Raw genomic sequence first — 144,179 nt, 5'->3', positions numbered from 1 at the left:
GGTACTTTGCAAAAGTAAGGGAAAATAGCTCTTGTACTTTACAAAAAAAGCACCTACATAGCCAAACTGGAAGCAAAGCTCTTTCCAACCAAGATTGTGCTAGACAGTTAAGAGGAGAAGGTTAACACCTGCACTACACCTTAAGAAACACATAGCCCTTCAAAACCCACACCATCAACACCCACACATAGCAACACTAAACCCACATATGCAGAGGCCCTTAACATTAACCTGCCCAAGCAACAAGGACCTTCAAAGCTGAAATGCAAACAAACACCAGTCACAACCAAAGTGACACATAGCTCACAACACCAATGTGCCACCCAACAACAGCCCCTAAAGCAAGACAATGTACCCAACACTTTAGTCATAGGTGATTCTATAGTCAGGCACACTGACGTCCCACTCACCAGGCTGAGCAGGAATAAATTTACAGTCAGCTGCCTGTCGGGTGCCAGGATCTGCCACATAATGCATGCACTCAAGTCACTCCACAACAAGTACAAATATGACTCTGTCATTGTCCATGTTGGAGTGAATGACTTGAGACGTACCTCCCTGGACTACATGAAAAGAGACATGGAAGAGCTCTCGGATCATGTGACCCAGGCAGATATGACCTTAGCCCTGAGTAGCATCCTGCCTTTGCCCAAAATGATACCACAGTATAAGGATAAAATGATTGACTTCAACAATTGGCTAAGCCTCTGGTGTCATTCAAACGGGATCCAGCACCTGTCTGCCTGGGACGACATGATCGACAAACCACAATGCTTTGCCAGAGATGGTTTGAACCTGTCACCCCTGGGATTCAGGTTACTGGCTAAAGCTCTTGCCACCTCTATAGTGTCTTTTTAGGCAAGGTTCAAAGGACAAAACCACCACCGTAACAGATACAAGCATGCAAAATCTGAAGGTAATGCTACTCAATGCTAGATGTCTAAACCTCAAAATGCACTCTCTCGAGACACTCCTAAGAATGGAGAACATTGATATCTGTGCAGTAACTGAGACCTGGTTCAAGACTCCAGTGAGCACCCCTGCAATACCGGGCTACAACTCTTACCATACTTTTCACCCACCACACCAAGACCAAAACACTAAAGGTGGAGGAGTGTCCATATTCACCAAGGATATTCACACCTCCAGGCTAGTTGCCCAACACAATGCACCTGAAATTCTCCAGGTGCAACTAACACTAGGTAAGACTGCAATCCAAACAGTAGCTTGCTACAGAACCCCCACCATGCCCAAATATTCTCACTACACCTTTCTAAACATACTAGAAAATATTAAGATACAACCAAACACCCTAATACTGGGTGATTTCAACTACCCTGCCATTAACTGGGAAAACTATTCAGGTACCAACACCTTTTCCCAACGGTTCTTGGAATTCATAAATTCCAACTCCCTGGATCAACTAATCCATTGTCCCACCAGGGACTCCAATATCCTAGACCTGGTCATTGCCAACATGGGAGATAGATGCTCCACACCAGTGGTCACCCCTCAATGGTCAGGTCTGACCATAAGCAAATCACCTTTGACATCCACATCCTACCCCCACCCCCTAGTAAGGAAACCTCCGTAAAAAAACTTCTCCAAAGCCAACTTCATGCTACTTAAGTCAGAAGTGACAAACTTCATGCCACCCATGCAGATGGGAGCTGAAAGTTCGACTGCTGAATCCTACACTAAGGCACTGTACGAGCACATCCACTCGTGCATGAACCGTGCCATCCCAAATAGAACCAAGATGCTCTCCTCCAAAAAAAAGAAGTCAATCTGGTGGTCCCCTGCCATAAACAAATTATATAACAGAAGGAAGAAACTGCTGCAGAAAAGAGGAAAATCCCAGGATGCAAAAAAAACTCCCATACCAGCCTCAGTAAGAAGCTGAAATCCCTCATAAAATCCTCCAAAGCTAGTTACAAAAATAAAATCGCCAAAGATTCCAAAGATAACCACAAGGCATTCCATAGTTATGTCAAGAATCTAAATGGCAATGCTCAGATCTGCACTGAACAGAATGGCATTAAATATACTGATCCCAAGGATATTTCCAATATCCTGGCAGATTGATTTAGTGCCAACTTCACCCCCTCTCACCCCCTAAAGGGCCCATCTCAATACAAAAAGATTGCCAAATTCTGGTAATCACAGATACACAGGTAGAAACCACACTCTCCAAAGCTAAGAATACAGCATCTATGGGACCAGATGACATCCTGGGCTGTGTACTACATGAAATGCAAAATGAACTGGCACCTCACCTAAGTGTCATGTTTAATCATAGCCTCACCTCAGGCTTTGTGCCCACTGAGTGGTGCACAGCTACAGTTATCCCAGTCCACAAGGGGGGATCCACCTTGGATCCCAGGAACTACCGTCCCATCAGTCTGATGAGCCTGATCTGCAAGGGCATGGAACGCATTATCATGGAACTTATAAACAAAGACATCGGCAATCTTCAAACACTGGACCCCACCCAGTTTGGGTTCGTGAAGGGCCAATCTTGTCTCCTGAACCTGACTGACTTCTTCAAATCAGTCTCCAGAGCTGTGGATTAGGGTAAGGCAGTCCACACAGCATATCTGGACCTCGCCAAGGGTTTTGACACCATCCCCCACTCTGGAATCATAGATAAACTTACTAAGCTGGGCATAAATCTCTATGTCACTTGATGGGTTGCCAACTGGCTTACTGACAGAATCCAGACTGTAAAAGTAGCCAACTCCAAATCCAGCTCCAGACAAGTGACAAGTGGAGTACCTCAGGGTTCAGTCCTGGAACTGCTCTTGTTTGGCATCTACTTCTCTGAAGTACAAGCCAACACTAAGGGACTCTGGTTAACAAAGTTTGCAGATGACTGCAAACTGGGAGCCATTATTGAATCCCCAAACAATGTGGATATTCTACAAAAGGGCCTTATTGAAATAGATGCTTGGTGCCAGAGCCATGGGCTCAAGCTTAATGCCAAGAAATGCAATGCAAATCCCCTTTGGGAAAAACAATGTACCCATGAATTACCACATGGGTGGCAGTACACTAAACACTGAAAGTGTGATGAGAGACTTAGGGACACAGGTGGACACTGGTCTCACCTTTGATAACCACATCACCACAACAGTCAGGAAATCCTTCTATGTGGCATACCTCATCACTAAGGGCTTTTCATCCAGAAAAAAGAGGCTATTGTCCCACTGTACTCATCCCTCATTAGACCCATTATAGAGTACAATGCCCTGTTTGGTATGTACCTCACAAGACATCTGCAACAGCTGGAAAGGCCACAGAAATACCTCACTGAAAGAATCACGGGCCTAAAGCAGATGCCCTATGCTGACTGTCTAAAAAAAATCCAGCTATACTCTGTGGCATATCATCTACTCAGAGGCGATCTCTGCTTAACATACAAGGCCATGTCAAACCCTGAGTTGTTGGACATACTCCACTTAAAGAAATCCCAATCCCTCAGAGCCAAACACTCCAGGGATCTAAGCCTTGTCATCACAATGAACGAAACATGCTGCAGGGATAGGTTCCTGACCCAGAGACTCCCCATACTCTGGAATAGACTGCCCATACATGTCAAGCAGAGTGCCTCCTCAAAGGGAACCTTGACAATTGGATGGGAGATAGGAAATTCACCCCAAGGATCACGTCAGTTGCCCTGCTAGACAGGGGTCCAGGGAAGTAAATATTGTGGGAAGAAATATCCGAGGAATTGTTTGTCTAGGCTTGTATCAGCTTATAGGGTCAATAGCCTAGTACCAACTTATGAACCTATTTCTTGACTGGGTTAGGCTGACTAGACTACTGGCATATTTTTGAGGGAGGTCTGATGTGGTATTCTGTTGGGTAGAAGAGATATGGACAAGATCTTTTAAATCTACCTGAGTTAGAACCAGTGTAGGCAGATGGAACCTCAGTTTAATGTCTCACCTGAAGGATGACACACTCAACAGTGCAGTATCTCTTAATGATGTACTACAATAATGGAAAAAATAATGCAGTCATTTGTAGTGAGAGTAGAAACCATAACCATCTACTTTCTAGCACTGAAGGAAATGTACTATCTGTTCAACCACTGGCACTCTAACTGCATTGTTTATTTTTTATTCTGTAAGAATATAACATGTTTGAAAAAAACAGTACCTACAAAATACAGCAAAATGAAAACAAGTTTTTTCATATCTTTGACCAGTTTCTCAGAAAAGTACAGGCTGAACAATTTCTGTACTTGCAGAACCCTGCTGTTGTATTTTTTAAAGTAGTTTATTTTAGTTTATTAAGAAATGATAACAAAGCCCTGCTTACATGTGTTAAACTGGTTTGCTATCACATAGTCGATCGCACTTTGTGTGATCGACATATGTGCAAAACTAAATTTGTATAACCATAAATGCGAGTGCCACACTGTCAAAGCTTACAATAGCGAGCATTTGCTGTTGTAAGGTTCGACATTACAGTGAGATCGCACTATAGTGGTGATCTAGAAATGTACCCTTCCCCTCACTGTAGTGCAATCTCTGAGTTTGTATGGTGGGTGCAGGGTGGCTTGCCCCTCTACAAAAAGTGTTTTTCAATGTTTCGCGGATGTGAGCACTTCAGCAAAGTCGACATTTTCGACATTCGACTTTACTGAAATGCTCACTTCAGCATTTACTGTGTTCAGTGTTCTGATTTCCGAACATTTTGTTTGGACATCTTCACATTTGAACACAGTGCAATCGAGTATGTGATAGTAAACAGTTAACCTATCAATAGAAAAGCTGAATATTTATGTAAGAAACAATATTCAGTTTATAGAAACCGAGATCCTGAACATCTTTTAAATTCAGAATGCCATATTACCTTGAATTATTTAAAGTTATTCATCATTTGTCAGTTATGAAATAATATGTTTCTATTTTTGTTTGCCAAAATGCAGTGATCACATATAAAGTTGCTGTGGAAGCTTTTGTGCCAAATAACAAGATGTCAGCTATGGATTTTCTGTCATTGGACTTTGAATACAGTAAGTACTAATGCTACAATCAATGAGACTATGGAATGTGCCACTGCTGTAACTGCACATATTTACAGTACCTGAGTTTCAGAACCTGATGATATCAGTAGAGTGTTGTTACTTTTTATGATTATAGTGGTTCTTTAAGCAAAGTCTTATGCAATCACAGGCACTCAGTAGAGTCAGCAAAGGCCAACACAGCAGATGCATACCGTTGGAAGGGCCCATCTTGTAAATAAAATCATGCCTGGCAGCCTCATGAGGCTGGAATGCTAAAAGTAAAGTCAAAACAAGAAAAATGGAAGATACCAAAAGATTTGCCTCAAAGGTTGCTGGTAACAGCACAAGATTATCTAAAGTCATACATAACTACACATATGCCAGCATATCAGCAGTCCAAAAAGCAATAACATTATTTCTGATGCATCTGTCAGGCAAATTACAATGAGAGATTTGCTGGTGCTATGTAACTTTACTTCAAACCAAACCAATTAAAAATTATATCATGGGAATTAATGTGTATTTTCTATAATTTTCCATATTATGAAATATTTATGTGCATTTTGTAAGAAAATAATTAGTAGTCAGAGGAAAAGTATGAAATAATGCTTGATGTCTGGAAAAATTTTTTTACATTACACAATGCTGCCTCTGTGTTGAATTTGTGCATTCTTCACCTTTCAATAAGAGGTTTCTCTGAATAACATAGTTTCCTCATTTTTCCCTTAAACTAATTTGTTGACATTACTTTAAACTCTCCACTCATATTATGTTTATTCTTCCTTTTGTAACCTTGGTTATGACTGACAAGGATTGAATAAAAGTTAATTTATTTCCTAGTTATTAAAAACATAAGCCTGTTAACAAATAAATAAAATAATAAAACATCACTTTGCAAATAGAAAGAATTATACCAAACTAAGTTTTGTTATTTTTAATTTTTGTTTTTTTCTTAGGTGGCGAAAGCCTGGGAACCTTTTTGGCTAGGCTTATATAGGCCCCAGGGCCGATAGCCTAGTACCTACCTATGAACCTATGAGCCTATGAACCTAAATGTTTTTCAAGAGAATATGTTCTAATTATTGTACAGTTTTGTTATTTGTTTACATCAAGGTCAAATAATTAGATTGACTAGAAAGAGATATGTTTTTTTTTTAAACATGTTTATTGATTTTAACATATAATCAGTAAAACATAGTAATTCATACAAGCAGTTAACAGGTAAGGAATTTTAACATTCATAAAACAACTAAAGTATTTACAAAGACATCCACAATTTAATTACATTATCTAACATAACTATAATGGGTACATATTAGATGACCAAAGACGCATTCTATCAAATGCGTCTTGGCCGAACTTAAAACAATGAAAAGGCAAAATAGCAAAGCAACTTTTAAGCAAATTCTTTCCCAGGGAAAGAATTTGCTTGGCCGCTTCCGTTACTTTGCCATTTTCGGCACTGTAGTGCAATCTCAGAGTTGGTATATATAAGTAGGGAGGCGTGGAGTCCATTATTCATCGTTCGCTTTTTTAAGCATTCGATGATAAAATATAGACCCACTATAACACATTACAAAGGTTCTAAGTCTTTTTTTAACAAACTTTGTAGAGTATCCCACATATTATAGATGGTTGTTTTTCTAGAAGTTCTTGATTTAATGGTCATTAGTTCCATTTGACATACCTCAATCAAAACATTTTTAAACTCATTAAAAGAAGGAGGGGTATCTGAGATCCAATTTCTAGTTATAATCTTCCTAGCCACTGCTAGAATTTACCATAATAAGGGAAGTTTAACGTTTTTAACATGTTTGCATATGGGGGTATTGAAGAGGATTAGTGATTTAGATATTGTAAAATTATCTGTAAAAAGTGCCTGTAGAAAATTACTAATTGATGTCCAATATTCCTTCAGCTTTATACAATCATGGAACATATGTGGCCAGTTAGCATTTATCTCTGAAGTACATTTCTTAGTTATATTATCTTTTTTATTAATTTTGCTTATTATTAGAGTAGTATTGAAGGACCTGTGTAAGAATTTCCAGGTATAAAGTTTCCATTTAATTGAGGAAGTTGTTTTAGAAGCTGATTCCAGTATATGATTCTTATCTTGTTGTTTTGGTGGTTCTATATTAATGGAGTTGAAATAATTCCAGTAATTTTCTGAACAGATGAAGGTTTCATCTCTAATAATTTTGTGTATGTGAGAGAGTTTGCCTTTATCTGAAACCTTCTGTTGTAAGTTTAGTATCATGTAATCTATCAGTATTGGGACAGATTCTTTAGTTATCGGTGATATTAAAGCTAGTTTATTAGAGCGATATTGTCTGAAAGCCTGAATCTCTAACCAACAAGTTTCATCCAAATCAAATTCTTGAATTAAAAAAAATCTAGGTTCTTAACTTTATTATCCTGCAGCATCTGATGCCAGTACATTAATTTATTCTGCCTGAATAGTAAAGTTTTATCAGGGTTAGATGATAAGAGTTTACCTTCTGTATATGTTATGGGAAATAAAATGAAGATCCATTCCTTATATTTGGGATGTTTATATATAAAGTTACGGAAAGTAATAATAATATTTATTGGATAATTTGATGTGTGTCTCGGTGTTATAGGAACAGTACAAAATTCTTTGAGTATCCATAATATGGGATTAGTTATAATAATATGTTTGTGTGTTAGTGGTATATTGGTTAGTCCCATACCAATTAATTCCCAATATTTTTTCTGTTTCTTGACATATGAATTATCAATTAGTAGAGATATAGTTTTGATAATAGAGGAGACAGAGTATAAATCAAATTCAGGAAAGGCTATACCTCCTTGGGACCAATTATTGATGTGTGTTTTTAATGCCACTCTAGGTCTATGAGATGCCCAGAATAATTTCATCATTAGTGAGTTTAATTTTTTTAATGATTATCTTAGTAGGTGTGAGTAATATTGATTGTATTATATATATAGTATCTTCAGAAATATAATCATTTTTATAAGTATATGTCTTTCCTCCATGGAAAAAAAAGAATATTATTCCAACTTTTAAACAGAGTTTGCATGTTTTCAAGACATTTACTGTAGTTATGTTGAATGATAGATTTAATATCTCTTGCTAATATAATTCCTAGATACATTATATGATCTGAATTAGGTATATATTTATGATAAGCTTTTTTAAGAATATGTTTCCCTGAGTGTATTGGCAAAATCTTTGTATTTTCTTTGTTAAATATCAGACCTGAGATTTTCTTAAAGTCTACCATTGTGTTAAATAATGACTGTATAGAAGAGTTGTTTCCTGCTGATGTAATTAGTCTTTAGTTGAGTTAGGTAGGCTGGAATTCTTCTAATCTGAATATTATGTATTACATTTACAGTAAGTTCAAAAGTGATTGAATTATGGCCCGATATTGGGCAGGAAATGGCCATAGATTTAGATGAATCTTTTACAAGTTGGTTAGAGATCAGAACTCTATCTATTCCAGAGTAAGACTTGTGTCTATTTGAAAAAAAAAATGTATATGGTAGTGACTTAGGATCAGCTTGGTTATTAATGTCATTCAAATTATATGTTAATAAAGTCTTTTAGATGTTTTGTGCTAGCTATAATTTTCCTCTTCCCAAGGTAGTAGTATCATTATCATGTAGAGTACAATGGAAATGACCTGCTAATATGATGTCTCCTTTAGCGTGGAGTACTATTTGATTGAAATGTTGTTTCACTGTGCTAATACCTATGCTTGGTATCCAATATACATTGATAAATGTAAAAATCTTCTATTGATCTGTACTGTAACCATGCAGAACATTCCCTTGTCATCTTTGTATGTCCTAATAATTTTGGGAATGGGTATAGATTTGTTCTGCAGGATAGCTACCCCTCTTTTTTTCAGTGTATGTTCCAAGCTGACTAAAGTTATGTACTTGTTGGTTTCTAGCTTATCTATGTCTTTTTTAAGGAGATGAGCTTCTTGAAGAAATATTAGGTTAGATCTATGCAAGTTAAGATATCTGAATAAACTTCTCCTCTTACATGGGTTGTTTAACCCATTAATATTTAGAGAGATCCCTCTTAAGGTTACCATTTGACATGTATAGCGTAAAGTAAAATATCTTTAGTTTATCATTTTTTATATGGATTAGTAATCTATTCCCTCCTATAGATGTTAAATTAATCAAGGCTTTGACTTGTGAAGTTTCTGTATGGACATGTGGGTCTTTAATTTTTATTAGAAATGAAAACGTGATTGTAAGATATGATGTGGATGTCAGAACTGTAATCATACTATAACAATAATCAAATAAAATAGTGTTAGGATTGAACTTCATACCCAGCCTGGAGTTATAAACTCCGAATTCAAGTAGTTTCAACTACTCGAGTTACCTCTCTAACTATAACAGCAGAACTCTAGCTACCACCTAATGTCTATAAAGACTAAAACTTTCAAAACCAAAGTTAAACTCATTTGTTTTAATATGTATTGTAAAATAACTCATTCAGTTTATACACTTATTTCTTAATATGTGTCAGGATTTCATTAAGGACTTCTTGATATTATACCTTTAGAACTAGAAAGAATAGTTTAAGCTAACATGAAGAATGTATAAATCAGAATGATAAATCATTGAAACTTTTCATTGGCTTGTTTGTATAAACATATATAGGTATTTGAAATAGAGATTTTAACTAATATAGTTTATATAGATCGTAAAAATTCAACTTAGATATTCCAAATACTGTAAAGGTTATGTATTTATATCTAGAAGAGCTTGTTAACAATATAAACATTACAAAGTAAATTACACATTTTGAAACATTTTAAAGGGATTGGAATATAACAGGAGATCCTTTTCTTAAGAATGTAAATAAATCAAGTCATGTGTATGAGCATAACCAATTTAACCAACTAATAAGCACAATTAAACCTTTTTAACAAGATAAAAGAGCATCTTTATATATAACTCTTTTATTTAACAACCTAGTAATAACTGCAACACAACTAGGAAGGGGAGTAAAAAATGTAGGTGCTTTGTGTATATTTAACTGCCCTGAGCTTAGAAATATCTGTTTACTAATGCTTCTGTGACATAATATATTACTCAGATCGAATTATTCATTACATTTGTTATGATAATAGTAATCTTACTGATATAAACATATGCAGCTATAGAAAGATACATAAATTTATTATTTGCTTGTTCATAGAACTAAGATGAGAGAATTAATTATCAAACAAAGGCAGAATAGTAAAAACATTGTATTAATCAAAGGGAAGGCATGACATTATGCAGAAAATAGTATGCAAAAGCTTCATATGATCTATATACTGCATACTAGCTTAAGAATATATCAAATATCTCTACTTCTGAATTAAAAAGTTCAATATATAAGATTATCTAACAGTGCTAGAAAGCAAAAGCATAATCTAGTATGTGCATTGAAACAGCAACTGCAGTCCTACATTTGAGTAAAGCACCTTTAAGAACATCCTAACTAATGTATTTCTGACTTCAGCTTTTACACATTTCTAAATTTCAGCATGTGGTTTAAATAATAAAACAATACTTTAATATGTGCTGTAGCCTTACTAAACACAAATTATATCAATAAAATGCTATTATATTGATTAAAACTCACATTTTGTGTTAAAAAGTCCGTTTTCATCATATTTCCATGTTTGTGACTGTTTTGCTTACTGGAACTGGTTTACTTTGCAGATTTACATCATAGATGAGTGACATCAGAGGTCAAAGTTCATGATGGCTGCTTTCTACGTGAGCACTATTCTCGAGGTTGCCAGTGTCTGAATTTGTCTCCTGAGAGATTTCAGCAGGAAATTTGATGAAAGTAAGTAAAAACAACACATTTTTAATGTAATAAGGCTCTGTGTAGTGTGGAGACAGCTCAAGGTATTCCACAAGCCTTAGGAATCAAAGCCTCAATAATATCAGGCCATAGGGAACCATTATATGTCTATTTACAACACATATGAATCCCATATCATTCTCTAAGCTACACAATGTCAGAAGCACATATCAAAGCTGTAAGAATATAACTGCTTCCCAAAACAAAATACATATACTATATCATTCATCTACTACTATATCAAGGTATAAAATAGCGTATATATATATATATATAAATCATTCAGCTATTATTCTATCTAGGCATAAAATACTGAATTTATAATTATTTTGTTTAATCAGATGCTTATGCATCATAGCACGTTAGTTGTTGTAAAGAGTTTAGACTGTCTCAATTTTATGATGCTAAGCAGTTATAACTAAACAGTAAGAGACTCCAAGACCAAGAAACAAAAACACAATAATAAAAAAAAAAAGTTTCTTTATATTTAGATAAAATGATAAAAATCCAAAGGTTAAAAAAGTGAGAAACAGCAAGACAAGCTTTTAGCTTTGGGTAATATAATATTTTTATCAAGTCAAAAACCTTTTGTCTTCATTTGACGGTCTTGGAGTCTCTTCCTGGTTTTGTGTGACTTACATTTGGTTTTCCATAACTAAACAGTACTAAAAATAGCAATATTTTTGAATAGATTAAAGAAGAAAAAAAGAAAATATTTTTGGTAAGATTAAATGAATATAACATATTACTAACCAACAAATATAATGTGTATCAGATTACTTGTTCCTTAGTGAGAGAAATTATTAGTAAAACAAGTTGCATATTTTGAGAATTTGAGAAGCTTTGTGGTGATCTTATGTTATTTGTGGAGGTTTACTATCATAAAATCGAATATTTAAAAAAAAAACTGTATTCATTTTTGAGTTTTAACACTGAAAATGTAAAAATCCATTTTACAGTAAGGTTGTAAAGCAGAGGGAAATGTTGAAAATGTCGAATCACGACATTTGAGTCCAATTTGCGGTAAAACACCGACAATATGTGATCCTGGTTTAAATGACAGTTTCCTGGTTTAAATGACAGTTTCCTTGTGTATGTGCATATTAATTCCACAGCAAACACATTTCCAGTGCTAAAAAAGTGATTTCCATGAAGTGAAAGTGCTCTGTAATACATAATAAGAAGTCCACGTCCCAATATATATCAGAATGAGCAATGGTGTGCCATTAATTGTACAAATCCTAAAGGTGTCAGTTCATCCCGTTTAGCCAGCCGGCATTGTATCATATGTTCTTTGTTTGTTTCTTCGGAGATGCTGGCAGACAACACAGAAACTTCTGTTTAACATCTGGCAAATGGTTTTGCTCCAAACAAATGGCATGCAGCACATCTGTGATGTACAGGTCCTTTTTAACCAAGAGAGACCTCAGCCTATGGTGCCATCCTTCTACTGTGTTCTGGCTCCTAGGGTAGCCCATGGTACATGTTTCAGCTTAATTCCAAAAAGGGACATCAAATAGTGGCAGCTGTCTCTCTGATGTGGAACCCCTCATGCCATACCATCTTGGCCTCCCTAAAATGTAGTTATTTTTGAAGAACTTACATAGAGGAGCACCCCTTTCCCCCAACACCTCCTCAATAGAAGTGAAAGTGTCCATAATATGTTCCATGCGTATGAAAGCAAGTGAAGGTATTTGTTTACATAACAGTGCAAATTGAGTATCTGTGCCATATACCTGCATCAGGTTAAGCTTCTGGATCTGCCTCTATATAATTTGACACAAATGAAACCAACATCCCTTTGCCATACTGTTAGGTAGATGCTTAATTATGCTGTTCACTGCCCCCTTCTCAAAGTCACTGAGTACCATCCTTGGCTGGAAATTCAGATGAAAGTCCCCACATAATGCCATCATGGTTGCCCAGAACTGATCATAGCACTCCTCGCATTTGGATGGTAGGATGGCATACACTACAGGTACTATCTTGCTGTTGCTGGAACCATCCAAGCTGCAGTGAACAGAGTATACCTGTTTACACTCCCTGGTGCTAATGAGAAATGTCCCATCAACAAGAATGTACTCAGAACTGCAGAGCAGGCCTAGATTACCCTCTGTAGTGAGAAGCACAGCATCATAGGTATGGCTGCGGAGTGCACTGTGTTTAATGATGAAGTGTCCCTGCTTCAATGGTATCATCTCCGGGCTTAAATCTTTCAGACTTGCTAAGTCTACTCTGGGATTCGTGCTGTTCCTACGCCTTACCCTACACACACTCTGCTTCAGCGCATCAGTATTAGTCATGGTGGTCACAACGTCAGTGGACGTGGTTGTCAGGACCTCAGACACAATCCTGCATGGATCCTCAAGAGTCTGTTCAGCACACCTTTTAATGGCTTCACGTACCCTAGTCTGCTCTACCCTGACCACATCTGGTGCGTGAAAATGGCCAATGCTTTTCAGTAGCCTCTCCTCACCAGCACACTTCTCAGTTATACAATGGCCCTTACACCTCTGCCTTGCCTTCTGAATGCAACACCAGTAATTCTTCTCAGGGTTACTCTTTTCAAGGTAGTATTGATAACCATCAATACAAAGAATTGGGCAACCTTTCTGTGATTTCACAGTGCCATACAATGAGCCAATAACACCAGGATAACTCACGGTTGGTTGGTCTGACATTGTACCTGAGCTCACCTACAAATAAACAACAGTAACTTGATTACTAACAATGAATGGTATTACTGCTATGTAATACAGGCCTGTATCACTTGTATATATCACAAGTCACACGAATACAACCCATGACAAAGGGATTGCATTGCCAATGGAAGACATCTCCTAATGGACAAACATTTTTAAAATGCACTGACTACACATATACCCTTTCCAAATACTATCTATACAGCTATACAGATAGACACCTAAGCTGATAGACATTTCCTACCAACTAAAGCCTGCTGGTAATCACTACATAGAACAGTATACAGCTATAATTTATACCTGCACAGGTACACAACATCATGCAGTATTCTTTTCTGTTGTGCATTTCACAACGTAATAACAATCACTGTCAGCTCTATCACTGCTTCATTCAACAAAGGGAATAATGCTTATAGCCCAAAGGACTTGTCCTACTACTATGCAATTAACCTTAAACATGACTATGCAAACAGCTGTCACAGCACACATTGACTATATGCTCATGTATCTACTGCCAATGTCAAATACTGACTACAATACACAACAACTCATACAATTTGGAAAACATATGCAGACTTTGTAAAACCATTACAGCAAGATGCTTTTCCATTTTAGTGAAATCTAATATATTACTCCTTTTAGATGTCACGGTTCAATGAACAATTAATACTTACAGCAATATATATTCACATAATACTGCTCATAATGAGCTGTACAAACATTATATGTTATAACTTTTGTTAATAAAACCATTACAGCAAGATGCTTTTCCATTTTAGTGAAATCTAATATATTACTCCTTTTAGATGTCATGGTTCAATGAACAATTAATACTTACAGCAATATGTATTCACATAATACTGCTCATAATGAGCTGTACAAACATTATATGTTATAACTTTTGTTAATATACTGTTATTTACATTACACATTTAAACTACCTACTCACATATCAGTTTTACTCACCCTTCCACACTCAGAAAGTAATCTCCTTAGTTCTTCAGGTTATGCATACGGTTTACAGAAATAAATCCACCTGTTGTGCAATGTAATCTATTTAAATGAAAGTCTTCATGACCGGTTGCTCTTTAATCGTGTCATCTTGTAGTTCTGCCCTTTTTCTCCGTTTTATTTACTGCGACTAGCAGATCTTCGTTGCATATTCATTTTCATCATCAGTGGACGTCGCATTAATTTGTGTGCCATTCGGTAGTTCGAAATAAGGTCCTCGGCGGATTTATGGATCCGATCTTTTTTAGATGCAGATTTTTCCCTTTTCGACATTATGACTGACGATCGGAGGACTGGGAGGTATGTGAACGTTGATTTTATGATAGCAAACCATTTATGGATTACTTGAGGGAATAAGGAAGTTTACACAAAATAATCAGAATACTGTAAAGCAAGTCATTTATTTTTTAGTCTCTTTTGTTTATCTGTTGACTTCCAAGTTGTGCCAGATACTAGTCTTTTTAATGAAGGACTAGCCCATTCCATTTCTTCTATCTTGTCCAATATTTTATGTTTTTTAATATAAGCCAAGGCAGTGTCTAAATCCTCAAACATTTTAGGACCATCAGGTAAGAAGATTTTTAGTCTGGCAGGGAATAAAAGATGAGTTTTCAGTTGTGCTTTTTTTAGTTCTCTTATCAATGGCAAGAAGGTTTTCCTTTTAGATATCACCAGAGTGGAATAATCATTATCAAAGCACACTACTGGATTATTGACTTGTATAGATGCTTTTGCCCATGTTGATTTTAACACCATCTCTTTATCAAATGAAGATAGAAATGTTACTATAACTGACCTAGGAATGTTCTTGTTAGTGGCAGAGGATGATAAAGATCTATGGGCTCTTTCTATACTGAAAGAAAATGCCTCAGATAAATCTAGAGTTTTTGGTAGCCATATGTTTAAAAAAGTTATAATATTATTACCTTCTATGCCTTCTGGCAGCCCAAAACATCGAGATCTGTTTTCCAAATCATCCAATTTAGACTGGAGATGAGTGTTTTGTTTGAGTAGAAATTCAATGTTCATTTCCCCTTATTTAATTCTACCATCCATCTCATTGAGAGCATCCTCTATACCTGAAATCTGTGGGTATTTTTGCTGTTGTAAGTCTTCATGTAATATATCCATTTGTTTGGTAGTTTTTTCTTTGAAGCTATTATTTTACAATCAGTTCTGTCTATTTTAGTTGTTAGTTCCTGCATATTTAGTAGTAATGCCTGAAGTTCTTTCTTAGGGGTAGAATCCTTGTTGTTAGCTTTACTGAAGCTCATTCTGAGGAGTTGAGATGAGTTAGAAATTTACAAGAAGATTTCTGACAGGAAAATCAGTCAAGATTTCTTTCTTTTATGGATATTATTGTAGAAAATGATATTCCAAATTATTTTAGGGAAACATATATTCCATTGGATGAGTTTTTATGATAAATTTCCGTTTATGATATTATCTTGGTGGAGCTAAAAAAATCTGCTGCTATCCTGTGCTCATCCTTGGCCACATCCCCCCAAAGAGATATGTTTTGAAGATATATGGGCCAATATTCATAGTCTGGGATTATCGCTTCAGTAATCCAAGAAGAGTGGCACTATGTGAATATGCAAATCATGGACTTTCAGGATGAATATGTAAATACTGAACCTTTTTATAAACATGCCTCCCTATTACAAAAGTGTAATATGTGTAAGCCATAAGTGACAGGGCATCTAATACACAGATAAGGGGTGTTACATGTTTCTGTATCAGTAGGATTCATGGAGATGAATCCATATTGAGTTCATTTGCATACCAAACAAGTAAATGGCCAGTCAGCAGCAACTTGACAGAAAAATAGAGACATAAGGGGAAGGGAAAAGGTTTAATTTGGTGTCAGGGACATGCCTATGCATACATGGGCACACTACTGAAGGGGTCATTGTGGAAAATGTTTCATTTGGTGTCAAGAACGTGACTGTGCATACATAGGCAGACAACTAAAGGGGTCGTTCAAGAAAATGTTTCATTGTGATGTCAGGGACATGCTTGTGCATATATGGACAGACCACTGAAGGAGTAGTTGGGGGAAATCTTTAATTTTGATGTCAGGGACATGCTTGGGCAAATGTGGGTAGATTTATTTTGATGCTTGTGCATACTTGGACATACTGCTGAAGGGATCGATGGGGAAAGTATTTCATTTTGGTGCTTGTACATGCTAGGACTTTTTGCTAAAGGGATCAATGGAAAAATGTATCACACTGGTGCTTGTACATACTTGGACATATTGCTAAAAGGATCTGTGGATAAGGTGTTTTCATTTTGTGCTTGTGTTTACTTAGATATAATAATGAAGGGATCCAGTTAGGAAATGCTTCATTTTGGTGCTTGTACATACTTGGGCAAACTACTGAAAGGATGGCTGGGGCATGTTTATGGACTGCAAATCAGCTATCAAACAGTAAAGCACCCCATTTAACAAAGGAAGTGTATAAACATGTAGATACCAGACTATGAATTGCAAGAACACCACATTAGCATATGCTGCTTTTCAAAATTTCTCATTTCCATCTCATTATATGCCACCATAGACTTGTACTCCCCAGATATAGTCATCCTGACAGAAACCTGGCTAAAACCTCACATTACCAGTGAGCAAATACTCCCTACCGGTTACGGCATACTAAGAGTAGACCGGCTAAACAAGAAAGGAGGCAGTGTAGCTATAATATTTAAACAGCATCTAAACATCCAGATCTTAAAATCATCAGCTCCACAAATAGGCAATGAAGAAATAATATATACCAACCTTAAAATAAACCAATATAAAACCATCAACATAATTGGATGCTACTTCCCACCTGGCCAAAACATCCCTCCACTAGAAAACCTCCTCAGCTGGTCTACCCACCATCTCCCCCAAGAAACTATAATTTTAGGTGATTTCAATATTGACTGGCAATCCTGTTCTGGCAACCATCCAACCCATCATTTAAACCTTCATGACTTCACCCAACTAGTCCAGTCGCCAACCAGGACAAATAAAAACTCCAGCAAGCACACTACCCTGGATTGGATACTAGTCAGTAAGAGCCCTCAGTCATATATAACAGCCTGCTTATCAGATAGCCTCAGTGATCACTCCTCAACATTCCTACTCAAAAAATACCTATACCAATCTAAACCTGTCATCTACCATCAAATACATAAAAAAACTAAACTTTAACCCACTCACATTCATCTCATCCCTCAAAGAATGCAACTGGCATCCTCTAAAGTACCTCAGTCTTGATGACGCTGTTGAATTTTTTAATACTACCTTCCTGAGCATCCTTAATTACCATGCCCACATAAGACTTTCCAGAACCAAAGCATAACCCTCCCCATGGCTACAGAAAACCAAGTCAGAAATAAAAAACAGGGATAAAGCCTGGGAGCACTGGCGCAAAACCAAAACCCCCTCAACTAGACAGAAATTCCTAGAACTACGCAATAGAGTCAAAAAGCTAATAAAACAGGACAAATTCCAATACTACTAGTCTTCCCTAGACTCCTGCCAACACAGCCCCAAACAATTCTCGTCCTCCATAAACTCCATCCTCCACCCAGGTAAAGTCAGTACCCCTCCTCTTAACATCCCTCACTCCTTCGAAAATATTGCTACCTCATTCAACACACACTTCACACAAAGCATACTATCACTAGTTAAACAATGGGTTCAGGTACCTAGGCAGCAAGACATTTCCCTGTGGTACATTTGACTGGGGACACATGGCAGAAGTAACAGTCAGCTGCAGAGAAATATGGCTGTTTGCAAACTCCCTGTGGGCAAAGAGAAGAATGTGTTGCCATGCCCACAACTTCAAGAACCAAAGTCACAGGGGAAAAATAATGTCCCTGGTCCCCAAGGGAACCAGAGACAGCAGGCAATATGGCAGGCATCAGCAGCAGGCTGTGCTGAGGGCATGTGAGTGGCAGTACAAATGCAGTGCACAATGTGCAGTACCTTTATAATCGGTGTGTGTGTGAACCATTACCCCCTTTACATTGTCTAGGGAACATTGCCTAAAATGCATACTGGAGCATAAATGTGACTACAGTAGCTTGTAGGATATCCTCCATGCTGTAGCACACTTCTACATGTTGTAGTTACATAAGTATGTACTCTACACTGAGCACAACACTCATTACTTCTTCTGGCTCCATGCATTTGGTTATTAAAGCTGTGAGCATGGCAGGATGTGCTTCTCTTTGCCTACAGGGAATATGCAAACAGCCATATTTCTCTGCAGCTGACTGTCACTTCTGCCATGTGTCGCCAGTCAAATGTACCACAGGGAAATGTCTCACTGCCTAGGTGCCTGAACCCTAAACAACACAACCCCCCTCCCCTCCAACCCACACCTTTAACTAGTAATCTCCACACTGCCTTCTCTTTTTCTCTTGTACCTACCACCAACATAAAAAAACTCTTAACTAAACTTAAGCCCACCAAATTAGCAGCAGACAACATCCCAAGTGAATACCTACAAATCACAGCTGATGCTCTGGCCTACCCAGTATCCATCTTGATTAACCGATCTCTGTCAGAATGTTACGTTCCCACACTGTGGAAAGTATCACATATAATTCCCCTCCACAAAGGCGGCCCTTCCACAGAACTAACCAGTTACCGCCCCATAGTTATTCTCTCCACTCTCCAAAATACTAGAGAGATGCATACACTCTCAGGTCTCAGACTACCTCCTTACTAATAACCACCTTTCCAGTACTCAGCATGGTTTCTGACCAAACCATAGCACCACCACTGCATTACTCTCCTTTATTAACACTATCCTTCAGCATAAAAACAATGGCTATCTCTCCTCTGCTACTTTCCTAGACCTATCTAAAGAATTTGACATGGTCCCAAACAAACAACTCATCTCTGTCCTCAATAAACTATCCTTCTCTCAATCAGTCACCAGCTGGTTTCAGAGTTACCTGTCTGACTGTCAACAATCTGTTGTATGGCAGAATGACATATCTCCCCAACTACCTGTCTCCATAGGGGTTTAGTTTCATAGTTTCATAGTAGTGTACTAGGCTATCTGCCCGGGGGCATTTATAAGCCTAGCTAACAGTGATGTGGCTTTACACCACCCCAAGGATCCATCCTTGGACCCTTACTCTTTTATGTTTTTACCAATAACCTAGCCTCTGCCACCAAACATGGCACACTCATACAATACCCAGATGACTCAACCATCATCTGCTCAGCCCAGTCCCTACCCAAACTGCAAAAAGTCACACAGGAAGCCTTTTCCTCTGTTGAAACTTGGTTATCCAATGCCCAATTAATACTCAACCCAAACAAAACTAAACTATTCATCTTCCAACCCACCAAACATACTCAAAAAAACTCTCACTTTAACATCACAGCAAAAGACAACACCACTATATACCAACTGAACACACCAAATTGCTAGGAGTGGAAATAGACAATAAACAAAAATTTGACATTCACATATCCATGACCATAAAAAAAGTCCACAAAAAAACTTGGAGCTTTATACAGAAATAAGCAACTTCTCACCAAAGCAGCAAAGATTTCAATAGCAAATTCCCACCTTATCTCCACCCTACTTTATGCCTCTTCAATATATACCAACCTAAGGCAATGCGATCTAAACAAGCTAGAGACATGCTACAACAAAATCACCAAATTCGCCACAGGGGCATCCTACCGTAGTCACCACTGTCTCTCACTTGCTGAACTGGGCTGGCTTGAACTCCCTCACCTCCTTCAATGGTATCAACTCCTACTTGCCCACAAACTAGTAAACCATCCACTAAATGTCCTATCCCTCCAGAATCTACTCCAACCCTATCGCACCACCAGATCACTAAGATCCAGCAACAAAAATCACTTGCAGATCACTAAAGCCAATAAACCTGCTGGTGAAGCACTATTCTCTTGTGCCATAGCCAAATTATGGAACTCCCTCCCACCCACAATTACTTCCGTACCATCATGCACACACTTCATAACTTTACTAAAAGCACACCTAAAAACATGCTGGCTATGCCCTTGCAACTCCCACTCTAATATCACCCACCCCATCCAACCACTACCTTTCTTTCCACCCCACTAACTTCCTTGATTACAATAAGCTCAGATGCTCATAAGCCTAGTACTTATTATACAGCAGGAACTTCTTATTGCAACATTTGTTAATGTCTGTTATGTACTTTGCAAATAAAGATTCTAGTTGTCTACTGATGTACTATGTTCTTCATCTGTAAATATGTTTGTAATTAATTGCGAAGTTAATCAAATTGTTAATCACTATGTAATCCAATGTAACTACTGTCTGTTTATTTTAACTGTGGAGCTTTTCTCCCCGGGCCTCCGCTGAAAATGGACCTACGTCCAGTCGGACACTCCCAGTCAACAAATGTAAATAAAATAAAAATAAAATAATAAATTATACTTAAAACATTTCACATTAGCTTAAATGGCTTCTATGAATCTCACCTTAGCTATGCTCATTCGTAAATATCAAGGATATCCCTATCACATTTGCACAAATGACTATGAATACCGGACATTATATTGGTTATCATGGATAGAAATTGCTTGTATTTAGTTCATGCATGTGCATGTCTGTGTATACATGCACCTATGTTTATATAAATATATACAATGCACATATAAGTGGCTGTATAATGTAAGTACATTCTTGTGTATCTATCTGTTGTGTATGATGAAAGATAATAGATAAAACTAAACTCATAAAAAAACACCACTTAAACATCAGCCTTGAACAAACACTTTTTTACATGAGGTCTTTGCCCCCCATCCCAGTAACTTTTATATATTCTAACTCCATGGTTACACAACTGTAAAGCAGGTGAAGTTTTTCAGATTTATGCTATAGTCATTTTACAGTAAGTAACACAAATGACTCTAATCACAAATGTTTGTGATAAAATGAATCAGGAATCCAATGTATGTCATATATATATATATATATATATATATATATATATATATATATATATATATAAATATATATATATATATATATATATATATATATATATATATATATATATATATATATTATATATATATATATATATATATATATATATATATATATATATATATATAGTGAGAGAGAGAGAGAGAGAGAGAAAGAGAGATGTACCTGTATCTATATAGTTCTCTAGGCAGATAGATAACGTTGGGCAGTACGATGCTAGTGCACTTCCATGGGCTAGGCTTGTAAAGGCTCCAGGGCCATTAGCCTAGTACACACCTATGAACCTATGAACATATTGGTATGTTGCTTAGAAAACGTGTAAGAAGGTTTTAGTAGTTGCAGTAAGGTGCAAGGAAATATTATCACAGCAGTTAGGTAGCTAATAAGGTTTTAATTGATTGTGAAATGTGTACATTAGGAGGTTGCCCTACAAGTAACAAATCAGAGACCTTAGATGCATGGAGTGTGAGATTCCTGTTGGAGCTAATCTGTGGAATGTACCCTGTGTGAAAGTACGTGCGTACAGAACTGGATAAATGCAATGATACTATTTCAGTTCAGTGTCCTCCATTATCGTCGAGCAATCAAGGCAGTAACAGTCACATAAAGGTTCAGAATGAAAACCAAGAGAGGGTAGTTGGCATAAAAACTATAAAGGTGGCCTAATTTGGTTCTGATTAGACAATAAAAAGGATCATATCAGTTATCAGAAGCACAAATCAATAACAGAGCAACATAACCCTAAAACCTTAAACAATATTAGTACAGAAACTGAAAATGAACCAATAGGAAACTCTGAAGAGAAAATCAATTTGAGACAGAAGTACACAGAGGAATTTATATTAATTATTATTATTATTATGACTATTATTATTATTAATATTATATTATTATATTATGTTAATTATATTAAATGTTTGTAGAAAAACAGAGAGGATAAAAATAGAAAAAGAGACTCGAATGGGAATCCTCTGAATAAAGTGAGTACAGAAAGTTAGATAAGCAAAATAAAGCATACTTCTGAGCATAGTTCTACTAGTGCAAAGCAAAGAATGCAGTTGAAGATTGATTCTAAGCAGCAGAAATCTGTAAATCAAGAAAAAGATGATACATTTTCTTCTGACATAATCTTTGTAGTAAGGGAACCACATAAAGAAGGAAAAGAAAGTGAAAGGGAAGAATTCACTTATGCTAAGATTGAGGGAAAACAACCTAAAAGAAAAAAGAACACTTAAGAGACCTGTGCTGATAACAGAGGAAGTAAATCAGAAAATGATCTTTGCTTAAAACTGACCTTTGTAGAGAAAGATATAGCAGAGGTTGCAGTACCACTGATTTTTTTCATAGAAGACCCTATACCTTCTACCTCAAGACAAATTACTGAAGACAGTAAACTTGAGTTAGTAGACTTTCAGATAAGCCACTTAACCCTTAAAAAAGGCACAATGAGAAGATAATACTTTAAGTAAGGCAAAAGAGAATATAAGCAGGCTATATGGTAAAATAATGAAAAATTATATTCCTCTTACTTCCTACCCCTATTTTGACCTAACAGGTGATCTCTTATATAGAGTGAGTAAAGAAAGGGAAGAAATTCTGCATCAGTTATTACTACCAAAACCTTATGAAACACTAATAATGAGACCATAGTAATGTGTTAGGAGGTCACCTAGAGATGTACAAATTTAATGCATGAGTATTAGCCAGATTTTACTTGCCTGTTATAATGAAAGAGGTGTAGAATGGGTCTATATTATATCACTGAACACATAAAAAAGCGAATGATGAATAATCAACCGCATGTAAGTGAAAGCTTACAATCTCAAAAGCTCAGAACAGCGATTTTTTTTCCAAGGGAAAAAAAATCGCTGTTCTAAAAAAAAAAAAAAAATTCAAAGAATGCATAAAGTGGGGGGATTTGCCCCCCACCCCCCGATGTGGGGGTCTGTGACCGACACACAGACACCCCCTACTTAAATATATCAACTCCGAGATTGCACTACAGTGCTGAACACGGCAAAGTAACACAAGTGGCCAAGCAAATTTTTTTCCCTGGGAAAGAATTTGCTTAAAAGCTGCTTCGCTATTTTGCCTTTTCATTGTTTTAAGTTCGACCAAGACACATTTGATAGAATGCGTCTTCGGTCATCTAACAGGAACCCATAGAATGTCTGTGCTTCTTATCCAAAATGAAAGAAAACTGCACTTTCATGGATATAAAAGTCCCATAATCTAAATTTCTTATGCAAATAATCTTTGAATGCATTAATATGGAAATCTTTAGGCTATTAGTAAAACCTAGCTATTGGCATCATTACATACTAGTCATAATGGGCTGTGTTACCAAATTTTATGAAGCAGTGCCATTATGTAAAGCTAATGTTAAAGCTATTACCAGGGGAATGGTGGTGGTATTATTTTCCAAAGCAGGTATCCTAGATATTTACTGACCAAGGTAAATCCCTTTTTTGTCAAGGGTATTGCACCAGTTATGTCAGTGCTTTAAGTCAAACAATTGCAGACATTAGCCTACCATACTCATATTAATAGAAAGGTTTAATAAAACACTGACATCCATGCTGAGAAAAGCTGTTTATCTGATTGATTAAAACTAGGATTGGTTGTTACCCTACATACTGTTTGCAGTTAGAGAGCTACCATAGCTTCAGAAGAGATTACCCCATTTGAACTTGTGCATGTCAACCATCTGAGAGAGCTACTTGACATTACTAAAGAAACTTTAGAAGAGGATATTACATCATTTAAAACTGCAATAATGCACTTGGTTTTCAGAATAGTTAAAAGCTAGTGATGCCCATAGTAAGGAACATGTGCAGAGAACCCAGGAAATGCAGCAGTGATCTTCTAATAGGAATGCCTGACTCAGAGAATTTAACCCAAGAGATCAGGTAGTACTGTTAGTGTTCTTTGCAGGAAACAAATTTCTGGCCAAATGACAGGTGACATGTGAGGTGATGTTAAGAATAAATACAGTTAAGTATAAGGTTAGAAAGTCTGGAAAGTTAAATATAGAGTGAATATACTACTATGTTAATGTATTAAAGTCATGGAAAGGCATAGACAATTCTGCAGTGAGAGTTTACAAGCTGAAGTTTATACAAGAGACGCTAACAAATCTCTAACCAAACAACACATAGAGCAATATTTGGTAAAAGTATAAAAGCAGGAGGTGAGAGCATTTTTGTTAAGAAATAAAGGGATGTTTTTACAGATACCCGAGACAACTAAACTAAAAGAACATACTATAGTCTGCCCCTGGAATGAAGTTTAGACTCAGACCTTGGAAATCATCAGAGTTATAAAAATCAATAACAGAAGCTCAAAAAATACTCATACTAGGTACCTCAGAAGAAGGATCGTCGGTTGAGTAACCCAGTGGTACTTGTCTCTAAACCTGGAAATTATAAATTCTGACTGTAATGACTTAGGAAACAGAATAACATTTCAAAGTCTGATAGTTATCCCATGCTTAGAATTGACGAGTTCAAAGAGAACTTAGGGAAGGTCAGATACTTGACAACACTACAGTTTACAAAGTGATTTGGGAGATACCAGTTACCCCATATGTCAAATAAATCACAAACAGGTTTTATAGTCCCCTGATGCTATGTTTCAGTACACAGTGTTACAGTTTAGCCTATAAAGAGTCCAGCTAACTTTCTTGAAGCCTCGCCTACAGCATGCTGCACATATCTAGATGATGTAGTCATTCATTCAGGAGATGGGGGGGGGCATTCTTGCTTACTGAAAGCGCAGACTGTGTTAGAATACATCAGGCAGGCAGGCTTGACTGTAAATGCTAAAAAATGTAAACTGGGTATGGACACAAACAGAAAAGTATAGGCCTTAAAAATGGCTTGTCCTCTCTACTAAGAGTCCAGTGAGGGCTGTTCTTGGACTAGATGGGCACCACACTATAGAAAGCTTGAACCAACTTTTGTGGCTATTCCCTGTCTTTTGACAGATGCTACAACAGATAAAGCTCCTGTTAAGGGGCAGTGGTCTCTTGAGGTAGACAGAGAGCAGTTACTGAGCTAAAAATGATCCCAAATTCTGAACCGGTATTAATGACTCCTGATTATACTAAAGAGTTTGCTTTATATACTGCTACATCAGCATTAGGTGTTGGGGCAGTGCTATAGCAAGACATTCTAGAGAAGGAATACCCAGTGTGTAGATACACGGGAGTGTCCAACAATAAAATGCGATGTTTAGGCCTTGCAATACTGTTTGCTAGACAGGCACATCAGTTTGATACCAGATCATGGCCTTTAGCATTGTTAAGTAGACAAACTGATAGCAATACAAAGTTGTGTTGGTGGACATTATTTCTTGAACCCTTTCAGTATTCAGTGACCCTCACACATTGCCTGGCCTACAGAATGCTGAATGGTGTCTAGGGATTGCAACCCATTGTTACGATTTCTTAAACCCTGGTTTTGTGCTTTGACAGGGCAGTCATAACATGTCACCTTAGTGTACTGCAGTGCTGAACATGGCAATGTTCTTACAGCAGTTAGCAGGCTAAGTAGGTTTTAACTGACACTCAAAGCTGTGCATATTAAGGCTACTTGAAAGCAGCAAACCATGAAGTTATTAGTTCCTCACCTGAAGGACCACTGTGAAGGAAAATATTGGAAGCTTGCAGTGAAAAAGAACAGGCAGGGATACACTGTGGAATGTACTTAAGGGATGTTCCGTATGTGGCTGTACTAGTTTACAGAGCTGAAATCATGACCATGGAGGTCTGCAGCCTTGGACTTCTGTTTAAAAATAGTATCTATCCTGGAGGTGCTATATAGACAGTGCATACTGCTTGAAATAAACATAAGGTACTTTTTAATTTTGTTTGAGACTGCAAAAACCAAGTGAGCTATTGTTTTGTTTTTTTTTATTTTTCTGACTAGTGAAAATAAACCTGCGTTTTCTATAGGTCCTGCCTCTAGTGCCTCTGTGGACTTATGTGCACATAGATATATATGTGTATACATATATATATATATATATATATACCTGTGTGTGTAGGGTATCACACAATTATCTACCTATGTATCTGTGTTAAATGTACCATAGTGTGGTAGTTCCAACTTCCCACCCTGGCATGCATAGAATTGATGTTGGGTAGATTATATTTTAAATAGTACTGTGATACGATATGATGTATTAAAATTATGTCTTATAAATAATGCTGTAAATACTGCTGTACAGAAAAAAATGTGTCCCTCTAGAAATGACAGTAATGCCTCTGTATAATGTAGTGAGGTTCCTTTTAAACAGTACTGATAACAGGCAATTCACTAGTTTAGTTTAATGCATAAAAAGAGGGCTGTGGCTCTGGAAATCAAAGACTTTAGCCTCTCACTGTAGCATGAATTGTGCACCTGTAATGAGTAATGGGAGGTGTTCAGTGAAAAAGGAAGGACAACATGAAGGAAACTGAGGAAGTCTGAAGATACTCTTTTGAGAACTGCCTGAAGAAAGTAGCCTGAAATTATTATATTTTTAAATGTTTATTGAATTATTACTTAAGACATAGGCAAACCTACATTTGTAAAAGAAAACAAACATTAAGATCTTCACAGTTATAAACAGTATGCATCATATACATTCTTTTATACAATTATCATCAATCTAGCATTACATAAATTGTTCAATTCTTGCCCTCCCTTAAACCTCACTCCTCTTCCAAAACACTATTCAACACGTATTGTTCCCACAATTTTCATTTATGTAATGTGATCTTACCCTTTTCTAAAAATCCCACTTCCAGTTCTTTTACATCTCTTCAAATATTCACTATTTCAAATATAGTTGCTTTAGACTTTGATTTTGGCAACCACCAGAATTAAACTTAATAAGGTTTAATTACATCTATACAATTCAGATCCAGTATCTCAACTCAAAAAAAAAAACATTTCCTTAGTTACATCCATTTAATTCACTCAATATTCCTAACAGAGTACTCTGTAGGGAACTTTTAAAATTTGCCAGCTCATCACTCTCCAAAAACATATGTTCCCAGGTACTTTTTTCTTCCCTATCACACCTCCAATTTAACTGAGGAGAAATTCCTTACAGTCTTTTTGGGGTATAAAATACCTTTGCAAACACTTCCAAGCAAAAACCATAAATCTTATAGATTTTATTGCATATATGGGAGCCATAAATATATTCTCCCACTGTTTCCTTCTGAATTGCTTATCCAGTCTCTTTCCCCAAATTTTTCTAACCTCGTCTGATTGATTCCTGTAGTTATCATGCAATCATTTATATACCTTACTAATTATCCCCTTTTAACAGCAGCTTCTGTTCTAGATTCAACTAAAAACTCTACCAGAGCAGGTTTCTCACTTAGGATTCTCTGATTCCTTTTTCTTTGCCTGCACTCTGATATTAATCCCTAAAAGGGAAGGCAGTCTCTAGCCTACAGTCTAAATGTCTTCTTGGCCTCTTCCCACTATATTACCTTTCCCTCTCTAGTTATTTGTTTCCAGTACCTTGGTTCTTTTGCCAGTTTTCTCCAGTAAATTTCAGTTGATTCAATGGGCAAAACTGGAAAACAATTTTCTATGCCAACAGTGATCCAGAGTTTACATTTCTATGATTGAATTTGGAGCATTTTTTTTTCTCTAGCTGAATAGATGACAGAATCATGGCATTGATTTGGTGTTCTGTTTTCTATGTGGAGTACACAAATGAACAGATGAAAGAATCATGGTATTGATTATGAGTTTTGTTTTCTGTGTGAAGTATACAGCTGAACAGATGTCAAAATCATGGTATTGATTAAGGAGTCTTGCTTTCTGCGAGGAGTATATCTATGTTGTGCTGAGATGATAAGACTATTGCTGCTGCAGCAGAAGGAAGGTAGTAGTAGTCAAATCCATGGTCGTGTCAATGGGAGGAAGACTGCAAGGCATACCTCATGACCCTCAAATGGATTACTCGCCAGCAATGGGACTCAATTAAATGAGCAAAAATTCTCTTAGCTCAGATAACAGGTAAACTATTAAATGCCTTCACGGACATGGAAGTCACTGAAATTAAGGCTTGACATTTTCCCCTAACAATGGCAGGATTTCAATTATGTGATTTAAAGCATGTATATAAGCTATAAGTCTTGGAGGCCAACATATGAAAAGTAAAATGACAAGCATATTAGCTACTGATTCATTTAAAAGGCCTTTGTCTGCTACTTTAAGAATGTGGGCACTCAAGCATGAATCATGTCTGCCAGAATACTTAAATTAATCTTTTGCTATGGCAATTCCCTCCCACAGTTCATCCTAACAACCCCTAACTTGCCCAACTTCAAGAAACTACTCAAACACCACCTTATCAAAACTGGATCTATGTATGCAGCACATCAGACTATCTTTTCCTTAGTCTTTACTTGTATCTCTTCCGTAAACAACCTTCCATTCTCTCAAAATAGTAAAACCAACCCACACGCAAAACAAACAAACCTCCTCAACCACCTCCTACCTATTCATTCCCCCTCTCCTCCCGACACACTATTTTGTTTAGTCAGCCATGTTTGTTTAACAAACGCTTCCTCTCTTTAATCTTACTGCAAAAAAATACAAATGTCTGTAAATTTGCCAACAAGCTCAAACATTATTTTACCTTGTATCTTTCTGTAAAATTGTACTAAAGTAATGTCTGAAAATTGTCCATAATCTTTTAATGTATGTAATTTTATACTGTCATATTCTTTTTCTGTATGAAATTTTTGTAACAGTTGTGAAGATTTTCTCCCCGGGCCTCCACTGAAGATAGGCTTCAGTCCCAGTCAGACTCTCCCAGTAAACAAATGTAAAATAAAATAAAATAAATAAATAAAATGACTTAAATTCAGGGTCCTAACTGATGTCAGGGAGCTGCAAGGACTACTAAACCCCTGCAGTATGTATATAAAAAGAAGGTTCCTCCTAAGAAAGCAGTGGAAAAAAGTCTGTATTCATGGATATAGAAAAAATATTCTATTACTCAAGCAGAAATACAAACTATGTTTGGAAAGCTAGTTCATCCAGTTTCTGGTGTCCTCAGTTTGACAGTTTAATATAAGATATGATCATGAGGAAGGACCTTTCCTTACTTTAGATTTGTAGAGGCAGTGTTAAGACAGTATTTTTTTACCAGGCCATCTTATGAGAGTGGGGAGGTGAACAAACATGCAAATAAGACTACAACTCTAACCATGCCTAATCTAAAGACAGGGGTGAGCAAACATCAGACACATATACAGCAGTGTATGAATCTGAAAAAGATCAAGATATAGTGTTAGAAATCCATAAAATGACAAAAGCTGGCTAACAACAGAGACAGAGAGAGAGTGATAAGAAGAATTCACAACATTTAAGAAGATATTTTAGCAATAACCATTGACTGAGTATGGATACCACAGGAATAACCCACAGCTGGTGTGATTTGATCAGAGGGCAAAGCCCAAGTGATTAAACAAAGCCTACTGTGAATTAATCCTGTGATACCCATATCTAGGAGTGGGTTATTGCTATTATATAATGGCATTATTTAAGAAGAAATGTGCTTATCTTTCTTTAATATGTCTTTGTATAATGGATCTTTAGTGCTCTTCCTTATGCCTCACTTTTGTTTTTGATGTGCTGCAATCCATATGAGGCATATATCTCCATGCTCGCACAGAACATCAGAGCAGTGCTAATGGACTTCAGGAGAAGAGAACATTCCAGTACCAGTAATAATATGCTCCTCTTTCTGTATTTTGCTTTGTTTGGGGTGTTTCCTCAAAAAACTTCAGCAAAGTTTAAATATTTGGAAGGACAGAAAAATATTCAAAGAAAATGAGGAATGCTCTGCAACATTCTGGTCAGTTTAGAGGTAAGAGCATTATGATAGATCATACTATCAGTAAATATACCTTTTAACTGTCCAGAATTTTCAGTGCCCTGATTTATTTTTCCCATTTTGCTTTATCCCTCATGAAATATTGAAATATTTTCTTTTAGTAATCATATCCTAATAGAATGGCCAACTGCTCAATAATAGTTTAGTGGATAGACTCTTTTTTTATTGGTATATGTGTGATTTATCAATGGGCATGCTGGTTAAGCTGTCCAACCAGCATGCTCATTTGTGAATAGTAATGAACCTTTATTATATAATTAGGCATATACCTATGGCAGAACACCCTACAAATCAGAACTAGTAGAAGGAAGTAAACAGTGCAGCACAGTAAACTATTACAGACTGAAAGTGTTACAAGGCAGTCAGCAGAAGTCTCACAGCAACTTGAAAGTTTGCAGAGCAGGGAACAGAAAAGACTAGCAGAACTAAAGAGAGGGAATTAATCACCGAAATGGTCCATTCCAGGGGAAAGAAGTTAAAAAGTACAGAAAATGTACAACCTGTAAAGAATTCTAAATTTTCTGTCAAGCTAAAAAAAAAGAAAAGCAAAAAGAAATGGAGTGTGCAAAACAACAGATGTGTGCTGAAAAAGAGAAATCTTCCAATGACACAATGATAAAGACTTCACTAACATAATTAAAGAGGAAGAAGCAGTACCTGCTCAGAGTTAAACCCACTTCTTCCACTATAAGACAAAAACTTCAAATAAGGAAAGCCTGTAGGCATCACGTATCTGTAAGTAAGGAAAAAAAGTAAAGCTGAAAATAAATCCTTTCCAAAGGCAGAGCAACATAAAAAAGAAAAAGGATCAAAGATGGTGGTGCTCAGTCAGATTGTGAAACAGAAAGAAGGCATAAGGCAGATGAGATAAAGGAGAAGATAATGTATACTGAAAGACAAGATATTCCTTTTGAGTCATAATACATCAACCTCAAACAAAAGCAGGATGTTCTATGCATCATGTAAATAAAGGAATGGAAGAAGAAAAAATGAATAAGATAAAGACAGCAACTAGCACTAAAATGTATTGCTATGCATTATCTTTCTTAGAAGAATATTTAGATACTGAAACCCAAGTGTCAGTATTGGTAGCAAAGGATGCAGTGCCTTCTACCTCACAATAGATTGACCATGAGAATGCTGAAAACTTGCCTAACCTAGAGGAAAGAAGGCTAAATTTAAAAAGGTGCAACAGGTAGATGATACACTGGGGAGAGCAAGGGAAAATATAACTAGAGTTTTAGGTAGAGAAGATTACCAAAATGTTCCCACTTCTTAGTAAGTATAGAGAGGGGAAGTGATATAGGTTCATAGGTTTTTAGGTGTGTACTAGGTTAATGACCCTGGAGCCTTTACAAACCTAGCCCATAAGATTACCCTGACATTGTGCCACCCAACCTTAGTTCCCAGTGCCTCAGTTGAGTAGAGCCACTGGAGTGATCTCCGGGGTGAATTTTCTGTCTCCCATCCACTCATCAAGGTTTCTCTTGAAGAGGGCCAGTGAGGTGCTCTGCTTGACATGTATGAGAAGTCTATTCCATAGCAAGGGCAGTCTCTGGGTTGTGAACCTCTCCCTCCTGCACATTCTGTTGATTGTGGTAATGAGGTTGAGATCACTGAAGTGTGTGGTGTGGAGGGAATGTGACTTCTTTAGCTGTAGCATTTCTAACAGAGCTGGATCAGACATGGCTTTGTATGTCAAGCAGAGATTGCCTCTAAGTTGGCGATATGAGACAGAGAATAGTTGGAGCTTTTTTAGTCTGTCCATATAGGACAAGTGTTTAAGACCTAGGATCCTCATTGTGAGGTACTTTTGCGGCCTCTCCAGTTGTTGCAGGTGTCTAGTGAGGTACATGCCAGATGGGGCATTGTTCTCGATGATTGGCCTAATGAGGGAAGAGTAGAGGAAGACAATGACCTCTTTCTTCCTGGATGCAAAACCATTAGTAATGAGATGTGCCACATAGAAGGACTTTCTGAGCACAGTGGCAATGTGGTGGTCAAAAGAGAGGCTGCTGTCAACCTGTGTTCCCAGATCTCTTATAACACCATCTGTGTTTAGTGGACTACCATCGATGTGGTAATTCATGGGAACCGGGTTTTTCCCAAAGGGGATGATGACACATTTTTGGCACTGAGCTTAAGGCCATGGTTCTGGCACCAAATGTTGGTCTCAGTGAGGCCTTTCTGTAGGATGTCAACATCACTTGGGGAGTTAACAATATCTCCCAACTTACAATCGTTTGTGAAATTTGTCAGCCAGAGACCCTTTGTGTTGGCCTGAAGTTCAGAGAAGTAGATACCAACAGGAGATGACCCAGGACTGAACCCTGTGGGACCCCACTCATGACTGGTTGGCAGTCTGACTTGGAGTCCACTACTTTCACACTATGGGTTCTATCTGTGAGCCAGTTTGCAACACACCTAGTGATATAGGGGTTGATGCCTAGCTTAGTGAGTTTTTCTATGATTCCTGAAAGGGGAATAGTATTAAACGATTTGGCCAGATCAAGGTAGGCTGTATGAACCACCTTGCCTTCATCCACGCCTCTGGTGATTGACTCAAAGAAGTCGACCAAGTTGAGCAGGCATTATCTACCCTTCACATAACCAAACTGTGTGGGATCCAGAGTTTGGAGATTCCCTATATTCTTGTTTATTAGGTCCATGATGATGCATTCCATAGCTTTGCATATCAAACTCGTCAGGCTAATGGGGCGATAGTTCCCAGGGTCTGTAGTCGTTCCTCCTTTGTGGAGAGGGATGACTGGAGCAGTGTGCCATTTGGTAGGGACAAAGCCTGAAGTGAGGCTGTGATTGAACAGGGCACACAGGTGAGGTGCAAGTTCACTCTGTAGTTCATGTAGAACACAGCCAGGGATATTGTCAGGTCCCATGGAAGCTGTATTCTTCGCCTTGGACAGTGCTGTTTTAACCTGTGCAGCAGTAATACTGTGTGCCTGGCAATCCACTGGTATTGTGATTGGTCCTTTGGGGGGACAGAAGGGTAAAGTTGGCACTGAATCTGTCAGACAGTATATTGACAATATCTGTTGGCTCGGAATAGGATGTATCATTGTGCAGTAGCTCAGAGCAAATCTGGGTATTGCCATGGAGATTCTTTACATAACGATAGAAGGCCTTGTGGTTGTCTTTACTATCTGCTGCAATTCTGCTTTCATAACTAGCTTTAGAGGATTTGATGAGGGATCTCAACTTTTTGTTGAGGCTGATAAGGGAGTTTTTCCAATCTTGGGACTTCACTTTATTCTACATCAGTTTCCTCCTTCTGTTGTAGAGTTTGTTTGTTGCAGGGGACCACCAGATTGGCTTCCTTTTTTGGAGGAGAGCATCTTGGCTCTATTGGGTATGACGAGATCCATGCATTTGTGTATGTGTTTGTACAGTGCATTGGTGTATCAGTCAGTGGTCATGCAACTATTCTGCATTTGCATGGGTGCCATGAAGTTTGCCACCTCTGTTTTTAGGATCCCAAAGTTAGCTTTGGAGAAGTTTTTCATGGTGATTACCTTTCTGGGGGGGGTGGATTTCCAGGGTTATTCGTTTGTGATCAGATCTAACTAGGGAGGAGTTAACTACTGGTGTAGAGCAATGGTGTCCCATGTTAGTAATGACCAGGTCAAGGATGTTGCTACCTCTAGTGGGGGTAAGAACGAGCTGGTCCAGGGCATTTGAATTAATGAATTCCAGCAAATGTTGGGCAAGTGTATTGGTACATAAGTAGTTTTCCCAGTTAATGGAGGGGTAGTTGAAGTTGCCCAGTATGAGAGTGTTAGGTTGGACCCTAATATCCTCCAATGTGCTAAGGAATGTGAAGTGTGAGTCTTGGGACATTGTTAGGGACCAATAGCAGGCTACAACCTGAATTGCTGTCTTACCCAATGTTAGCTGCACCTGAAGTATCTCTGATGCATTATGTTGGGCTACCAGTCTGGAGGTGTGCTCATCCTTTATGAATATGGAAACACCACCGCCTTTGGAGCTTTGGTCCAAGTTCTGGGGCCGAAAGGTGTGGAATGAGTTATAGCCTCGTAGTGCAGAGGTGCTTTCTGCTGTCTAGAACCAGGTCTCTGTTACAGCACAAATGCCGATGTTCTCCATTTTAAGGAGTGCTTTGAGTGAGTGCATTTTCAGATTTAGACTTCTAGCATTGAGCAGCATGACCCTCAGAATGCATTTGTTTGCAGCTGTTATGGTGGTAATTTGGTCTTTGGAACACTATAGGGGTGGCAAGAGCCTTGTCCAGTATCTGAAAGCCTGGGATGACAGATGCAGGCCATCTCTAGCAAAGCATCAAGGTCTGTTAATCATGTCATCCCAGGCAGACAGATACGGGATCCCCTTAGAATGACACCAGAAACTTAGCCAATTGTTGAAATCAATCATTTTATGCTTGTACTCTGGTATCATTCTGGGTGATGGTAGGATGCTGCTCAGGGCTAGGGTCATACCCGCCTGGGCTACATAATCCGAGAGCTTCTCCATGTCTCTTTTCATGTAGTCCAGGGAGGTATGTCTCAGGTCATTCACACCCATATGTACAATGACAGAGTCATATTTGTACCTGTTGTTGACATCTATTTGTGCCCTAGTCTTTCCAAAACCTGGTAATGAGGTTAGCACAAAGTAATGAATTAGAATATCTAGGAATAGACAAGACTAAAGCATAAACTCTAGTAAGGTTTTACTCCCCACATCTAATGAAAGACGTTGAGAACTTGTGGGCTGGATACCTTGAATGCCAAAAGACAGACCCTGGATCAAGTCTTTAAAAACCTTTGATGTCAGTGCCTGTCATATAAGTGCCATTTGAATATACTGCTATTGTCCTCATTGGGTCATTGGTAAAATCATGCAGTGGGTTTTAATACATCTTGATTTTTTTGGACTATGCAATCAAGTGCCCTACCATTATATTCCTATGTAAGGTTAATGCAAATTTTAAGGTTAAGGAGATAGTGCTATTATTTTAAAGCATGAGGGAAATACTTCTTGAGACCATGGGCCTCCATTTATGTACAGAATAATGCAACAGCTATGCCAGTGTTTTAAGGTCAAACAAATAAATAACTCAGTGTACTATCCTCAGACTGATGGGTTAGCGGAATGTTTTAATCCAAAATTAACATTCATGCTGAGAAAAGTTATTGAGGATGATGTTAAAAACTGGGACCATTTAATCCCATGCCAACTGTTTACCATTAGGAAAGGTTCAGTCCTGAATTATTATATGAGAAGCACCCTTGTGGACTCTGAGATATTGCCAAGAAAACGTAGGTGGAACAAAAAAAAAACATTTAAAATTGTCATGGAACCCTATATCAACTTCCATGATAGGCTGAAGGGGGTGATGCCCATTGCGTGAGAACATATGAAAAGAACCCAGGCCGCACAACAAGAAGTGTATAATAGAAATTCAGTGACTAGGGGCTTCAAAACTGGAGATCATTTGTTAGTTTTGTTCCTCTCTGCATAAAACAAGTTTTTGGCTAAATGGCAGGGTTAATTTGAAAGAGTGAAACTATGTTAACTACAGACGAAGAGAAGGCAAGAACAGATATACCATAGCAACATTCTGAAGCTAGAGAAAGAAGTGTAGACTTTTGTAGTTAGCTAATGTTACAAAGTAATGGACTGAAGGAGAGAGAAAACTGGTCATTGTGCCTGCAAACAGTTAGATGACAAACCATCCGGCCCACAGAAACAAGAAATAAGGGAGTTGCAGTTAACAAACAAGGAAATGTTGACAGAAACAATAAATAAAGGAATTGCTGTTTAGAAACAAGGAAATGTTTTCTAAACTACCAAGCAAAACAAACATGATTCAAAACCACAGTGAGACCAGTCCAGGATAAAGGTTAGGTTAAAACCTTACAGAATACTAGAGTCACAGAGAACAGCTGTGTAAGAGGACGTACAAACAAAGGCTTAAGATAAACATGTCAGAAACCAAATTATAGTATTAGTCCCAAAGCCTGATGGCACAATCAAGTCCTGTAATGATTCTTAAATGTTGACAAACATTTCAGAGTTTGAGAGACAGTCAATGCCTAGGGTAGATGAACTCACAGAAAGGGTGTGAAGGAAAGATTCTTAACCACAATGATCTGACCAAAAGGGTACTGATGAATCCCTTTAATAACTGAAGACAGGGAAAAGACAGCCTTTTCAGTCCCAGAGGGATGTTACAGTATACTGCCCTTCATTCTGGGCTACATAGTGATCATGTGACCTTTCATAAATTAATGGACAAGGACCTAAAGCCCAACTTCAAATATTGTGTCCCTTAGATGATGTCATAATAATCTCTGAGGATTGCAACCCCCATAAAGGTAAGGTGGAAGGCTATATTAGACTCGCTAATGTGAGCCAGGTTGACAGTAAATGCTTCCAAAAGCAAGACAGGCATGGCAGAGGTAAAATAATTAGGATATGTAACAGGAAGGGGAATTATCAGGTTCCAGAAGAAAAAACTTGAAGCAGTCAGTATTCCATGTACTGAAGAACAATGGCATGCATTCTTGGAGTTAGCTGGGTAGCGGTTCCCCAGTAGCTCAGTGTATTGAGAAATAGATAGAAATAAATAGGACCAAAAATGTGTACTCCATTTTGCATCTATAGCATGCCCTCTTATAGATCTGATATAGAGAAAGGTGCCTATTTAAGCAAAACAAATAATCATAGTGGAAAATGTTTTTAAATAGTCTGTTATGTTCAGAACATGTCTTAGCATCCCCATATTCCACTGTTTTAGAGGATTTTGGGGGAGCACCCTACATGTTTGTAAAGTCACAAAGTAAACACAGTTTAGACCAGGTGTTACACAACTGAGAGTGAATGCCTCTCTTTTTGAAGTACATATTTTCATCACTTAAGTATTATGTCCTGGGCTAGGACTTTATTGGTTACACACCATGCTCCCCTAGTGTGGCTACACAAGTAACAGGATGGGAATTCTAATCTTTTCTGGTGGATGCTTTCATTAAATCCTATCATGTCCACTATTAAACTTTTGTCAAGTTTGATACACTACAGTGCTGATGCCCATAGCCCATGTTGTGAGCCTGAAACTGAGTTTCATGTCAATGGGGGTATTAATGTGGCAAACTGTGGTGGGTGTCACCCTATGATGTCTCAAAATCTATGCGTGAATAATGCCGTAAATAGTACTGTGATAAGGTGTGTTAAGATTATGTCTAGTAAATGTTATAAATAATGTTGCACATAAAATGTGTTGTACTTTAAAATAATGTTTGTCTCTGTATTAGGTAGAGAGGTTGCTTTAAATAAAACGTGTAGTAAGCAATTGCCTGGTTAAATTTAATAAATAAATAAAGGAGGGATGTACATCTGGAAATATAAGTTGACCTCTCACTGTAGAGAGAGTTTTGTGCCTGGAACAGTGTTCTAGAAAGCATATTGTGCAAGAGAAGTGACAACCTGAAGCACTCTGAGACAGATTAAAGATAGTCCATAGGGACTCCACCCAGGTGGGCACCACCTGAATTTATTTTGGGACTAAATGCTTTTGATACCAAGATATGTATTTACACCTTCATAGCTATCTATCTATCAATATATATATATATATATATATATATATATATATATATATATATATATATATATATATATATATATGGTTCCACCTCATAATATCAAATTACTGAATGCTTGAAATTCAGTAACTCGAAATTATAAAGTCGAACTAACAAAAATCCCAAAACCCACAAGCACGAAAACAAAAAACCCCAAACATACAGAACACATACACCGCACAACACGCACACCATACAACCCACATAACATAAACTACAAGCCCTACACTATATGTACACAGGGGGCAAGCCCCCATGCATTCCCCCCACTACCCTACTTATATATTCTAACTTCGAGATCGAACTAATACACAAAAAATATACACCAGACATTTTAAACTCCTTCGCACATACACAAACACATAATACATACACAGACACATCCAACACTCACACTCATACTCCCACCTCCCTACCCTAACCCACACGCACAACTTACAAAACACACACATACACTCACTTACCTTCACTTCCGTAAAACATCCCAAGTCACACACTTCCCGTCCCGTAGCTGACATGCATAAGCGTGAATTCGAGATATTTGAATTTGTGCTTATGCAGATTCGCGCTTCTGAATTTTCGACTTTACAGTCTCGAGTTACTGAATTTCGAGCATTCAGTAATTCAGGATTGTGAAGGGGAACTCTACATATATATATATATATATATATATATATATATATATATATATATATATATATAGGGTCTTTATTAGAACATCGAAGTTTCAAAACTCCGAATGTTCTAAATTTGACCCCTATTCAGCGAAAGCTGAAAATATCAAAGCTACAGAAAACCAAATTTTTTCCTAGGGAAAGAATCCGGTTGTCCATTTCTGTTGCTTTGGTATTTTCAGCGATGTGGCAGAAAGTTACGGGTCGAGTTCAGGTAAGTGTGCGATTGTGTGGATGTGAGGGTTAGGGCGGGTTAGGTGAGTTAGGGTTAGGGCGCAGGTTAGGTATGTGTGCGATTGTTTGGACGTGAAGGTTACGGCGGGTTAGGGCGCAGGTCACATAAGTGTGCAATTGTGTGGACGTGAGGGTTAGGGCAGGGTAGGTGAGTTAAGGTTAGGGCACGGGTGAGGTAAGTGTGAGATAGTGATGGACCTTAGGGTTAGGCTTTGGGTTAAGGTAAATGGATAGTTAGTGGTGTATGTATAGTTTAGTGTAGGGTTAGGTGTAAGATTTTAGGTGTATGTGTGTGGATTGCTGTTTGTTTGGTGAGCTTGTGTTGTGTGTATGTGTTTTGGAACAGCAATTTTTTTCCCTAGGAAAAAATTCACTGTTCTGTATGATCGATGTTTTCAGCTTTCGCTGAATAGGGGTTGACCCTATATATATATATATATATATGTGTGTGTGTGTGTGTGTGTGTGTGTGTGTGTGTGTGTGTGTGTGTGTGTGTGTGTGTGTGTGTGTGTATGTATATGAATGTGCATGCATGTATGTCTCCATATCAGGAAAAAAATCAAGCTCCAATGCTTGATCACAAGTTCAGTTTAAAACTAGCAAAGCATTTAAAAAAGCCCTCCTGCTCACACCCAGAACCCCCTGATAAATGTATATACCATCACTGAGATCACATTATAGTGGGGAAAGGGCAAATTCCCCAATCTCCACTGTTCCACAATCTTGCACAGAAAAAAAAGACAGTGTGTATGATAATCTCATTATCGATCAAACGCGCCAGCTTTTTTCTTGCTCGACCAAAAAAAAAGTTTGACCAAAGAATGTAAACTAGATAGATAGATAGATATATAGACGTCGGTATATTTTGTTTTGACATATCAAAGCTAACCTGTTCAAGCACAAGTGCCTGAAAATAAACACATGAAAAAAAATACTGAAACAACTTTTTTGGCAAGGTGGCAAGTCCTTAGGAGGCTGCCCCTTATTCACCTTGCTAATTTTAAATATATACGTGAGTGTGTGTGTGTGTGTATATATATATATATATATATATATATATATATATATATATATATATATATATATATACATACATATATATATATATATATATATATATATATATATATATATATATATACACACATACACACACACACACACACACACACACACACACAGACATATAGATCTTCTTTTTCTTCTGGCTGCCCCAGTTAGGAATCACCACACAGTGGAACATCTGTTTCCATTCCTTCCTGTCCTCTGCATCTTGTTCTATCACACCAACTACCTGCATGTCCTCTCTCACCACATCCATAAACCTAATCTTAGGCCTTTCTCTTTTCATCTTACCTGGCAGCTCCATCCTCAGCATCCTTCTCTCAATATACCCAGCATCCCTCCTCAGCACATGTCCAAAAAAAAAAAACCACAATTTTGCCTCTCTGATTTTGTTTCCAAACTGTCCAACCTGAGTTGACCCTCTAATAAAGTGATTTTTAATTCTGTCCATCCTCGTCACACCCAGTGTAAATCTTAACATTTGTAACTTTGCTACCTGCAGCTTTGACTCTTGTCTTTTCAACAGTGCCACCATCTCCAACCCATATAACACAGCTGGTCTTACTACTATCTTGTAGACCTTATTCACTCTTACTGGTGCTCGTCTGTCACAAATCACTCCTGAGACTCTTCTCCACCCACTCCACCCTGCTTATAGTCTCTTCTTCACCTCTCTTCCACACTCACCATTACTCTGAACTATTGATCCCAAGTATTTAAACTTATTCACCTTAGCCAGCTCTACTCCCTGCTTCCTCACAATTCCTCTGTCTTCCCTCTAATTCACATACATATATTCTGTCTTAGTCCTACTGACCTTCATTCCTGTCCTCTCTGGAGCATGTCTCCACCTCTCCCAGGCCTCCTCAACCTGTTCCCTACTTTCACTACAAATCACAATGTCATCCACAAACATCATAGTCCATGGGGACTCCTGTCTAATTTCATCAGTCAACCTGTCCATCACCATTGCGAATAAGAAAGGGCTCAGTGCTGGTCCTTGATGTAATCTCACATCCACCATGAACGCATCTGTCACTTCTACCACAGACCTTAGCACTGCCCTCGTACATATCCTGTACCACTCTTACATACTTCTCTGCCACTCCTGACTTCCTCATGCAGTACCCCAACTCCTCTCTAGCATCCTATCATATGTTTTCTCTAAGTCCAGAAAGACATAATGCAACTCCTTCTGACCTTCTCTGTACTTCTCCATCAACACTCTCAGAGCAAACATCGCATCTGTAGTGCTCTTTCTTGGCATGAAACCATACTGCTGATCACTAATCATCACCTCCCTTCTTAACCTAGCTTCCACTACTCTTTCCCATAACTTCATGCTGTGGCTGATCAGTTTTATCCCTCTGTAGTTCCTACAGCTCTCCACATCACCCTTATTCTTAAAAATCAATACCAATTCACTTCTTCTCCACTCCTCAGACATCTTTTCACATTCCAAGATTTTGTTAAACAGCCTGGTTAAAAACCTCACTGCCATGTCTCCTTACCACCTCCATGCTTCCACAGGTATGTCATCTAGACCAACAGCCTTTCTATTCTTCATCCTCTTCATAGCTGTCTTTACTTCCTCCTTGCTAATCCGTTGCACTTTTGATTCACTATCCCCACATCATTCAACCTTCTCTCTCTCTTATTCTCTTCATTCATCAGCTCCACAAAGTACACTTTCCATGTGGTCAGCACAATCTCCTTGCTTGTGGGCAGTTTTGCTTATTATCATTTATCATCCTAACCTCCCACCTCTTCCTCTGTATACTCTCCTGTACTTCCTCATTCCACCAACAGGCCTCCTTGTCCTACAATCTCTGTCCAGATGTCAGCCCAAGCACCTTTCCTTGTTGTCTCCCTTACCACCTCTAGTGTGGTTGCCCAGCTACCTGGTAACTCTTCACTGCCACCCAGTGCCTCTCTTAACTCTTCCCTGAACTCCATCTTACAGTTATCCTTTTTCACCTTCCACCACTTGATCCATGGCACCACCCTCACTCTCCTCCTCTTCTTCTTGATCACCAACATCATCTTACAGACCACCATCCAATGCTGCCTAACTACGCTTTCCTCGTCACCACTTTGCAGTTGTCAATCTCCTTCAGACTGGCCCTCCTGCATAGCATAAAATCTACCTGTGTGCATCTTCCTCTACTCTTGTATGTCACCCTATGCTCCTCCCATTTTTAAAATATGTATTCACCACAGCTATGCCCATCCTTTTTGCAAAATCCACTACCATCTGACCTTCTACATTACTCTCCTTAGCACCATACCTACCCATCACCCCCTCATCCCCATTGTTCCATTCACCAACATGCTATTGAAATCCACTCCAGTCACCACTCTCTCACCCTTGTGTACACTCACCACCACTTCATCCAACTCACTCCAAAATTTTTCTTTCTCATCCATCACACACCCAACTTGTGGAGCATATGCACTAACAACATTCATCATCACACCATCAATTTCCAGCTTCATAAACATCACATTATCTGACGCTCCTTTCACTCCAAAACATTCATGACATAATGTTCCATCAGGATAACCCCTATTCCATTTCTCCTCCCATCCACGCCATGGTTGAAGAAATTGAACCCTCCTCTGATACACCTGGCCTTACTCCCCTCCCATCTTGTCTCTTGCATGCACAATATATCAACCTTCCTTCTCTCCATTATGTCAGCTAGATCTCTCCCTTTACCAGTCATACTGAAACATTCAAAGTTCCAACCCTTACTTCCACACTCCTAGCACTTTCTCCCAAATGCAGTTGACATTGTCAGACACTCACACTTTAGTACATCATTATATACCATTGCATGCATTTAACGCAAAGCTGTGAACAATGCAGTTAGAAAAGAAACATTTAGCTGGCCAATCACAGAGGACCACCTTGTGCAGGTCTACAAGCTTTTGGCGGCACCTGCTGATCTTTTCCAAGATAGAAGAATGGCATACTCTAGTAGGACCCCTGATGACATTTTAAATGCTCTGAAATATCTGAAGAAATGTGAAAGCCTTCAGTGGGATGGTCTGTTCCTAAAAACTAGTGGAAATGCAAAAGGAGTCTCCAGAGCACTGATAATTTCCATATTCTGTACTGACCACAGCATGGACACTGACCCTCTAATGCAATGGAAAGCTATAAATAAAGACACAGGTTTATCACAGTTAAAATCTTGATGGAAAAAACAGGAGGACATTTGTACAAATACAGATTGGTTTAGAGAAATATAAGTAACTGGTAAAGAGCAATGTGTTCTTCTCTAAAGCACAGGGCCAACTTGTCAGAGTGTATTACTGCATAGAGAAATATAGCCATAGGCTTGGGCTGAGAGAAAACCAAGCAATTTATGAGAGACATTGAAGATTATACTGGTAAATGTATGATGATCCACCATAATAAAAACAATGGCATGCTTTTCCAAGTAGCAACAACAGGCGCCGGATTAATTAATTTATGTGAATAAACTAAAACTGAATGTGGCCACACACATTTGTTTCCAGTTTTCTCCATGAAAACCTGCAGCTACATCTGTGTAAATGCCTTTCACATGAAGAAGAAAGTATGCTATTCTTGGGTCTGCTTTTCTTCTAGTGTAAGAATGGGGTTATCAATTTTAGGCATTTTTCCAACCCTGTTTATAGTATTACACTGGCCATGGGGGTAGGGAGTTTTGAATGGCCAGCTAAATGTTTATCTTCTGATTGTACTGTTTTCAGGTTTGCTGTAATAGTAAAATATGTATGTACATGTGGCTGATGGCATCCAATGCACTGTATGAAAGTAGTAAAACTAGTTTTCAGCCTCACTAAACAGTGATAGTTTGCAGTCCATCCAAAATGGGTCCAATTTTGCCATGTTTTTTTAGCAGTTTAATTACACAAAGCGGTCGACTCTAAGCTGCAGTCTAGTCTGATTTTGATCAGTGAACAGCATGATTCTTAGCAGGGCAGTTCATGAACAACTGAGAAGCCTCACAACCAGCTTTGCTTTTAATGTTTACTGTCATTACCTGAAGACCAGAAACTGCACCAGAACATGCCAGATGAATAGTAGCTTTTGCAATGTGCAGAGATTTACACAGCTGGAAGGCTATACCATTACTAGTTTTGAGAGACGTGATATAAAGGTTGCTAAGCAATACTTTCCCTCACTGGAACCTATGGTCACATTTTATTTTTCCTTTGGCAAAGTGTGTAGTGACAGCTGCAGTGTAGTGGGCTTATGCAAAAGTATTCTTCCTGCACTAGTAGAAATAAAATGAATGGAGAGTTTGGCATTCTTGGTGTGCTTCTTTAACACTATTTATGCTGCACAGAAGCATGTCATCCCATTCTGATTTGAGCACAGATAAATTTCAGGAAAGCCCAGATGTACATGATACATTCCAGAATGATTTAATGAGTACTGCTTCTATTCTTGCCCATTTTGAGGCATTTTTTAATTAACCTATGACAGTGTGCACTACATGTAGAATATACTTACGGTATGCTACTGGAAGGATATAGCCTACAGATAGTTTGCATTTCTGGCAGAATATACTGAAAACATAGCACCGGAGGATCTGTAAGATATGACAGCGTGTATTGCATTTAGAATGTATTGGAGACGTGGCACAGGAGGGTCTGTAACCTATTGACAGTACTCATTGCATGTGGACTATGCTGAAATAACACTTTATGGATATGGATAGCAAGATGCAAGCAGTGAAAATGATTATAGGTTATTTAGTTTTAAACACAGGTCTGGCATATTTTTATGTACCAGAGGAGAAGTTGCAGATAGCAATTAATAAAGAGCTGAAGGATTTTATCTGGAAAGGAAGATATGAGATTCTGATGATAGGGATGATTGCAATTAGGGGTGCAGAGAAATGGCAAGAGGGTCTGCAATTTATTGGAGGAAACTGGCAAAGGAACCAAGGCACTGGGAGCAAATAATTAGAGAGAGAAAAGTAACAGAATGGGAAGAGGCCAAGAGTACATTTAGACTGCAGGCTAGAGATTGTCTTCCCTATCAAGGATTGATATCAGACTATGAGCAATAAGAAAGGAATAGGGGGATCCTAAGTAAAAGACCAGCACTGATAGAGTTTTAGCAGAATCGAGAACAGAAACTGCTTTTAAAAAGGGATAATTAGTAGGGCATATAAAATATTGCATAATAAATAAAGCACTCAATAAGAGGAGATTAGAAAAGATTGGGAAGAAAGACTGGATAGGCATTTCACAAAGAAATAATGGGGAATATAAATATAAATAATGGGGAATATAAATATAAATAATGGGGAATATATATATATAAATAATGGGGAATATAAATATAAATAATGGGGAATATATATATAAATAATGGGGAATATATATATAAATAATGGGGGAATATAAATATAAATAATGGGGAATATATATATAAATAATGGGGAATATATATATAAATAATGGTGAATATATATATAAATAATGGGGAATATAAATATAAATAATGGGGAATATATATATAAATAATGGGGAATATAAATATAAATAATGGGGAATATATATATAAATAATGGGGAATATAAATATAAATAATGGGGAATATATATATAAATAATGGGGAATATAAATATAAATAATGGGGAATATATATATATAAATAATGGGGAATATATATATAAATAATGGGGAATATAAATATAAATAATAGGGAATATATATATAAATAATGGGGAATATATATATATAAATAATGGGGAATATAAATATAAATAATGGGGAATATATATATAAATAATGGGGAATATAAATATGGTTCCCATATATGCAGCAAAGTCTAAAAGATTCATGATTTTTGCTTGGAAGTATTTGTAAGGTATTTTTATACCTCAAGCAGACTCCACAGAATTTTTCCTCAGGTAGATGGCAAATGTTGGAGGTGTGATAGGGAAGAAAGAGATAATTGGGAACATATTTTTTGAGAGTGTACTGAGTTGGAAGACTTTAAAAATGCCCTGCAGAGTAATCTGTCAGAAACGTTAGGCGAGCAAATGACTTTCTGAGGTGTGATACAGAATGGGTAATATCTAGACATTGTAAGGCCTTGCTCAGTTTAATTTTGGTGGCTGCCAAAAAAAGCAATTACTAGAAAGTTAAAATCCAAGTCTAAACCAAAAGTACTGGAAGTATTGAATATAGTAACAGAGATAAAAATAACTGGAAATGGGAACTTTAGGAAAGAGTAGGAGCAAATTACATAGGAAAAATGGGAATTGTGGGAGTGCTACATGAAGAATAATGTTTTGGATGAGGAATGAGGTTTAAGGGAAGGCAGCAATTGAATGAGCTATGTAATTTTCTGTACAGAAGATGAAATGTGATATATAATGCTTGCAACTGAAAATATGTTAGTATGGTATATTTTCATTTATAGAAATGTGTGACTGCCTATGTCATAAGTGATAATTCAGTAAAAATGTTTCTTGTTTAAAGCATTTTGGAGCTCCACAAACCTGCAGTTTGAAACTTCCTAGTCTTGTCTGGAAAAAAGGATTTGGAATCAGCAAAAACAAAAGTCCATTGGGCATATCCTTGCCAGCAGGGAAACTAGCAGAGTCTTGGAATACCTTAAAATTATTTTTACACAACATTCCTTTTTTTTTTGATGAATTTGCCCTGATGTCACTATATTTTTTGTTGCTGATTACTGCATGACTCATTAAAGGTTACAGCCTGTGCTAGGCTGTGCTTGTTTTTATATAGAATTGCTTTCACATTCAGGCTGATGTATTCAAGGCTATGTTCTCTTTTGCTTCTGTCCTATCAGTCTCCCTCATGGATTTTTTCTTTATCATGATCCTCTGTCCTCCAGCATCACAGTATAGAATGCTACAGAGCTGCAACCCCTCCCGCAACACACACACACATACACATGCACACTCACACACACATATGCATGCACATGCACACACACACACACACACACACACACACACATGCACGCGCGCACACACACACACACACACACACACACACACACACACACACACACACGCACGCACGCATGCACACACACACACACACACACACACAAAGTATGGCAAACAGAGTGGAGCCAGGGAATTACTTTTTCTTTTTCAGAAAACCCAGTAGGTAAGACAGGCTGTCAATGCCTCATGCTCTGTACTTTGACTACTGTTTTGAACAAATCATATCATTTTAATAATCATTTAACTTTGACTCCAATTAATTACTTCAGCTGCAAATAGTGTGGGTGTACTGCAGCTCTTGGAGATAATAAGTATAGATGCTGTACTTGCTTGAGAAGTAAGTATATGCATCAACTTTATTATGCTTTTGCCCTCCCTTTCAGTGAGCATGGATTTAATATTTGTGTTACTTGTCAGTTTGTGAGTTCCATACTCCACAACTTAACCTCTAGCCTGTATCTTATGGCTTTAGTTATTATTTGTTCACCATGTTAGTGGGCTAGTCTATTGACCCTTTCCAGCTATGACCTGAGCTCAAAGAAAATACATCACGGTCTTTCAATCAACAATATTATATACAAAATCAGTACACGACAAAATTCAGAACATAGTGTGATTGAATGCAGATAGAGTAACATAAAAAGATCTAGTCAGAGTGCATTGAAAAAAAGACATATAAAAAATGCAAGCTAAGATGTGCATAAAATACAGTGCAGTCATGCTTATTATAAACTCCTGTATACATGTGAAATATTTGAGTATAAGATGCCACATTAAGAGACTGAGAAAAGTTTATGAAATGTAGTCTAGTATTCATGGTAAGGGTTGATAAGTTACCTAACCACTGTCAGGGTAGCAGATGCATGTAGATTCCATAAAGAGATGATCTTTAAGTGCATCTTGGAAGCTTTTCATGGTTCCTAGATTTTTGATGTCTGTAGGCAGGTGGCTCCAGGTAGTAGGTCCCAGTCTAGAGAAGCCTCTGTCACCTACATCAGTTTTAAATTGAGGGTGTACTAGAGTGAAACTGTTATCCTGTGTACATAAGAGTACATAAGAGTTGTCTTACAAAGGTAAGCTTCACTTTTAAAGGGGACGGTGATAATGTTGTAGCATCTTGTAAATTAGAGTACTTAGAAGTAAAGTGGCCCTATGAGACACTGAAAGCCTTTTGGAATTTTTTAGCAAATTGCAGTGGTGTTTCTGGGGATCTGCAGTGGTGTATCTGGGGATCTGCTAATAGAATGAAAAAAATATATTCTAAGCTTGTTTCCTGCTTTTCATGTAACTAGTCTAGTCCAGATACAGATTTGCTGAATCCAGAACTGTTTGTAAGCTTTTGAGCCTCCCAAACCTTTCTGTGTTGGAGGGAAGCCTTCTAGCTTATCAGTGAGAGTGGTGAACACTAGATAGCCTATCTACCACAATAGGAGTGGTTTCTGGCCCAACAATTGTGGTTTATTGGTTGTTTGGACAGTTTTTTCCATCTCTTTCAACTTTATGATTTAAAAGTCCATTTTTTTGCACTTGTTTTCCCCCTTGCCTGTAACTAGTCTAGTCCAGATACAGATTTGCTGAATCCAGAACTGTTTGTAAGCTTCTGAGCCCCCCCCCCACACCTTTCTGTGTTGGAGGGAAGCCTTCTATCGTATCAGTGGGAGTGGTAAGCACTAGGTAGCCTATCTACCACAAGAGGAGTGGTTTCTGGCTGAGAAATTGTAGTATATTGGCCATTTGGGCAGTTTTTCCATCTCTCTCAATTTTATGGTTTAAAAGTCTGCATTTGCACTTGTTTCCCACCTTTCTGGTAACTACTTTAGTCCAGACACAGACTTGCTGTATCCAGGACTGCTTGTAAGCTCCTGAGTGGTGCCAAAGTCTGCTCTTTAATTTGCCCTTTAGATCTACTAGTTCTCTCCTCTCCTGCACTTATACTAGCTTATTAGTCTAGCACTTTACCAGACTTCTTGTAGAAATTATTGTAGCACACAAAAGTGCTACCAGCACTAAATGTTGTACAAGGAATCAGATCCAGTACTTATTATCAATGTCCACCCCTCCAGACATGTCTAAAGGTCAGTTCCTTGTGTTTTCTCCTATTAACCTGGTGAACTTGGGCACCCTGAGGCAATGTAGCAACTGTCTCATGTACACCGACAACCCTATCCTCTTACCTCCCAACACTTATATATCCAAATTGGAAGCCACACACTCTCCAGCCAAGACACGGAATAGCTGGTCAAAAGGAGAAGGTCAACACTTGCACAACACCACATGGAACACATAGCCCTCCAGAACACACACCAGCACTGCCTTCAAATAAAAACGCAAACCACACACCCACATTTGCAGAGACTCTCAATAAAAATCTACCCAAGCAGCAGAGATCTCCAAGGCAGAAATGCACTTGGACACCACAACACAACACTAATCATGAGGCACATAACTCTCCTAAACAGTGTGCCACTCAACCAAAGCCCCTAAGGGAAAACAGCATGCCCAACACACTAGTTATAGGTGTCTCAGTAGTGAGGCACACTGATGTCTCACTCACTACATTGAATAAGGAGAAAGTAACTGTCAGCTGCCAGGATCCATCACATAATGCATGCACATAGGTCCCTCAACAATAGGTACAAATATGACTCTGTCATTGTACATGTGGGTGTGAATGACCTGAAATGTACCTCCCTGGACTACATGAAAAAAGACATGGAGGAGCTCTCAGATTATGTAGCCCAGGTGGGTATGACCCTAGCCCTGAGCAGCATCCTACCATCACCCAGATTTATACCACAGTACAAGCAGAAAATGGTGTCATTCTAAGGGGATCCAGTATTTGTCTGTCTGGGATGACATGATTGACAAACCTCGATGCTTTGCCTGAGATGACCTGCATCTGTCACCACTATGCTTCCTGATACTGGCCAAGGCTCTTGCCAAACCTATAGTGCCTTTTTTAGGTGGTGTTCCAAACACCAAATTACCACTGTAACAGCTACAAACAAATGCAATCTGAGGGTCATGCTGCTCAATGCTAGAAGTCTAAATCTCAAAATGCACTTGCCCGAAGCACTCCTTAAAATGGAGAACATCGACATTTGTGCTGTAACAGAGACCTGGTTCAAGGCAGCTGAAAGCACCCCTGCACTACCAGGCTATAACTCATTCCACATCGTTCGGCCCCAGAACTTGTACTGAAGATCCAAAAGCAGCGGTGTTTCCATAATCATAAAGGATGCGCACACCTCCAGACTGGTAGCCCAACATAACACATCAGAGATACTTCAGGTGCAGCTAACATTGAGTAAGACAGCGATTCAGGTCGCAGCCTGCTATAGGTCCCCAACCATCCCAAGACTCACACTCCACGTTCCTAAGCACCCTGGAGAATATTAGGGTCCAACCTAACACTCTCTTACTAGGAAACTTCAACTACCCTTCATTAACTGGGAAAAATACTCATGTACCAATACACTTGTCCAACGTTTCCTGCAGTTCATTAATTCCAGTGCCCTGGACCAGCTCGTTCTTACCCCCACTAGAGGTAGCAACATCCTTGACCTGGCCATTACTAACATGGGTGACCATTGCTCTACACCAATAGTCAGCTCCTCCCTGGTTAGATCCGACCACAAACTAATCACCTTGAAAATACCCATCCCTCCCCACCCCCACCCCCTGCAAAGGTAACCACCATGAAAAAGTTCTCCAAAGCTAACTTTGGGCTCCTAAAAACAGAGGTGGCTAACTTCACAGCACCCATGCAAATGGAGAATAGTTGTATGACCACCGAATCATACACCAATGCACTGTACAAACACGTAGACAAATGCATGGATCTCACCATACCCAATAGAACCAAGACACAGTCCTCCAAAAAAAGGAAGCCAATCTGGTGGTCCCCTGCCATAAACAAACTCTACAACAGAAGGAGGAAACTGATGTAACATAAGGTGAAGCCTCAACTAAAAGTTGGAATCCCTCATTAAATCCTCTAAAGCTAGCTATGAAAACAGAATTGCAGCATATAAAAGACAACCACAAGGCCATTTATAGTTATGTAAAGAATCTCCACGCCAACACCCAGATTTGCTCTGAGCTACTGCACAATGGTACCTCCTATACCGAGCCAACAGATATTGCCAGTATACTGGCCAACAGATTCAGCGCCAACTTTACCCCAATCTCCCCCCCCAAAGGACCAATCAAAATACCAGTATATTGCCAGGCACCCAGCAATACTGCTGAACAGGTTAAAACAGCACTGTCCAAGGCCAAGAATACAGCTTCTATTGGAACTGACAATATCCCTGGCTGTGTTGTGTATAAACTACAGAGTGAACTGGCCCCTCATCTGTGTGCCCTGTTCAATCACAGCCGCACCTCAGGCTTTGTCCCAACTGAATGGTGCACTGCTACAATCATCCCTCTTCACAAAGGAGGAGTGACTACAGACCCTGGGAACTATTGCCCCATTAGCCTGACGAGCCTGATATGCATCATTGTGGACCTAATAAACAAGGATATAGGGAATCTCCAATCTCTGGATCCCACACAGTTTGGTTTTGTGAAGGGTAGATCATGCCTGCTCAAATTGATCAACTTCTTTGAGATAGTCACCAGAGCTGTGGATGAAGGCAAGGTGGTTCATACAGCCTACCTTGATTTGGCCAAGGCTTTTGATACCATTCCCCACTCAAGAATCATAGAAAAACTCACTAAGCTAGGCATTAACCCCTAAATCACTAGGTGGGTTGCAAACTGGCTCACTGATAGAACCCACAGTGTGAAAGTAGCTGACTCCAAGTCAGACTGCCGACTAGTCACAAGTGGAGTTCCACAGGGTTCGGTCCTGGGTCCTCTCCTGTTTGGTATCTACTTCTCTGAAGTCAAGGCCAACATGAAGGGGATCTGGCTGACAAAGTTTGCATTTGATTGCAAGTTGGGAACTATTGTTAACTCTCCATGTGATGTTGGCATCCTGCAGAATGGCCTCACTGAGACTGACTGGTGTCAGAACCATGGGCTTAAGTTCAATGCCAAAAAATCTGTCATCATCCCCTTTGGGAAAAATCCGGTTCCCATGAATTACCACATTGATGGTAGTCCACTGAACAGAGAAGGTGTTATAAGAGATCTGGAAACATTTTCTTTTGATCACCACATTGCCACTGTGGTCAGAAAGTCCTTCTATGTGGCACATCTCATTACTAAGGGTTTTGCATCCAGGAAGAAATAGGTCTTTGTCTCCCTCTACTCTTCCCTCATTAGGCCAATCTTCGAGTACAATGACCCATTTGGCATGTACCTCACTAGACAGCTGCAACAACTGGAGAGACCACAAAATTACCTCACAAAGAGGATCCTAGGCCTTAAACACTTGTCTTATATGGACAGACTCAAAAAGCTCCAACTATTCTCTGTCTCATATCACCTACTTAGAGGCAATCTCTGCTTGACTTACAAAGCCATGTCTGACCCAGCTCTGTTAGAAATGCTACATCTAAAGAAATATCAATCCCTCTGCACCACATGCTCCAGAGACCTCAACCTCATTACCCCAATTAACAGAACATGCTGGACTGACAGGTTCATAACTCGGAGACTGCCCATGCTATGGAATAGACTTTCCATACATGTCAAGGAGAGCACCTCACTGACCCTCTTCAAGGGAAATCTTGATGAGTGGATGGGAAACAGAAAATTCACCCCGGGGATAACTCCAGTGGTTCTTTTCAACAGAGGCACTGGGAACTAAGGTCGGGTGGCACTATGCCAGGGAAATCCTATGGCTAGTCTTAGAAAGGCCCCAAGGCCATTAGCCAAGAACATACCTATGAAAGGGTCTATATCATAACATTGAAGTCTTACAACTTTGAATGTTATAATATCGAACGCAGTAGAGTGAAACACCAGGATACCGAACAGTCAGAATAGCAAATTTTTTCCCAGGGAAAAAATTGTTCTTCCGACAAATATACACACAACACACGCACACCAAAATAAATAATCCACACACACACACTTCACAAAACCCTACACTAAACCATACATACACCACTAGCTATCCACTTACCTTAACCCAACCCTAACCCTAACGTCTGTCACTATTGCACACTCACCTTACCCACTCCCTAACCCTAACTCACCTACCCCACCCTAACCTTCACGTCCACACAATTGCACACTGACCTGACCCACGCCTTAACCCTAACTCACCTAACCCACACCCAATTGCACATTCACCTTCATTCGCACACTTACTTTAACCCGGTCCGTAACCTTCGCTCCACAGTTGAGGAAATAGCGAAGCTGCAGAAACGGCCCACTGAATACTTTCCCTAGGAAAGTATTCGGTGTTCTGCAGCTTCACTATTTCCAGCATTTGCTCTACTGGGTTTGATATTATAACATTCGAAGTTGTAAGACTTCGATGTTATAATATAGACCCCCTATGAACACACCTATGAACCTACTGCAATAGAATGAAGCTGTGGATTTTATTCTCAGCAGTCTGCACTCTGAGCATTGCGGGTTGAATGCATAATGAAGTTTCTTTTGAAATGAATGCATAATGAAGTTTCTTTTTTATATATGTACCTGTCAGAATCCTGATTTTGTTTGCAAATATTTCTAATGTGACACTGATAAAGGAGGCTTGGATGATTTATGTTTATGGTACACTGCAACCAAATGGTCTTCACATTGAATAAGTCATGATCTATTTGGTACAATTATAGATTAATAATGAAAGCCTGTTTTTTGTACTGTGAATGTTTCTTGCAAACAACAGTTTATTTTTTCCTTATGGCTGTCTGCAGCTGTTTTCTGACTGGTTCTGTGAAACCTGCAGTAGTATAAAAGAATGCAACTTGCATTATGGGATTAGAACATTTGATGGTGTATTTTGCCGAGGCACCAGTTTGTTGTCTTTAGCAAGTTTTTATAATAAAGTTAATGTTTTAAGTACCAGTGGGGGGGTGCCAATGTGTTTATAAGATCTAGCTTGTAATTTTTCTTATGATGTAAACTGCCCTGTAAAGTAGACATTGCTTTTACATACTATTTCCTTGTATCATTATAGCTTCATAGATGTATACTAGGCTAACCTAGTTAAGCCTAGCCAATAACTCTTGGTAAAAACAAAACTCTATACCTTGTGTCTATGAGATAACCATTGAAGACCTTAAGCATTAGGCCACCCCTCCCCCCTCCCAGAATCATGTTTTATCTGATTTGCACCACATGAACATGTACAAAGCTCAAACAGAAGGTCTAACAAGAATCTGAAATAATCACACAATTAAATAGCTTCTCCTATGACTCCCTGAGTTACAAATCCCCGCGGAACCAACTTGCTGAGCACATCTGGCCACACAATTAACCCCACAAAATAGTAAATGTGAGCACACCCCTAAACTTACATATGCATCTCCACAGTTACACAGTTCCCAAAACAATAAGAAACCTTCAAAAGGAAAGGAATCACTGCCCATACAAACATAGAAACCAAGCCTGCAGTGATTTCTTGGTGAGTTTGACTTCACCAAGTTAAGCTTGGTAAGTTTGTTCTTGGAGAGATGTAAATTACAGAGCAGTACAGGAGCTGAATAAACATATCAAATCAAATAAATACAAACTGAAACAAACTACTTACAGATATTTTCAGCAATAGGAGACTGTTTCATATTATTAATTCCTTTAAGATTTTAGTGATTTAGACGTTAATGATACAGTTGATGTCTAATAATTTGGAGGACATTTTAACAGTACTAGGTTATTCCTACATCAAAAGCAAATAGCACAAGATTACATAACATCTGCACACATACTCTGTAGGAGTATTGCATATTCATTGTCATCAGTGACTTGTGCTCACACATATAAGGACACTGTGTCAGGAGCTACAGACTCACCTTGTTATCTGGATCACATATGCACTGTTTACATTTATTAACTGTTTCTGTGTTCCTTATTCATTCCAAGCCTCTGCATGATAAGAACCCAGCTTCTTACTCTATTTATTAACCTAGCTTTTCTATTGTATCTTCAGTGCCATCCATTTCTCACATGCAACATTGTGCTGCTAGGTATGGTGAGTCAGGTAAATGAAAAAAAAAGAAAAAAATATTGTTTCTGTAGGCAACACCATCTACACTTACAAAGTACTGCACAGTTACAGGAAAACATAGCACGTAAGCTACTGTTCTCACAACATAACACATTTTAACTGTGAAGTAATTTTACAGATTTAGTAAGTAGTAAACATAAATGCACAGCACTCACACACACACACACACACACACACACACACACACACACACACACACGCGTATGCGCACACACACACACACACACACACACACACACACACACACACACACACACACACACACACACACACACACACACACACACAAACATTTGAAGATGTATTGATTTTGAGCACATTAATATACTATGCACATTAATATACTATATACACAAAGTTCTACATGTTTTTTATGATTCCTTCACTACAGTTATTGTAATGCTGCAGATACTTTGCAATAAAGTGCAGATATATCCTGTTCACCAACCTGCAGATGGAATGGTGCCACTGATAGAATTTAAAGGAGTTTGTGCCATTTCTTTTATATACAAGTCCTGATGTCCTTTTTATCTAGCTTTTACAAAGCTTACCAACATTTGGTAGACATTTCCATGCATTGAAAGTGATAGATAAAAACTATTGTGGCAGTGGTTTACCATGTCTAGTAGTCATTTTCTTGACAATGTTTCAGAGCTAATGTGTCAATAGGAAAGAAAGACCAGACCATTGAAATTCATTAGTGTTACAGCTTGTTTTTGTTTATAGTAAAGTCCTACCTGCATGGCTGGAGGTACTTGCTGGCAGTGCCCTTCTGATGTCACAACAGCCGTACTCCCTTAGATGTAAGGATAGTGTTTAACCATACATGGAGTAGACAGATGAAATAAGATGTCACCTGGTTCATAGGTTCACAGATTAGTACTAAGCTGACTGCCCTTACGAGACATTTTAAGCCTATCCAATTATCCCTTGTGAGACTCAAACCCTGCACCTTGTGTTTGTAAGGCAAACACCTTAACCATTAGGCCACCTTCCCAAGCCTAAGGTCACCTGGTATAACTGAGAATGGTGAAAATTCAGGAAACTTTGCTCCATCACTCACGCTGGGATGGTTTTGAAGGAAGCATGAACATTCTTTCTTGCCCAGGGGATGCTATACTAGGAGTTGTGCAGTTTTTGTTTTGCGTTTTAATAGCATTTCCTAGTATAAGATTATATTCTACTTCATTAAATGAGAGATGCATTACTGATGCATGTGTCCCGGACTTCATACACTCCAATATCTTCATCTATACAGACAAAAATAATACAGTCCAGTCCAGCAGTGCCTGTAAAGGTAAATGTGTATACATTGTTGAAAATTGCTAGGCTACAAAGAGCAGACAAATTATATAACTGAAACTGTGCTAAATCAGTTATTGTTTTCTTAAAACACCTTGTGTATTTAAATATATTCCATAAAAGAAATGATGATATGAAGCAATTCTCTATAAATCTATCAGAATGAATGATAGCCACAGACATTTATATACCAGAATGCTGATATTTGACTATGAAAAACAATACTGGGCACCGCAATTATCGATTATAAATAAAGCAGTATATAATGAACAAATTCTATTTAATGTATTTTATATGAGGCAGGTCTGAGTACAGATAGTTAAGCTATTTAAGAGATAGTGAATATTTAATTTTGAATGTGCTTTCATTACTGAGTCCATTATAGTTTGTATTCTATTAACTTGAGCCTCATTTTTCAGATGCAATCAGAAACATTTGAGAAAAATCAGGATTATGACAGATATACATAAAAAAAGAAACATAAAGCCCCGAAATTTTGATTATAAATAAGACATTGCTTAATCCAGAACAGTAACAAAATAAAGAAAGGAAAACATGAAAAATGTCTCTTACGAGACTGATATTTTACCTTGCAAGAACAAAATGTGATTGATCTGCGTATGATTAAAAAAACTACTAGAAATGACTGTCTACAAACCATTTAGGATGCTAATGTTGGATCAGCATTTGTACTTAAGAAATAGATTTCACATTTTTATTATATCCAATATGACTTCTGTTTAAATACAATCCACTTTGCCTTGTTGGCATCTCTTTTGCAACATGCAGATGTAAACCATGAGGGAATACTGTTAGTTTCATTCTTTATCTGTAGAAGAAAATTATTAGATTAATTTGTGTAGAATGTTCATTCAAAAATCTTCAGTTGCATTCTTTATCACTGTTAAAATGTTACATATTTTAAGCTAAGCATAATACTGTTTTGCTCTTGCTCAGATGCCAAAAAATGAAAATAAAACCCAGTGCAACAGACTTTGCATTGTTTTTTTGTCTTAATTTTCATCAAACTAATCAGAACTGGTCACTCATATCTGGAGTAAGGCTGACACGTTTGAGTAACAGTGCTCAAACAATATCTTTCAGTTTTCATTGTATAGTCATTACACAATGGGGATTTTCTGGTCCTGTAAAAGATATTCAATAAGCTGAAAACCAAGGACTACTTGCTTCTTAAGTATTTTTATTCATTGTTCGCCACTCCTAGGTAGTTAATGATTTAAACGTTGCACATTCAACATCATATAATAATTATAGCGTCTTGCCCATCATACGCTATCTTAAAATAACAGTATCCTTTTTGCTAAATATTTTAATATTTAAACATATTTGTTAGTGCAACATAGACAACAACCCAGTGTAAAAAATGAAAACCTATATTTCACATTTTGCAAGTTGCATCAGAAACAATAAATAATACTATGACTTATAGTGACCTTGTGGTTAATATTTTAAAACTGACATTCTCACACTTAAGGTACACATTTCTTTCTTGTACATTTTACATATGAAGTGCTTCTTTTAAATTTCACATGAACACACTATCAATGTAGTCTGCAATACTATTGCTTCTAAAAATGTGTATGCACTATTTTAGAATTGAGAAAATGGTCGAAAAGAAAAAAATATGTCTTTATTCTTAAAGACTATGGACTACTTTTCACTATTCCTACAATATTTTTCTATATAATTTGTATTTATTTTTGAAAATAAGATTGCTATAATTTCCTTATATAGATACACGATTATTGCAACTGTTGCATTTTATGTTATTTATTTGTTAGTATATACAGATTTATAGATATGTATTCTATACAAACAATAGTTCACATTTCCTGTATTGGCAAATATGCTTATATTTTTCAAATCTACAATTTGATATTGCAGATATTACTGCTAAATTTGCTTGATATGAATAGTTTTCATCCAAATACACACGGAGAGTTAACACTGATATAAATCCTTAAAATTTAATATAATAGAAATATATTTAACATTGCTTACGCAATATAGTATGCTGCAATATTAAACTTTTTCCTTGAAGAAATGTATTTAATTGCAAGCTTTTTTTAATTAACAACACATGCATGTTTCTTTCTATTGGTCATCATCTATAAGCAATAGAGAATATTGAAAGCCCAATAGGAAGCTCATACTGAGAGTAATTCAGTCCAGACATTTACAAAAAGTGTTCATTAGGCTTTAGTCTGGTTTCATACAGGTGGAGAGGTTACAAGGCCTATACAAAGAATGGTTCTGACTGTGTTCAGCACAAAACACCATCTGTTTTAGAAGCAGTAAGAGAAAGAAACATATCTTTCAGCATCTATTTGCCCTCATGGAAATCTATCTTTTTGTAGCTAGCTGCCCAACAGAAAACAAAAGATGGTGTAAGTAGAAATAAAGCTGGATAGGTAAAAGTACTGAATAAATGCAGCAGTGTATTAAGGAAATAGCATTTGTGCATCTTATGTAATGAACAAAGTATATATTTCCTTAAAAATGTCTACTATCATTCAAAATATTACAGACGTCTGTTATTTTCAAACATGAACTGCATTCTGAAGCATTTATATTTGAGTGATTTCCCCAAATTTATAGCATCAATGACGTAAGACATTAGAATTATTTTTATTTATTACTGGGAGTCTTATCAGTATACTGGCACACAATGTCATCATTTATCCTTTCTGAATATCAGATTTTAAACATTCATTAAAATCCATAGCTTCACTTACAGATGACTGAGTATAGAACAAAGGACAGCTGACTGCACTACATATATCAGAACTCATTCAGAATTTATTGCTATTCATGTTTTACCAGCTGAAGTGTACTTGCATCTGTCCATTTTAATATCTGCTTCAGTAAGAATTCACAATAGCATGAGTGCAAGATAATATACAGTCATTTCAGTAAAAAATATTACTTTATTAGTCTTTGCTAAGAAAAATATAGACAATGTCATCAACTAAAAACAGTGGCAAAATGTAACCCCTCACAACACTGCTGTTCAGTTGTTGAACTTGTCCATTGAATTCTTTCTGAATTCTTTCTTTAAGGGAAACAGTCCTACTGACTGATTATAATACTGTCACAGAAAGCACATGTATTGATTTTGTTTATTAAGGATGATATGATAATTCTAATAATAGCTCTTTACGTTTTATTTTTTTTTTCATAATGTTTGTATTCATTTTATAAGCTCTTTACATTTTATGATAGTAAAGGAATATCCACGGGCAAATCATGGAAAAAAATCAGAAATTACTGTAAAGCTTTTGTCTTCCATTCTTTATTTTATTGTTTATTTCTAGATGTGTTAACACTGACTTTGGTTCATTATTAAAAAAAAAAAAAAAGATTGATGAACTGAATTTTGTGTATGTATCTTTAAGGACAAATAACTGCAGCACATTCAGCCAAATCAAACTTCTTTATTGCATTTTAAATTAATTAGGTATAGCTCAGCACAGAAATAAAACTGGATTTAGCAGCATTTATGAATTATAGCTTTCATATGTAAAGTTAACATAGTTGAAAGATATTTTGCAAAGTATAAATTGGAACTTGATATGGTGAGGTGAGGGTCAGTCATTGTTTATTTTTATTATTTAACCCTACACATTTTTCTCATCTGCAAAGTATTTAATTTACTAGAGCACTGAAACAGCATTTCCTTAAATGATGAATAACAAAAATAGGCAATTATTTATGTCCTATAAAATAAATGTAATTGATTATTCATAACCATAAGTTTAAAATAAATTAATAATTTTGAAAGCAGTTTAATTACAGACTGTGTTTTGTATAGTTTTAATATAAATCTGGACTTAAAAATGCCAACAATAAAATGGATACTAATACTAGATGGTTTTATTTTAGATGGTTTCATCCTCTGGAAAATGTAATGAAATAAGATAACAAAAACATACACAAATAAATTTTATCTTTACAAATAAGATGAAACTGAAAATGTAAGAGATTTTCATAAAATACAGCTGCTGTATTTCTGCATTAATGTTCATGCATAATATAAAATGTTTAATATGGTAATATTTGTGATATACTATTTCTGCCTATACTGTATTTCACTTAAAATGCGAAAATGTATTAAATCAAGTAAGAGAAATGTACTTCTAACATATATGGCCTTAGTTTAAAACTGCAGTTCTTTACATCCAGGCAGACATGTATTAAAGTGTGCATTAACGATAAACTTTTAACCATATTTTATTGGAAATGCATTTTAAAGAAATACACAATTTATATTTTTGGAGTAAAAAACGAGATCAGTTGCATTATTCTTTCGATCAAAGTAGCAATGACATACATAAAACTATACAAGAAATGTTAACAGATTAACTCGAAAAATCATGAAGTAATATGTCTAGAGTCCCATGATCAAAGAACAAAACATATTAACAAGCCCTCTTCCCCGAGTTAGAGGCACTTTAAAGCGGTACTTATAAATTGTTACAGAAATAAGCTTTCCAGTCTTTCTCACCATTTCAACTTACAAGTACGAAACTGTTTCCTCTAAATACTTAGAACCTTAGTTCTAGACATAGCAGATGAAATTAAATGCCTGCAATCAGCAAACGTCAGCACCATATCATCTTGTTGCTTCTTTGATCACCTTAGCCCTTGTCCATTTCTTTCAGACAACCAGCTACTGGCTTTAGCTGATATAACTCCCAAAGCAATAACAATACCTGCCACCCTCCCTGAAATAAAATTACTTCAAAGATCTTAAAAATCAGACTAAATGCCCATCACCAGAAGATATTCTCAGACTAAATTATAGAAATCTGCCACATTCTTGCTCCAAGAATTAAATTAGGCAGTTAACCCCTAAACAAAAAATAATTTCTAACCTGGCCACTACCATTGAATTGCCATGGTAACCAGCTTAAACCAAGTGAAGAGGCAGTTACTAAGCCACCCTCTACTCCTCCATTTTCTTTCAGAGAACCTGTTTTTCCTGTACCTTCAACCATGGACACCCTATTGTTACCTAGAAATGATTTTTTCTTAGCTTGTAAATGTGGGACAAAACATTCCCTACATAGTATATCTACACAACTGCACATAATCTCAACTAGCATGACCCCTATTATTAACGTCCCTTACACTAATCATTTCTACATGGATGAAATCCAGAAGCCATCTTAAACACAAGGCATATCTGAAAAAAAAACTTCCACAAATTAGCGCATACCACACACATTTCTGTCACAACAGGAAACAATTGCAAGTCAATGTGCCTAGAAACCACTGGTCCCACACATAATTAATCTGACTTTTATTCCAGGATTTCAGGAAAAATATTTCCCTTCCAATCAAGGGTTCATCAGAAGTCAAAAGTGGGTTTGTGTTCAAGAATCTATAATCAAACCCTGCCAGTTTGTCAGGTGACCCAACCTGGCTTTTCCTGTATTCAGCATCTTATGGCCTAGACAGGTAGCTGACCTTCTATATGGCCATGTCCAGCCTCCTAATCCATGCCATATCTATGAGTTTAAGCTAAAATGGAGAGGAAAAGACCACAGATACAATGTATAACAGACTACTTCATAATTTATGTGGCCTCACCTAAAACCAACACATTGCAACTAAGCTAAGGGAACTTCCCAGTCCAAAGAAAAATGCCAAGCATATGCTGCAAGTTTCCATGGTGACAGAAGGAATACCAGACTGGGTTGTACCCCAACATCCAGAGAACTAAGAACATGGTTATCAGTTTTACCAAGTCAACCATCATCGAAAGAGACAAAAAGCAGGCATTACATATGGCCCATATTTGATGAACAATGCTTGTCAGAACTTGTCAGTTGTAAACATCAGAGTAATACATCTCAAGTCTAAACATATACCCCACAAAATAGATGGGAAGCAGTTAGTGAGACTTTGTTGAAGGGGAGACTGATTCTTTTACATCCATATTCAGTCTGGATTCACCTTTAAATTATTTGAGAGCCATCAGTAAATGAAGAAGCAAGGCCTCCCGGCTTCTTCTTACTACAGAAAATCTGACACAATATAGTATCCTATAGAGTGGGGCTTTGCATCGTAAGTTACAATATGCCAACGTTACCTCTCATGCTTATAAATAATTCTAGCACAGTATAAATAAAAATGGTGACAAGAAGGATCCCCGCCTCATAACTCTATGAAAAAAATATAAATTATATAATTACAGATATATGGATGAATATATATATATATATATATATATATATATATATATATATATATATATATATATATATATATATATATATATATATATATATATATATATATGTATATATATATATATATATATATATATATTTATTAACTCACATACATGTGCCTATTAATATATTTATATATATATATATATATATATATATATATATATATATATATATGTATACACATATCTATATATACCCCCACACCCCCCACCCCCCTCCACACACACATACACACACACACACATACACATACACACACTCGTGTGTGTGTGTGTGTGTGTGTGTGTGTGTGTGTGTGTGTGTGTGTGTGTGTGTGTGTGTGTATGTGTGTGTGGGAAATAATTTAAATTGTCATTACTTTATGTGCTTTATTAAATGTTACTGATAATATCACCATTATCAAACTCCTATTAGAGGCCCAAACCCATAATTCTCCATACTGTTTAATAAAGTTTGTCTAGAAAGAGAATTTAATACTTTAAGAAAATATAATAAAATTTCCATGTCTCTAGCTGCCTGGCTCATTCCTATTATGGGATGAATTAAAGTAAAAATTGTGTTCTATCCACTGTGTCCTGTTACAAACCCACCTGGGCATTATGCATCAATCTTCTCAATGAAACATTTCAGAGTGTTCTGAATGAAATGAGTCTTTCTAATTTAGTCAGGCTTCTATAAGATTGCCTCATGTTCATTTTCCATCTATTTTGATATTTGCAGGTCTCGACCTATACAGTTAGAATGAAGTAATCATTTCTTATTGTATGAATTCAGTGTTTTTAATGTACCCTGCAATTAGTATCACAACCGTTTCTACTTTCTAATTGCACATACAAATCAACTGTACACCCAATGGCCTCAAAACAATAATGCATAATAACAATTTTCAGCACAATTTTTCACTTGTAATCTTAATGTGTATTTTTACTTAAAAAAACATATATAGTATTTGCAGTGACTGCTCATTTAGACAAATCATTCTTTGGTTTGTTCGGTTTATACAAAATTATGAAAACTCTTAAAAAAATATTCATCATGAATGAACAGCCATAATGTTATAATGCACAGTAGGCAACCTTTGAAGTGCAATCTGAGAATGTTTGAATCCCATCATGGCCTCCCTCCTATCAGTCTGTTTGGATGCAAGTGTGATTAGTCATCGTGCTGATCGAATAATAAGGCTTATTTTAAATTGGCCATTCAAGGTATATAACCCATCAAAATTGAAGAATGCAGCATATAACTTAAAACTTCTTACCCAACGCAAGAGCAGACAGATTTCTTTAAATGTGGTTGAAACATCATCACATCTAAATTACTTTTGTTATAAATTATGATACCGATCAGCTCAAGATATTGTTAAATATGATAAGAAATATATAAATAAATAAATATAGATGAAGGCTTTTGCATCTATTATATAGCACGCATATTTGCAGATTTATGAGTACTCAACAAAGCATATTAAATAAAACTCCTATACATCCTGGTAAAATGCATGTGTTCAATGAAAACTTGATCACACAGAAGCCTAAGCCATTACTAGCTCTTAAGCTAATATTTTCATAACCGTTCATAACCAGCATATAACATTTTAAGTCAGTAGCATCCTATATTACTGTTTTCTTATCAGGAAACTGATAGCTTTCTGTTGCGAGTAGCAGTTTCATGCATTTCTAATCCTCTTTGTTGCCACAGAGCTCATTAAACATTCCAGTGAGTACTTACTCAAGATTGAGCTATTATTCCTACCCCCTACCCACGCTGGCTGCCGTATGCAGGGGCATCGGTTGGGCCCCTCTTCTTTTGGCACAGAGAAGCATACTCACAACAGCATTTTTTCATCATTTATGGCAAAGGAAAAAAAAACATTCTCATGAAGTGTAGGTATGACTGATTAAATGCATTACATATAACAGTGAAAGGCTTCATTACATCAGTTAGTTTATGCCATTTAACATATTTATCTAGGACTAAGTGGCTGATGGCAAAGAGGGAACTGTTTCTTTTGGGGTTCTGCTGATTCTCTTGTTCTGCATACAGGTAAGCTTATACACAAGGAAATTAAGAGAGCTGCTTTGATTTGCACAATAACTTTTTCCATTAAGCAGAATATGTGTATGTTCTCTTTTTAAAGCTGAGATTCTAAACAGTCACCTATAGTATAGCCATAATGTTTTATTGGTATCCACTATTAAAAATGGTAAGATGAGTATAACAGTAGCAAGGCTAGGAAATGTACAGCGTGCCTGTTTTGTTAATAGCCAAGGGTTTGCAGCTCTTCTTTAACAATAATCATACAGATCTGAAAAATATGTAATACAGACTGAACAAAATGGTTGTTATAAACTCATGTTCACACTGCCAGCTCTCTGTCGGCTTAATGTTGTCATGAACAACAGTTTTACTAGAATCCCAGTAAACAATGTCCTGTATGAGAGAAGGGCTATTTAGCAGGCAAGATTCAGTATCTGTTCTCCTGTGGTGAAGAGCAAGGCTGCTTGTATATTTCTGCCATCTAGAGGCTAATATGTGGTACTGCAAAAAAGAGATACCTTGCGCAAAGCAATGGCAGAGATAAAGTTAGAACAAGAAAATAATGTAAATAACGTACAGTTCTGGGCTCCAGTTAACAGCATTACTGAGAATGTAAGCATGCTTAGTATTGATCATAGGCAACTCTACAGATTTTAAACGAGTGAAATTTTAAGATAAACACGCATGTTCTGATTGACAGGCACACATATGCATACTTGAACTCATTCGAACATTATGTTGAAAATATATTAACATTTTGCCCATTACTTGCCCTCTATCATTCATATAAGATGTTGAACTGATGTCCCATCTGCCTGAGTTGGTAGCAGTTCTGGTGGATGTAAAAGATTCCATGGCACTTTTCAAAAAGAATTAGAGAATTTCTCCAGTGCCCTGGCCAAATTTCCCCTAGTCAGTATGAATATCACCTTGGAGCTCCCCTGCAAATAGACCACAGGCTTAAAGGCACTAATCAGGTCAACAAAAGCATAAATGAATAAAATAAAATACAAGGCAACACTGCAGAAACCTGTTTGCAGCTCAGAATCAAACATACACACTCCTGACATTGTTGTAAAGTGAATTAAGATTATACATTTTAGACAGCACTGAATTAAAGATTAAAAAATAAGTACTTATCATTTTGACATTGCCAACTAGTGTTGAAATTGTTAATGTCCTGTGTATTGTACTAATTAAATAAATCTTACCAAGCAAGCAGTGTACTTCACCTGTCTTAGCTTGCTGTTTCATATTGTAATTACACTTTCCCAGAAAAACAGAAAACAAAATATTACTGTCTATCATAGAATTCTGATTCATTTGATTAAAACTTAATATACCCCTTGTGGTCTGGATCACAGTTGAAAAATGTCTCTGAAGGAGCAGTTCACTTACAATGGCCTCAGAACTATGATACTCGATTAAGCAAACTGCAGTGTAATAATTGTACACACACACACACACACACACTCATATACATACACATGCATGCAGACACAAGCACACACACACACACACACACACACACACACACACACACACACACACACACACACACACACACACACAGATAAAAGGCTACTTTTAAATGGCTGTTGCATTATATGCCATTAAAGTACAACTTTTGTCTGTGCCATAAAGACAATATCGATTTTATTTATTTATTGGCATTTGTTTATCAGGTAAGTCTGACTGGGCCTAAAAAGACCCTTTTCAGCAGAAGCCCAGGGAGGAAAGCTCCAGTACAAAATATACAATTTACCATTAATGATTAACCTTGTTAAGAGTTATAAAATGATACAGAGTCATGAAAGATAACAGTAAAAACTTACAAAAGAAAGATATATAATGCTGTACAATACAATTTTAAAACAACAATGCAATATAATGTAATTTTGTGATAATATCCTACAACACTGAAGTGATGAAGTTCTAATTATACTAAGTAACAAGGACAAAATAATGAGACGTATGTAATATAAGGTGAAAAATAACTGGAGTATTCATTACAGTATATAAACGATTGAAAAACATCTGAAATTTCAGGTAAGGAAACTGACAGTAGGAAGTGAACAGGTAAAGTGAGAAATGTAAGAAAAGCAAAAATAAAGCATGAAAGATAACTGAAAACAATTCTGAGAAGGAGAAAAGGAAAAGAATTGTAGGTTAGAGACAGTAAATATTAAATGTGAAAGAAGGAGGAGGAAAATTAAGGATGGTAGAGTTTATAACGATGTCTTCTGAAAAAAAAATAGGGAGATGAGAAGGCCTGAGTGGGATCAGGAAACAGGAAGCTGAATTCACATGCTGTATGACCTTTGAGTGAATTGGGAAGCAGCAGAGTGTGGGTTCTAACTCTTGGGATTGGTTAAGCTAAGTTATTTTAACCAATAGATGAGCAGAAGCATGACCTTGTACTCAGCAGATACTACTTTAGATGAGTTTTAAATGAGTTTAAATTGCTGATTTGTTTTAGAAAAAGAGGAATAGAAATATATTGAGAATATTGTGAAAATATTTGGCAGACAGATCTGTAAGGGATACAAAAAATCAGAACAAACGTCTAATAAGTAGCAGCAGTGACTCTTGTATTGTCCAAGTATTGGATTTTACATATATCCTCACATTATCAACTTAGAAACAGCATTCTCCTGAATTCCTCACCAAATGAAGTCAAAGCTCCATTAAGGAGACATGGATATTATCCATGAGTACCATCCCTGGACCACAGTGAAAGTACAAGTCACCACAACTCATTTCTTATTACATTTATCAAATTAATGAGCAGAAATAAAGGTGTGTGCATCTAGGATTAAACTTCTAGGACTTAATTCCTGTTAAAGAACTGATACAGTAAATAAATAAATAAATAAATACCTAGAATAAATAAACATAAATAAATAAGTTCCTCTCCAGATTATTTCACACACACACACACACACACACACACACACACACACACACACACACACACACACACACACACACACACACATATACACAGCAAACGTAACTCTTTGGCAAACTGCCTGCTTGCACCAATAGTCAAAACATCAGTAACTGATCAGATGAATTATTGCTATTAAAACCTTCAGATACATAAATAAAAATGTAACAAGAATAGTAAATATTTTGGTAATGCTCCAATGGCAGTGTGACAGCCTCAGCGCTTGGCTGTAATGTGAGTACAACATACCCACTTATTCTGAAACAACTAAATGGGACTTCAGTTATACACTGCAATGCGTGAAAACCAAATAAACTAAATCTCAGTATCTGCTAATTTTACTGCATCATAAAACAGTGTGAAACATTCTTTTCCACTATATTTGTGCAATGAAAACTAAAGTGGATTGTAAAAGTAACAGTGATGTACACGTTACTTTATTTGCTTAAGTCAGCAGAGTGATACACATTGAAGTTTAAGTTGCAGCATTACAGCTGCAGATAAATGGTGAGTTATAGAATTAACTTTGTGTTATAATCTGAGGCATTTTATCAATATATAATTAACTGTGTTGTAATCTGAGGCATTTTATCAATGTCTATATGGACTGCAAAGCTTGGCATTTTAAAATGCATTCATTTTTAGACATCATTTACCACAAGTGCACAGCTGTCCATATAGTCACTAAACATTGAAGTAAGGTAAAAAGGTTATAATCTGAAATAATAATAAAAACAAAATGAAAATGAACTCATTTGATGAGATTGCTAGTTTAATTCAGAGAATTAAATGCATTCCACTAAACACCAGCATAGGTGTTCCAACAATATTAGTACCTCTCAGCATCACACTGATGATAACTACCTTCAAAGAAAATGAATTAATACTTCATGACTTAAACTTTATTTCATTTCTGCAGCAGCTTCATTTATCGATACAATTGGCAAGTAAATACACTCTTGAGATATCTTTATAGGGAAAAGCATTTGGTACTCACAACAGAATGGTGTGTATCCTTGGAAAAGAACAGTGTTTGAAGTTACAAGATACTGTTGCTGTTGGAAGTATTATTCAGTGTCAGAAACCGTCAGGTCCGTATAACTAAGGCAAAATTAGAGGGTGACGTTCTAACTGTGAAGGCAATCCATTTTATGCAAAAACTATGTATTGTGTTCTTATTATATCACTTTGTATATATACATACACACACATGCACCTCATTTCATATGTAATATATGCATTATAGCCATATAGAATATTTATCATGTATTAAAATATTAAGGCATCTTAACACACACAAAAGGTGCATACTTTTTACATTCTGCCACAGCCAGATAAGAAATCAAAACACAACATTCAATCTGACTAAAAATATAAACCATAAGTGGAATAGTTACTTAAAAGCTGCATTTAAAAACAAAATTAACATAATCCAGACTATGGTAACTTAAAAAATATATTTTTATGTTTACTGTGAACCTCATTCTCAGTGCTGCACTGCATATTATTTCTTCTTCTTTTCTCTTTCGCTTTTGGCTCTGATTACAATCACATTTCTTTCTCACCTCTTCTCTTGCTCCTATTTTGAACCTCACTCTGAGACATACTATAGCGAAATACTTAAAATATTCATAAATAAGAACTGTTTAATTAAAATATGCATGTTAAAACAAAACTATGATTTCACTTTCTTATATTGCATATGCTGTTGCCTGAAACTTTTTTGCTTCCTTATTTGCTTTTTTTTTTTAATTTTAGTTGAACTGTAAGAAGTAATGCACTAGAGATATTTGTTTTTCTTTCAGTGAAGCCAGTAGAGTTATAATAGAATGGATCATCTACCAAAGATTCTTAGAAAGTAAACTCCTAAATTAATCATACCCACCCAGTGCCTGCATACATAAACATACTGCACAGTTGCATAAAACCATTCTGACTACAGTGCTTAGGATGCTACTATTTATTAACACAATTCAATGGATTGTAGTAACGAACAGCAGAATACACAACGGTAACTTCCAAACTCAGGTCACAGTCAGAATTCTACAGAAACTGAAAACACCTTTGTTTGTTGAACTTAACTTTAAGTAATCTAAATTAACCATTCCATCAATGTTCAGCTTTTCTTCATTCAGTAAAATATTTGGAAAAGCATTTGGATTCTCCAGCAATATACTGGCTGAACTTAAATGATCACTACTAAATTTGAGCTTCAGATAAAGTTCCAGCAAAACAGAAAAACACCTTTGTTTGCTGAAGTTAACTTTTATTAGATATAAAAAAGCCCTATTGCTGCAGCTGAAAAGCTTTCAAGAGAGGCAAACAGAACCACACACAAGCGGCTCCCTTTGTATACGTTAATTAATGCAATCAGTCAAATAGATCATACTTCTGTTTATACAAGAAACAGAATATAGCACACTAAGTCAGTGAAGTGCCTTTTCTTCCTTTTGTAAATAGGAGTTTGCAAAGAATGGGCTGCAATAAGTGTTATTGTGGGGCTTGTAGGTGTCTGCAGTAAGGAAAGGATTGCATAATTAATGGAAGAATAGTTATAATTCAGTGACATCTGTACATATACGAGAGACCATAGGTTAGAGAAAGGATGTTAGAACATATTGATGTCATTACGAATGAGTATAGTTCAAGTCCTATTGTAAGGCACTTGTTAAGACATGAATCATTATTTAATAAATGTTACATTAATTGTGTTATTACAAAAACATTCCATCAAAGAACTGCACTGAAACAACGCTTATATGAAGAAGCATATTTTATACTAAAATACCAGGCATATAGACCATTGAGTCTAAATGTAGACATAAACTAGCAGGAATTTATAAGAAAACTGAACACTGTCACTTTAGATTTTATGCTGGGGATAACTAACTGCATTTATTAAGATAAAAGAAACCTTTTATGAATGGATGCATTTGTCCCCTTGAGGACATTTGAGCTGTGGTACCAGTTTTATACATATATCTATAGATATATATATATGTTCATCTAACATTAGATTGACACCCATATCATCTTCTTCTTCTTCTTTCTGCTTTTCCCGGTTAGGGGTCACCACAGCGGCTCATCTGTCTGCTCATGATTGGCAGCGGAGCTTTTAGTGTTGAGTTGCCAGCCCAACGCCCAACCTTCCATGGAAGGCACAAACATGCATGCACACACTCATGCCTAGGGCCAATTTAGGGTGCCCAATCCACCTACAGCATGTCTTTGGGATGTGGGAGGAAACCGGAGCACCCAGAGGAAACCCAATACATTGATCCTAAAAGGTCTGTGGTATGGGATATAATCCCAGAATATTCAATCTAAATAATTATTGCTTCTGAGAAGGGAACCCCCTACACCCCTACTGCCAATTAAGAGATTGCACAAGAGTGGGAAAAGGGCATAATCTCGTCCTTGCTATAACAGCAATATTGCACCAGTAAGTAGTTCAGGTGTTTGCCAATCGTTCATGACCAGCAAAACACTTGTCGAGAAAATGAAAATTGGACAAATGTGAGGGAATATGTAAATATATATTTTAAATGTAGCACATAAAAGCTTACAGAAGACTGTCAGCCTCTATGTATGGTATATAGATGCACATTGTACATGGTAGCGTATGATGCTCATTCTTGTTGCAAATGGAGGAAATTGCTACAATGTATGTCAAATCTGCACAGAGAAGCAGCTTAGTAAGGTGTGCAGCTATTCTCTACTGCACCTCACTCCTACCTCATTCATAGCAAAGATTCATAAACCTTTTCTTTCAGCTGGCATGACAACTGAGCCAGTGTGATCATTGTAATATGGCAATATGGTTATTGGGTGCTGTGGCAGCTCCCATTGGTAGGAACCTATCATTATCACTATGTGGGGATAGGGAAATGTGTGGTTATGCTAGCAGGATTGCCTGTACCACAGTGAAGTCTATTGCTGGTATGTTTTATCATAGTGTGCAAAGGATTATTTTTTAATGTAGGGATAATGTGTTGCACAGCTGTGTGTACTGAGCACTTTATTGACAAGGAATAAGAACCAGTGCAGTCAGATATGCTACAGCAACGGTAAGTGAAAACTTCTGATGCCAAAAACGTATGCAGCTGGGACAAGCCTGTACACAGTTGGAGTTGTGTCTATGCATTGCATACAATCCTGGGGAGGGGATCTTCTGCATTTGCACACACACAGAATTATGTACTATAGATACAAAATGGGGTAGGACCAAGTAGAGAGTCTTACCTCATTGTGTAGTTATCTTTATGAATCCCTACTGATACCTGTATGTCCATCTCTACATCAAAGGACATAATGTTTGTGAATCCCGTTAAAAAAATCTTATAAATTTAAGTGGCAAGTTAGGGTTCAGACATACTGAATTCATTAGTAGCAGAGAGTATACACTGAAATATTGGAATGTTCAAACTAAATGTTTAACTGAGCACTATTTCCCATTCAAATAAGTATGTGACCACACCATTCCAATTGTATTGTTCAGAGCTATTTCCTTAAGATGAGAGAAAGTGGTAGGATAAAATAAAAATGCACTGACACTTCTCTGGACATTGCTTAGAGGGTTTCAAATGAGTTTACACAGAAAAAATGACATTATTAACCACAATGAAGAAGCAACAGTTCTAGCAGTAGGATCGTTTGTGAGGCTCTTCATCCATGCAAGTAGTATGCATCAAACAGCCACAGGGTAAAATGTTAGAGGCCGTGTCACTTTGAACAAATGGAGATACTGCCACATAAGAAAAGGAAGTTGCAGATTTGTACAAACAAAACGTATGTGCATCAAGGAATGACAGAAAGCACCAGCTATCAAACCAGTGGGATGCTGCCTGGCAACAGACTGTACATATCAAGCAATTATTTTGCAACACTTTATAGTAGTATAAATAAACAGCAATTTAAACAGCTATATGTGCAGTGACTAACCCAAATTTTATCATACCTCACAACTATCCCAATTTGGAAGGACCACCTCTATTTTTTCATCATACTACTGTTTAATTCCTCCAAAAACTTGAAAATATTTTGAGTAGGTCTAATTTAATAATACTGTAATTTAAAAAAGTGTATGTAATTTGTGTCCTTTTCTCTAACTACTTGAAGTGCTGTCACTAACTCTGGAGGTAAAAGATGAAAGCTATACTTCAAGCAAGAAGATAAAATGTCTTTTGTTAGTCTGTGCAATGTCAGAAGTCCTACATTTACTTTAAAATTCATCAGTAAGATCACAGCACAGATAAGACTCATTATCCACCCCTCCTAAGAGCACTGCGGAGACCACTTGCTTCTACTTGGTACCAAGGTCCAAATCCCTAATCAGAAAACAAAGAATCCAAAATATAAAAGGCAATTGATAAGACAAGCTTGTGGTATAGCAAAGACATGCAGTATGGAGTAGCAGATGGCGAAGAAGAGCTATAGGTATGAACAGAGGTACTCAGAAGTGAATAGACTAGTCTGAAGATGGCAGGGAATGTTTTTATAACTATAAGGGTGCAGCATTAACTGGCAAGGCACCGAAATGCATCCCAAAACTCTAACTACACACACTTCAGAAGGAGAAGCCATTAGTGTCATAGCCAGGTAGGAAAGGAAGGCAACTAAGATAGACATCTGTGCCAAGAAAAGTTGCATACCAGAGACACCATACATGCCATGCATCTATGCATCTATACAGGTGCCACAGTAGTCTATTCCATGAAAATGTGTAGGCCAGGGACATTATACCAGCTGTGCCATGTTAAGAGGTATCACAGCAATTGGTGCCTCCAGAATCTGCATGCCAGTGATATTATACAGGTTGGGCCATGTTAAGAGACACCACACCAATGTGTGTCACCAGAATCTGCATGCCAGGGACATTATAGAGTTTGGGCCATGTTAAGAGACACCACGCCAATCTGTGTCACCAGAATCTGCATGCCGGGGACATTATACAGTTTGGGCCATGTTAAGAGACACCACACCAATCTGTGTCACCAGAATCTGCAGGCTAGGGACATTATACAGTTTGGACCATGTTAAGAGACACCACACCAATCTGTGTCACCAGAATCTGCAGGCTAGGGACATTATACAGTTTGGGCCATGTTAAGAGACACCACACCAATCTGTGTCACCAGAATCTGCAGGCCAGGGACATTATACAGTTTGGGCCATGTTAAGAGACACCACACCAATCTGTGTCACCAGACTCTACAGACCAGGGAAAGTACTGAGGCTATGCCATTTTAAGAGGCACCATGCCAGTCTGTGTCACCACAGTCCACATGCCAGGGACATTAATCAGGCTGCGCCATGTTAAGTGGTACCACACTGATCCATGCCACCAGAATATTTAGACCCAGGACATTATCCTAGCTGTGCCATGTTAAGAGACACTGCACCAATACATGCCACTGGAATCTGCATGCCAGGGACATTATACAGGCTGTGGCATGTTAGGGGACACTATACCAACACATGCCACCAGAATCTGCATGCCAGGGAAATTATTCTGGCTGTGCCTTGTTAAATGGCATCATCCCAACCTGTGCTACCAGAATCTGCAGGCTAGAGACCTTATGCAGAGGGGCTGGGGATGATGATCATTTTGGGTGCATATGTAGGGAATAGTCTCAGATCTCACACAACGGAGTATGGAAATATTTCCAATGACCACCAACTCTTGTTACATAAGTAAGACTCTGGAGCAGCTAAATATACTAGCAGACTGGTGAAAGGTTATTCATTTGTGGTGGAGTTTTAGTTGAAGGATGTACCCCCAGAATGTTTGCCAGTCCAGTAAACTCTCAGTTAACTGGAACTCAAGCAGCTGGCTCTCTCAGGCAACCAGCAAAAAATATCAAAGAAATACAGTACAATTTTTATGTGTTGCACTTTCTGTTTCCCCATGCAGAAACATACTTTACGTTTTTAGAGTTTTAGAGTTTTTTTAAAAAGGAAGATGGAATAAATTCCCTCTCTCCCAACCTGAGAACAAGTCAAACCAAACAAATAGCATAAGTTACAGTATTAGTCAGGCCTATTTTTAATAATAACTCTCAAGCAACCAAAAACTACAGTTATCCGGCATCTACCAATCCCCATGGGTGCAGGTTAACTGAGAGTTTACTGTACTCCCAGTACTCCACTAAGCCCTTACATCAGAAAAATCATTCATGAATCATCTTCTTATAGTCATTACTTATGCTCAGGCTATTTAGAGCACCTGTGATGTAGCTGCTGCCGAGGAATGTGGAGCGGGGAGGGGTTGAGTTATACTGCCATATGTGTCCTTTTAGTTTATAGAAGCTTAAAGAAGGTGCTTGTGTGGAACATAAGGAATTCATTAATCTCATCTAAATGAGTGACTCAAACATATCAAGCAAGCATGAAGCTCAAAATACTGTAAAGGTCACAAACAGTATTTCCTTTAGTTAAACAAGAGATATAATGAATATATAAAACCTTCAGACCTAGATCTGTATTTGTGTACAAGAGTCACACAATGCACAATTATGTATTTACATTTGCATTTTTATTAATTTGTTCCCTGAATAAGTGGGCTGATCAAAGAGAGGGACTTGGAAAACACATAACTGTTTCAAAAATACCCCCCAATTGGCATAAAATAATACATCCTGGACTGTCCGGCACGTATAACCATGTAGTTGTTTGTTTTTTCTCTTTAGTTTTTTAGCCACTTTCCCAACTAGCCTTGTGTATCCCAGTGTCTCAAAAATGAATGAATAAATGAATGAATGAATGAATGAATGAATGAATGAATGAATGGATGGATGGATGAATGAATGAATGAATTAATTACTTAATGCAGCATTGTTTCTGTTTGCTGACCCTTTGGAAAGATCAAGGTGCCATGTGCTTTTATTTTTTGGTTGTTGACTCTCCTCCATTTATGCTCCCTCTTGACACATTGTACATCAAGAAATGTTATTGCAGAGCTGAGTTTTTTATGCTGATGATTATGATATGCTAAGGGGAGCATCCATCCCCTTTTTGCTTGCATTCCTAAACTCTAACATGAGCTGAATCAAGTGAGATATGCTAAGAGGAATACCAATCCCTGCTTCTGGAATTCATAAACTCGGAACAGAAACCCATGATATTGTTTATAAAATTAAACTTGTCCTCCTGCGTCCCCCTATATATGTGTAATGATGCTTGAAGATGCTCATTTGTTTGGGCCTTTGAGCTGTATGCATTCACGACCATAAGGAAGAAAACGAAAGAAAGAAATATTAATGCATGTTAAAAATATTTAGAGCTTCTTGCCATAAACATAGGTAGCAAACATGTTCTTTGAAGGTATGTTCAAGAATGTCTCACAGACAAGAAGTGTGTGTTATGTGCTCAACTCTGATTTTATGCACTTTATTGTAAAGCTCTCCTTGATTGTAAAACTATTTTGCATGTTCTTCTACAAGTATACCTAGCTTAAGCATAATAAAATCCTGAATGACAGTTTTGTCACAGTTTTTCTTTAACTGAAATTATGGACTTTTAATAACATTATTGTTACTGAGCTCAGTGAGAACTTCTACTTTAATTATATCAATATTCCTAAGGGTTTTAAACTTAGATTTTTAAACTCAGTCAAGCAGTTCATTTATTAGTAGAGAAAATTGGTAGAATATAGTTTTGGCTTTGTCTTCCAGCCTAGTTCGAAATATTTGACATAACAGTATACAGAAGCCTAGATTATGTAACTCATGCAGGGAAAGGGACTTTCAAGTTTCTATTTTTAAAATTTTGTCTGTTTGAAAATAGACCGTGATAATTAATGTGAAAGAAAACTCACTTTCTTTTAAAATGTTTTCTCTAATTTGAAGTCAGCTAATGAGATATTTTTCCTCCACATCCTATCCCTTCTCTGTTTATAAAGTACCTGTATATCTAGTTTGCAATAGCTTTAAAAATGAAATCAGAAGGATCTTACAAAGATATTGACCAGTAAATGTGTATGTGTGCTATGTGTGTATATATATATATATATATATATATATATATATATATATATATATATATATATATATATATATATATATATATATATATATATATATATATATATAGACACACACATGCACATATACACTAGTAAATGGAATATTATTATAAAAAGTGTTGAAAACTGGGATTAGGCTATATGTAACTGTTTTCAGAGAAGACATGCAACAAGTTGAGCAAAATTTCAAACTATACTACCATATAAAAGCTTTTGTAAGGATTCCTGTGCAGGTTACCTACTTGGGCTTACCTGTTAATTTGCTCTTTGTGTGTGGAACTACAGGTTTCTTCATCCTGAATGGCTGCTTTAAAAGGGATTAATTCATTTAAATCTGCACTGATTGGCATCAGCCTTTTTATCAGGGGCACTTATATTTCACATTTAAGCTGTGGCATAGTTTGACACTGTTTATGACTGAACTGTGATGTACACAGCTCCCTACTGAAATGTAAGTACTAATAACACCAAGTGCTGAAACATCAAAAAAGTGATGCCGTTACCTTCTCAGACAGAAGGAATATCTCTACATCCCCTACTCTCAGTAAACAATAGCACAATGCCACAATAACACATGCTGAAGCAGTCAAAAAATCCCTGCATAAGCTATCCAGGTGCCCACCTAGAAAAGCTCATCCATCTAAGGACAAATTAGTATCTACTCCCACATCTGCACCTTCACACACCTTTGTAGCAAATCACCAAGATTGCAAGTCTAAACTTTAAGATAATATAATCTATCACTGAATTATAAAGCCTTTGATGCTGGTAATTCTGTTGTCAGACACACTGACACTGCACTCAGTACAATGAGTGAGGAGTGGGTTATGATCATCTGTCTTTTTCATGCTATGATTAGGGACAATACAAGTGCCCTCAGAACCCTTCACCACCCTAAATATGAGCACAGCCTTACAGTCCCCCATGAGAATGTAATACCCTTAGATGTCGTGTCCTAAGGAAAAGCAGCAAAAGACACAGTTGAGTTTACCATGTATGTCTCCAAGAAATATAAGCCACTAGTTTTGGTCAGTGTTTTTCCCTCACCGACAATGATGCCTAAAGTTAAAGAAAAAAAGTAATAATTGGATACAGCAGTCAACTAGTTAATTATTCTCATTCTAGAGGGATCCAGTATGTGTCCGCATGGGATAAGGTAGCCAGTGGACCTCCCTGCATTGCAAAGGATGGTCAATGCTTCTCAGCTCCTGAGGTTAGAATGTTTACTTCCCTCCAGAGTGACTTTTTAGCCAAGGTTCTAGTCTTGAGCATATCTTCTGAGCATATTCCAGTTCATACAATATCAAAGATGCACAGTTCACTGCTAGGAGCTTAAACAGTGAAATGGCTGAGCTTCAAGTGTACCTCACCCTTGAAGATATCATGTTTGTAGTTATGAAGATTTAGTTTTAGAACAATGACAACACTTCCCCTTTACTAGGGACTTTGCCTACAATGCATTAAATACTGGGACGTGTGTGTGTGTGTGTGTGTGTGTGTGTGTGTGTGTGTGTGTGTGTGTGTGTGTGTGTGTGTGTGTGTGTGTGTGTGTGTGTGTGTGTGTGTGTGTGTGTGTGTGTGTGTGTGTGTGTGTGTGTGTCATTTTTAATAGGAACCCAACATTATCCGATTACATTTTACATGATACCAACAAGAGGTCCTAGTGCCTTCCTATTAAATAACACACCAGATAATGTTATCTGAACATGGGCTTATAAGAAGACATTCCAGAAACTCAAGGTACCTTGAGTGGACACTCTATACTACCTATACATAATTATAGCCAGATCAGACAACATAATCTAGTACTGAGTGAATGTAGTTTTCCAGCCTTAATGGTAGTAAACACTTTCTTTAAGGAAGAACAAAACACAAAAAGGAAAAGCAAATTGTTTAGGAGCAATCATGATTAATATCCACACACAATTATTAAAATAGACCTTTGCCAAAACTTCTTATGTAGGATCCGTGTCATACATCACTTTGTATTCTTACTGAAAATAAGAAACTAGGATTCAAGCTGGTGTTACTTGCTTAAATAATGGCTTATTAAGTTGAAACAAGAGATGAACACTTTCACCCTTGTCATAGCTTCATCAGAAGGCTGGAAACTAGGTGAGTAAGACATTGGGGAATTAGTGATTCCAGCTCTGATCAGCAATTGGTTAATAAAAAGTTTATTTAGCCCCGGCAAGTGTGGGGTATTACCTGAGAAAACAGTGTGTGTTTGCAGAATGCTCTTTTTTAAAATAGTTTTTTGTCCCCTCAGACATTGTTATTACACATATGTGTTTATTTACTGCATTGTTCTCTTGCTTAGGTTTCTTAGCTATAAATCTTAGTTCATTCTGAAGTGTGCTACTTTACCCCCCCCCACCCTCAAACCTTTCTGAATGTAGTATTATAAAATAACTGCCTGTTGTTGCCTTCATGCTTACCCTAGAAACTCTGCTTTTCTCTTTTCCTAGTTGAACTCTACATTTCCCTACAAAACGGAGTCTACAGGACTGCAATTGGTCACCATAACAAATCAGTTTCTCCCAGCATTTAAGCAGAGTAGGTTGTACACAAAAAGCATTTGTTAAACTTTCACTTACAGTGCTGTGAAATTAAGCAGGTCACCATTTTGGTCAGCCATAGGGATTTTTTTTTTCTACTTGATTGTTTGCCTCCTTCCCCTGTAACTTAAGTAAACTGACTCTTACATTAAGAGCTATAATACTTACCTTATAGCTTTAGGACACCTTTATGAGGTGAAAACCCTTACAGCTTTTACAGATGCTCTTTCTCAGGAAACATTTCACTATTCAAATAGCTCTTTCCATTAGCCCATTCACTTGTGGCTAGTGTAGACAAGATATATCTGAATCCACACTCGTGCATAAACTTTGCAAATTCTTGACTTTTATACTGTGGGGGACCATCAGATTTAACAATGTTTTGTGAATGTATACTTTAAGTCACTAATCAGACTTGCATTTGTGTCTAGAGCTAATGTGCCTGGGGTTGAGATGTTGATAGACTGAACAAGATGTTGGATAGGACCTGGTACTGTAAGTATGGTTGAAGGTGGGAGGATTTACAGCTGGGATGATAGTATGGCCTTTTGGGAAATGAAATCCCATGAGAAACTGGTTTTCATACAAGGTAAGGAGGTATGGTGCGAACAAGAGGGGTAGTAAAGAGGAGTATATCATTATCTGTGATTCAGCTAGTGAATTAAGTAACTGTTTTACCTGGTGATGCAACACCAGAAGATAGAGTGGTGAAGTAAAGGTACTGGAAGGGAGATGGGAGAATGCCAAATGAAAGCTAATAGGTGCTATTAAAATGTAGGTAGAAGAATGGGGGTGGGAGGAATTATCCCAGATGAAAGCAGATAGGATCGAGAAAGTGGGGGAGTGGCTATAGTACTATAAATTTAGAGGTACTGGGGCAGGAGGGAATTAGGGGCAGAGAGGGGAGCGAAGAGAGCCCAAGCATAGCGAGGGTGAACGTAGCATTTGTGTCTATAAATCTGATTATTTCAAGGAACTTGGAATCATAATGTACACGTACGAGACAAGTGGTTTCTTTAAAATGAAATAAGTCAGTGCCCACTTGACTAAATGGATGAAAAGGTTACTGGGTATGCTAGCATTTCTTCTTCAGGATTAATGTTGTGATATGCACTGTATGTTGCTACACTGTACTACTTGTTTTATTCAAGTTGAAATTCTTAGTCAATACATTATACCTCCCACTCTTTCTTTGCATTTTATTAATGTCAAATGTGATTCATATAAACATACCAAAATTGACTTTTTGGCTGAATGGAAATGATTATTTCATTAACTTTGAACAATTAAATCCTGCAAATAAGCTCCTTCATCCTTGAAAGTACTCATTTCTTTACAGCAAATAAAGTGGCACATTTGGTCCTTATTGATAATTCTTTTTGCGATAAGCAGCCTGTAATATTTTAGAAATGCTCCCTCCTTGAGACAAAAATGATGTTACGTTAGAGAAAGAAAATTAGTAAAATAACTGATAGGGTAGGTTAATTTCCCTGTCGTTCCTGAAAAGCTTGTCAACATATTTCTAGGAAGAATTATTTTGTTCATCCAGATACAGGAGCAATGTTTAAGTTTAATATATATGCTGAATGTACCAGTACTAGTCTGGTTTATTTGTCTCCATGCAAAAAATGTCCTAGTTTTTATGTAGGAATGACATGTAGAAGGTTAAAAGATCGGGTATTAGAGCATTAGGAGACATAAGAAGGGATGTGCCCATTAATGCCTTGAATAAACATGCTAAGCAGAAAGAAGGGCACACATTTGAGTTTTTGGTACTACGTACTTTTAATGCGAGTCCCAGGGGAGGGAGCATTCAGAATAGGATAGAAAAAGAGGAACTACACTGGATTATAACTCTGCGGGCTGACAAATGATTTGGCTTGAATAAAAGTGTGCCTTTAAAACACCTTCTGATACCACAGAGACTGATTCATTGATTGCTAGCAACTGGAACTGTTTTAATTGGTTAATTAGGGGCTTAGATCTGTATTTAAGATTGTTTGTTACTTGTATATTTTATGGTCTGATGAGGTTTTGTATGAAAGCACTTACCTGAAGTCTTGAAATAAATCAATACTTTTCTTATAGCCTTGGTTGTCATATCTTCAGCTTGGACTGTACTTAACTACTTGGGGAAATTGGCAAATTTTGATGGTGCATTCATTTTTATCTGCATCCTTGAAAGTTCTCATTTGTTTACAGCAAATAAAGAGGCACATTCCTTCCTTATTGATGATTCCTTCTGCTCTGAGCAGCCTGTAATATTTTCAAAAAATGCACTTCAAACAATTTCAGTGTACCTTTGGAATTCTTTACATTTTCTTCTGATATATTCATGCAGGATACTACCTAAAGAATCTCTAATTCTTCTAGAAATTCTTTGTTTTCAATTAGCTCTAGATCCAAACACTACCACAAACTAATTAACAAATTCCTGAAGTTCATCACCAAGTATAGACTCAACCTAATACTTGGTGATATTCACCCCAACCCTGGCCCACCCACTTCAGATACACATACCCCCTCTACTTGCAATCTAAGCTACAAACCTACAATTAATAGGCCAACTAACTCTCTCCTAGCCTGTCATCTCAATATTAGAAGCATTAATAACAAGGTACATGAATTGCATGCACTTCTGGATGTCCACTCCCCTGAGATTCTCTGTTTATCTGAAACCTGGTTAAAACCTAACACTAAAGACAATGAAGTGTTACCACCTGGGTACAACATACACAGGCTGGATCGTGCTTCGAGGAAGGGGGTGGGGTAGCTGTACTCTATAAATCTGAGTTGAATGTCACCATAGATGTAATACAACCACCACAGATTAATAACTCAGAGATTCTTGCCACCAAATTGCAACTTAATAAAAATAAATGCATTAATATCATCTGTATGTACATTCCCCCAGGTAACAATATATCTACACTTGAAGATATCCTGCACTGGTTATCATGTCACTACCCCCAAGAAACCCTACTACTTGGAGACTTTAACATAAACTGGGGCACCTGTTCCTCAGAATCCCCAACCACCCATATTAACTTGCATGCATTTACACAAATCATATCTACCCCTACCAGGATAGGTAAACCCAACCAAAAAGAAGGCATAGTTGACTGGGTACTCATAAATAGTCACCCCCAACTGTACACCTCTGGTACCATCCTTGATGACCTAAGCGATCACCTTCTCACATATGTAATTAAGCACAAAGCCATTAATTCCCAACAACCATTACTCAGAAAGGTTAGAAACAATAAAAACTTTGACCCTGCCAATTCCAACAAGAACTAAACTCATGTAATTGGTCTATACTAAAACACCTCCCCTTAGAGGAAGCAGTAGCATACTTTAACAACAAATTCCTTGAGATCCTTGATTTGCATGCACCTGTTCGTTCAAAGAGAACCAAGGCAAAAACTGCACCATGGCTTTCTATAGAGTCTAAACTCAAAATTACCCTTAGAAACAAAGCATGGGCTTTATGGCGTTCTTCTAAAGACCCCCAAGATCACATTAAATACAGGCAATCCAGGAACGAAACCAAAAAAGCAATTTTACAAGACAAAAAACAATACTACTGTAATTTACAGACAGTAAATCAAAATAACCCTCAGAAGTTTGGGCAGGTTTAAATAATCTACTACATCCTGGACAAACTTCAACCCCAATCCCTACTGCTACTATTGATAAAACCCCTGAAGATGTTACTGACAGTTTTAACCAATTCTTTACTGAGACAATTCAAGCCCTAGCTAGCCAACTACCTCCTAGCTCCCCTGGTCCTGAAAGTAGCACCCCTAGAAACCTACTCGCATTCAGCTTCCAACCAGTCGCCACTTCACTTATCCGTACCTTGTTCAAAAAATTAAAACCCACTACACTTTCTGCTGATCAAGTTTCTGCCGAGTAACTTCAAAAATCAGCTGATGCTATTGCTCACCCCATCCCAATACTAATCAATCGAACCATAGTAGAAGCTAAAATTCCCACCATCTGGAAAATATCCTATGTAATCCCACTTCACAAAGGAGGCAGCTCTTCTGAATTCCCCAATTATAGGCCAATAGCTATACTCTCTCCACTTGCAAAGATTATGGAAAAATGTATTCATAGACAACTCATGAACCACCTAATCCAGAATCACGTTATGGCAGACACTCAGCATGGCTTCCGTCCTCATCACAGCACTACTTCTGCCCTCTTAGCCTTTACCAACACCATAAACCATAATTGCAACAATAATTATATATCCTCAGCCCTCTTCTTGGAGCTTTCCAAGGCATTCAATATGGTTGATCACCAACTTTTAATCCACACCCTGCAAACACTCTGTCTAGATACTAGAGCCCTTCAATGGTTTCAATCCTACCTGAATGGTCGACAGCAGGCTGTCCTCTGGCAGAACAAACTCTCTAACCTTCTACCTAACACCCTTGGAGCACCACAAGGCTCTATACTAGGGCCCTTGCTGTTCTCCATCTTCATTAACGACCTTTATACTGTCATCCCAAAAGTCAGCTGTGTCCAATATGCTGATGACTCTACTCTGATTTGCTCAGCCACATCTCCAATAGAGTTATGGTCAGCTACCCAGACCACCTTTAATACAATAGAAAACTGGCTTTTTGAATGTTGTCTCATCCTAAATCCCCAAAAAAAACTAAAATGCTGTTATTTTCAACAACATGTAGGTCTACCATTTTCACCTTTACCATAAATTCAAATGATGGCACAATAATCTCCCCTGACCCCTCTACAAAACTAATAGGTGTCATCATAGACAATAATCTAAAATTCGACCTACATGTTAACCAAACTATCAAAACCATCAATAAAAAACTAGTAAAAACTCCTGATGTCCACCACAGCAGTAAAACTTAACAGTAAAATCAAAACTTTAATAAAAAGAATATAACATAAAATAAGCAGTCCTCAGTCTTCCGATAAGCGCTTTCGGCAAATAAGCCTTCCTCAGATCATATGAAAAGGACTGTTCAGCTTTTGTATTTATAAGACATCACAGCCATTCCTCATTTAGTTCTCTGACATGCCCTTGTTGCAAACCAAAAGGAGGCCAGCTAGCAGAGAGGTATAATTTCCTTCATTGTAATTAAAGGGGCCCCTTATTTGCCAAAAGCGCTTATCGGAAGACTGAGGACTGCTTATTTTATGTTATATTCTTTTTATTAAAGTTTTGATTTTACTATTAAGTTTTACTGCCGTGGTGGACATCAGGAGTTTTTAGTAGTGTTTGCCTTTTCTCTTCCTCATTGGTGTCCTTCACAGTGTAAGAAAGTTTTTTACCTATCAATAAAAAACTAGGGTCACTTTACAGAATAAAAGCCTTCCTAACCCCTCCAGCTAAAATTGCCATAGCTTGCTCTCACCTTCTTTCAACCCTTCTGTATGCATCCCCTCTACTCTCAAATTTAAACAAGACTGTCCTTAACAAACTCTCAATTTGCTACAACCACATTGCCAGGTTTGCCACTGGGCTGCATTTTAGGACACATCATTTCATCAATCTAAATCAGCTTGGGTGGCTTGAACTACCCAGTCTAATCCAGTATAACCAACTGATTATGGCCTATAAAATCCTCTATAATCCGTACAATACTCCTGCACTTAAAAATATTATCACCCCCTATAACAATCCTACACCGCTTCGATCCTCTAACAAACTACTAATTCAGACTAGCAAAATTAATAACACAGCCGGTGACTCTCTCTTTGCAAACTCTGTAAGTAGATCCTGGAACTCTCTTCCAGCTGATATTACCTTACTTTCCACCTTAAGTCAATTTAAAACTAGATTCAAACAACATTTGTCACTTAACTGGCTATGTCAATGTATCAAGCCTGGCTAACTCTCTCTAGAATGTGTAAAAATCTGTTAACCAGTTTACTGTGTAATTTAATTTAATCCTGACTTGCGCTCAGGATTAACTCTAACCTGTGGAACTTGTTTAACTTGCTTACTTATGTAATCTCTGTAAATAGTCTGTTTATAATATGTAATGCTGGTATTATGTAATGCTGCATCTGCTTACCCTTGGAGCTTTTCTCCCTGGGCCTCCGCTGAAAATGGACATGCATCCAGTCGGACTATCCCGGTCAACAAATGTAAACTAAAATATATAAAATATTACTGGCCCAGCCTAGTAGCCCCATGTGCACACTGGCTCTACCAGCTGTTCTTCTACCTCGAGACTTCTTCCGGTGTTGCCGGGGCCAGTCATGGATCTTAAGGTCATCCTGCGGAGTCAGTTATCTGTGCTCTGTCCAGTGTTTTTTTTTTTGTGTGTTATATGCCCTGCATTCTTTTTCTTGTTAATCTCCAATACACATTTGTTGGTTATGCCTGAGGGTAACTCCCTCAGGGCAACTGGAGCACATCTGTCCTGGGGGCATTGCCAACAAGTGCCCTCTCCCCAGGATGGGCATGCCCATCTCTCTCTGCTGCTTCATCAGTCACCTGAGCCACTTAACAAACCCAGGTCAGCTGGATCTTACTCAAGGCTTTATACCACTATGCCACAGGAGTGGCATTGTTTACTGTATGCTCTTAAGGCCATTCACTCTTTGCATATTAAACTGGTGGTCAGTAGTCTACATCCTGAAACTGTGTCTCTGATTATCAAACATTAATTGGTTGAACTGAATGGGATTATATAACTGGCCATCAGAAAGGGCATGATAAAAAGGAATGCTTTTAAAGTTAAAACAATTTTACTATAAAGTATTGGGTTTTAGAAAATGCTTACTCACAGATATTTTTTTCAGTAAACTACCCTCTGTTAATTTTGTTTTAAAATTTGCATTAAGATTTCATTAAAAAGAAAATTTGAAAGTGTGTGGTTAACAAGGTAACATGAAACAAAGATATTTAAAACAACAGAACAGAGAACAGCCTGCAGAATGTGAAGATGTGAAATGGTGAAGACCTCCAACAAATGCCATAAGAAAATATGTATTTGATGTCTCAGAACGTATACAGAGAAACAGAAGTAGTACCTTACCTTTCATAACCAGTTGAAGTATTTTAATTATCCAATTTCTGCTAGAACTTGATTGTTGGATAATGATGTTCAAGGTGTGTTTTCCTATCGGCCAGCAGCATTTTATGTAAAATACATAATGTGTTTTCTATAAGCTGTATACAACATGCTAATGCTGTGGAGTCTCGCAGGGTTTGATTCTGTGAACTATGTACATTTCTGAAGCTAAAGCCAATACAAAAGACTTTGAGCAGTCCCCAGGAAAGTTAGTCCCAAATAACTGGTGCCAGAATCATGGACTGAAACTATATGCCAAAAAATATCTTTTTTTATCATATTATCATATCCTTTGGGAAGAAATCTACACAGGGAAACTATCACATTGACAATACACCACTGAGAGTTGACCCAGTTGTTTAAGATTTGGGAACGTATGTGGACAGTGACCTAACTTTCAACCAACATGTGTTCACTGTTGTAAGAAAGCCCTTCTATATTGTACAGCTTATAAGCAAACGGATTGTGAATAGATCTAGAGATGTCATTGTCCCCATTTATTCAGTCCTCATTAGGCTATGCATTAAGTATAATACGCCCTTTGGTATTATCTGTCCAGATGGGTCTATGTTAGATGTTCGAGTTTTCAGAAGTTCGAAATTCAAACAGTCGAGACCATATGATTGAGTTTCTGAAAACTAACATAAAGAAAAGCACAAAAAACTACCTTTTTACATGTTTTGTAGGGGGGGGGCAAGCCTCCCTGCAACCCCACACCCCCTGCAAATTATATATATCAGCTTTGAGACTGCACTACAGTGAGGAAAAAGGGTACATTTCTAGAGCTGGACTGGACCGCAGACTCCATTCAAAAGCTTCAGATTTTCAAAAACTCAAACATACGGTCTCAACCATATGAATTTCAAGTTTCTGAAAACTTGATCAACTGATAGAGACCCATCCAGACACATGTAGCAACTGTAATGCCCAAAGAAATATCTTACTAAAAAGATAGAAGGCCTTAACAATATGTCCTACATAGATTGCCTCCATAGTCAGATCATGTTCAAAAGGGGCTGTAGGCAGGGTATTGGAATAGGACCCTGCCTCAGCCATACCAATATCCCATTATTTGACTGTATTTTTGCAATTCTCATAAAATACTGCTCAAACCTGTCAGTGTGCATAATACTTTTGTCTTTACTTTTACAATAATCACAGAGATTTGGATTTACTTATCACTTTAATTACATTTTTTACAGCAAAATACTGACAGTCATTTGCTAAACAAAACAATCTCACATTGAAAACAGACTTGGTATGAGCAACAGTAAACTTTTCTTCCCTTGAAACTCAAATTTATTGAGAATGCATCTGGCAACCCCTTAAACTATAACAAATATGCTGGCATTTATGGTCAAACAACATGCAATGAAGGACTAATTAGCAACTATATGAAGGGTGCAGGAATTCAAAACTGAAATGACAAAGGTGTAATGTATTTGCTAAAAGCATGGCACAGCTCACTGAACACAAGTGTCCATTTTCAGCGGACAGTCCGGGAGCACTATCTGGTGAAGTGACTTGGCCAGATTCACACCGTAGACAAATGATGGTTTTTGCAAAATGTCCAGATTTTTTTCCTCATATTTTTGGTCTGTCCCTCATAAAATTTGTGGTTTTCTGGCAAATCACTGAGGATTGAAGTCACTAAATAATGAAATTAATTTCAGTTACAGACTTTATATCATTCAGAAAATGCATGCTAATACAAAACATGTCAATCTAGCAACTTTCTAAGTTTATAAGAGCGATATTTAAAATCTGTCCTTATTTTTGAGCCTTTGTCCCCCCAAAATTTCAGGCTTTGTCCAGATTTATTGCACTAACAAGTTTAAACGTATGCGGTACACAGTGCCACCCACTATAATTCTATTCTGATCTCTCAACTTCTCAACTCAAAAGTCAGAGTCAAAGATCCAAAAATCAGGACCATATTTTAAATATTTCTATTATATATTTAGAAAGTTGCTGGAATAAAAAAAAGCTTTTCATTAGGAAGTATTTTTCTGAAGAATACAGAATCTGAAAGGTGTTCCTGTCATTATTTGGTGACTGCAATCCACAATTTACAAGAAAACTACAAATTGCAAAAGGAAGAAATCAGAAAACCACAAATTGTACAAGGAACAAACCAAAATACCTCAACTTCTCTGCTCAGAAATTATAAATAAAGCCAAAAATAATGGGGACAATGACCATAAATGGATACATTTTAATTATTTTCTTTTATCTATTTGTTAATCAGGTAAACCCGATGGGGCATAATGGCCAAGAAAGGGATACATTTTAATTATTTTCTTTTACCTCTTTGTCAACCAGATAAACCCATTGGACAAAGTGTCAGTTTTTAAGGGTGATTTAGGAACACTGTTAAGTTGACTTGCTCAAAGTCAGATAGTATGTATATGGATGTGGAGGGATTTAAGCCCTATACCTTTGACTGCAGGATGCAGTTTTTAACATCTCAAAGCCTTAAATGCTAGACAACTCTAGTTCGGTCAAAAAGTTAACAGGACAACAGGTAGAGCATGGACATGCATTTTCTGAACAATAAAAACTATAAAACTCTAATGGCTGGCATTATTAACTGAATGTAAACCTTAGAGATTTATCAGAAAATGAAGAAGTTAGTAAAAGTCTGGAAGTTAGACCAACAAATTAAGGCTGTCAACTCTTAATAAGCTGCTTCCTGTAGTCAAGGGTACAGGGTTTAATTATTTTTACTTCCATTTGCTTACTGTGGGATACTGAGACAGTCATTTAACCAGTGTTCCTAGGTTTACCCTGTTAACAAACAGAAGAAAAAAGGATACACATTGGAGAACTTTATTTGTATGCATTTCCTGAAAATGAGAACCATGAAACTCTAATTACTGGCATCATTGATTAACTGTAATGGTAAGTGTTTTTCCAGAATATGAAAATCTAACAGCTGGCATTACTGACAGACTGTAATGATAGATAATTTTCCAGAAAATATTTTGATGTCTTATCTGAGGTTCGAGGTCTGACTCTAAGGTCCATCTGAGGAAAACTAAACCACTGATGTAAACAAGCAAAAAAAAACATCTGATTCTATAGAAAACATCCGATTCCATCTCCATCTCTGAACAAGTCTGACTTCAAGGTAACACACACACATACACACACACACACACACACACACACACACACACACACACACACACACACACACAAACACACACACATGAACACATGTACACACGCACACACACATACACACACACACACACACACACACACACACACACACACACACACACACACACGTGCACACACTCATCAATAATCACTTAATAGCTTTTTGACCAGCTTCAACATTACTTAACTAGCTTTTCTTAAAAGAAAATAAGGCCAGCTTCACATGTTGGCTTTTCATAAAAAAAATCATGCTTCTGCACTTCTGTGTTAGTCCATTTTGTGATAAGCTCCAGCTCCAGGAAGTCTCACTTAATGGTTTGAAAACAAAGCATTTGAGGCAATGAAAAAGACCTGAGCTCATGAAAACAGACCAGCTTAGCAAAATGGACTCAGGTACCTGAGTTTAGCAGAGGTGGGTGGGATGCTTTTTTTTTCTTTTTCTTCTCATCTTTTTTTTTAACAGCCATGGAGCTTCCCAGCCAGCACCAGGCCCTAGACAGCTGCCTAGGTCAGCTTGTGGTGAATCCAGCCCTGCAGCCCCAAAGTTCAGTCACTACCCTTGGTATCCTACAGACTGCTAAGATATGAGCTTTGTCTGACATACAGGGTATCCTGACTCAATACTGATGGACCTACTGCACATCAGCAGGTCAAATGGCATCAGAAATACTCAGTCCAGGGATTTAAACCTTTTCTGCAACATGAACAGAATGGTTTGGAGGGACAGGTATATCTGGCAGAGAATACTACTGCTCTGGAACAGACTCCCTATCCACACAAAACAAAACTCAGCCCTGTCCATACTCATGTGCACCATGGATATATGGATGAGTCATAGGAAATTTACCCCTGGACTGCCTGCTGTACTATTTATGGACAGAAGCAGCTCCTAAATGCTTTATGCAATGCATGGGTCCCCTCCCCTCTACAGCATAATCCCAGTTATTCTCACTGGGGCAATATATAATTATCAGTAATGAGATGGGTATGGCCAATCTAATACCAAATGGGATAGATTAATTCAAGCATGAAAGGGGAAAATCAGCTAGGTGTTAAATGGCCCACAAGGGTATCTAGCCTAGTACTTACCTATGAACCTATTAATCTACTTTTAGGGAGGAGGTTGAAGGGGCCCAAATCAGGTTGTGTTTGCCTGTCTCTACCAAAGGTCTTTAAATCTGACCACACATAAAAGCCAAGATCCAAATTGCTGAAACCCCACCTGTTGTCAGTTGGTTTGCCCCAGCTGCAGTTGTCAGGGTTTCAGCCCCAATACTCTGAGGTCTCTTTTCAGATCTTTTCTGACTCTGAAGTGGGAGAGCTGACTTAGATAGATCAGTTTTCTGCACTGTCTCTCTTATTTCAACTTCTGAAGGCACCTTGCCTTCAACCTCATAGATTTGTCCTTTGGTGACACCCTTCACCGCATGAAGAAATCTTTTATCATCATCATCATCATCATCATCACCATGAACTCTCTTTTTCTCATCTTCTACATATGGGCTGGGTGTCACATTAACTGTCACTATCTTTCTCAATTCAGTACCATTCTCCTACCTTATTCAGTGGTCATACTTGATTGTCATAGGTCTTCACTCTTGCAGTCCATCCATCTCTTTGCTGGATGCCCTTACTTCCTCTTGCTTTCTTCCCATCTCTCCAAAATCTTCATCTTCACCAGCTTATCTTCTGCTTTCCAACACATGTGCCTGAACTACCTTAATCTGTTCTCTTATACCTTCTCTGCAACTGGAGTTACTTTGGTTTCTGCTTTAATGTCCTCATTTCTTCATCTGTCCCACAATGTGCATGCTACCACCCATCTCAGGCACTTCATCTCCATCACCTCTAGCTTCCTGGGTTGCTCTGCCCTTACTGCCCAAGTTTCTGTACAATACGTTATTACTGGTTGCACCACTGTTTTTACACCTTACTTTTCAGCTTCTTTGGCATTCTTCTGTCACACACTAACCCTGACACTCTTTGCCACTTGTGTGTAGTCCTTCTCATCTGAGCTTTAACCTCCTCATTCAGACTTTCCTTCTCCTCCGTCACCCCTTCCACCTACCAGAACTTGTTAACCTGTTCCACTATTTTCTCTTTTATCTCCATTTTCAGCCTCTTCTGATTTCTCCCATTTGCTGCCATGACAACTGTCTCATCTGTACTCAGTTTCATCCCATGTACCTTTAGTTTTGCATTCCACTCCCCTATCATTTGCTGAAGTTCTTGTTCATAGCAGCTTTGTTGATCTGCCCCATCTGACCTGTTTGCTAATGTAGTCCATCATCACTATGAACAGCAGTGGGCTCAAAGCTGAACTCTGATGTACACCCAGTCCCATTGGGAACCCCTCTGATCATCAGGACACAGTTCATACTTGTGTTATCAGGTGCTTGTACATAGTCTGCAATAATTCTACCAGTGTTTCCAGGACCTTGACCCATCACAGGACCAGGCAAATCAGCTTTCTTGGGACCCTGCCATATCCTTTCTCCATGTCTATGAATGCCCAAATGGACTATTTTCTCCTCTCTAGCTTCTTCTGAGCTTTCTATCTCACTGCAAATATTAGGTCAGTTGTGTTGCATTCTGATCTGAATACAAAATGCTCATCTTTCATCTTACTTTCTACTACTTTACATATGCTTTTATCAATCACCCTTTCCAGCACTTTCATGTAGTATGATAGGAGTTTAATACCTCTAAACTCAAGTGGGCGTTTAAAGAGTTATCTCAGACCAGATTAGATACAGAGAGGTTCTAGACCTGTTTGAACCTAGACCCTTGGATACTCCTCCAGTTCTTAAGGTCCTATATGATGATTTTCATGAAACATCCTTGCAGCCAGATTCCCAACTTCATGCCTCTTCTAAAGAGTCCATAAGACACACAAACACCAATAAATGAACCCTGGGGGCAGATCCAGGTGTGGTGCCCATGGATTCCAGTTAGGGATCAAGTGGAGTTGCAGCCAGGAATCCTATTCCAGACAATAGGAATAGTAGGATATTCATCCAATTTGGCAAGAAGACTTACACCTCAGCTACCCTGATAACTATGGTCCAAAGCTACTAATTTCATAATTCAAAATATCAATATATTCACAAACAACTGAGACTAACAGAAGAAGATGTTGGAAGTGGGCAATCTCTGTTCCCAAGCTGCATGATACTCTTTTTTTTGTAATTAAACAAATTTTATTAAGATTATAACAGTCAATAAAACCTGAATAACATTAATGCACTTGAAGGAAAAAAATATTGCATGACAATTAAATAAATAAAATCAAACAATAATTACGTCAACATTCAAAATGATTAGTATGAAACATTATAGGTAGAGGAAAAAGGTTATGGTAACTTGTACTTACTTATAGGTATATTATTATAACCCAGATTGGGGAGGGGGGTCATCAATCCAGATAACCAAGTTTTATGGTTAAAAATGGAGGAGTTGGGAAGGGGGTACTGCCACCACAGTGAGATCTGGTGGGTCTGCAGAGAGAGAGAATATTGAGGCATTTAAGACCAGTTTTCTAGAATGCCATCTCATTTCAACATTACATAGATACTGACGTAGTTTTTCACCTGAGAAGATATAGGGAGACTTCCAGTCAGATGCTATGCATGCCCTAATTGTCACTGAGACTTGATAAAGGCAGGTTCTACATGCAGGTCTAAATCTTCTCAAATGACTACCTATCTGGGTAAGAAGAGCTATAAGGAGCCTGGGAAGCCTCGTTACCAGGACAGGGATTACCATGTTGGTTGCCTGAATTCAAAGCTCATGTACTGGTTGGCAGAGCCAAAATTTGTGTGACAGATATAAAGTCCCCCCCCCCCGAAAATGAAGGCAAGTTGGGGGGTGGTAAGGAAAATTCTGGCAAGCATCCTTCCCTACCCAATAGCCCCCTATCCAAAGTAGATAATTCTTCTCAGAGAAATAATGGCATCTGATGGACTTCATAATAGATCTGTGTACTTGCTTAACACTGGATCTATTGAAGGCAGGGTCAAGGCCCAAAACATAAAAACTATTAAGGCTTTTGAGGATTCCCCCTTGAAGTAAAACACCTAAGAGGTCTTGCATTTTTAATATGCAGGTGGGAGATTGGTTTGGGGAGTGCCTTTGCATGATTAAGGGGATGGGGGGTGTATCTTAAAATGGAGCACATCACACCATAATGAATCGATAAGTACTTCCAGTGATCCATAGTCTGCAAGTGCCAGTGCCACTGTAGGTACTGGAAGGATGCAAAAACTGTTTTACCATTGACTGTTTGATGATGATTTTTCCATCTCTCCTCAGCATGCACAGGATGACCCATCACTTGCAATTAGGGGAAACCTGGTTAGGGATTAAAGATCCCCACAATGAGGTCACTGGGGTGAGTTTGTTAAAAATGTTTATAGCCCTCCAAGTTTCAAAGATTTGATACCATTGCTTGAGTGCACCAGGTAGGCCCTTAGTATACCATGTTATTACCCAGGGAGGCATGGCACTAAACATCTTAGCTTCAGTCTTAGCCCAGACAGGGACAGAAACTCTAACATGATTAAAACGTTGAAGAACTGTGAACCCTTTTGTGTATAGCTGCAGCCTGGGATCCTAATGCCCAGATGCTGTAAGGGAAGCTTAGCTAACCAAGGCTAACCCTCTGTCTCCCATTATTCCATATAAATGTATGGAGCACTATTGCCATTCTTTTATGCCACTGGTTATGGTGAATGGCTGACAGATGTCAATAAAAGCAGAAAAGGTGCAAAGATGGAAACATCTTAATTAAACTTATCCTGCCCATTAACTGGAAATGAAGTTTAAACCAAATAGGTGTCAAGTTCAGACTGGACATGTGGGTTGCATTTGGCTGGAGAATAATAACTAGGTCTTTTGGGTTGCCAGTAAATCATTTAAAGACTTTGTTCTGAGGTCTAAAAATGTACGGCTGTAGAATTCAAAGGGAAAGCCTCAGATTTATTTAGGCTGAGTCAAAGGCCAGAGAGCCTTTAAAACTAATGAAAAATAGTCTGCACAGTAGGCCATCTTTGTCAGTATTTTGGGTTAGGACCACACAGACATCTGCATAGAGTAGTGCATTGATTGTAATTCCAAAACATCCCATCCATCTATAATTTCTGGTTTATTAAGAACCCTGCTTAGTGGTTCTAGGGCAAGGAGAAAAATACATGGACATAGAGGACACCCTTAGTGGGTTCCCCGTTCCAAAGATAATAACTAAGAGATAGAACTATTGACCGCAATTACAGTTCTCTGGTCTATATATGCTTGTACTGAACATACTAAGGTGTTTGGAAAGTTCACAGTACTCATGAGGCTCTATAGTTGAGGCCATCTGATGGAATCGAACACCTTCTCAAAGTTTAAAAAGAGGGCCACCACAGGTTCAGGAACAAACTTTATCCCTTGCATATGTAGCTCCCATTGTATTTCATTGTATATGTAATAGACTGTAATTTGCCATTACACCACAAGGTGGAGCTCCTTTTCAGGAATATAAAAGACAATTTCGAAAGTGAAAGAAGAGACTGGAACACTAGCTGAAAGAGGGAAGACTGAAACACGTAGCTGAAGGAAAAAAAGGGCCTTGCAGCATGACTGGATTTTCTTTTCTAGTGTTTTGGGACAAGGAAATGAAGTAGCAGATTGTGTCTGTCTCTTGCTGAAATCCTGGATATGGTATTTTGTGGAATCAGGAGAGAAGTCTGAAACCAGTACTTCCATGCTCTCATATTTGTATTGTGGCACTATAAGTCTTTATTGTTCAATGATAATACATTTTGCCATGTTAGTACTGCTGCCCTAAAGAATCTTTACTCCTCAATGACATTGCATTTTCTCATATTTGTATTGTGGCACAATAAATCCTCATTGTTCAATGACACTGCATTTTGCTCGTGTTAGTACTGCTGTCTTCAAGAATTTTGCTGCTCAATGAAATTACATTTTCTCATATCTGTATTGTTGTATTATGACTCTTATATTGCTTAATAACATTGCATTTTTTCCGCGTGTTTGTATTGCTGCATTATAAAGCTTTCCTGCTCATTAATATTGCCTTCTTTGTGTATGTTTGCATGTCAATACCTTCTTCTGTTGAGTTATGGGGAAGAAGGTGAATGTATGTTTTCATTGCATGCATATTCCCACCTTGCCTTATTGCTAACTGGGGCACTGTTGAAATAATTTATGGTTGTGCTATTTCCTTTTCAAACTAGATGGGTCACCTAGAATAAAATCTGTCTCTCTTGTCACCTTGGTGTGTTGGGCCTAATAGGGGTGTCACTAGAATCAGGTAGGAAGGAACCCATATCTCTTCAGCTACATCTGCGGGTGTGCTACATTTGGGGGCTCATCCGGGATTGCCTGTACTGCCTTCGACTCCACCCTATCCCCCTGTACATGTGGAAAGCAAATCCAGCAGAAACATGAACCCAGAAGTTGCAGTTTCACTGCCCATAAATACTATAGGGCCTGAAGTTTTGAATGTTTTGGGAAGTATTGTAGAAAAATGCTTAAAGCCTACACAGCCATTCACTGGGTTTGACTACCGCAAATTGCGTTTCTTTTCTGGCAACCAACCCACACCTCAGGGAGTGGAAGATTTTGAATCCTGGATGGATCAGGCCTCACAAGCCCTAGAGGAGTGGGATATCCCAGAATCTCAGAAGAAGCAGCAAATAGCTGAAAGTGTAAAGGGATTAGCTGCGGATACCATACGCAACCTAAGGATGGGTAAGCAAGACGGCACAGCCAAGGACTATTTAGGAGCACTGCAAGATGTGTTTGGAAGATCCGAGAGGGCTGCTGACCTGCTGTATCAGTTTGAACATACATACCAAGAAAATATACCAAACGAAAACAGTCCATGAACCAAATAAGGAATCAGATGCAAAAACCAGAGAATACAAGAAAAAGAAAAATAATCTGGGTCCACACAGCAGTGAAGATCAATATGTCCTTTATTGTAGTAGGTAAGCGCTTTCCCAGAATAACATCAGCTTCATCAAACCAACAAAGATAGAATAGCAGTTACATTTTTAAACACTAACATATCCAATCAAAAATCAGATAAAATGTGCATCATAGCTAAAAGCCATGTGATAAAATACATCTGTAGAATATATAGAGCGTTAAAAAAATGAGTGTTAAAAAAATAGAATAAAACAGACTAAATGAACAATATGTACTTAAAACTGGTAAATACAATAGTAAAGAATAATAAAAGATGGACTATTGAAATATACATGATAAAATATTAAAAGAGAGATCAATGCTTTAATGGCCGTGCATTAAGGAAGGGTTTCAGGGAAACTCTGTTGTTTAAACCAGGAGGTTTATCAGCTTCAAAGTGCAAAATCCATTTCTGTTCACTAGATTCTGTTCTATTATTTATTTCACCTCCTCTCTTGGTACTATGCAGAATCTCTAGTACCATAATGCTAAGTTTATGTCCTTTACCCTCTTTAGCTACATGTAGTGATAGTGCGCTGGTTTCTTTAACATTCCTGATATCCCTAAGGTGTTCAAGTATTCTATCCTTAAACACCCTGTTCATTTTCCCTGTGTAAAATGAGAAGCAGGTAGTACAATAGCAAAAACAGACAACATTTTTTGTTCGACAATCTGCATAAAAAGCAGTATCTATCTTAAAACCCAAAGTGGGATGGGTGAAATGATTACCAATATGTATATGTGTACAGGCCATACAATTCCTACACATATATGTACCAAGTCTATCGGATATTATAGTTCTCGACAAGGACAAATATATAGAATCTATGTTAAGTCATCTCAGTGACGTTGATACGTATGCCATTTTACCTATGCATATACTCAGTAGTGTCATAGAAAAATACAATTTTTGATCTTTGATTTATTAATAACAGGCATGATATCTGAGCAACTGTTTGAGTATTTCAAGGTAGAACATCCAACAGTCCCTTTGATATATGGTCTACCCAAAATACATAAGAATCCCTTAACTCCACCTATGCGCCCTATAGTTTCAGGCCGAGGTTGGGTAACTGAGCCCCTTTCTATTTTCGTACAAAAGACTTTGCATGCTGCCTTAGCTAATTGTAGCACTGTTTTAAAGGATATCAAGAGTTTTTTAAATGAGCTGTCTAAACAAAATGAAATTATCTTAGGACAATGTTTATTTGTAAACCTGGATATTGAATCATTGTTCACTGTTATACCCAATGAATGGGGAATTGAAAATGTCAGAGAATTACTGTGTGAGAGAAACACCCCTGATACTAAGGTGACACTTATTTGCACATTTTTGGAAATCATTCTAGAAAACAATGTGTTTATTTTTAATGATGTTTGTTATGCACAGAAAGCTGGCGTAGCTATGGGCACAGCTTGTGCTAACAGCTACGCCAACCTATCCCTAGCTAATTGGGAAGCTAAACATGTACTTTCGAATAATGAATACCAGGTTAACATTAAATGGTATAAACATTTTGTGGATGATATTTTTTGTTGTGGCATGGCTCAGAGCAGCGTCTACAAGAGTTCCTTTTATACTTAAATCAGTTGAATACTTTTTTGAGATTTACCTATGAATATTATGATAAAGAAGTAGAGTTTTTGGATGTTAAAGTTACTAAAAATAATTTATCCACTGTGTCTACTACTTTGTATAAGAAAACTGTTACAAAGAATAATGTTCTACACTATGGCATTATGCATCCGAATCATACGAAATTTAATGTGTTGAAAGGACAGATATTTCGAACTATGAAACTTTTAAATGATGATGATAGTCTCATTGTTGCATTACAAACCTAAACAAGAATTTTTAGAAAGAGGCTATAGTAGTAAACTTATTGATTCTCAAATAGCAGAAGGATGGCGGCATAGATCAGGTAAGTGCCAGCCATACTTTTCCCCCCTCCCCACTAGTATTAACAACAGGGATAATATTGACAATACTTTCTCAAGTGATGCTTCCACTGATACCTCTAGGAATAAACTAAGGATGTCATTGACCTTTGCCAGTAATGTGCATGTAGCATGTGATATTATTAAAAAGAACTGGGATATTCTGTCTACTGTACATGAGTTGAATGGGGTCATTGGCACACAGCCAGATTTTGTTTTTTAGAAATAATACATCACTTAAGAGTCAGCTCTGTTATCGATCCTTTAATACTAAATCAACTATAATATCCAATAGACTTGGTACATATATGTGTAGGAATTGTATGGCCTGTACACATATACATATTGGTAATCATTTCACCCATCCCACTTTGGGTTGTAAGATAGATACTGCTTTTTATGCAGATTGTCGAACAAAAAATATTGTCTGTTTTTGCTATTGTACTACCTGCAACACCCTAGCCCAAAGGTTCCTAGAATTTATAAACTCAAATGCTATGGAACAACTTGTGACCACTCCCACAGGAGGGGAAAACATACTGGACCTGATCATCACCAACATGGGGACTCTATGCTCCAGACCAGAAGTGTATCCCTCACTGGTAAGATCAGACCATAAATTAATCTCACTGGATATCCACATCCTGACCCCACCCCCTGCCCAGAAAACTACAGTGAAAAACTTCTCTAAAGCAAACTTCACACTACTCAAAACCGAGGTGGAATCCTTCAAAGCCCCTGAGCCTGTGGAAAATACGGCCCAGACCACAGAATCCTTTATAAACGCATTCTATGAACACCTTCAGGAATGCATGGATCATGCAATCCCAAATAAAACTAAGACCCAATCCCCCAAAGGCAGGCGTCCTGTCTGGTGGACCCCAGCCAGAAACAAACTATACAATAGAAGAAGGAAGTTACTACACGATAGAAAAAAATCCCAAAAAGGGAAGGCATCTCTGATCAGTATTAGCAAAAAACTACGGGCACTCATAAAATCATCTAAGGTCAGCTTCGAGAGAAAAATTGCACAGGACACTAAAGATAATCACAAAGCTTTCTTTAGTTATGTTAGGAACCTGGGTGGGAATTCCCAGATATGCTCAGAATTAGTCCAAAATGACAAAAAATACACTGAACCCAAAGACATTGCCAACATCCTGGCCGACAAGTTCAGCGCAAACTCCCCCCCCACCACCAAAAGAGCAAATATCTATTCCAGCAGAGTGCTGCCCCCCTGACATCTCAGATGCTCAGGTAAAATCTGCCCTCTCCAAAGCAAAAAACACAGCATCAATGGGACCAGACGGTGTCCCGGGCTGCGTCCTACATGAACTCCAAGATGAGCTGAACCCAAACATAAAGCTACTGTTCAATCTCAGCCTTACTACAGGATATGTACCCAAAGAGTGGTGTACAGCAACAGTGGTCCCTCTCCACCAAGGTGGTGCCTCAATGGATCCTGGAAACTATCGTCCCATAAGCCTGACTAGCTTGGTCTGCAAAGCTATGGAAAGGATCATCATGGAACTCATAAATAAAGATATTGGGGACCTACAGACACTGGATCCTACACAGTTCGGCTTTGTTAAGGGCAGATCCTGCTTCTTAAACCTGGTCGAGTTCTTTGAAACAGTCACCAAGGCCACTGACGAGGGGAAGGTGGTCCACACAGCCTACCTGGACCTCGCAAAAGCCTTCAATACAATACCCCACTCGGGCATCATAGATAAGCTATCCAGCTTAAATATAAACCCCTATGTCACTAGATGGGTTGCAAACTGGCTCAAGGACAGAACCCACATGGTTAGAATTGCTGGAGTCATGTCAGACTCCAAACCAGTTACAAGTGGCATCCCACAAGGCTCAGTTCTGGGACCTCTCTTGTTCGGTATATATTTCTCGGAGGTACAGGCCAACACGGAAGGACTGTGGCTGACCAAGTTCACAGATGACTGCAAACTGGGTGCCATAATCAACTCTCCAGCTGACACAAGCATCCTCCAAAAGGATCTCATAGAAAACAGACAACTGGTGCCAGAGCCATGGCCTCAAGCTAAACGCCAAAAAGTGTATAGTGAAACCCTTTGGCAAAAACAAATTGCCCACAAATTACCACATAGGTGGTAATCCATTAAGTACGGAAGAAGTAATTAGAGACCTGGGGACCCAAGTTGATAGCAATCTCTCATATGACAACCATGTGGCCAAAGTGGTTAGAAAAACATTCTATTTAGCCCACCTAATCATGAAGGGATTCACATCTAGATCAGGGGAGGTCATTGTGCCTCTTTACTCATACCTCATTAGGCCCATAATTGAGTACAATGCCCCTTTTAGGATGTACCTTACCAGACACCTGCAGCAACTGGAAAGACCCCAAAAGTACCTCACCAAGAGGATAAAAGGGCTCAAACAGATGCCATATGCTGCCTGGTTAAAGAAACTCCAGCTCTACTCGGTTGCATACCGCCTGCTTAGAAGCGATCTGTACCTGATGTATAAAGTCATGTCCAACCTGGAATTAATGGACATGCTGCACCTCAGAAAATCCAAATCCCATCGAGCTACATGCTCGAGGGACTTGAACCTCAGCACAGAAATAAATAGGACATGCTGGAGGGACAGATTCATAACCCAGAGGCTCCCTTCACTCTGGAATATAATCCCAGTCCAAGTTAGGCAGAGTCCCTCACTGACTCTCTTCAAGAGGAATCTTGATGAGTGGATGGAAGATCATAGGTTTACCCCGGGTAACACTTTTGTGTCACAGTTAGACAGAGGCACAGTAAACTAAACCTCGAAAAAGGGCATAGTAAAATTCATTTAAATGGGTGGCGAAAACCAAACACACTCTGGCTAGGCTTACAAATGCCCTAGGGCAGATAGCCTAGTATGAACCTATGAACCTATTTTACATAGGGAAAACGAACAGGGTGTTTAAGGATAGAATACTTGAACACCTTAGGGATATCAGGAATGTTAAAGAAACCAGCGCACTATCACTACATGTAGCTAAAGAGGGTAAAGGACATAAATTTAGCTTTATGGTACTAGAGATTCTGCATAGTACCAAGAGAGGAGGTGACATAAATAATAGAACAGAATCTAGTGAACAGAAATGGATTTTATGCTTTGAAGCTGATAAACCTTCTGGTTTAAATAACAGAGTTTCCCTGAAACCCTTCCTTAAAGCACGGCCATTAAAGCATTGATCTTAATATTTTATCATGTATATCTCAATAGTCCATCTTTTATTATTTTTTACTATTGTATTTACCAGTTTTAAGTACATATTGTTCATTTAGTCTGTTTTATTCTATTTTTTAATGCTCTATATATTCTACAGATGTATTTTATCACATGACTTTTAGCTATGATGCACATTTTATCTGATTTTTGATTGGATGTTTTAGTGTTTAAAAATGTAACTGCTATTCTATCTTTGTTGGTCTGATGAAGCGGATGTTATTCCGAGAAAGCGCTTACCTACTACAATAAAGGACATATTGATCTTCACTGCTGTGTGGAACCAGATTATTTTTCTTTTTTTTGTATACATACCAAGAAGTTGGTGTGAAACTATCTACATTAAACGATTAGATAAAATGCTCCACCAGATCATGCTAAAGAAGAGGGTGGATCCGAAAGTAGCTGACCAAGTACAATAGGGAAGAGACTCTTATTTATTCTCAATTGGTAAGAGTTGAGGGAAGAGGAAGGCTTGTTGGAAGCCAGATCTCAGTGTTCAACACCAACTAAAACAGTGAGTGAACACCAACAGGAGCCTATGGCTGTGCTCACTACTCAAACAGGAGTCATGGGCCAAACTGTCTGCAATGTAGAGGTGTCACAGTTGCAGATGCAGGTGTCTTCCCTGACTGACACCATAGCTCAATTCACTGAGACAGTTGGAGAATTGCAGAAAGCCGTGGTAACTTTAGCTGAAGGGAGGAATATATCAGCTAGAACCTCCACAAAAGGACTCAGGGAAGAACTGAATCAGCCAATGCTCAGAGTTCCTACTGGATTTTGTTTTTGCTGTGGAGATACAGGGCATATAAAGCGACAGTGTCCTAATGAAGGGAACTTGAAAAGAGTAAATGAACTATTATTGGCTAGTGCAATGCAGGGAAACTTCAAAGGGCCTCAGTGAAGGAGCCAGCTGAGTGCCCATCTACAAAGAGCTCCATAAAATCTAACATCAAGAGACAGCATCCTGGATCTCCTTTCCACACTAACCCTTGTAATAAGGGAAATAAATTACCTACTATGCACACTTCTACTTCATCTGAGGTGAACAACCAAATTGGAAGGCCATCCCAGCCAAAATCTCAGCATCTGAGACTGAAAAGCATTACTAAGCATGAGACTTATCAGTTAAAATGGTGAGGTCAACTGGTAGTACCTCAACCACATGCTGACTGCTGTACAGCTGAACAACACCGGAAACAGAAATTAGCTGAGGGCCTACTGGGACTGTCCCCTGTTGTGTCAATAAAAATAGAAGGAGTGTATAGTAAAGCACATTTGGATACTGGTGCACAAGTCACCATTATGTACAGAGATTTCTACCAAAAATACTTAAAGCATTTGCCGCTTGAAAAGTTAGAATATTTGGAGACCTGGGGGCTAAATGACGTTAAGTTCTCTTATGATGGCTATGTCTCACTCAAGTTAGAATTTTCCACTTCAGTTGTTGGGTCAACAGAAGTTTTTGAAACACTTGCTGTTGTGTGCCCCAGGCCAAAAGGAAAGGATTCATCATCTATTTTAGTGGGGACAAATACTGACCTTGTCAGAAGAATGCTAATGCCTCAGTTGACCCAGGAAGACCCAACACTACATCTTCTCCTGAGACCAGTTTTCTGTGCCCTTCAAAGGGAGAAGGATAGTAAGAAAGATGAAATTGGTCATGTGTGGACTCTGTCTAGGAAAGATCATATAATTTATCCTGGCCAGGTCACCTGCTTGAGCGCCAAAGTGAGGATGTGTGGACAAACAGTTTCCTCTCATCTCATGAAGGAAATGGATTCAGAAAGTGACTTGCCTCCGGGGCTGGAACTAGTCGCAGAAGTTTGGCCTGCGGACAGGTTAAAGCATCCTTATGACACTTTGACTGTGGGTTTGAAAAATAAAGGAAGTACTCCCATTGTCCTGCATTCACAAGTGCATTTGGGAAATGTTTATGCTGCCACTTCCTTACCTGCTTCTGTGTTGACAAGGAATGAGAGCACAGCCAATGAGTTGAAGCTGGAAGATATTGAAACAGAAGGTGGTCTCTTGCCCCCTCAGTGGCTAACCAGAGTTAAAGAGCTACTAATGAAAAAGAAAAATTGTCTTTCTACTAGTTAACTAGATGTGGGCTGCGCAAATGTGCAGAACACCGAATAAGAATAAAAGAGGACCAGCCATTCAGGGAACATTCCAGAAGAGTAGCCCCAGGAGACCTGGAGGACTTAAGAAAACATTTGGAAGAACTAAAAGCTGCAGAGATAATTTGAGAGTCAAGAAGTCCATATGCCTCTCCCATTGTCATTGATAGGGGAAAGAATGGGTCAATTTGCATGTGTGTTGACTATCGTATTCTGAATCAGTGAACCATTCCAGACCAGTACACAACTGCCCGGATTGAAGATGCTCTAAATTGCCTGTTGGGCAGTAAGTGGTTCAGTGTGCTAGACTTAAGGAGTGGATACTATCAATCCCTATGCACCCAGAAGATAAAGAGAAGACTGCTTTCATTACCCCTTTGGGATTTTTTGAGTTTGGTCGCTTACCTCAAGGTTTAACAAATGCATCAGCAATGGCAACTTTCCAGAGAATCATGGAAAGAACAGTTGGAGACATGCATCTCCTGGAAGTCTTAAGTCTACTTGGACAATATCATTGTTTTTGGGAGGACCCTAGAAGAGCACAAAGAAAGACTGATGAAGGTATTGGACAGGCTTGAGAAGGAAGGCCTGAAGCTGTAATTGGACATATGCAAGTTCTTCCAACCTTCAGTGACCTATGTGGGACATGTAGTGTCTGCAAATGGAATATCCACAGATCCCAGCAAAGTTGAAGCAGTGACATCTTGGCCCAGACCCAAAACTATCACAGAGCTGTGATCTTTCCTGGAGTTCTGCAGTTACTATAGAAGGTTTGTGGAAGGATTTTCAAAGACAGCAAGACCCCTCAACCATTTGCTCCGAAATGATGAGAAAGCAGAAGAAACAGATGAAGATATCCTTGTGAAAAAGCCTAAGAGACCAAGAGGTTCTAAAGAACTCATCAAGAGTCGCTGGGCTCCTGAGTGCGAAGAGTCATTTGAACAGCTTAAGTATTGTCTCGCACATGCCGCTGTGCTGGCATATGCTGACTCAACAAAGCTATACACTTTACATGTGGATGCTAGCAGGATGGCTTAGGAGGAGTCTTTTACCAGGAGTATGACAAGAAGCTGAGACCTGTGGCTTTTATCAATCGGAGTTTATCCTCCACAGAAAGAAACTACCCTGCACACAAGTTGGAATTCCTTGCCTTAAAGTGGGCTGTAGTGCACAAGCTGCATGACTATCTCTATGGGGTTGAATTTGAAGTGCAGATTGACAATAATCCTCTGACATACATCCAGACAACTGAAAAGCTAGATGCTACTGCCCACAGATGGATGGCAGCTCTATGCAACTATAATTTTAGGACACAAAAATGGAGATGCTGATGGTCTGTCTAGAAGGCCTCAGGGAGATTTACACCCCAATGATGAATGGGTGGAAATTCCAGTGCCAGGGGTGAGAGCTATGTGTCAGATTGCAACCTGTTATCAACACACTGAATGTTGGGCCCAGAAGTTGGGTCTGTCTGCAGCAAGCATACCCCAAGATTACTGTAATCTGGTTACTTTGCAGGCTTCATCGCTACCAGCTTTGAGTAACAGTGACCTCAGGAGAGATCAAAGTTGGTGATAGCTGCTTTAGAGAAGAAACAAGTTAATATGCTTTGCACGGATATTCATCCTCTGGCAAGACGTTTGGCCAAAGAATGGGACAGACTCCAGATACAGAATGGACTAGTGTATAGGAGATCTCCTAGTGCACTCGGCAGTGAAAAATGGCCATTGTTGCTTCCTCAAAAGTATAGTGAAGTAGTACTTCGGTCATTGCATGATGAACATGGTCATCTTGGTTATGACAGAACTATGGGTCTGGTATGAGACAGGTTTTACTTGCCATGCATGAAGCAAGATGTTGAGGATTATTGTCGTACATGTCTTCGTTCCATTAGACAGGTTCTACTGGCCATGCATGAAGCAAGATGTTGAGGATTGTTGTCATACATGTCTTCGCTACATGCAGAGAAAGACTCTGCCAACCAGAGCTTTCTCATTGGGTCAAATGGAAAGTAGTGGACCCATGGAACTGGTCTGTATAGATTTTCTGTGCATTGAACCAGATGAAGGCAGGATCAGTAATGTGCTGGTGGTGACAGACACTATACCAGATACGCTCAAGCATTTCCCACTCACGATCAGAAAGCTATTACAGTGGCAAAACTACTAGTTGAGAAGTTCTTTGTACACTATGGCCTGCCAAAAAGGATACACTCTGATCAAGGATGTGATTTTGAGAGCAAGCTTGTCCATGAACTACTCACTTTGTTTGGAGTCCAAAAAAGCCCCATCACTCCTTATCATCTTCAAGGGGATCCTCAGCCTGAGCATTTTAACAGAACTTTACTAGACATGTTGGGGACACTATCTGCTGAGAAGAAGAGTCATTGGAGTAGACATGTAGCCACAGTGGTACATGCTTACAACAGTACTAAAAATGATGCTACAGAATTCTCGCCTTACTTCCTAATGTTTGGAAGAGAAGCTCATCTTCCTGTTGATGTTACCTTTAGAGTCACAGCTGATGATACACCAGTGCGATCTCACAGCAGTTATGTGGAAAGATTCAAGAAGAAACTCAGACAGGCTTATGAGCTGGCTGAAAAATCAACAGGACAAAGACATCAGTGAAACAAGGCTCACTACGACAAAAAAGTAAAGATGCATGATTTGCAGCCAGGAGACAGAGTTCTTCTGAGAAATGTGGGACTACACGGAAAGCATAACCTAGCTGACCACTGGGGATCTAAGATTTACATCATTTGTTCTCAGCTACCTAGTATCCCTGTCTACCAAGTTTGCCATGAGGGGAAAGAAGGACCCATTACGACCTGGCACCGAAACAACTTAATACCTTTGGCAAAATCAGTCAGACTCATGAATCCGGAACCCAGAATGGCTCAGTGGAAGCCTAACTCAAGGGAATCCAGAAGGCTAAGGCAAAGAGGAACTATCCTCTCCAATAGACAAGAGCCTATGCTTCCTCCTGCTGAAGGAGAGGAGGACAGTGATGATGACTGGGGTTTCACTGGGGTTTTTTATGAGGATGTTTAAGACCTCATGGGCTGTAATCTCAATGTAAATGCACCGGAATTCATTCATTTTAATTTTGAGCAGCCCAGACCTAACAATAGACTAAGTAATGTTTCTGTTCCTCTTGCAGAACCTGATGCTGATGGAGGCCCTGCTATGCAAACTTCAGAAAATAGTGCTGAGGACAGTCATACCGTTATGGAAAATGAAAGTGAAGTTACACAATATGAGATCTTAGAAGTAGACAATATGCCTACTGAAGAACTAGACATTGAATGTGATGTGAGAGACAAACCTTCCCAGCAAAATTCCTTAGCTGTTTCTTCTGAACCAAAACTGCAGAGACTGATTTGGCCCCCACAGAGACTTACCTATAACAGTTTGGGACATACTACACAGGAACCTGTGACCACAGCTCATTAGAGGGTCTGTGCTCATAATCCCTATGCCTCCTACTCCAGTGGTAACACCTCATCCCAAGTTAAGCATGAGGCTGATTACCCTTGGTGGAATGTATCTTTTAAATGCAAAAATATTGTTCAGTTGATGGTGCATTAGTGTTTGTAAATATTTTCTGATAATCTACCTTTGGTTTGGGGGGACCCAAGATTTTCAAGTGGGGGTAGAGTGTAGTTCCCACTGTATTTCATTGTAGAAGTAATAAACTGTAGTTTGTCATTACACCACAAGGTGGAGCTCCTTTTCAGGAATATAAAATACAATTTTTAAAGTGAAAGAAGAGACTGGAACACTAGCTGAAGGAGGGAAGACTGAAACACATAGCTGAAGGGAAAAAGGGCCTTGCAGCATGACTGGATTTTCTTTTCTAGTGTTTTGGGACAGAGAAATGAAGTAGCAGATTATATCTGTCTCTTGCTGAAATCCTGGATATGGTATTTTGTGGAATCAGGAAAGAAGTCTAAAACCACTTTTTCCACACCTGCTATGATACAGCAAGAAAAGGAGTTCCCTTCGGCCTAGTACAGAGAAGCCATAAATAATTACCAGAGTTCTGGTAGGTGATTGTCTACTTTTCTCATCATAGGAACCATGGCTCCTGGTCACTAGGATATTCTCGACAGAGTGGTGAGAGGCTCTGACTGTCATTTTATATTTTTATAAGATTGTGGTCCTCCTCCCTTTAATGCTTTGTGGATTAAAAATAACTGGGATCCATATGAGCTCCAACTTGGGCCCCATCATGCCAGCAGCAAGACTGTAAGTAGTCACTGGCCAGTGAACAAGGTATAATAGAGTGCTTCAAAGTTGGTCTGTTTAGAATTGATCAAAGGGGGTAGAGGGTGTTAGTACTGCTGAATGACATTGCATTCTCTCATATTTGTATTGTGGTACTATAAGTCTTTATTGTTCAATGATAATGCATTTTGCCATGTTAGTACTGCTGCCCTAAAGAATCTATACTGCTCAATGATATTGCATTTTCTCATATTTGTATTGTGACACAATAAATCCTCATTGTGCAATGACATTGCATTTTGCTCATGTTAGTACTGCTGCCTTCAAACATTTTGCTGCTCCATGACATTGCATTTTCTCATATCTGTATTGTTGTATTATGACTCTTTTATTGTTTAATGACATTGCATTTTCCCCGTGTTTGTACTGCTGTCTTATAAAGCTTTATTGCTTATTGATATTGCCTTCTTTGTGCATGTTTGAATATCAAGACCTTTTTCTGTTGAGTTCTGGGGTGGAGGGTGAATGTATGCTTTCATTGCATGCATATTCCCACCTTGCCTTATTGCTAACTGGGGCATTGTTGAAATAAGTTGTTTATGGTTGTGCTATTGCCTTTTCAAACTAGATGTGTCACCTAGAATAAAATCTGTCCCTCTTGTCACCTTGGTGTGTTGGGCCTAATAGGGGTGTCACCAGAATCAGGTAGGACGCAACCCATATCCCTTCAGCTACACCTGCATGTGCGCTACACATATACAGGCTAGGAATCCTAACATAGTCTCAACATGATCTCCCTTTAAGAAACCCTGCCTGTGTGGAGGAAATAGATTCTGGCATAATGGGACATTATTCACACAGGTTTTAATGTTGACAGTTAGCATACAGATGGGTCTGAAGTTCTCCACCTTTATAATATCTTTACTGGGTTTATGCAAAGCAATAATGTGTGAGTAGAGGAAGAAGGGTTAATGTTACCTGTTGTTTGAAAAAAATGGAAAAGAACTGCTAAAGGGGTAGAATGAAGGTATGAAAAAAATTGGAAAAGAACTGCTAAACGGGTAGAATGAAGGTATCCAATGATCTATATACCTCACCTATAAGATAGTCTGGACCTGCTGCTTTCCCTGCAGGAATTTGTCAGAGCACTGAGTGAATTTCAGGGACAGTGAAGGGTGAAAACAAGTTGCTGTACATGAGCAGGTAAGACTGACAGAAGAGGGGTATCCTGAAGTAGGTACTGAATCTCCTTGGGGAGGTTAAGAGGCTCCTCCAGGTGGAAAAAAAAACAAATTAACAAAAAGGCTCCAATGTCTTTAGGACTAGTGATAATTTTGCCTGACACATGGTCACTTAATTTAAAGACTTGGCATTGCATTTGTATTTGTTTGGTCAGATGTGCCAGGAGCTTCAGAGAATGAATTCCAGCAGAACAGCCATGGATCTTTAAGTGCTGCAGGGAGAGTTGGTGAGATCATGCTGCTGCAAGCTAAGCTTCTAATAAAGCTGATGTTTGTGAGGGTCTTTGAACTTAGTTAATTAAAAGTGCATGCCATATTAAGTTGCTTTTCCAGGTTTCTATCAGGGAATCTATATTGGCCATTAACTGTGGTTTAGCCACAGACCAGAGAGATTTTAGTTCCAACTTTGAGGAATCCCACCAAATTGGTATAGGAAAAGAGTGTACAGAGTTGAATGAGATGGATGCTTGAAACCACTTACATATAAAACTCACTAAAAGCAGGTCCTTGAGGATCAGGGGTCCACCCGCCAGGGTTAGATGTCCGTCTCCTTTGTGAGGTCCAACAATTTACAAGACTGTCCTGTGATCTGAAAATAAGACAGGATGCATATCAACTTGAACAGCCCTAGGAAGTGACTCCCCTGAGACAAGTCAATAGCCTAATCTGATAGATTGAAGGGTATGGGGGGCCCATGACAGAGAAACCATCCTCATCAGGTTGTAAAAATCTGTATACATCTTCTAAGGTCACAGATTCACAAAGATGCCTAAGCATCACTTAGGATGCATGCGGTCACTAACTGAGTTTAAAGTACCATTAACCCCCCCCTCCCATTAATAAGGAGAATATATACATGAATAAGCATCTAAGGAAGCCAAGAGATCTCTAAAGAAAGAGAGTTGGTGAGAATTAAAACCATAAATATTAGAAACTATGAGCATCCCTAAGACCTTATCAAAACTGACAATCACCTCCTGCCTACCAAAAATTTCTGTTGTTCCTTAATGGTCCAGTTTACGGCTCTTTTAACTAAAGTAGCCACTCCCACTACTGCTAATAAGTGCAAGTTGTGATGACGGTCAAAGCAGTGGCGGCTGGTGACTTCAAATTAAAGGGGGGATGCAGGAGACAGCTGAATGGGTGGGGCCAATGGGAAGGGGTGTGGCCAACTAAAAAGGAGTGGATCTATGCTCAAAACCACAACAACTGTAACTTTAATTAAATATGCTGCCCTGGGTGCCAAACCGTCAGTACGAGAGTCCAATCAAGACAAAATGAAGTGTAGAAGAAAACATATTTCAATGCATTTGGCTACATGACAACTTACTTAATATCTAGATGGAAACACAAAGATTGTGAGGCATGAAAGAATAAATTACTTTTTAAATACATTACTGGAATGCCAATCAAAAGCAGTTTTAATTATAATTTATATTCAGCTTTATAAAATTACCAAGTAACATGTTAATCGTAGCAATATCTGTGATACCCCCACTTGTAAAACTGTTTCTTATCCAAAAAAGACCTTCTGCCCAATAACAACTATCTACTTGTTTCATGGGGAAGACATGATCAAAGTAAAAAATGAACAGCAAACAAAAAACAAGCTCAAGATAAATTGCTTAAAGTATTATTGCACAAGTTATGGACCACACATGATAGACTGGCATTCTATTTAGTTTAAGGGTAAAGCCTGCAAAGATGACAACAAGTCTCCAACAAATGTAATGAGCTTCTGAAAATACTGTAATCCTGTCCTTTATTACAAATACTGTCATATGCATTTCAATACCTAAGGCTTATACGTTATCTAGTTATGTAAATATTCTCTGCATGGCAACAACAAAAAGACTTTCAATGTTGATAATTCTTTAACAATATGCTTATTAAAGCTTATTTGTATCTTACAATCTCCAACAAGCTTACCTGATGGTCATTAAAGCATTGCTACTTAAACACAGAGCAAAAGGGCACTGCAACAGCATGCATTTTCTGAATAATACGAAGCATAAATCAACAGTATAAAAATATGACAGAAAACAGAACATTCTGCAAAATCAAGGAGAGATGAAAAGCCATGGTCGTACCTGTGGTCTACCTTGGATGGGGGAATACTCTGCACACTTACACTGCATAACTGCTCCTTGCCTTGCTTGGATACATCCAAAGCCACTACAGTGGGAAGTGGGGTGCAACAAGTATGTCACAATTTGAAATGTCTCTGGCTGACGGTGATGGCTCATACCTCTCAACCTCAGAGCAAGAAATCTGGACAAAGCCATACATAGAAGTGGGACACAGGCCCAAAAATAAGAACACTTTTTAAATATTGCTCTTATAAACTTAGAAAGAAAATAGAATAGTAGTAGGTCTTGCATTAGTATGAATTTTCTGAAGGGTATGAAATCTGAAACTCAAATGTCTGCTATTATTTTCTAACTTCAATCGTTAATGATTTGCCACTAATTTGCCAGAAAACCACAATTTTATGAAAAACGGACCAAAAATGTGATGCAAACATATAAAATTGCCACACAATACAGCTGGGAACCTGTCAAAAAAGGAACACCTTTTTAATATTAGTACTGTTAACTTGAGCAGCTGACAAAATAAAAGCATCTACATGCATTTCGGAAATAAAAGTAATCTATAACTCTGATCATTATATTTATTTATAATTGTAAACCCTCCATATTTTCTTCCAAAATTGCTATTTTACAATAACCACAAGCTGGTACTGAAGGCAAAACGCAAAAACTCCATGGCTCGGACAAAAACAGAAACAGATTTATTGCAAACCAGCAAAGTTAAAACGAAAAAACTCCACCAAAGTACACAATTGCAGTTAAGCGCTTTCATCTGACAAAAAGCAGACTTCTTCAGAACAACAGCAATTAAGACTAAATCATTTAAATAAACTTTTAGGCGCCAAACAGCATTCCAATTAAGACTTTTAAAAATATATGCATCAACTTCATTTCACAACAGTAATCCCATTCATGACACATAATAAATACATAATTAGTCCATTTTTGAATAAATAAATACATACAAATATATTGAATATATTGGAAATATGGAGTGTTGGGTTCCATGGAGATGAGTAAAGCAGCAACAGCAAAAATGAAATGCCCCTTGGGACTCACTTCACTTCCTAGAGAGAGAGAGGCTACCACTGAGAAAAAACAGCTCACAATTCGAGATACCAAAGCTTATATTGAACTATAGTAAGGACTTGAACACAAGCAATTTCGTTAAATGAGTTTACGTTTGATTTCAGCCTGTTCCATGTTAGTGATGAGGCTGAAAGGGAATGATAACTTAAAGGTACTGATTATACTATTAATGTTGAACATCTGAAAAAAAAGTTGTGGGATGAACAAAAGTAGTTACCACAACCATATGAGTAAAGATGGAAAGTATAGGAAAGAGAAATATAAAAATGGAACTATTAATGACTATTTAGATCGTTTTTTAAATGATGATTATGATTTTACAAAATATGATGGTTATGAGGCAGATGATGCTGTTGGGCATAATACTAAAGAGTTTAATACTTCCATCAAGGATAAGATTTATCTGCTTGGAAAAAAGTTATTGTCAATTAAAAATCTGAAAATTGAAAATGCTTATTTTACTAAATGTATTTCCTTGAAAATTGTTCCTAAAGGAATCAGATTTTTTAAAATACCTATGGGGGTAGATTTGAATCAGAATACCATGAGGGAGTTTAACTCCTTGTTTGACAGCTTTGGTTATAGTTATATGAGTTTATTAGTTAAGAAAAATGATGAGAAATTGTCCATGTTGCTACAGGAAGTCGATAAATTAAACCATGAGATAGTTTGCAATTAATTATTTCCTCAATGGGGTGAATTACATGACAAAAAGTTTGCCTCAGTTGAACAAAAAGCTTCAAATATTTATCATAGGAAAAGCAGGAAAATAGTTCGTGATTTGGACCAATATTTCAACAATAGAGCATATATATGGCCTAAGGGTAAAATGGAAGTAGAAAGTGACAGAAATCATAGAAAGGAGGATAGACAAGCAAATCAAGATTCAAATTTTCAGGGGGGCAGGTACTTCCCATCACAGAAAAATTCATACACTCCTTGGAACAGGAGAAAGAGATAAACAATCTTGGTTTTGATACAGGTGACATTGTAAATAGTTTGTGTAAACCAGTTCAAGGACATGATGTGGTAGTTAATATAGTTGAGACACCTATTAGCAAAGCAGATAAGATTATTACTACATATAAAGGGTTTAAAGTGTTTAATTACACCAATATTGACATACCTTGAAATTTATACCTACTGTGAAGTTTAATTTGGTAGATGCAATTACAGAGTTCAAATTTTATTGCTGGAGATTAAATTTAGATATACAGTTCAAATCAAATGAATCTGGAAGCAACATTATTGAGTAAGGTGTTCTTAAAAAGAAAAGCACCTATATTCCTAACTGCAATCCCATTATAGCAAGTTTTGAGAAAATGGGCAGTCAGGATATTTATAATTATTATAAGATGCATAAAATGGACAAGAAGAATGCCTTGACCAAGAGTGACAATTTAACTGAAGGAGAACGTCATTGTCTGCGAACTATTGTGAACAACAAAGAAGTGAGGGTTATGTAGCCGGATAAAGGGGGAGGGATAGTGCTGTACCAAACAATGGATTATATTAATGAAATATATACCATATTATATAATTCTGGCAATTATGAAGCTATCTCCCTCAATGAAGTTAATATAGGGTATAAACGGATAGATTTAGCGCTGGAAGAATATCTGATAGACCACAGAATCACCGGTGAAGTCAATCATTATCTGAAGGTTGATTATCCAACAATGGCCACTATTGTTGGGATTCCGAAGGTCCATAAAAATTTGGAACGTCCACCTTTCAGGCCATTCATATCAGGAAGCAAGTCCAAAACCTTCCCTGACGTCACACATATGGGGACAGGGGACCTTATTATTATTATTATTGACCTGACCTATTTATTTACATCCCCAAAGAAAGAAAGGTTTTGGACTATTCTGTAATAGTTTTGAGGAAATATTCTAATATGACTGGGATAAAAATATGTTTGATTACTGATATGATGAGCCTAGAGGCTTTAGGAGGGAGCACATGTGCTGCTACATATGTCTTTATCTTGCTGTTATTGAATGAATTTTTAATTGTAATTTTGTGAATTTTATTAATATATTATTACATATTATTCTAGGTTTAGACAATTTGTTTGTTGTTTTGGAAAAGGTCCCATTCTTTTCGATGATTTTTTTATTGATTATTTAAAACAGCATTTAGATTTTTTAAAATTTATTTAATTAAAAGAAAGATGGAGGACAGCTCTGGACACTTTTATTAGTCACGGAGAGGAGGAGGATTAGTCAAGTATTCACAGAAAGGAGACTTTTTGAATGATCATTGAGCTGCCCGTATATCATCGACGAGGATAATATTAAAATTATGGAGCTACTATAAGTCTATCTATGTTAGAGTAGAGGATATCCTGAACATCTATTAAATGATGTGTTTTATGTTTATGTCAAGAGGGGTGGGGTAGAAGTATGTGCCCTATTAGGTCACCTTTACAGGTTGTTGGCAACATTGGAATTTAATTACCATGGATGATAATTTAGTGCAGGTTTTAGGCACTTTGCCCAAATTTGTTTATAAGACTGGATTTAACCTAAAAGCATGTGGAAAAGGTTAAAACAAAGGGCACTACAAGATGTGCAGCTTGCAACCAGTGTAGTTTTATCAATGAAATAGCTGGTTTTAAATTGGATAATTTCAACAAGACATTTATACGGAGTAGAGCAGGTAATTGTCATACTAAATATGTAGTTTATATAGCAAGTTGTAGTATATGTCCGGCGTTTTACATAGGTAAAAAAGGGGAGAGAATTGAGAGCAACGGATTTATGACCATAGTTATTCTATTAGATCTAAGGATAAGAAAAATGCTCTATGCAAACATATCTTGAAAAGTGGTGATAAGCACCAATTCAAATTTGCTATTGTTGATCAGGTTGAGGTTACAGTATAAGTTGGTAATTTTAAAGCCTTATTGGCTATGAAGGAGAGCAAATGGCAGATTCTTACGGATGCCACCAGGCTTCCAGGTATAATATTTTTTATAGTATACCTTTTTTTTTAGTCTAGGCTAGTCTATATATAGGGTGAGGATATATATATCTTCTATATCTGGACATTTTTTGTTAGGTACAATAGTATTTAGGCTTATCATTTTATACTAATATTATTACATGTTTTAATTTATATTTCCAATATATTCAATATATTTGTATGTATTTATTTATTCAAAAATGGACCAATTATGTATTTATTATGTGTCATGAATGGGATTACTGTTGTGAAATGAAGTTGATGCATATATTTTTAAAAGTCTTAATTGGAATGCTGTTTGGCGCCTAAAAGTTTATTTAAATGATTTAGTCTTAATTGCTGTTGTTCTGAAGAAGTCTGCTTTTTGTCAGATGAAAGCGCTTAACTGCAATTGTGTACTTTGGTGGAGTTTTTTCATTTTAACTTTGCTGGTTTGCAATAAATCTGTTTCTGTTTTTGTCCGAGCCGTGGAGTTTTTGCATTTTGCCTTCAGTACCAGCTTGTGGTTATTGTACAGTCGCTGGAGTTTTTTGTTCATTTAAAATTGCTATTTTGCAGAGGGATTATTAGGAGGAAAGCAATATTTTGAGCCAAAATTTGGGGACAGTTGAGAGGTTTGGAATAATATAAAGCGATTTGTTTGCATGTACCTCTCAACCTCTTAATGCAGGAAATCTGGACAAGGCCAAATATATTGGGGGAACATACAAACAGTACTAAAAATTGCTCTTGTATAAGGATAGTTGATAGAATAACAGGTCTTGCTTTAGCATGCATTTTTCTGAAGGTTATGATGTCTGAAACTCAATGTCTGTCATTATTTAGTGACTTCATTCCTAAATAATTTGACAGAAAACCACACATTTTATGAGGAACAAACCAAAAATAAGAAGCAAAAATCTGGACAGTTGAGAGGTATAGTTCAGCCGGGGCTGTCTTTGAGTTTGCTGCCCTTCCCCCATCACAAAATCATGGTCGAATGGAGCTTCCCCCCTGCAGCCATTCCAATGTCCCATTCCTTGGTTATTTCGCCCCATTTACCATAAACACTGTAGTCTGCATACTGCTTTACTTCTGCGATAATTTGGATTTCATTTGAATGTTTTATTTTGCATTTTACAGCACAAACACTATCTGCTAAACAAAGCAATGCAGTCTCACAATGAAAATAGACTTAGCATTAAAACTTCTCTGCCCTTGAAACTCACATTCATTGAAACAGCATTGAAACCCACATTCAAGGAAAAAGCATTTTGCCAGTGGCAGATAAAGATTATCTTTGGGCTGTTTTCAAATCATAGGCCCCTTGAACATGGAAAATGCACACGCTCTATGATACACCTTCTTGACTGTATTAAATTATATTCCTTGTAGAATACAATACAGTTGTTAGAGGGCATTTTACATTTATTGTTTTGAACATTTTTCCAGTAAACAATGAAACAAAATGTATACCCCTATAATGACAAAACTGCCCAATTCAGAGCATTTCCATCATAAAAGTCTACTCAAACTTCTACAGTCCACCAGTATCAGTAAATATACACAATCTCAGAAGAAGTAAAAGTCATCTAAATTCCACATTAAAGAAATCTGTAACTAATGAAGAGGTTGCTGCTAGCAAATAACTTTATATGTCATTGTTTCATCTACAAATAAAGTGCCTGCTGCCCTTGAGGAATAAATTGCCTATGTTGCATTAAAAATGATAAGCTAGTACTATCGCAATAGGGAATGGATGGCAAACATAACAGGTTCATAGTTACTAGGTATCTTCACCAAAAAGGACTGCAGCATCCACCCCCTTTACAACACAGTACAGTATGAGTAATGCATCTACTTACTGTGGCAGTAGAACCCACAGCCTTCTTTATCAAAAGCAAGTACACTACCTGTTGTGCTATTAACAATGCAAGCCAACTCAGCATACGCAGCACTAAACTTCTGTTCTCCTGCAGCTCTCAGCTCCTTGTAAAATCTACTCGACACTCAGCTGTATCTCTGAACTTTGCAGCACAAGAAATCTGGAAAAAGCCAACATTTATTTGGGGAGGGCAAAAGCCCAAAAATCAGGGGCACATTTTAAACATTGCTTGTATAATGTTGGAAAGTTGCTAGAATAAAATGCTGTGTTACTACCATACATTTCACTGCCAAGTCTTAAACCCAGGACCCTGTGCCAAACAGTCAGAGCAACATACCACTATGCCAAATCAGCTGTTTTATGAAAGAGAAGAAGACAAACTTAAATGGCTACCATTTAATGAATTCAGTTCTCACCACAGCTGTCAACCTCTTAGCACAAAATACCTGAACAAAGCCAATAATGGGGGAATACAGCCCTCAAACATATTCAGCAAATTCAGTTCTCACCATAGCACTCAACCTTAGCACAAAAAACCTGGACAAAGCCAGTAATGGGGGGATACAATCCCAAAAATAGGGACTCATTTCAAATACCCATGTTATAAACTTAGAAAATTGATAGAATAAAAGGTTTTATGTTACCATGTACTTTCTGAAGAATGTGAAGTCTGAAATTCAAATGCCTTGTTATTTTTATTTATTTAACATTTGTTAACCAGGAAAGTCTGACTTGGAACAAAAGCCAATTTTCAGCAGAGGCCCAGGGAGAAAGTGCAGACACGTCTTTGTAAGATGGGAGGACATGCAGTCTCCACACACAAGGCACCCAAGCCAAGAATCAAACCAGAAAACCTGTAGCTGTCAGGCAATAATGCTACCAGTGCACTACTGCACTACTGACTGTGTGTGGAAAAACAAACATATAGAAACCACAGATTTTATGAGGAACAGAACAAATATGAGGCAAAGATCTGCAAACTTCTTTTACAAATGGTTGTGGGTAGGGAATTCAGGCCCTTGCCACCTTGCATCCAAGGTACAGCATTCAAGCCTGAGGTATTCTTTACCCACCACTATGTGTTCCTTTTCTCTCTAGCCACCAGTATACAGCGACTGGGGCATTTTACACAGACACACACCACTTAGATTAGGTTGCATTCATTTCCAAACCTGCCCGTAAATCCACTATATTAGTTCAGTGCATCTCCATGCCCATAAATCCACTTTTGGTAGTGTCCTCCTCAGCCCACGCACGCTAACGGTCCTTCTGATAGGTTTCTCAGCATGCCGATGATGCTGGTTTCTCGCAAGTGTAGACTGGAAGCACCAGACTGCTGACGATGCAGTCCGGTGTTGTTCGTTCTGTGGACGTCATCATTGCACAGTCTTCTGGGGCTGCAGGGCAGAGATGCTGTTCTCCCTTATCTGGAATGCCTGACAGAGCAGTCTGGAGTTCTGAGAGAGTACCAGGAACTCTAAGCACTCATGCATGGAGTTCTGGGACTCATTTCACCACTTTTTCTTATCCGTTCATTCTGTTTGATTTCTCCATTTCAAGGTGGGGGGGCTGCAGTCCTGCAGTCCTATAGCACGAGCCACCCTTGGGTCAAAGGTAGCAAAACGTTTAAACATTCTAAAATGTTTCTTAGCAACTTTACGTCCTTGCATTCCTGGAAAAGTACAATGGCAATGATATATTTCTGAATCCAATGAGAAGTCTCTTTACTCTTCAGCTTAAAGTTTAAGCCATGTACGTTAATTGAAAAACAAATAACTATTATTAGAGTAGAAAGACAGTTACTTTAATGATAGTAACAAAAACAGCTGGGATGATGTATTTGCTCAAACACCAGTCTTCCCCTTTGGATAGTAATAAGTAATCCCTCGAGGCCCCCGACCATGTAATAATAGGAAAAGGCCTGGAGGGAAATAAAGTTGCTAGAAACAGGACAATCACTCTAAAAATCAAGTGTTCCATACCATATGATCTGCAACTGCAGTATCTCTACTGCTACTTCTTTATCTTTAGTCTTAGTCAGATATTTCTCCATGCCTTTTGGTTTAGTGATAAAGACAGCATGAGAGATGTCATTCCTTGCTGGTTTGTCAGGCTCATTGGCTGAGTTTTTGAATATCTTACTTCAGTCTGTTAATGTAGGGGATTCATCACTATAGTTTTGTAAGGAGAAAAACAGCTGGACTGAACAGAAGGATGCCTACCTATATATCGGGTCTATATTAGAATACCGAACATTAAAAATTTTGAGTGTTCTACTATTGACCCATTTTCAGTGAACGCTGAAAATATTGAAGAAACAGAAAACCAAAATTTTTCCTAGGGAAAGAATTTGGTTGTCCATTTCTGTTGCTTTGGTATTTTCAGCGCTGTGGTGGAAAGTTACGGGTCTGGATCAGGTAACTGTGCTATTGTGTGGACGTGAGAGTTAGGGTGGGTTAGGTGAGTTAGGGTTAGAGCGCAGGTCAGGTAAGTGTGCGATTGTGTGGATGTGAGGGTTAGGGCAGAGTAGGTGAGTTAGGGTTACGGCGCGGGTGAGGTAACTGTGTGATAGTGACAGACCTTAGGGTTAGGATTTGGGTTAAGGTAAGTGGATAGTTTGTGATGTATGTATAGTTTATTGTAGGGTTAGGTGTAAGAGTTTAGGTGTATGTGTGTGGATTGCTGTTTGTTTGGTGTGCTTGTGTTGTGTGTATGTGTTTTGGAACAGTGAATTTTTTCCCTAGGAAAAAATTCACTGTTCTGTATGTTCAATGTTTTAAATTTTTGATTCATAGGGTTCGATATTAGAACACTCAAAATTTTGAAAGTTCGGTGTTCTAATATAGACCCTACATATCACAGTAGTTCAGAGGAACAGGCAGTTCCTAAGATTAAAGCACGGGGTTCCATTTTTGGCTTATGTCCTTGCCATCTGGCTTATCTACTGCACCTTTACAAAATGCCTTGCTCCAGTAATTACTGTCTGCAAGGCAAAGGGTGTACACATGTACCCATACCTGGATGATTGCCTCATTCAGTCCTCTTCCCTGTCAGAAGTTCAGTGTGTCATACAGATTAACATGGACTGTTTTCAGATGGTAGAACTATGTGTAATTCTACAGAAATCCCAACTAACCCAAGTCAGATGGATTATATTCCTGGAATATTTTCTGGGATCAGAAAATAGAAGGCTTTCCTGACTCTAGACCAGATCGTCTTCACTTTTCAGTCTTTAGCAAGATTGCTATTTTCCTCTGCATTTCATCCATGCAGTTACTAAGACTGCTTGGGTATGTGGCATTCTGCAGTTCTGTTGGTTGCTCTGGCCTGGTTGCACCTGAGAAAACGTCAGTAGTACCTCAGAAACAGGTGCTGCTGATGTTTTCACACCCTTCAGAAAACAGTCTACTGCTTCCATGCATTAAGAAAGAAACTGCATGATAGACAGATAGCATCTGATTGTACAAGGACAGCCCTCTTTAAGCTTCAGACAGAGCCCCAGGTTTTCACAACAGATTCCACTGATGTTGCATGGTGAACCCATACAGGTACATCAAGGTCCAAGGTACTTGGGACAAGCAGATAAAGTGAAGCACAGAAGCAGAACTGAAACAATGGCAGTGAGCTTGACCATCAATGCCTTTTGGAACACCTGGCTGCCAGGCCAACTGATTTTCAATAAATAAGACTGGACTCACTCCTATCTTCTGTGCAGACTGGTCATGCAGGTTTGAGAGGTGACCCACGACACAGAGGTTACCCAGTAGCCAAATACATCCCTGACAACAGCTTGGCAGACAGACTAAGTGGAATGCTGAAAACAGTATTCTTGGATCTGGTCCACAAGTGCTATTTATCCAAAATATACTTTTCTGGTTCTTCAGAAAGCAGCTCAAGATGATTTGCACCAGGATTTTTCCAAAAGTGTCCTGGTTGACAGGTGCCTTGTCCACCTTTTGGGTATTTCTATTTCTGTATGATTTCCTCTCCTTTCCTCCTCAGCCCTAGGGTACTGCAGAAGGTCAGAGAGGAGAGGCCAAGGATGATTGTAATAGCACCATACAAAGGGGCAGTGTTTTTCCCTCCTGCTGTGTTTTGCTAAATAGAAACCCTCTCTTGCTACAGCAGTAGGTAGACAACCTGTTTAAGATCAGGGATGCTGTCATACATCCCACACTGAGTACATTCAGACTGACATGAGCGAATGACTTAGTTCTCATCTCCACTACACACATGTTTTCAGAGGAAGTGTTACACTTATTAAGGGAGACTAGAAAACCCAGGACTAGGAAATCCTATGTACCTTAGTAGAAAAAGTTATCCTACTGGTGTCCTAACAGAGAACTTAAGCCAAATCAGATGCAGCTATCTGTGGTCCTCACTTACCTGTCAGACCTTTTCAAACTACTCCTAAACTATGCATCTATAAAAACCATACTCAGACAGAGCTACCATTACATCCCACTGTGTTCTCACAGCCATCAATGGAACAAGTCCTCAAGGGAACCCTCCACCTAAGACCTAGCATAAAAGAAAGAGCTCCCACCAGGTCCTTAACATTGTGCTAGAAAGGCTAACATTACCATCCTTTAAGCAAATTGCTTCAGCCCCTCATCAAGATGTTATCCTGGAAAACGCGATAGAATTGAGTTCAGCTGGATGTATCTCTGAACTGAAAGCTCTCATATATAAAGAGCCATTCTAGGTCTTTCATAAGGACAGGATCATCTTATGCACAAATCCTAACTTTGTGGCCAAGATGGTGACTGAACTCTCTTTAAACCAGGCCATCCATTTACCATTTTCCCCTCACCACAGAGTAAATGGGAAGGAGTGTTACATTCTATTTGATGTACACAAGCAGCTCAGATTTTACTTAAAAAGATCTATATTAATCAGAAAGTCATAAGATCAATGGGTTCATTTCTTTTGCGAAGGGAATGGAGGAAAAACTTGTCAACAAACAAAAAAAAAATATCAGTTGTCTGGCACTTAAAGATCAAGTTTAAAGGGGCAGACAGATGTTGCCAAAACAAATACCATTCTACCCATTGAATTTTTGCTGTTGGAATCACTCAACTTTTTTTCTCTTTTTTTTTAAACATCTTTATTGGGAGGGTGGCCTAATGGTTAAGGTGTTTGCCTTACAAACACAAGGTGCAGCGTTTGAGTCTCACAAAGGATAATTAGCTAGGCTTAAAATGGCTCACAAGGGCAGTTAGCCTAATACTAATCTATAATACTAATCTATTGAATTATCACTTGTGACAAAGGTAAACTTACATTTAAATAAAAGTAATCAAACCATATTAACAAGTTCACATTTACAAACATTATAGGCTATATAATAATATATGTGATTTATAATCTAAGCGACATTACATAAATTATTTAGCTCATTACTTCTCTTCAACCTCATTCACCCTCCAAAAGATTTTCTCCATTTATTGTTCTGATAGTTTCCATTTTACTCATTCCCTTTCCTTAAGATCCCACTTTTTTTTTTTTTTTTTTACCTGTGTTACAGTATCTAGATTTTCTAGTAATTGCTTTTTTGGCAGCCACCAGAATTAAACTTAACAAGGTCTTAATGTGCCTAGACAAATCAGATCCTGTGCCCAGCTTTAAAAAATTCCTTAGTTACACCCATTTGCTTGCCCAATATTTCTGACAGAGTACTCTGCAGGGAATTTTTGAAGTAAATACACTCCCAAAAACATATGTTTCCAGTTACCTTTTTCTTCCCCATCATACCTACAATATTGAGGTATGAGGCAAAACACACTACACCAACTTTTATATTATAACTGCTGGATGACTTTAACCCCTGAAAAATAATATAAAAGGAAAATATTATAATACAGCCAGGTACCTATTTTGGTAAGCAATGGGAGACAGGGAGTCAAAATAACTTTTTCTAAATAACCATGCAGTGAACTCCCTTCCTATTAGTTAATGTTCAACACTTGATACATTTCTACCACCTTATGAGGGGTAGTGTAGTGTTCCATATTTTGTAGACGGAATGTTGACTATAGCTGTTGTGTCTTTAGTTATTTTGTTTGTTGGTATTATGGATGTCATGTAATGTCAAACCATACTAAACTGTCAAAAAATGAAGGCCCCTCAGCATACGAATTTTAATTATCTCATCATAAAAATACACATTTTTAAAGTCTGCTGCTAGACTTGTTCATAGACATTTATAATAAAATCATAAATGCATCATTTAAAATCTGACACCACCAAAAATGTTTTCAAATCCTGCAGTAGGTTATTGCAACAGGATATTCCCCTTTGATTGTCAACCATACCTCACAATTGTCCTTATTGTTGCACAATGCCCCTGATTTTGCTTCACACATTTGCCTTGTTCATCATAATATTTTTTTTAATTTTCTGGTAAATCACCCATGATTACAGCCAATCAGTAGTGCCAGTCATTACAGTTTTATACATGTGGATGCTAAATCCATTATTCTACTACTTTTTAAAGAGAATTAGAGAAAAAATTTAATAAATCCTGATTTTGCCCCCTCCCCCTCCCCCTCACACATTATTGTTGTCTTTGTCCAAAATCCTTGACCAAATAGATTGAGAAGTATGGAGCTAACCCACAACATTCATATCTAATTGATTTCTACGGGTGTTACTACAGCAAACCAGAAACAGAATAGTAGACAATTCATGTTGTTTCATTTACTTTGTGCAGTTTTTGTCTTTGTCGGTGCTGCTTTCCTTGCAGGGGCTGAAAACTTAACATCATGCATTAATTTATCATCGCCATTGTATCACACTTGTTTCATTATATATTTGTACTCTGACAATAGTAATGTACCAGAATCATTAAGTTGGGATTGTATTTCAATGGACGTGCCATAGTAAAGTGAACTTGGAAGTCCTTTTCCCAGAATTCACTTAAAGCTCTCTTTATCCGAGTCATACTAGGCAAAAGTCAAATGCTGCAAGGGCTCCTTTGAGAGAAACTTAGCAAGTACAGCAAAGGATAACCATAAGGCCTTTTACAGCTACATACATAACCTAAAGGATAGGACCAAAGCATGCTCAGAACTAGTGGCCAAAGGTATCACACACTGACCCCACAGAGATAGCAAACCTGCTAGTTGATAGGTCTGACAAAAATTTCACACCCTTATTCCCTCCTAACTTACAACAAACCTTCCACCAACACCCCCACTCTACATATCTGAAGAGCAGGTCCTCAAAGCCTTGTCCAAGGCAAAAATCATGGCCTCTATGGGACCAGATGACATCCCAGGCTATCTTCTAAATAGGCTAAAATGTGAACCAGCATCACCACTAAGTATCTATTTCAATCATAGCCTAACCACAGGCTTTCTTCCTGCGAAATGGAGAACAGCAACAGTTATTGCCTTCCAAAAAGGCGGCCTAGCAACAGACCCAGGGAATTACAGTCTCATAAGCCTGATCAGCCTCATCTGTAAGGCCATGGAACTTATCATTATGGACTTCATAAATAAATAAATAAAGACATAGAAGACCTCCAAACCCTGGATCCTATCCAGTTTGGCTTCATGAAGGGCAGGCCCTGCCTGTTAAATGTGGTGGATTTCTTTGAAAATGTGACCAAGGCCATTGATGAGGTCAAATCTGTGCACACCGCATACCTTGACCTGGCAAAGGCTTTTAACACAATCCCACATTCAGGCATTACCAATAAACTTAGTCAAACTGAATGTAAACTCCTTTGTTGTAAGATGGCTTGCCAACTGGCTCACAAATCGGACACACACTATCAAAGTGGGTGATTCCACATCAACCAGCAGACCTATTACTAGTAGGGTGCCACAGGGGTCAGTGCTGGGCCCCTTACTGTTTGGTATATACTTCTCAGATATTCATGTCAAAACTAAGAGGTTGTGGCTGACCAAGTTTGCAGAAGACTGCAAACTAGGTGCAATCATTGAATCCCCAAATGATGCCAATATACTGCAGGAGGACCTCACACAGAGCAATGACTAGTGTATTAGTCACAGTCTCAAACAGAATGCAAAGAAATGCATCATCATTCCCTAAGCAATGTCCCCTCACACTATCAAATCAACAACAATACCCTACGTACCCATGAAACAGTAAGGGACCTGGGATCACAAGTTACTGTAACCTTAACTTCAATCACTATATGTCTACTGTAGTAAGGATCTACATAGGATCTACATAGCACACTTGATTAGAAAAGGCATCGCCTCAAGAGCAAAAGAAGTTATAACCTCCCTATACTCGGCACTTATTTGGCCCATAATTGAGCATAACTCCCTGTTTGACATGCACTTTACTAAGCACCTGCAGCAATTAGAGATACCTCAAAGGTTTCTAACAAAGGAGATCAAAGGACTCCAGCATGTGCCTTACACAGACCAACTAAAGTACATGATACTATACTCTGTATCATATAGACTTCTTAGTGGAAACTAATGCTTACCATGCAGAGCAATCTAGTACCCAAACCTAATGAACTTGCTGCATATCCATAAATGAAACGGGATTAGGGCTACCCATTCCAGGGATCTAAATATGGCCTGTGACTTAAATAGGACATGCTGGAGGGACAGACTTATCTCTCAGCGACTGCCATTTCTTTGGAAAAGGCTACCAACTCATGTGAGACAGAGCATCTTTATGAGACTTTTCAAGAGGAACCTGGATGAGTGGATGGGCATCATAAATTCTTACCTGGGAGAGGCCACAACCATCCTGGACATGGGCAGTCATCACTAAATTCAATCTTAGATATTGACTAGCATTTCTGTGGTATTACATTGGGATGAAGTGGCTAGGCTTACAATGACCTCAAGATTGATAGCCTAGTAATCTCCTATGATAAAACAAATGTTTTAGCTTTCACTTAACTGGAATGGCAGTTGTGTGGGTCACAGGAATGTTAGACAGCTTCTCAGACCTATTTTCATTTTCAAAATAAAATGAATGAAATTACTCTGATTTATGGTTTCAGAGCAGCTCTTACCTGTTAACAGATGTTAATTTTTATTTCAGCAGCTGAGGCAATATTTCTGTTAATAGTAGAGGTACATTTTCAACAAAATAAACTAGTTGAGCTGTGTGTTTTTAAGGCTTCCATTTTTTAGTCCAAGTGCTGTCAGACAATCTCCCACGTTCCTCCCGAGGAGTAAAAACTCTCTCTGTAATGCACAAGCTGTTTAACTACCACTCTTGCTTCTAATTCAAGGAATTTTAACAGACATTTAAAATGATTTTACTATTCACTGGTGTCTGTAGTGGGATTATGTGTGTGTTTATCTCAAGTGTTGGCAAAATGCCCTGTATTTGTTTAAAAATATTTTCCTTCCAGTGCAGCACAGAACAAAATAAGTATGACTTTCTGTTCTCGAATTTGGGTTAATGACATCTTTTCTCTTTCTACGGAAGAACAAATGTTTTGTATCTGTAGCTACACACTTGACTTCTTATACTGTAGCACACCAACACTTCATCCAATCCATAACACTTGATCATGACAAATTAGTAGTTTGACTGTGTTGTGAGCATTGCCAAGATTTGAAAGATTTTGTCATTTATTGTTTTTTTTCCATAAGAATGGTCTTTCATTTTTAACAGTGGATTATTGTGCGAGTTGTTGCCATGCATCATGAATTTCATACTGTACTGGTATGGTGTTTTTTTCTACACAAGAAACATCTTTATTAAATTATCACGTATGACATAGGCAATTATACATTTATATAAATTAAAACAAACCATTCTGACATAATTCTAGTTGCAAGCATTTCACATCACAAACCATATTGACATAATTTTAGTTGCAAACATTATACATGACTTATAATCTATCCAGTTATTGTCAGTCAAACATTACGTAGCTCATTCAAATCCTGCCTTCTTTTAAACCTCATTCCTCCTCTGCATGTACTGTTTCCACAGTTCCCGTTTTTTTCTATGCAATTTGTTCCTACCCTTTTCTAAAGATCCCAATTCCAGTTGTTTTATCTCTGTTACTATATTCACTACTTCTAGTACAGTTGGTTTAGACTTTCATTTGCATTTTCTAGTAATCACTTTTTTGGCAGTCACCATAATTAGACTCAACAAAGCTTTAATCTGTCTAGGCAATTCAGATGCTGTATCACAGCTCAATAAAATATATATATCCTTAGTTACACCAAGTTGTTCACTGAGTATCTCTGACAGAGTAGTCTGCAAGGAATTGTCAATGTCTGCCAACTCATTACACTCACAGAAAATATGCTCAAAATTACCTCTTTCTTCCCCATCATACCTCCAACACTTGCTGTCTATCTGAAGAAAAATTATTTGGAGTTATAAAAACAGGAAACACCATAGGGTGTTATTTTAACTCTTTACTGATGAGAAATCAGTTTGGCAGGAAGGAATGCTGAAGAAAACACACACATATAAAATTGATTCAAAGTACAAAAACTTTACATTACAAATTGCTCCTGTTTATAAAAGTAATGTAAAGTTTTAGGAGAATAACATTTTGAATTATAATTAGGTCTGCCCTATCATCATGCATAGTTGGTATTTCTTCATGACAAGGATATCAGAAATTGCCTGTTCGGCTGTTTAGGAAACACTTCCATTCAAGTTTTCATGCAGCATCTTCCCCAACAATCCAAATCCTACAGTGGGTGCAAATACACGGTGAGAGGAACAGCATCTGAGTTTGTATTTAAATTCACCATCCAAAGTGGGGCATTACACACTCTTACATACTCATATTACACACACACTTAAGAACCCAACCGGCAGGGATTACAACTCAAGTGTGCGTCTGCAATGCACACAAGACAGGGAGAGGGTTTCTCAAATTGCCCCTTTTCCTAAAAGTAATGTAAAGTTTTTGGGCAGTTGGAAGGAAGTACAATAACAAAAGTGGTTTATGCACTCAATTCTTACCAAAATACTTATGTAAACACTTCCAAGCAAAGATCCTAAATCTTCTAGACTTTGTTACATATTTGGGAGACATACATATACCCCCATTGTTTCTTTTTGAATTGCTTATCCAGTCTCTCTTCCCAATCTTTTCTAACCTCCTCTGATTGATTCCTATAGTTATCATGCAATATTTTGTATGCTCTGCTAATTACTTCTTTTTTAACACCAGCTTCTGTTCTACATTCTACTAAAAACTCTACCCCCAGGATTCAATAATGCATACACTAAGCATAAACCAAGTGTACACTGTTCTGAGTGAACAGACAACACAGGCATAACTCACACCTAGATCCTCCTAATGTTAGTTTCCCTACTGATTTTCTTGCACCTCATAAAGGTTACCACAAAGTGTAGACTATATGTACACTTAGTTTAATCTTTCTGGTGGGGATGGTAGTAGCTCTACTAGCAAGTTGAAATACATTATTCTGACCATGATTTACTTTATTTTTGGTAATGTCACATCACAGGTGATCAGCAGGAATGGATATCTCTTGCAATGTGGGTGGTTGCTGGGTAAAAGCAACAGATAGCTAGGCAGAGTGAGGTAATTGTTGACATGGCTTGGCTTAGGCAGAGAACAATGGATAGTTTTAGTAGATGAAAAACATTTCTGTGACTATCAGTTCTTTCATTTTCATTGCAATCTAACATCAGAGGGGTACACAAAATGTGGCTATATTTTTGGAGGGAGGGAGACAGACCTCGTGAAAGTACATGGCAGTTGAATTATATTTCTCATTTATAGGTAGTGTATGTGTCTATGAAAAATGAGTTAAAATGTGTTATTGAGGTCACTGTGGCTTTCATTTTCTTCCCATCTTACTTCTGATATATGCATAATAAGAAGATATCTTGTTTGGGGAAGGGCAACCTATATATTAAAGCAAAGGTCAGTTACATGCCAAGCTAAACAATCGTTGATACAGCTTATCTGGGGAGCTGTATATATGTGTCAGAATGACAAGCTGCAGTCCTTTACTGTGGTCATTGTTTCTCCTCATAATCAAACATCAGAGGTGTACACAGAAGATGGCTCTCTAACACATTACAGTTGCATTGCCACTATCAAATAAAAGTTATATGGCTTGTTGGCAGTGTATGCATCTTAAGTAGTAAGTTGAAATGCACTACTGTGGCCATTATATCTTTCATTTTATTATCAAAGGAACAAACGTATACACAAATGGGGGTTAGTTTATGGTTTATTGGAAGGGGAAATGTATGTGTCAGCGTGACATAGCTATTTAATTTATATGAATTCTACATAGTCAAAGTGGTGTGAACTCTCTAATGGGACACATTCCACTAAGACAATATATGTTAAAAAAAGCTGAAGCTAGTGATTGTTTTAAGTTTAGAAACATAGTGAAGAGATAATCCATAGTTTTGGCTCTCAGGTTGTTGTTTCATACTTTCACACACACACACACACACACACACACACACACACACACACACACACACACACACACACACACACACACACACACACACACACACACACACACACACACTGCAGATACCAGTTTACATTTTTAGTTTTTCCCATTCAGGGACAAACACATTATATTAAAAATCATAAATGTATTTTGCTGTAATAATGTTAGACTGAACACCACTATTTGTTCTTTCTGAAAGTGATAGCTTCTATCATTTGAAATGTTGTTATGGGAAAAATAAACAGAAAGGATCAACAAAAAGAGTGACTTGACACTCAGAAATTCTGTGTGCAGCTGTTCTATAACCTTTGCACCAAAAAGCACAATTTAACTATGAACATCCATATTTGTTTTCACAAAAAATACTAAAAAATGTCAAAACTGTTTCTAACATATAAGCCTGTATTGACAGTATCTAGCAATAAACATTCATGGCCATTAGAATATTTCAAGTTGCACTATATTCAATGGTAGGAATATCAGAATTAAGATGCAGTGAAATACTTGGGAGGGGTGGAATGATATTCTTGACTGTATTTTGCTTGGTATGCAAGTATCTTATCAGAAATCCTTGGATTTGTTTTTTGTTTTGTTGTGAACTGCCAAGGGGAACTGACATACAGTCTCATGTACAGTTAGCAAATCTAGTGTTTCAGAAGGTTTTTTTCATAGTCTGGCACTAAACTCAGTTTCTAGCTGAGGCTATGTGACCTCTGCTCACAAACCAATGCCCATTATATATGAATAAAATTTTCCCATAAAATCAGAAGGAAAAATCCTACATATTTCATCAGAAAAAGTATATTTTATTACTCAGTAAATGCTGTGGCTGGAATGTCATGTTTTCGTTCAACTATTCTAAAGACAAGTGATTGGAGCATTTCTCCCTGGGCCTCTGCTGAAAATAAGCTCTGTAGAACCTAATCGGACTTTCCCGGTCAACAAATGTTAAATAAATAAAGAAATAAATAAAGAAAATAATACACTAAAATGGTATGGTTGAATTCTGTTGAGTATTATTGAAACTACACAGGGTAATACAGCATTATTATATGCAATTTGTAGCAGATCACCCTATTACTACAGCCTTCAAGTTTTTTAATGAAATCTCTAAGACGTGCTTGAGCTATAACTTTTCATAAAGTGGCAACAGGTGCGTTGGTTCACATACCTTTACTGACACAGTTTAACATCTTGCCTTATGCTCTGTTTCCATTTTGGGTGTGGTGTTGAACTTTTTCTCAGTATACCAGGAAAGTAATGATTTAGCATACATATTTACTGTGTTGCCATTACATTAGAAGCAAAACCATTTATATTTTCCTAGGAAATGTATATATACTTTTTTCATATGCCACATGCTGTAGATAACATTCCATAGACAGGAGTGACTCAGCTAGTATGGTCAAATTCAGCATAGTTCTGCAACAAAACGCTTAATATTAGAATAGTAGTTTTAGGTGCTTTTTGTACCTGAACTGGGTCTGGTGAGTGCCTAAAGGGTTTGTAATAAAATCTGAAATGGAAGATTGAGATCAAATGTTTTATATACAGGCAACATATCCATTGTTTCAGAGGTGATCCCTGCTGTAGTGTGATATTTTGCATTATACTCAGTTTTCATTATAACTATTATATTGACCTTGAAAAATATCTAATAGAGTAATGGCCTAGAATGCTTCTTTACTGACATGTCATTACAGCAGAAGTAAAAGTTATATTTATTTCTACTGGAAATGTCTCAATGGACTTATGATCCTCTTCCATATTTTAGACTCATATGCAGTGAAGTACATTAAATAAAGATAAGTTTATGCATATGTCCTTGCAGTTGGAATCTCCAGCTATGTTGCATAGCTGAGGGTCATGAGATATTCCTCTGTGAAATATGATGCATTATGTCATATGGATACAGGGAAAATGGTCCTTTATTGCTAGGTAACAACAGTAGTATGAATCTACCATTTGGTTGCTGTGTTTTTTACATTTGGAATGAAGAAACAAATGTACATTGTGCAGTTTTTGAGGCTGATAAATTCAGAATATATCTGAATAATATTAGCACTGTGTACTAAAAAAAAACAACAAATGATACTCTTTTCTTAGAAAGGGGGACATTTTATTTCATTTTTTATGGTATGGCAAAATATTTTTCGTGTTCTGACAGGTATGCTCATATTTGAGATTCTGATGTATGCATTATTTAAAAGTTATTAGGCTGGCCGACACATAATAAAAGTGAGACTATTTAGGGGTCTTTTTCTGAAAATTCCATTAGAATCCTGTGAAAGTCTAGAGAGATATTATCATTTGGAGGCAGGGTGAAAGTCAGGCAAGTATGACCTTTGGAGACATTTTACTAATCATTAGTCAGAAACACATGAGCAACTCTGAGTTCTCTTAAGAGAGAGAGAGAAAAAAAATATCAACACATAGATATAAAATTTCATTGGGATTCTAGGCATAAAATGAGTATGTGTCTCTGTATACAACTGATCTTTTTTTATATATTAAGGCATGAAAATACATTATTTCGGCCATTAAATTACAATGTAAAGCTTTTATTCCCCTTGGAGCTAGAAGCCCTGTCTAATGAAATGTTATAGAGAGTAAAGTCAGCATCATTTCCCAAATATTTGATGAAAGAATGCTGACGTATTTTTTTAGACATATGCTTTCATATACAAACAGCAATAGTAGCCAAAACAGTCAGTATTCTGGTAAAGTTCTGAAAATATTCAGTATTTAAGGGGTTAAGCTATTTCACATAGTATGTGTCAATCACAAACACTATTGCAGTCTACTATTTAGGCACATTTCACAATGCTTGCCTTTTGAATAGCATGCCTATTGCATTGTAAAAAGTTAGCACTAATAAGCAATGTATTCAATGTGTGACTCTTCGAACATTTAGACAGTGACATTACAGTGCCTAGTATTTCAGCATCTGGTTACTTATTGAATATTACATTCTGATGCCAGAGGCTCTGAAGAAGTATGAGAAATTGTTGCTACAAAAGAATAAACCTTAATTCTTTCCCTATCATGAGCATAGATTGTATCTAGCTCAGAGAATTCTGCAGTGTTATCCATTTCCTTTATTCTTTACGGCATTAATACCTTTGCACTAAGGGCTTGTAAGTAGGAAGTGGTGTTCTGTTTTCTGCCTTTCTACAGGCAGTGCTTACATCTTTAGAATTATGCTGCTCTTCAAGAAAATGCAATAAGCAATACGGAATTCATTGTTTAAGGGTAAACAGAGATTTCTACATATTTTAATATTAAATACATAACATTAATTTTATTTTTACCTTTAAAATCCAAGGAAGACAAGAAATGGTGAGGTAAAGCCAGTGAAATAGTAACACTTACTCTCTAGTCTGATGACATTTCAAACTCCTGCAGGTTTCTTTAAGAAGCAAGACCAGACTATCTATCTATCTATCTATCTATCTATCTATCTATCTATCTATCTATCTATCTATCTATCTATCTATATATGGTGTTATCTCTACTAAGAAGTTTAAGCTCAGCAATTTCCATCTTGAACCTCAGTGTATTGGCATCAGGTCCTAGGACTATAATTTAAGTAATGGAGCCAACGGGGTCCTTGCCAAATCCTATCCTATTTCGCAAACTATTCTTTGTCATTCAGTAATATTGAAGCAAACAAATGACCAATAGTCCACAAAGATCCAAACTACACAAATAAACAAAATGATAAAAGTAAAACTAGCAGGCCACCACAGCTAAAAACATAAAATTTTACTTATCTTACTTAGAAACAAAGCTTGGACCACTTGGCGTATCACAAAATCCCTCTTAGAACAACTTGGATTTAGACAACTAAAGAACAACACTAAAAGATCTACCACCCTAGATAAAAGTCTTTACTGCCATTTACAACAGAAGCATCAAAACAATCCACAAAAGTTTTGGGCAGGCATAAATAAATGTATTCACCCAGGGCAATGCACAACTCCTACCCCCTCAGCTACCATCCAAAAACCTTTGGAAGACATTGCCAATTCCTTTAATAGTTTCTTCACAGAAACTATCCAGCCACTAGCTAACCAACTATCTCCCAATTGCCCATGTCCTAACAACGCTGCACCTAGATCTCAACTCCCCCTTAACTTTCAACCAGTTTCCACATCACTTATCCATGATCTAATCAAGAAACTAAAACCTACCACCGTTGCAGCAGATCTCCTCCCAGCTGAGTATCTACAAAAAGCTGCGGATGCCATAGCATACCCAATCTCTATTCTGATCAACAGAACTATATCAGAAGCCACTATCCCCTCCATCTGGAAGACATCCCACGTTATTCCACTCCACAAAGGGGGCAGTTCCACTGAACTATCCAATTACAGACCTATAGCTATGTTGTCACCCCTGGCTAAAATTATGGAGAAGTGAATCCATAAACAACTCCTGAGCCATCTCATTCAGCACAATCTCCTGGTAACTCACAGCATGGTTTCAGATCATTCCACAGTACAACCACAGCCCTCCTCTCCTTCTCCAATGTTATTAATCAAAACCAAAACAACAATCAACTTTCTTATGCCCTCTTTCTTGATCTCTCCAAAGCCTTTGACATGGTCATCCACCAACTACTCATACACACACTTAAAACTATTCCCCTAGATGTCCAGGCTATCCAATGGTTCAAATCTTATCTGAGTGGTAGACAACAGTCTATGGCAGAGCACACTATCTTCCCTTCTACCTATCACCCTTGGGGTCCCTCAGGGCTCTATATTAGGACCCCTATTATTTTCTATCTTTATTAATGACCTGTACAGCCGCGGTGGTGGTGCTGCGGTAGAGTTGTCGCCTCACAGTATGACTCTGTCCGGTTCGATTCTCAGCTAGAGCGTCTTCTGTGTGGAGACATGCGTGAATGGGCGTACCTTCATTGAAGGTTGTGTGTCATGCCTGGCAAGCCGGTACGTAAAAATCAACTGCCAATCATTAGCGGACTGGAGTTCCGCTGTGGCGACCCCTAACCGGGAAAAGCCGAAAGACACAAACAAATATTAATGACCTGTACACAGTCATCCCAACAGCCACCTGCATTCAATATGCAGATGACTCCACTCTGTTCTGCTCTGCCACCTTGCCTTTAAGTCTGCAGACTATATTCCAAAATGTTTTTAATACTGTTAAAATTGGCTCTGTAATCAACATATTCTTTTAAATCCTAACAAAACGAAGCTACTGCTTTTCTCCCCTACTCGTAAAGCCTCCACTCCAACTTTTACTATAAAATCTAACAATGGTACTGTCATTGTCCCAGATCCCTGCACCAAACTCTTAGGTGTAACAGTTGATAATAACCTCAAGTTTGATATGCATATTAATCAAACTATTAAAAAAGTTAATAAAAAACTAGGCTCACTATACAAGATCAAACCTTTCCTCACTCCACTAGCTAGGACGGTAATTGCGCATACACATCTACTTTCCACCCTCCTTTATGCATCCCCTCTCTTCACGAACTTGAGTAAGTCTGACCTTAATAAACTCTCTACATGCTTTAATCATATTGCTAGATTTGCCACTGGACCAGCATACAGAACACACCACTGTCTGAACCTAAAGGATCTATGGTGGCTAGAATTGCCTATCCAACTTCATACATGAAAACACACCTGTACTTAACAAAAATTATCACCCCTTACAGCAACCTCAAGACACTTCGCTCATCCAACATATTACTAGTCCAAACCCTCAAAAGCAACAACTCATCTGAAGACTCTCTATATGCCAACTCTGTTGGTAAAATATGGAAGTCACTTCCTGCTGAGCTTACTTCAGAACCCATTCTAACCCAATTAAAAAAAATCGAAAACAGTACTTTAACAGGCAACGGCTATGTCCTTGCTCTAATCCTGACTAACTCTGGCAATATAAACATGTGCTAAAAGAGGTCTTTTGGCCACCCCTACATTACTTCCTAATTGTTACTCTATAACAAATCAGATTTATATATGACAGAATGAATGACTTTTATCCTGTCTATTGCATCTGTAACAGTGCTTTAACTTGTTTAATGTAAGAGTGTTTCTGTATGTATGCATGGAGCTTTTCTCCCCGGGCCTCCGCTGAAAATGGACAAGTATCCAGTAGGACTATCCCGATCAACAAATGTAAAATAAAAATAAATAATAAATAAATAATATGAGATAAGCTCTTTCGCGTTCTTAGATGAACACTTCATCAGATCTAAAATCGTAGTGCAAACAGCAAGTTTATATACAAAGCTTAATCACATTATAAACCAATAAGACTGACATAGTTAACAAATCAATTTATGTCACTCTAGTGCAGATTTTAAAGGGACAGATCCATTCAACTCCGGATACCTATCAGCTTGCAATTTTAAAATCCATAATAATTCACCATGTTCTATGCATTTCATAATGTCACCTTCCCTGCTATTAGCATCTATCTTTTGTATAATTCTAAAAGAAAATGTGTGGCCTGTATGTTCTACCACATGTCATATACATGTCTCCTAACCATATTTTTTAATTTGTTATTAGATTTTCCTGCATAAAAACTTATGCAGGAATTACAGGTAGCTAGGTAGACAACATTCTCAGTACAACAATCATAATACTTGTGTGGTGTAAAAGTAAAATTTAGCCTGGGATGCTTAAAAGCATGTTTCTTAGAAATGAAACTACATATGTAGCAAGTATGACAGGCATAAGTGGCAACCCTCATATACAATATATTAGCCTTTTCTTTTATCTTATAGGTCTCTCCACATAACTGTCTCTTTAGATTCAGGGCATTCCTATAAAAGAAACTAGGGGTTTCACCCACATAAGATATAGTTTTTTCATCTACAATTAAAAACTTCCAATTTCTTCATATAATGTCAAAGAATGTATATCATTAGTGTACTTCAGACCAAATCTTAACTTAGTGTTATGTGAATAATCTTTCTGATAGGTAAAGATTTCTGTGTTAAATAGGGCTTATAAACATTATTTTTACCATCACGTACTAGCTTCTTATTTACAATTAACATTGTTTTGTCATACCTCTTTGTATAAAATTGTCAGTCATATACCATGTGAAGATACTTATTTCACAAAGACAATTTTGTAATTCTAAAATTTTGCAATACATATGTCCTAATAATTAATGGTGGTCAGACTTACTTATCAAATATAGATAAATAAAAGCAGACATGATATTAAAGGCTGTGATAGTTACACAAATTAACATTGTAGTTGCAGTAGAGGGTATTACATGACATATGAATGTTGTTAACATGCTGAGTTGAGGATAGTTCTCAAGGATGGCACATACATTATAAAATGATTCCCTATTATATAACTGAACATTCAGAATTTCGAATGTGCCTTTATCGACAGCTTAATGTCGAAAAGGCCAAATTCCGAACACATGGAACAGCAATATTTTTCCCTAGAAAAATAATCGCTGGTCCTCAAGAAAAAAAAACAAACACACACAAAATAAAGTGGGGGGCTTTGCCCCCCCCCCACACCTCCTAACTTAAAAATACCAACGCTAAGATCGCATCACAGTGGGGGAAACAGCAAAGTCCCAAAAAATCACTCTTCCATGTCTTTAGGATTTGGCCTTTTTCGACATTAGGCTGTCAATAACGCAACATTCGAAATTCTGAATGTTCGTGTAAATAATAGGGACCCTATAAAATAATAGCATAGCATGCAATCCATCAACATAACATTTTGGAAAATAAGAAACCAAAAGACAGCACACACAGTAGGGCTGTACAATAAAACCCAATGATTTTATTATGGATACAATGTGTGCACTTTTGCATTGTTCAACCGATGCTTCATCAGACATTAAAAACTAACAATTTGTTCAGTACATTTAAATCATGGTATACTAATCAGAATGTTAATGCTTACATATGTCACATAACCTGAACTTGAGCACATTAATGAAAATCAACAGAATATATGTATAAATGCCTTGTATGAACTAACAATTCAGGTGTAAATATGTGAAAGCCCTTTAAACTGTAAGATGTATCTCACAATTGACAAACAGGAAAAAACAGTGAAACATTAAATAAAAATATGAAAATACATTTCAAAATAATCTTAAAGAACTAACACCTACCTAAATGAAGTAAAAACATTCAATAACAAACACATTGTTGTTTGTGTTAGCAATGCTAGTATAAACAGCTCAACCTTCCTGTTGGAAAAATAGTTTATTAGATAGATCCAGTATGCACTCCAATCATATATTTGATAATACTGTGAAAGCACAATTTTTACGTCTTTCACATCTGATGATAAGACATTAGGTACATTTTCTAGAGAATTGATATGTATCCTTGAGGACAATGCTTATTTGAATAAAGTATGTGTACAACATTTTCATGCAGTTATTAATGACAGGCAAGGCAAAGGGAGACCTTATTTTTCCACCAGGAAACAGCAGAAGTCTTATGCACTCAATCTTGCCAAAACTAAAATATGCAGGATGTTGCTATCCTTCACCTCTGACAATAAGAACATTTTGAGCATTATCAATAAGAATTGCCTCATTTTATTAGCTAATAAAGATATATCAAGGATCATTGCCAGTCATCCAAGAATTACTTATAGGAATTGTAAATCCTTAAAAAATAGGCTTTGTTATCAGAATCTTGAAACCAAACTGCCAACTATGTCATAATTGGCACCTATAATTGCAGACACTGTAATATGTGCTCTTTTAGGGCTAATGATTATTCATTTATGCATCCTAACACCAACAGGAGATATACAGTATCATACTATGCAGATTGTTCAACTCATAATGTGGTGTATTTAGCTTACTGTACAATTTGCTCTAAATTTTATGTTGGAAAAACCTAGAGAACACTCAGAGAGAGGGTCAAAAAACAAATCATAAAGAAGGATATAACAATAACGACAGCCAAGCACATTGTTGACACTGATTCCCAGCATTAATTTAGGTTTTTAGTACTTGAAATAATAAATAAGAACTGTAGAATGGGTGATATAAAAATAGGACTGAGAAAGCTGAACAAATATGGATTATAAAATTACAAGCTGACAGACAACTTAATCTTAATGATAGTGTCTCCCTGAAATCATTTTTAAAGGACTGACCACTTGTACACTAGTTTTGGTTGATATTTTTTTTTTGATATATTGGTTTATTCATTAATATATATTTTTTTCTTGACATGTATATAATTTTCTGTCCTTATCCCTATGTGATGTATCATAATTTTTTCATAGTTTTTTTCATGTTTTTGTATGTTTCACATTGATATCTTGATAATTGTGTAGTCTTTTCACATTTAAGATTGTATGCTTATTCTTACATGTTTTATTTTTATTCCTGTAACTTGAAAAAACAGCACTTAGGTACTTTAGCTGATGATTTCTTTAGGTTCAACATTTTTTTAGGTTTAATGAATTTTGTACATGTAATGTCTTTCATATGTGCTTGGCCATTAATCTGCAGCTTTTTGTATTTATGTTGCATCAAATTTTTTTTGTTATATTCTACCGTACATCTTTATTGTTTTGTATGGTCTTAAGTGATTCATGGTACAAATGCTATGATCACATGTCCCTAAACATTGTTTTTGATTGGTTTGATTTAAACCGGAACCTTGAGCTGCACATATTAGCGCTGTCAGCTTGAGCGACAATATATTTTTACATTGTCATACTTTTATTTTATCTTTTTGCTTAGGTAGATGTTATTTTTTTTAGATCTTATGGATGAATATGACATGTTATTTTATAAGTTATGTTTTATTTAATATCTCATTGATCTGCTTTTGTTTGTTGCATATGCGACATATTTTATTGCTAAAATGGCTTTCATATTATCTGATACATTTGTAGGCTATTAAATTGCAGTCTTTTTTATTTTTATTTTATTTTTATTTTACTTATTGTTCTAAATGTTTACATTTAACATGTTTTGTGATATAAGTGTAAAGATCATGTGTTTTAAACATTGTCCTTTGATTGGCTTGATCCAAACAGGAAGTCTGAGCTGTTGCTATACTAGCATTGCTAACACGAGCGACAATGTGTTTGTTATTGAATGTTTTTACTTCAATTAGGTAGGTGTTATAGCTTTTAGTTCTTTAGGATGATTTTGAAATGTATTTTGATGTTTTTTATTTAACATTTCACTGCTTTTTTCCTGTTTGTCAGATGTGTGACACATCTCACAATTTAAAGAGCTTTCACATATTTATGTGTGAATTTTTAGTTCATAAGAATCCGCGGTGGTGCAGCAGTTAGCATAGTCACCTCACAGCAAGAGGTTCTCCTGTTCGATTCTCAGCTGGACTGCCTTCTGTGTGGAGTCTGCATGCCCTCCCCATGGTCGAGTGACATTTAAAGACATGTTGGTAGGAGTGTGCGTGAATGAGTGTGCCTTCTGTGAAGGTTGGGCATTGGGCTGGCAACTCAGCACCGTAAAAATCCACTGCCAATCATTAGCGGACTGGAGTTCTGCTGTGGCGACCCCTAACCAGGAAAAGCTGAAAGACAAGGCATTTATACATATATTCTGTTGTTTTTAATTAATGTGCTCAAGTTCAGGTTACATGACATGTGTAAGTATTAACATTTTGATTGGTATACCATGATTTAAATGTACTGAATGGATGCTTAGTTTTTAATGTCTGATGAATCGTTGGTTGAACAACGTGAAAGTGCTCACATTTTATCCATAATAAAATCATTGTTTTTTATTGTACACCCCTGTTGTGTATGCTGTCTCTTGGTCTTTTTTGGTTTCATATTTTCATATTAGTTTTTTTACCTCTAAGACAGCATAATTCTTGCAGCAACTGGCTTTATTAATTCATGTTGGAAAATAAGAATGGCTTAAATTCACAATCTCCTTATGGAAGAATCAAACTCATCCCATAAATGTTATTACTGGACCTGTGTATTGACTGTGTACACCACAGAAATAGGCCTAAGACATGTATGAGGATGATTGCCCTTGAAGGGAATTAAGCATTTCAATACTCTAGTGGTTATGCATCCCATATGTTGGTATGTGTGAGATGTTACAAATGTGGGAGAAGAGTATGACATATGTGATACCCTTGTATAAGACACTCCTGCCTGACACAGTTATTGTGCAGACAGATAATAACAGATGCAAACATCACACTATGATGCAATGTTTTCCCCAGAGCTGGGTATTGTTGACGTGTGTCACAGGAGATAACTATGAGTATTGCCAACATCCAGTTACATTAATGTGTGAATTAAGAATGGATCCTTGATAATGAAGTCATATCAGCATGTCAGGTGATGGCAATTAAATAAGTATGCTCATGTGCTTGCAACTGTTATCAGGCTTATATCAACGTTCTTTAGTCAAAGAAGGCTTCTCTATATGTTTGTACACATACCACCTAAGAATTAGAGGGCACTCTTGCATACCACGTTACTTAATGCATGTGCCCCAGTAGCATTCTCACCACGACATTGGTAGAATAAATGTCAACTGCCATGAAATCCAAAGCTACGTTTACATTTGTTCCTGCAACATATCAAGGGATAGGACTGATGTGATGTGATGGTTGTTCTGTATTGTCAGTATGTTGACGCAAAATGAATCCCTATGCCAGAACGGAACATCAAGGTATACAAATCCTCCAGCTAACAATATGGCTATTAATTACATGCTCCCAGTGGAACTGTTATCACAGCTGTTGAACTCCATCTATGTGAAGTCACTCAATCATCTGTACTTTATTTGACCATAATCTTTTATCTGCTAAAATGGATGGGGGAGGCATCAGCCACTCTATACGTACAAACTATAACTGTGGGGATGTCTTTCCAACAGAACAGTTAAGGACACAAATGCTTACAGTCACTCAATGCTAGTTTGGAACACTTGCCTAAGGGTTGAGGAAATCAGCAACATAGCGGGAACCATGAATACACCATAGCATAATTGCATCTCCAGTTTTCATATGTGTGGTTATGTAAAATCATTACATAATGTGTCTGAATCAAGGAATATGTGTCCCTGTAATTACTTACACAGAATCTTGCTGTATGTTTAACAAACATTTGTCTGATGTTAAGTATACCTCTGTTTTTTTCACTGTGACAGTAGAACAATACAATTATGTACAAGTTGGATATAATCCCATATTGGAACACATGCTTAGTTAGGCAACAACATACATTATATTATCTCATGTCCTTAGTCCTGAGTAGGTATCTCACTACAAATGTTATAGAAGACAATCTATTCAAATAACAGCATCAGTCTTCAATACAGCCTTTCCAAAGGAAATGTAGAATAAACTCTTGAAGGCTGCATGTAACACAAGCCCAGTGACAGATTTATTTGACAACTGTGACACTGAAAATTTCAATGGATGACATCACCATTGTGTATTAACTTCATTTTTCCACTAAAAAGTTGTCGCACAGCATAAGCACACTGTATAGATATACCTCATATATGTATTCACATCCTGTTCTAGACAGTAAGAGAAAGAAACACACTCACTGACAACAGTTATTCCTGTATTAGAACTCCCTACCTTTGTACTGAAACAATCTACACACACGTGTATTATACACACATGCCACAGGAGACTCTCACTGCTGTATTCAAACTCCCTGCCTATATACTGGCACAATCTACACACAAGTGTATTATACACATGCACCAGAGGAGATGATTGACTTTACAGGTGTAAGAGTGCATTACTGAAATGATGACATAATCAGTGCAGACAGCGTGCATTTGTGGACACAGTGAAAAGGGGATGTGGGATTGATCTGATGATGTAAATGTTTCGCACAAGTGGGAATCAAGTGAGTAGAACTTTTGAATTAATCCTCAAGTGATGCTATGGAATCACCATAACATACACTAGTTGACTGCTGTGAGATTAGAACACCCTACCATGCAATCTAGAGGACACAGTGCTTAATGCAAGCACCACCACAGAAACATGACTTCTATAACACGAGCCATCACTTTATGGAGGATTAAATTAGCATTGTGTTGCAAAGAAGAAGATGTTGGGAGAAAGGTCTGACATTAATATGGATTCATCATGCAGTGTTTAATTAACTCCAGGTTACTATTGTATTGAAGCCAGCAGTAGGTTTTACACACACACACACACACACACACACACACACACACACACACACACACACACACACACACATGTTGACTGCTGTGTGATTAGAACCCACTATCTATCTAGAGGACACAATTCTTAATGCAAGCACCACACAGAAGTCTGACTTTCATACTGTGACAATGCAGTGCAGTGTGGATATGATTAGCTTCTCATTCTGTGTCAGAGAACATTTTGTGATGTTGAAGGTTTTGGGCAAATCCATATTTGCTACTATGATGGAGTTAAGTGCAGTGCTATCATCAACAATACATACATACTGCTGACTTATTTCAGCTATGCTGGTATTAATGTATATTTCAGAACTAAGAGTGACATGCACCTATATTGTGTAGATGATATATGTTAATATTGGCAGCCCAAGATATTGGGCTATGTACACGCTGGTTTACTAAGTCCATTGAACATGTGGGAGAAACAGACATATGTAGGTTTTGTGGAACTGAATTGGAAACAGTCACACACCTTATTGCTGGTTGCGACTCTCTAATGCCAGAGAGATTGTATACTGAAAGGCATAATAATGTGGCAAGATTGTTACACTGGAGATTGTGCAAACATTATGGTATTGAAGTGGCTGAAAAACACTGGAAACATAAGCCACAGAGAATCATAGAAAATGATGAAGTTTACATCACATGGGATCACCCAGTACCAACAGTCCAAAAGACAGATGCAAGAAAACCAGATATAATAGTCCAAGAAAAGAACACAAAAGTAGCATTGATCACTGAAATTGCCACACTTAGTGACTACAGTGTCTTGTGTACAGAGAGACCCAAAGTCATAAAATACCTTGATCTGCAGGAAAAAAATGAGAGCCATGTGGAAGAAAGATAGCCAGACAGTTCCAATAGTAGTAGGAGCAACTGGTCATATAAAAAAGAATCTACAATCATATTTAAATATGTTACCAATTCATGTAGCACCGTACGAATTGCAGAAGGAGTCATTACTGGGCACATTATGGGTGCTGCAAAGAGCACTTTTGGCTAACATCAAAGAGTGAAACAATACTAATTTCATGAACTTTAATCGTACTTTGACTTAGGAGTGGGGTCCATTCCCGTCATGGTATTAGAAACCCAAAAGACTTGGAGAAATTAAAAAAGGTGAAACACAGAATGGACAATGAAGCATTCATGGATTATCAGGTTATGATGATGGTGTGTAAAACTTACTGAGTGGTACTGATATTAGCAAGTGTA

Source organism: Protopterus annectens, chromosome 15.part0, assembly GCF_019279795.1.
Source record: "Protopterus annectens isolate FY-2018-M chromosome 15.part0, PAN1.0, whole genome shotgun sequence".
NCBI classification, from domain to species: Eukaryota; Metazoa; Chordata; order Ceratodontiformes; family Protopteridae; genus Protopterus; species Protopterus annectens.
Note: the sequence above shows the minus strand (reverse complement) of the source record.